Source organism: Sminthopsis crassicaudata, chromosome 2 (assembly GCF_048593235.1).
Source record: "Sminthopsis crassicaudata isolate SCR6 chromosome 2, ASM4859323v1, whole genome shotgun sequence".
Taxonomy (NCBI): domain Eukaryota; kingdom Metazoa; phylum Chordata; class Mammalia; order Dasyuromorphia; family Dasyuridae; genus Sminthopsis; species Sminthopsis crassicaudata.
Window position 1 is genome coordinate 633,974,745 of NC_133618.1, and position 144,179 is coordinate 634,118,923.

The 144,179-nt window shown below is 40.1% G+C and overlaps 2 protein-coding genes across 6 annotated transcripts; one reads left to right on the forward strand and one right to left on the reverse strand.

Moving 5' to 3' along the window:
* The first annotated feature begins 3,423 nt into the window (after window positions 1-3,423).
* On the forward strand, window positions 3,424-21,887 carry AIFM2 (AIF family member 2). 4 transcript variants are annotated; one of them, XM_074296542.1, is made up of 10 exons: window positions 3,900-3,982; window positions 8,273-8,558; window positions 8,692-8,807; window positions 9,688-9,807; window positions 11,041-11,133; window positions 13,267-13,375; window positions 14,227-14,379; window positions 17,970-18,170; window positions 18,434-18,611; window positions 21,569-21,887. In XM_074296542.1, the coding sequence occupies exons 2-9, from the start codon at window positions 8,384-8,386 to the stop codon at window positions 18,586-18,588; spliced, it is 1,122 nt and encodes a 373-aa protein (XP_074152643.1). In that variant the 5' UTR covers window positions 3,900-3,982; window positions 8,273-8,383; the 3' UTR covers window positions 18,589-18,611; window positions 21,569-21,887. The 4 variants fall into 4 exon arrangements, with proteins under 4 accessions (XP_074152642.1, XP_074152643.1, XP_074152641.1 ...); XM_074296540.1 differs by lacking the exon at window positions 21,569-21,887 and adding an exon at window positions 19,815-19,970; XM_074296541.1 differs by lacking the exons at window positions 3,900-3,982; window positions 21,569-21,887 and adding an exon at window positions 3,424-3,570 and having other exon boundaries at window positions 18,434-19,628.
* Window positions 21,888-22,190: 303 nt separating this feature from the next.
* On the reverse strand, window positions 22,191-75,918 carry MACROH2A2 (macroH2A.2 histone). 2 transcript variants are annotated; one of them, XM_074296543.1, is made up of 9 exons: window positions 75,525-75,918; window positions 50,048-50,281; window positions 38,254-38,360; window positions 33,759-33,956; window positions 31,911-32,021; window positions 29,479-29,578; window positions 26,689-26,778; window positions 25,004-25,178; window positions 22,191-22,462 (listed from the first exon to the last, which is right to left on the reverse strand). In XM_074296543.1, exons 2-9 carry the CDS (start codon window positions 50,217-50,219, stop codon window positions 22,297-22,299), a joined length of 1,119 nt encoding a protein of 372 aa, XP_074152644.1. In that variant the 5' UTR covers window positions 50,220-50,281; window positions 75,525-75,918; the 3' UTR covers window positions 22,191-22,296. The 2 variants fall into 2 exon arrangements, with proteins under 2 accessions (XP_074152644.1, XP_074152645.1); XM_074296544.1 differs by lacking the exon at window positions 75,525-75,918 and adding an exon at window positions 71,997-73,735.
* Window positions 75,919-144,179: the final 68,261 nt, after the last annotated feature.

The following is a 144,179-nucleotide window of genomic DNA, read 5'->3' on the forward strand; positions in this document are numbered from 1 at the left end:
CTATTTGGAAAAACAGGTAAAGAAAGAATCCTTTAGAAATAATTCAGAATTTTAGCAAAAAGTTGCAGGATACAAAATAAATCCACATAAATCCTCAGCATTTTTATACATTACTAACACAATCCAACAGCAAGAGATACAAAGAGAAATTCCATTCAAAATAACGGTCGATAGTATAAAATATTTGGGAATATATCTACCAAAGGAGAGTCAGGAATTATATGAGCAAAATTACAAAACACTTGCCACAAAAATAAAGTCAGATTTAAATAATTGGAAAGACATTCAGTGCTCTTGGATAGGCCAAGCGAATATAATTAAGATGACAATACTCCCTAAACTAATATATTTATTTAGTGCTATACCAATCAGACTTCCAAGAAACTATTTTAATGACCTAGAAAAAATAACAACAGAATTCATATGGAAGAATAAAAGGTCGAGAATTTCAAGGGAAGTAATGAAAAAAAAATTAAGTGAAGGTGGTCTAGTTGTACCTGATCTAGAACTGTATTATAAAGCAACAGTCACCAAAACCATTTGGTATTGGCTAAGAAATAGACTAGTTGATCGGTGGCATAGGTTAGGTTCACAGGGCAAGATAGTGAATAAAAATAGCAATCTAGTGTTTGACAAACCCAAAGATCCCAAATTTTGGGACAAAAATTCATTATTTGACAAAAACTGCTGGGAAAACTGGAAATTAGTATGGCAGAAACTAGGCATGGAACCACATTTAACACCACATACTAAGATTAGATCAAAATGGGTCCAAGATTTAGGAATAAAGAATGAAATCATAAATAAATTGGAGGAACATGGGATGGTTTACCTCTCAGACTTGTGGAGGAGGAAGGAGTTTGTGTCCAAGGGAGAATTAGAGACCATTATTAATCACAAAATAGAAAATATTTATTACATCAAATTAAAAAGTTTCTGCACAAACAAAACTAATGCAAACAAGATTAGAAGGGAAGTAACAAATTGGGAAAACATTTTTACAGTTAAAGGTTCTGATAAAGGCCTCATCTCCAAAATATACAGAGAACTGACTTTAATTTATAAGAAATCAAGCCATTCTCCAATTGATAAATGGTCAAAGGATATGAACAGACAATTTTCAGATGATGAAATTAAAACTATATCCACTCATATGAAAGAGTGTTCCAAATCACTACTGATCAGAGAAATGCAAATTAAGACAACTCTGAGATATCACTATACACCTGTCAAATTGGCTAAGATGACAGGAACAAATAATGATGAATGTTGGAGGGGCTGTGGGAAAACTGGGACACTGATGCATTGTTGGTGGAGTTGTGAAAGAATCCAGCCATTCTGGAGAGCAATCTGGAATTATGCCCAAAAAGTTATCAAACTGTGCATACCCTTTGACCCAGCCATACTACTACTGGGCTTATACCCCAAGGAACTACTAGAGAAGGGAAAGGGACCTGTATGTGCCAAAATGTTTGTGGCAGTTCTTTTTGTTGTAGCTAGAAGCTGGAAGATGAATGGATGTCCATCAGTTGGAGAATGGTTGGATAAATTATGGTATATGAAGGTTATGGAATATTATTGCTCTGTAAGAAATGACCAACAGGAGGAATACAGAGAGGCTTGGAGAGACTTAAATCAACTGCTGCTGAGTGAAACGAGCAGAACCAGGAGATCATTATACACTTCAACAATGATACTGTATGAGGATGTATTCTGATGGAAGTGGAAATCTTTAACATAGAGAAGAGCTAATCCAATTCCAATTGATCAATGATGGACAGAATCAACTACATCCAGAAAAGGAACACTGGGAAATGAATGTAAACTGTTATTTTTACCTTCTGAATCCAATTCTTCCTGTGCAACAAGAAATTTGGTTCTACACACATATATTGTATCTAGAATATATTGTAATATATTTATCGTGTATAAGACTGCCTGCCATCTGGGGGAGGGGGTTGGGGGAGGAAGGGAAAAAATCTGAACAGAAGTAAGTGCAAGGGATAATGTTGTAAAAAATTACTCATGCATATGTACTGTCAAAAAAAAGTTATAATTACAAAATAAAATAAAAATAAAAAAAAGAAAGAATCCTGCAAATTCCTTCTACAACACAAATATGGCACTGATATCTAAACCAGGAAGAGCTAAAACAGAAAATTGCAGACCAATCTCCTTAATGAATATTGATACAAAAAGTTTAAATAAAATAGTAGCAAAGAAATTACAGCAACTTATCAGCAGGATAATATATTATGATCAATGGAATTTATGCCAGGAATGTAGGGTTGGTTCAATATCAAGAAAATTATTACCATAATTGATCATATAAATATCAAAACCAACAGAAATCATATGATAATCTCAATAGATGCAGAAAAAACTTTTGACAAAATACAGTACTATTCCTCTTAAAACTACTAGAGAGTCTAAGGAGAAAGGCATCTCCCTTAAAATAATAAGCCCTATCTATCTAAAACCTATAGCAAGTGTTATTTATAACGGAGAGAAACTGGATGCATTCCCAATACAAGGCTGCCCGTTATCACCACTATTATTCAACACTGTACTAGAAATATTGGCTTTAGTAATAAGAAAAGAAAAAGGGAGGGGTTTGTTACCAAAGAACTAGAGAACATTATGAAAAGCAACAGGATCAACTTTGATTACGTTAAATTAAAAATTTGCACAAACAAAAAATTGCACAAACAAAACCAACAGAAACAAGATTAAAAGGGAAGTGCAAAGCTGGGGAAAATCTTTACAGCATATATTTCTGATAAAAGTCTCATCTTAAAGTATATAAAGAGTTGTGTCATTTTTATAAGAATACAAATCATTCCCCAATTGATAAATGGTCAAAGGATACGAACAATTTTCAAATGATGAAATTAAAGCCATCTATAGTTATATGAAAAAATCCTCTAAATCACTATTGATTAGAGATATGCGAATCAAAACAACTCTGAGGTACCACCTCTATCTCTGAGATTGGTTAAGATGACGGGAAAGAAAAGGATAAATGTTGGAGGGGATGTGGGGAAACCGGGACACCGATGCGTTGTTGGTGAAGTTGTGAAATGATCCAGCCATTCTGGAGAACAATCTGGAACTGTGCCCAAAGGGCCATAAAACTCTGCATACCCTTTGACCTAGCAGTGCTATGACTGGGCCCGTGTCCCAAAGGATCTTAAAGGAGGGAAAGGGACCCACATGTGCAAAAATGTAGCGCATCCTTTTTCGAGGTCAAGGAACTGGAAACAGTGCATGCCCCTGGTTGGAGAATGGCTGAGTAAGTGGGGGGGTGTGAATGTTACGGAGTATTATTGTTCTGTAAGAAACGACCAGCAGATGACGTCAGGGAGGCTGGAGAGACTGACAGGAACTGATGCGGAGTGAAGGGAGCAGGGCCAGGAGATCGTTGTCCATGGCAACAACAAGACTACGTGACCATCCACAGAGAGGTGCGATGTTCCTCTGGGAAAGGGCCGCTTCTCAGCGGTTCCGCGATCCCAGGCGTTCCCGGCAGACTGGACCGGAATGCCGTCTGCCTCCAGAAGGAGAACGAGGGTAAGTCAGCTCACGCCATATTCACTTCCTTCTCTGGCTGTTTTTTAGTCTCTCCCATGGTTTTTCCCTTTTTCTATGATTTTTCTCTCCCATGACTCACAAGCAATGTGTATTAAAAATAGACTTACCCTCATAAAGAATGAATGTTGAAAACTATCCGTGCATGTAATTAGAAAAAATATCAAGTGCAAAAAAATTGAACTATCTGCCTTGCGCCTCGCTATCTAGGCCAGCCCCGGGATGGACCGGGCCGGCGGGGCGAGGAGCCCCAGGGCAGCGGCTGGGCGGGGCGCCCTGCACATGCCCCCTCGGAGCCCCGCCCCTTCCTTCCCCCCTCCTTCCCGGGCCGCCCTAGGATTAGGGGCTCCGGGAGCGGCGGCCGCTGCCACGGACCCAGCGCTCCGAGCGCCAGGTAAGGCCCACTCTGGGGCCCAGGAGCCCCCGGGGCGGGGAAGTGCCTCCGGCCCCCTCCGCAGCCCGCCGCCCAGCTCCGGAGGAGTCCGCGTAGGAAACCACCGTGACCTCGCCGCCGGACCCCGAGTTCCGAAGCCTCCCCTCCCTCCGCGCCCTGGGGCTGGCGGCTCGAAGGCTGCTCCCGGAGGCGGGGCCCGGCGGGGAGGGGCGCCCGTGGGGCCCTTCCGTTATGTGAGGCTCCCGGGGGTGGGGGTGGGGACCGGGCGCGGGCCGCGCTCTTTATCTCTGCGAGAGCGGCCGGGCCTATGAACGTGTCCTACGGCACCTGTGTGTAAAGGGGCGTGTGCGTGTGGACATATGGGCAGAGTCGTCTTCGTGGGGGGAGGGGAGGATGCCGGGGGAGAAAAAGTAAAAAGCGCCCAGCAGAAAAGAAACGGAGGAAGCTAAGCACAGTTGCCGCCCGAGCCGCCTCCCTTCTGTTATTGTGTAGGCTTTCTTGAAATGGAAACTTTTTGTTCTCTGTTTTGAATTCTCTCTGGTGGAATGTTTTGTTTTCTTTTCTGGCGGTATTTAATTTTCTGTTTTGTCTTTTGTTTTAAATATTTTTTTTAAAGAAGGAAAACAGAACTTGCCCGCGCTGCCAGGGTAACCTGCGTTTCCCTAATCTCACCCTTGTTCAGCTCCTCTGGCCTGGATTGCTGCTCCTTAATCGGTGCCAGGATCAGGGCATGGCCATCTAATTGCTTTATATGCATCTAGTGAACCTTAAAGGCAGGGATTGTTTGGTTTGTTTTGGCTTGCGTTTGTGCATCTAAGCCGGAGCCCTTTGCCTGGCACCCAGTCAGCTCCAGGAGGAACCCTGGGAGAGAGGGGGCGGGTGAGATATTCTGTGAGGACAAAAGACAAACTTCGGGAGCCCATCCAAAGGCCCGGGGCGGGAACCCTACTGCCCGAGGCTGAAAGCACAGGGAGCCCAAGCTGAACAAGTCCAGGGTTCAAGTGTTGCCTTTAACACTGGCCAGCGGCCCTCTTCACTTCTCTGATGACTCCTGCAGAAATAAATAGGGTGAGTGGATCTTTTCAGAGATCAGAACGATCCACATCTTTTATAGCAGGAAACAAAGAAAATAATTCAATTCAGCCGTTATTTGATAAGTATTTACTGAGATGAAACTGGCCTCAGACACCCAACTAGCTGTGGGATTTGTTGGGCAAATCGCTTCATCCTATTTGCCTCAGTCTCCTCATCTGTAAAATGGGATACTGAGGGGCAGCGAGGTGGCGCAGTGGACGGAGCACCGGCCCTGAAGTCAGGAGGACCCGAGTTCAAATCTGTCTCAGACACTTAACTCGTCCTAGCTGTGGGACCCTGGGCAAGTCACTGAACCCCAGTTGCCTCAGGAAAAACAAAAGACAAGTAAAAAAAACCAAAACTACACTAAAGTGGGATACAGATGTGGCAGTGCCTCCCTCACAGGGCTGTCCTGAGGAGCAGCTCATTTCTCCTCCTTCCTGGCGGCCTTCAGATCATCTCTGTGCAGCCCAGTGCTGAGGTCTACGGCCCGCCCAGAGGAGCCGGTTCCTGCCTACAGAGAAGTTCGAGGTGCCCTACTCTGACCGCTCCTTTTTGATATTAAACGTTGCAGCACTCTGTTCCCCTTCTTTGGTCCCCTGTGATAGAGGTTCCAAGAAGTTCTGTTGATTAAGACAGCAAACTATTACAAAATAGGCTGGGTGACGCCTAAACGACTGGGGAAGTGGCCACGAGGTTCAAAAGTCACGGTGTAGAGTCTGTCCCTCGTGGGCGACTCTGCCAAAGGGGAGGCCGCCTTCTATCAGTAACATGCAGAAGTCGTCTCTTTTCCTTGTGGAGCCCAGATGGAGCATTATCCTGGGAGAGCCCATGACTCCTGCAATAGCAGACTGGGGAGGAACCCCCGAAGAGCGTCCAGTCCCCGAAGAGGAGCCTGACAGAATATTCCTCATGAGCGAGTGTTCTCAGGCTTGGCTGGAGCGCCTCCTCGGGCTGCGCTTTGTTGGAGCCCCAGGCCAGCCTCCGGGCTCTGGGAGTGACAGTGACTGATGCCGGACACACGACCCAGAACAGGCTCAGAGCATCAGAGTTGGGAGGCACTCTGGAATCTAGAATGCCCAAGGGAGGAAGTCTGTGAACCCAGAGCCAAGAGGGTCAGACCTGGGAGGGACCCTGTAACCTGGGAGGGACTGCAGAACCAGGGAGAGATCTTAGAACCTGGGAGAGACCTTAGACTCTAGGAGGGATCTTAGAACATAGAATGTTAGGACTCCCAGGGAATCTTAGAGGTGACCTGACGGTCCAGGATTTTTCCATCATAGATTTCAAAGGGGACTGTGGATTTATTTTTAAAAAGATTTTGACTATTTCAATGTAATTGTGTTTCTTTGTAATCCTTGCATTTTATTTTATGCTTTTAAAGAGAGGGAACCGTGGTCTTCACAGGACTGCCAAAAGAGGTCCACAGAAAAAAAAGGGGGGGTTAGGGTGCCCTGACCTTGGATTCCTTTATTTTACAGATGGGGAAACTGAGGCTTAGAGCAGGTTTGTCCCAGTGTCACAGCGCCGTAGTCAGTGCTGCGGCCGAGATGTGCGGCTGGGTCTCAAGTATAAATCATTGATCTGCCGGAGAACGCTGCCTTTTCGCTCTGCTGAGGGCAGGGGAGGGCACTCTCCCCCTCACCCCCATTGGGAGGCAACTTCTCCGAGACCAGGGACTGTTTTCCTTTTTGTCCTAACTTTTTTTTTTTTTTTTTTTGTCTTTGCACAATGCCAGGCAGCAGTAAATGTTTAATCAGGTTTTTTTTGTTTGTTTTTTTGTTTTTTTGCTATTTTATTGGCCGTGAAGCCCTAATTTTTTGACAGAGGGAAGAGAGGACGGATGGGAGGTATGGGCATTTATGGATCATCTCCCGTGTTCTAGGTATAGTGCTGGGTGTTGCTGGCACAAAGACCATCAAGATGCATTTATTAAGCACCTCGTGTGTGCCCGGCGCTCTCTAGGGATGGATACGCAGAGATCCAACGGTCCCGCTTAGAGTCCACAAGGGGAGGGAGGAGCCAGGTGTGGGACCCACTGATCTGGGAGGGAATCGGATTCGGAAGAAAGCGTCATCTCCAAATATTCCTCGTTTTCTTTGTGAAAACTACGGGCGCCGCTTACGGGGAACATCTGGAACGCGCCAGGATCCAGACGGATTCGGGGCTTCAGGCCGCGTCCATCCCAGTCTCTTACAGATGAGGAAACTGAGTCATAACTCGGCGTGCGAGAACACACTGAGCGGGCTCCGGTTTTTTAAAAAATAGTTTTTGTTTATAGTTTAAGTTTTATTTTTAATTTTCTTTGCTTGGGCAGGTTCGTCGGACCCAGGGGGGGGGGGAAGAGGGGGGGAGGCAGCGAGTGTGGAGTTGGGAAAAGGCGCGGTTGTGTTGAAATAGGGGCAAAGGCCATTTCCAGGGGCGGGGGCTGAGCGGGGACTCGGGCCGCCGGGGACGTCACCCCTCCCCCCCGTGTCACGCGGCCCGCGGCCGGTCAGGAACCGGAGACCCCGAGAAGCTGGGGGCGGGGCTAGTCTCCCCGGCCCGCTCTGGAGGGGCGGAATTGGACCCGCTGAGCCGGTAGAGGGGGACACACGCTGGTTCCAGGGGCTCCGTCCTGAGGCGTGACCGGCCCTCCGCGGGCCAGTTCCGGCCCCCCCCATTCCCCAGCTTGACCCCAGCCTTGTCAGCTCTGCTCACATCCCAGCCCCCCCCCCCCCATGGCTTCCCTTTGTCCCGGCCGAAGGGCCTAGGAGACGGGGCCTCGAGGGGTCTTTTCTTTTTTCCCTTTGTTTGTACCCCAGGGCTTAGCATATGCTTGGGACGCAAACAGTTGGTGCTTCATACATGCTTGCTGATGGACTAGAGACCAAGTGACCCTTTCGAGGCCTTGTTGGGGTGGCCCTGGGGGGGGGGCGGCCCGAGAGCGCCGCGGGCTCAGCGTCGGAGGCGCCCGACGCGACTTGCAGCGGCCTTCTCGTGGAGGAGCTGGGCCGCCCGTCCGGCCGCTGACCCAGCCCGGCGCCCTTCCGCCCTCCCGCCCGGGGCCGGGCCCCGCCCAGGCTCGGAGGGCTCTGAGTGTCCGGCTGGGCCCGAGCCCGCCCTGGGGGACCGTGGGGGCTGCCCGGGCTCTGGGCACTTTTCTTTTTCAGAGAATGTATCTTATTGATAGTTTTTTATAGCTGTCACTTACTCCCCTCCCTCCTCCCCCACCAGGAGAAGCCCCTGCAGCAAAGCTAGAGCGGAAGCGCACCTGTCGTCCCCTCCCCCCCTGCCGGAGAGCCCCGCCCCGCCGCTCGCCCCTCCTCCTCGGGGGTCAGGCCCGCAATGGGCTCCCAGCTCTCGGTGGACGGCTCCGTGCACGTGGTGATCGTCGGGGGCGGCTTCGGGGGCATCGCGGCGGCCAGCCAGCTCCAGGCCTGGGGCGTCCCCTTCACGCTGCTGGACATGAGGGACGCTTTCCATCACAACGTGGCGGCCCTGCGGGCCTCGGTGCAGAGCGGTACTGCCTCCCCGGGGTTACCCAGCGTCCCGGAGCCGGGGGGCCCTGGGGGAGGGGCAGGGGTGGGGGCAGGGCCCGCTCTGGGTACTTGGTCAGCAGCCCCAGTGACCCCCACTCACCCTCGCCACCCCAGGGTTCGCCAAGAAGACCTTCATCTCATTTGGAAAGACCTTCGAGCAAAACTTCCGCCAAGACCTGGTGGTGGGGCTGGACCTGGAAAATCAGAAGGTTCTGCTCCAGGAGGGGGAGGCAAGTGGGGCTCTGGGGGGGTGCTGGGGGAGTGTGGCCCAGAGGGCCGGCCGAGGTCATGACCCCAGAGGGGTGGCCAAGGTCATGACCTCAGAGGGTTGTCCAAGGTCATGACCCCAGAGGGGTGGCCAAGGTCATGACCTCAGAGGGGTGGCCAAGGTAATGAATGAATCAGAGGGTTGGCTGAGGTCATGACCCCAGAGGGGTGGCCAAGGTCACAATCCCAGAGGGGTGGCCAAGGTCATGACCCCAGAGGGTTGGCCAAGGTCACGACATCAGAGAGGTGGCCAAGGTCATGACCTCAGAGGGTTGGCTGAGGTCACGACCCCAGAGGGGTGGCCAAGGTCATGACCCCAGAGGGGTGGCCAAGGTCATGACCTCAGAGGGTTGGCCAAGGTCACGACCTCAGAGGGGTGGTCAAGGTCATGACCTCAGAGGGTTGGCCAAGGTCACGACCTCAGAGGGGTGGCCAAGGTCATGGCCCCGAGGGACACTAAGGCCTCCCATCCCCTTCCTGCTCCTGGGCCCGGAGGCCGGCTGTGGAAGGGTGCACTGGGATCTCACCCTCCCCGAGCTCCCTTTTCTGCTGCTCTCTCCCCCTCCGCTGCTCCCCCTCCTCTCCCTTCCCTTGGGGTGAGGGGCTGGATCCTCCCAGAGGCGGTGGGAGGGAATCCGCGCTCCGAGGCCCGAGTTCAGGTCTGACACAGGTGGCTGGCCCGCATGTCTCAGTTTCCCCATCTGTGAAATGGGGATAATGGAGCGAGGCCCCAGACTGGCTGAGAGGACAGAGGTAAAAGCGCTGTGCACGCAGTAGGGGCTTTGTGGACCCCGCCCCCCCATTCTGAGCAGATTTCTGCCGTGTTGGCTCCCTCCCCCCCAGGCTCTCTCCTACTCTCACCTCATCCTGGCCACGGGCAGCCGGGGGCCCTTTCCCGGGAAGTTCAGCCAGGTTTCCAGCCAGCAGGCAGCCATCGAGGCCTACGAAGCTATGGTGAGGCAGGTGAGTTGGGCGGGAAGAAGGTGGGGGTGGGAATGGGGGAGGGGCGGGGTGGGCAGCCCTGGGGAGAGGGAGAGAGCTCGGAGCCAGTGAGGGAGGAGGACGGGGAGGAGGCCTGTCTCCGGGAAGGGCCCTCAGGCATCCTGCCTGTCAGACCTGGACTGGGTGGGGGAGGGGGCTGAGAGCCAGAGCAGGAAGGCTGGCTTCGCCCTCCCCAGGGCTTCCCCGGGGAGCAGGAGAAGCTGGCCCTGGCATTCCTCCTCAGGGGGCTTCCAGCCTGATCCTGCGCTCCTCCTCTGGCCGGTTTAGTTCAGCTAGACCAGTTCCCCCAGAAGCCCCTTTTTGTCCTCCTTCTCTCCATCCTTTGGAGAGAATCCTCAGGCAGGCACTGACAGGATGAAATTAAGTGGTCTTTGAGGTGGCCTCGCCCGGGTCCTGAGTCTGAATGGAAGCCTGGTGGAGGCGGGAGGTGGATCCTTCTTCCCCCTCCCCCCCCTACTTCCTGCTTTTCCTGCTTTTTTACTTGTTTAAAACTTGTTTTTTGAATGCAGGAGTTATTTTATGTTCTTGTGCATTTTGTTTAAAGCTTTAAAAGCCAGTCTTTGCATCCTGTCCTTCTCCCCCCCCCCCCTCCGCCCAGCCTTTCTTTTAACAAACATATAGAGTCAGCACATTATCTGTGTCTGAAAACGCAAGCCTCGCTCTACCCCTGCAGCCCCCCACCTCTCTGGGGAGAGCCAGGTTTGCCCCCCCCCCCCACCGGACGCCACGCAGACAGAATTTCCAAAGCTTTCCGAGCTTTGCCTTACGTCTGTTTTGGTCGGCCAGGGCTAGTCTCCCAGCGCCGAGCCGGTGACGCTGCGGCCTGTTCCTGAAATCATATTGAACCAGCTTCCTTTGGTAACTGACTCCTCAGAGAGCTGGATTCGGGAGCCCTGGGCCCCGACGCTGCTCTGGATGCTCCTGCACTTGAGCCCATCTTAGAAGGAAGCTAGGGATGATGAGGGAAGGCGCTCCTGGCATTGGGGACAGGCAGAGCAAAGGCTTGGAGAGGGGAGATGAGAATGTGCAAGAAGATTTATCTGGGGCATAGAGACGGTGAGGGGAGTGACAAGGCCTCCGGCACGGAGCCTCCTTGTAAAGGCTTGAAACGCACCGAGTTACGCAGAGACTGTTATTTACTCTGGGTAAGGATGGAGAGCCGTGGAATTTTCCTTACTGTCTTGTCTTGCTCAGGTCCAGAACTCCCAGCATGTGGTGGTGGTGGGAGGAGGCTCGGCCGGCGTGGAGATGGCCGCAGAACTGAAGACTGACTATCCAGAGAAGGAGGTGCCCGCCGGGCGTGGCTTGGGGTTTGGTGCCGGGATTGAGAAAGCCATGGGCTGATCGCGGGACTGGAAGGACAGACACCCAGTGGCCCAGCCAGGAAGGCCTTAGTACTTTGGGCAGACCCTGCTAGAAAGGGACTTGGGCTCAATGGCCCCGGATGCATGGATGTGCGTGGGCTGCAATCTGCATTGATGGAGGGAATGGGCACTTGGTGAGGTCAGGAGACCACAGGATTTCTCCCTATGTGTGTTTTATGGACTGTGGGAGGACAACGCTGGCTAAACTCTTAGAGCTTTCGCCTTATTATTATTGCAAGTGGGAAAAATGCTGGGATTTGAGTTGGGACTCCTCAGCTTCTCCTTAGCCACTTTATGGTCTTGGGAAAGAGATCACATCATTCCTCTGCTTCAAGCATTAAAAAAAATTGAAGCAAAAGCGTTTCCTCTTCATAATTCTTGATTAAATATTTGGCAAAGTTGCATCATTTCATTACAAGAACCTCATTGTATCACACTGATCTTTTTTGCTGTCAGGAGAACAAACAATCTATATTTCCCTTCAATCCTCTCTCTCTCTTTTTAATAATAGCTTTTTATTTTCAAAATACATGCAAAGGTAGCCTTCAACGTTCACACCTGCAAAGCCCCAAGCTCTAAGCCTTTCTTCCTCCCTTCTCCCCACCCTCTCCCCTGGACGGCAAGCAACCCAATATAGATTAAATATGTGCAGTTCTTCTCTCTATATTTCCACATTTATCGTGCTGCACAAAAATCAGATCAAAAGAGGAAAAAATGAAAAAGAAAAAAAAAGCAACAAAAATGAAAATACTGTATTGAACCACATTCAGTCCTGTTTCTGGATGCAACGGCTTTCTCCATCACAAGACTATTGGAATTGGCCTGAATCACCTCATTGTCCTTCAGTTCTCTGTAAGAAAAAGTAAATGGAAAAAATGGTTTTGTTCTTGAACAAAACCTTCCCCATTTTCTATCGATTTCAACTGTACTTTAAAGCTATCCTGATTATAAAAATGAACATTCTTTATAAGTTGCTTTTAAAAAACAAACAAAATCAAGTTAGTTTAGTGTTTGTCACCGTATCAAATATCAGTCTCATATTAGGAAGTTTTTTTTTTTAATAATAAAAGGTTATGAAATGAGATTTTACCTGGAATGTTGGTCAAACATTTTTTTTTTGTGGAGGCAATTGGGGTTATGTGACTTGCCCAGGGTCACACAGCCAGGAAGTGCTAAGTGTCTGAGACCAGATTAGAACTCGGGTCCTCCAGACTTCAGGGCTCTCTCCACTGCGCCCCCAGCTGTCCCTGGTCAAACATTTTTAAAAGCATTTATGCTGCTCAGGGTTTTGTTTTTTTGTTTTTGTTTTTTTTCTTTTCCCCCATTTAAAAAATGTGAACTTAAACACCCAATAAAACAGGCCCGTTCCCCATAACAGATCTCGGAACAGAGGAAGAGACTTAGATCTGAATTCATGGGTCTCTCTTGGGCAGAGCTTGTTTCTCCTAAGTGTAGCGCGTTCAACGCTGCTTGATACTCGTTTTTGGGGGGCAGGAATCCTATCCCTAACATCCCTTCCCTTTAAAAAGAAAAAGGCACATCCTTGTGACGGATCCTCCATGATCTCCTCATTCTCGAGTGCGCCCTTTCTGTTTGCTTTATTGTTGGTCCTTGGAGTGATGGGAGTTTTTAAAGCTTCTGGTCTCCATAATGTTGCTGTGGTGTGTGTTGTTTTCCTGGTTCCGCTCACTCACTCTGCACCGTGCACACGGATCTTGCCAGTTTCTCTGAAACGGCCCCTTTTGCCATTTCCTAGCGCGCGGTGGTATTATCATCCCATGACCTTATTGTTTGCCCATTCTGCAGTGAAGCTTTGTCACTTTTGTTATTACAAAGGGCACTTGCTGTAAATAACTCTGAACATGTGGGTACTTTTCTTCCTTTACTCTCCTTAGGGAAGAGGGCACAGGTATTAGAGGGTACCAGGCACATAGTAGGTGCTTAATAGATTTTTTGGTTTGTTTTTGATTGAAATGTTCTTTCTTTGGCCTCTTGAGGGCCCTGGGGGAACCTGTGGCCTTCCTGGCTGAGGGCCCTTTGTTGTTCTCGTCTGCAGGTCACTCTTATTCATTCCAAAATCCAGCTGGCTGACCCGGAACTCCTTCCTTATGTCCGGCAGGAAGTGAAAGAAATTCTCCTCCAGAAAGGGGTGGAACTTCTGCTCAGTAGGTGCCCCTTCCTTCCCCTTTGCCCCCCCTCCCACGTAAGTTCTGCCCTCTCCCCAGATTTTTGCTTTATTCCCACAAGCTTCCTTCTCTAGGGTAGGATTCCTGATGATCCAGGGCTTTTGAAAAAGGCCTCTCCTGGCGTGAGAACTCCAGTGTGTAGATTTAGAGTCAGGGATCACCTTGGCAATAATGGAGTCTGCGATCTCCATTTTAGTTAAACAAACCGAGGCCGCGCTCCGCCCCTGGCGTGGTGAGGTACTTTGCGAGTGTGCTTTGGACCTAGGAAGGGCCCGGGGCAGTTTGCAGGACTAACCATGAACGCCTTGCTCGCTCTGTAGATGCCGTAATTGTTGTTGGGTTATTTTTACCACTCTTCCCTGGGCGTGATTCCGGCCGGCCTCTCTCTGCCTCGGGTAATCCCTCGGTCCCCGCATTTGGCTGGGGTGTCCTGGGCCCTCCTCGCTCTTGAGACCGCAGTGCCCGCTCACAGCCGGTGGCCGTCGGCCCGGGATTCCTGGCCGGGCGCCTTTGTCAGAGGGTCTCATAAATCTCAGTCCGGGGCTTTCAACCAATCGCATCTCCTGGCCAGGCATCCCAAGCATGTTGTTATCTGGGGCAAGGGATACCTGGGAGCAGCGGCCAGGCCCGGCGTGGGCTTTCGCTGCCCTGAGAGCCGGGCTGTGCGGCGTCCGTCACGAGGGAGCGGGCCCTGCACGGTCCTGTAACCCTAACCCTCCCGGGCCTCAGTTTTCCTCATCTGTAAAACGGGAAGAAGAAGGGGACAGCATTTGAGGTCCCATTCCTCTCAGTCCGTGGGTCCCTGGTCACTGCTCTTCTGTCTGCACCAGGCGAGCGCGTGACCAACCTGGAGGAGCTGCCTCTCAATGAGTACCGGGACAGCATCCACGTGCAGACGGACAAGGGGACGCAGCTGGAGGCAAACCTGGTGATTCTCTGCAATGGGATTAAGATCAACTCCTCTGCGTACAGCGACGCCTTGGGTAAGCGCAGACCCAGTGGTGGGGGAGACCCCCTCGCCATCTCTGGGGAGCCTCAGGCCCTGCCCCCCAGGCGGGGAGATCACTCAGCCGCTGTGTGCCTCAGCGACCACACCTAGCTGCCAGAGAGATCACATTTGTAAAGCACTCAGTACATGCTGGCTCATGTCACCGTCCTCGCCCTTCTGAGCGCGTTGGGCAGAAGTCCTGGATTCTAATCTTTCCGCTGACCTTCCTGGGACTGCAGGCAAAGGCCTCCCTGCTTAGGGCTTCACTTTCCTGTTCTGGAGAATGTTAGAATGCAGCCAGGCCCCGATTAATGCGAACAACGAAGCCTCAGAATCCCAGTTAGAACGATGTACAACGGGGTAACTGCTTCCGGTGCTGGTGCAGATAACGCGACTCCTGTGCAGTGTGTGAGGGCTCATTCTTCTCATTAATTGGGACCAAGCCAGGAGTAGATCAGCACGTCATAACCTGGGGTCTATGACCTTTTTTATGTGTTTTTTTCTATTTTGATGACATAATTGGGTTTTCTTTTGTGACCCTTTGTAGTTTATTATTTTAAAAACTAGCCGCATAGGGGTCCATCGGCTTCCCCAGCCTATTAAGGGGTTTGTGACATGAAAAGTGTCCAGTGGACGTGGGCGGCCCGCTGAGTTCCATGCTTGCGCCGACATTTGTTATTCTGATTTTCATTCTCGGCCATGTGAGCCCTGAGAGAGCCTGCCCCGCAGTGGAAGCTGAGGGGACAATGATGTGGGGAGCACGGAATCAGCGTGAGCTTCCCTGGCCCAGGGCCACGGAGGGATGGTGGGCTTTGCCGGCTTCCTGTGGCCTCCTCCTCTGTCCACCTGGCCCGGGCCCTCCTGGCTGATCTCACGATCTGTATCTGATCGCCAAGGAGCAGACACCGGCAGCAGTCCCGACTGCTTGGCTTCTTTGGGTCCCAGTTTCTCTTTCTGTTAAATGATGCTATTGGACCCAAAGGTAGAATGATGGGGGCAGGTGTTTTTAATAGTCAAATTCATTTCCTCTGATAATGAAAGAGAAGTTTGGCTGAGACCCAAGGAACAACATGGCGCCCGAGGCTCACTGGGGATTCCAGGTTTGCATTTTTCAGTGATTTCAGGCATTTCTGGTGGGTGCCGCTGGGGCAGGGAGGCTCCGAAGGAGTCCACATGGCAGTGGGTCCTCAGAGGAGACGGTTACAACTCCCAGAGAATTCCAGATATCTTTTGGAGCTGATGTAGTCTGCAGATTTTTCAGAGTTTAACGGTACTTTAAAGCATTAGATTTAGAATTGGGAGGAATTCTCAGAAATCACCCATGCAGGGGATCTAAGACTGTATCAAGGTTTGAGGGAGCTCAGAAGGCATCCCATCCATGAACAAGAATTGCCAACAAATGATCATTCACCCACTGCTTAAAGATCTTCAGGAAGGAGGAATTTGTTACCTGCCAAGGCAGCTATGCTTTTCTCCCTTTTCTCTTGGAGACCCTCTGCCTCGATGAGAAAGATCTGAGTTCAAATCTTTTCAGACACTCACCAGCTGTATGACTCTGGGCAAGTCACTTAACTCAGTTTGCCTCAGTTTCCTTATTTGTAAAATGAGCTGGAAAAGGAAATGGCAAAAAGCAGTCCAGCATCTTTGCCAAGAAAACCCCAAATGGGGTCACGAAGATTCAGATATGACTGAAATACTAAAACGGCAACATGCTCCCACTAGAAGGCAGGGGCCACTCCTGGGTCTAGTCCCAATGCCAACGCAGCCCTTTGGGCCTGGGGCTCACCACCTTGATGAGGGCCCCCAGACCAGTCTTGAAGACATGGTGGGCCCTTTGGAGTGGGTGATAATGTGATTTCATCATTGTGGGGAGCCCTGGGGAAGAACCACTAGGGAAACTGGTGGTTTTCCTGCAATTCAACAGTCATGGAGAGTTGCTTGGAGCATTGAGAGAAATGATGACTTGGATTCCTGTTTTATATCTCACTCGCTATTAATCTTCGGAGGATCACTAACCCAAGTTAGGTTTTTTTCCTTGTTGTTGCATTTGTCAGGAATTCTTGTATGGTCTTAAAATGTATAAAAATGCATTTTAATGTATGAAGACCATTTTTTTTCCTGTGATAGCAAATGCTTGGTTTGCTGTTAATTTCTTTCAGATGAAGATCCACTTTTTCCTCTCTCTTCCAACTCCCTTCCTCTCCAGTTGATAAATAAAATACATGTCTCTTACAGACATGTAGTCAAGCAAAAACATTTTCTCATTGGCCCTTAGTCAAGTTCCACCACTCAAGTTCCACTCTTGGGATCATCTGGCTTGCTGGGTCACATCCTGTGCTTGACTGCTCATAATCTTCCACTATTATCTGCTGTAAGAGTTTATAAAATAGGTTTACACATTAATTTGGAGTTCTTTGTCTATATGATTCCCCTTGGAATTAATTTTCAGTTCAACTTCCTTTGGAAATGGTAATAATCTGGACTAGTCTGTTCCTTTATCTATTTCCTTGTGTGTGTGTGTGTGTGTGTGTGTGTGTGTGTGAAAAAGGTCAAAATGGAATTTTGATTGTACATATATATATATATTGCCAAAAGTAATCTTAGAAGCCATTTATTTAGTCCAACCTTCTAATACATGACATTGATTCGGAGTTTGTGATTTGCCCAAGTTTACACTAGTATTAAGCTACGGAGGTGAGATTTGAACTCGGGGCCTGCAACCCCAAAGTTGGTGTTTTCATATTTTCCTGTGCCAAACTGCCTCCCTTTTCATATTTATTCTTCGAAGTGGCTAACAAGTCAATGACCCGAAGACACAAATAGCAGATTTGGAAATGACCCACATGTTAGCAACAACTCATAATTTTATTTTTTCTGCTTCTTTAAGAAAGATGCTGTAGACATTAGATCCAGGGTCTCTTGTGAGCTTTTAGCCTTTTTGGTTAGATTCCAAGTCTTATTTTCTGAAATTTTTCAATGCCCTCCCCAATCATCATTTTTGTTACAACATTATAGGATATTAACATATATCTCAATTTTAAGTTTTATTGGGTTCTGGATACTTGTACAGCCTCAGACAGCATTTTTGGCTACCTTGTCCCATAGTTGACTCATATTGAGCATGTATGTCACTAAAGCTTTCTCCTTAAGAAGCTTACAGTCTACTGAAGGAAACCGAAGCCCACAGAGATAAAGAATCTCTTACCTAAGGTCACACAGCTAGTAATTAGTAACACTCGGCTTCCTTTCACTCCCTTTTACTTTGTTCCCTTTTTAAAAAGTAGTTTTAAGCTCTTCTTTTAAAGTATTGCATTTTCCATTACGATGCCCAAAAAGGAATAGAAAAATCAGCCATGGAGTGGTCATGTAAGGATGTGATTGATGAGGATGAGGATAATCTCTAATAGTAGCGGCTTACATGTTTATGGTACTTTCCTCCCAAGAGTCCATTTCTTTAAGGCATTGACTTTGTCAGCCTTGAGTTCCTACCGTCGTCTTATCCCAGGGATAAGGGGAGTTAAGATTGAGGGTGATCGTGTTGATTTTGTTCATATTGAGAGTGATTGTGTTTCTTTTGATTAACAGGTGATAAAATGGCCAGTAATGGTGCTTTGCTGGTTAATGATCACCTCCAGGTGCAGGGATTTAGCAATATCTATGCCATTGGAGACTGTGCGGATGTGAAGGAACCCAAGATGGCGTACCACGCTGGCCTACATGCCAGTGTAGTCGTGACCAACATTGTCAACAGCATAAGACAGAAGCCTCTCAAGACTTACACGCCAGGTAAGACAGGGGCTTGAGGCAAGTGCTTCCTCACACAGTTGGTGAGACGTGACATATTTATAAAGGTGACTAAAGAAACCAGAATCTTAGGGGATTCTCCACCGTTGGCAGTTAAGAAAAATAAAACAGGTAGGCATTTGCTTGAGATGGGAACCTTTTCCTGAGGCAAGGGTTTGAACAAGATTATTGCTTGAGCTTGCTAGGAGTCAAAGCCCACGAATGTTAAATACAGCCGGTTCCTCTTCCTCTTTGGCCTGTCCTAGGGGCACTGACTTTTCTGCTGTCTATGGGAAGAAATGATGGTGTGGGCCAGATCAGTGGCTTCTACGTCGGAAGGCTCATGGTTAGGTTCGTCAAGAGCCGGGACCTGTTCATCTCCTCAAGCTGGAAGACGATGAGGCAGACGGCACCCTCATAGAGAGTAAGGGGAAAGAAGAAAAGGTAACGCAGCCAGTTAATGGTGGATTTGTTTTTAAAGGAAGATAAGCAGGATGAGCAGAAAGTGTCAGATGGACTGAGATAAGGAAGAACTCTATGCTCGCAATGCCTGGAATGTAGCAACAAGCTCACTTGATAGTGCACAAGAGGAAGCGTTAGAAAAAGATTTCCTAAGAGGTCACTTTGGGGTTGGACAATGTCATTCACTTGCTTGGTCTCAGGTTTCAGTTGGACAGAAAAATAATTCCAAGGGGAATCACGTAGCTGCCCGTGCCCAGCCACTCTCATGGGAAGTGGGCATGCTGAGCCATCTGAATAGGGATGGAAAAGCATAAGCATCTCAAGTCCTGCTCAGGCTCTTCTGCCACGTGTGTGGGAAAGGAGCCAATGAGACGTCAGGGCACCCGGATGCCATTTTCATACGGGCTACAGACCCTTGCTGGTCGGGAAGAGGCCCAGGTGGAATTCCAAGGCAAGACTTCTGACCGATTTCACTGGCTTTTTCACTTTGCCTTCTATTAGTGGGAAATGAAAGAGTAAGAGGAGATAGTTTGGTTTGGCCCAGTAGCTGGGTGGGTTTGGCGCATCTCCCCTCCCTTGGGTGAACTGTGCTGGTCTGGGCCTTCGTGAGTGGACATGAGGCTTATCTGCCAAGCAGATTTTGGGTAAATGGACGTGGTGTTCTTTGTTTAGCAGCCAGACTTAAGTTATTCCTAGTTTTTTGTTAGTGCTTGAGAAGTCATAAAGTTATTAAAATGATGAAACTTTTCAAGTCCCTAGCTTTATCTCCTTTCTCTATAATTACAAATACATTTTCAGAGGGCAAAATTCCTTTGGGCCAAATTATCTGCTAGATTAATCCCTTATAACAAAGGGTGCTTTCTCCCCAGCCTCTTAATGTTCAGATAATTAGGGAAATGTAACAGTAAAAGTACACCCTTTTCTACATTACTGTAGAAGTGAAAATACTCAAGACTTTGACAGATCTGTAATTTTATTAAAGTGAGTATTTTTCCTCCACATTGATCTCAACCTTTCTTTATTCCTGCCTTTAGAAGTTTGTTGAGTTACTTTAGTCACAAAATGCTCCCCCTGGTGGTCAACTTTTTGGTTGAAATGCTGAGTCTCGATTTTCAGCCCAAGTGGGTTCTGGGATCTGTGGTTCATCAGCAGACTTCAAACTCAAAAGTATTTCCCATTTTGTAGAACTTTCCAGAGCTTGAATTCTGTTGGGGTAACTTCCTGAGACTCCGTGGTCAAACTCTACATCTTAAGGAGGCGCAGGAGGATTTTAATGGAGGAATTCTTGAGATTAAAAAAGCAGGGGTCAGCTCAATAAAGCAGTTCTTGACGTTTTAAGTACCTACTTCTTCTGCTTGGAGGGTCTTTGGCCATACTGGTGTGGCCAAGGGTCGGGCTGGATGAAATGAGCCAGCAGGAAAGGTTTGTTTTAAACCCTGTGCTCACTTCCCCCCGGCAGTCGGCTTTGGGTACCTGGCTGCCCAGGGGACCCCATAAGCTCAAACCCTGTGCTCACTTCCCCCTGGCAGTCGGCTTTGGGTTCCTGGCTGCCCAGGGGACCCCTTAAGCTCAAACCCTGTGCTCACTTCCCCCTGGCAGTCGGCTTTGGGTTCCTGGCTGCCCAGGGGACCCCTTAAGCTCAAACCCTGTGCTGACTTCCCCCTGGCAGTCGGCTTTGGGTTCCTGGCTGCCCAGGGGACCCCTTAAGCTCAAACCCTGTGCTGACTTCTCCCTGGCAGTCGGCTTTGGGTTCCTGGCTGCCCAGGGGACCCCTTAAGCTCAAACCCTGTGCTGACTTCTCCCTGGCAGTCGGCTTTGGGTTCCTGGCTGCCCAGGGGACCCCATAAGCTCAAACCCTGTGCTCACTTCCCCCCGGCAGTCGGCTTTGGGTTCCTGGCTGCCCAGGGGACCCCTTAAGCTAAAACCCTGTGCTCACTTCCCCCCGGCAGTCGGCTTTGGGTTCCTGGCTGCCCAGGGGACCCCTTAAGCTCAAACCCTGTGCTCACTTCCCCCCGGCAGTCGGCTTTGGGTTCCTGGCTGCCACGGGGACTCCGTAAATCAAGATTCTCAGCTAATGTGAGAAGTGGAAAAAACACTGGATTTGGAGTTGAGACTTGGATCAAACCCAGACTCCTCTCTCCCCAAATCTCAGTTTTCATGGGCTTGGATAATTTTCCTTCAGCAGACCTACCCACTGACTTACTTGAAGGCATTATTATTGACCTGTGTTTTCAAGTGTAGTTTCTCATCTTTCACTTGTCTTTCTGACTTCTGTCAAGGCTAGGTAAAAACAGAACATGAGGCTGATATTAAATGATAATTGGCTCAAATTCAATGGAAGCTTCTTGGCTCAGGCTTCTTTTGTTACTTTTCTTTTGCTAAAGGTGGGGAGCACTGGCCTACTTAAATTTAGGCCCCAAATAACTTCCTCTAGAATGTAACTGCTCAGTAATTGGCCTAGCCATTGCACCTCCCTGTGGAGGTTTGGAAGCATTCCTAAGAGAGTCTCTGCTCCTTGTTCCCCATATTTCCAGACTTATAACGTGACCCTTTCACTACCAGAACAGCTGAGGAGGCAGTTCACAAGACTAGTAGCAGATTCTACCCCCGAATCTTAGAGATGGAAGGACCAACCCTTTCATTTTGTGGATGGGGGGAGACTGAGACCCAGAAGTGAAGCAGTTTGTGCAAGCGATTAACTGGCAAAGACATCACCGTTCTGCTGATCCCAAATCTAGCCCCTTGGGGGTCTCCCTCTCCCTTTTCAACCATTCCCCACTTCATAGAAGCCATGAAAAGTAGGGTATGTAGCCTTGCTGTACCAATAGACACTTGTAGTTCAAGCTGACATCTGCTGCTTGGGAGTAGGACTCTTTAGGGCCTAACTTTGGGTCTGGGCTGGCTTTGAGATGGCAATCTGTGCTCTTTTCTCTTTCCAGACATAAGTCAACACAATAAAATGGCTTTCCAATTTTGGAAAAAAATCTGTTGCAATAAAATTGAGTGTTATAAGAAGGACTCTGGATATCTTTTTTTGCCTTTTTTTTCTTTTTTCCTTAAAAAACAAACAAGCCTGAAGAGAAACATTATCAGAAGTTACAGAGATTATTAGGGGGAGAAAACATATTGGAGAAAAGCACCAAGTGAAGAATGTCTTTCAGATTTGTCTCTCCGACATGGAATGTAGACAACAGACGAAACCAAAGTCATTTGTCATGCCCTCCCCTCTTCAAAAAAGAAAGAACAGAAGATTTTTTTTTAAAGAATTTTGAAAGGTTTTTTTTTTTTTTTTGCCTGTAAAAGTCAATGCTACAAATCTAAAACGAGGTCTGTCCTTGGAAAATAAGTTCTAAAATGACAAGAAGACACACGCATAGCGATCCCGGGGAGGGGCCGGGATAATGTGGGACGGAGGATAGTGAAGGTGAATAGAAAATGGGGGCGGGCACTTTTCATGGAGGACTGGAATAAGTGACAGCACAAACCGCTCCCCCCTCTTCATGGTGGGGAGTGCTCCTTCTCCATCAACTGGGGCTGCCTCCATCTCCCACCCTCTCCCTCTTTTTTTTTTTTTTTTTTTTTTAATCAATGCCCAACTCTTATTCCAAGCTGAATCTCTTCAGATCCCTGTGGAGGGAGAAAACAAAGAGGGTCTGGCCACAGAGGGCTACTTGATGTCCAGCTTGGCCATCTCCTGCACGTAGACACCGATGCTCTCGCTGTCAAAGAGCAGGAAGTAGACGTTCTTCAGGGACGAAGAGCTGGAGTCATCGAAATGGGCAGAGATGGCCTTCAGGGTCACCTGAGCTGCAGTCTGTTTGGGAAAGCAGTTTCTGCATAAAGAGGGAGGAGGAAAAACAATTACAAATGCTCCTGGGCCTGTGGATGTGGGTATGTATGTCTATGTTGTGTATAGTATACTGTGAGTATTTGTATTATGTGTGGTGTGCGATGTGTGCAAGTGTACATATGAGTGTGTGTATATGTATGTGTGTGTGTGTGTGTAAACATGTATATGAGTGTGTGGTGTGTGTGTGTGATGGGGAGGAAGCGCACTCCTGGAGTCATTGGTGACTGGCGCGTCACTGCTAGAAGACCACCTCTGAGACAGTGACATTTTGCCCACAAAAACACCTGAAGATGCTCTCGGAGAGCAAGGCTAAGTCATGTCGGCAGCTTTGCCCTCTGCAGGCCTCGGTTTCCTCTTCTGTAAAATGGGGACGGGCACTTTCCACTTTTCAGCACCCCTGGATCAGGTGGGAGCCCAGAGCCCCTTGGCTGCTCAGGACCCGGGGTTCCATGATCCCACAGGATGGAGAGAGGGAAATGTGAAAAAGGTAATACTAATAGCTATATACTGACCAAGTGCTCTCTTCACAGCCACCCTCTAGTGAAGATTGTCCACGTGCTATAAGAATAGTAACATCATTCTTAGTTGTACTTTGCATTTGAGGAAACTACCTACCATCAAGGTGGACTTGCTCAGTCACCAGTTGGTGCCGGGACTCACAACCAGGCCTTCTTATTTCATGCAATTTTATTTTCAATTCTAAATTCTCTCCCTGACCCTGTTCCTTTTCCCCACCCATTGAGAAGAAAAAAACCCCCAAATATATAAATAAATCAAAAAACATTTCCACATTAGCTATGGCCTCTTTATTCTAAGCCTGGATTTTTCTACGGGCTGCATTGTAGAAGGTTCTTTTCCTGGCCAGTGAAATCCAGGTCAGGTCCCTTAAGCTAACCTGAGCAGTGACAGGCCACTTACAGCGTGATAATCCTTTTGGCCCAACAGCCCCGGCCTTTCACACGACATAGGCCCTGAGCCTTCTCCCTGACCAGAGTTAGAGGGAGCTCCATTTCTAGAGTGCGTTGCCATCGTGGGGGGTAGGGAGGGCCTCATGTATTCTCTCCAGTTTATAGATGAGGAAATCAAAGCCTTGAAGGGACAGAGCTGGGGCTCACACCCGGATCTCAGCCCCTTTCTGGCTCCCTTTCTGCTCTAGCCTTTTTCCTACGATTTTTTGTCACTCAAACTGCTTCTTTCTGAAGGGCTTAATGAGGACACCGAGGCAGGACTTTGAGGGGCTTTCTTTGTCCTCAGGTTTGGACCAAAATGCTTAAATGGACAATTCTTTCTACTCTTCAGAGCTGGGGCCTTCTCAAGAGAGAAGACTATCCATCCATCGATCCGTCTATGTCTTTCCATCCATCCATCTTTTCTATCCACCTATTTATATATATCTGTCTATCCATTCATCCATCTCTTTATCTATTCACTTATTTACCCATCCAACTATCCATCTCTATCCATTCAGCTATCTGTATCTATTCACCTATCCAGCCATTCCTCTATATTCATCCATCCATTCATCCATCTTAGGGTCAACTGACTTGCCCAGGGTCACACGGCTAGGAAGTGTTAAGTGTCTGAGATCAGATTTGAACTTGGGTCCTCCTGACATCAGAGCTGGTGCTCTCTCCACTGCGCCACCTAGCTGCCCCCATCCATCCATCCATCCATCCATCCATCCATCCATCCATCCATCCATCCATCTATCCATCTATCCACCTATCCATCTCTATATCTATCCATCCATTCATCTATCTATATCTATCCTATCCATCTATAGTTATACATCATCCCTTTATATCGATCCATCCATTCCTTCCATCCATATCTATCTACTTATCTGCATATCTGTGTATCTGCCTAGCTATGTATCTTTCTGTCTTTCTATCTTTCCTTCCCTCCTTCCTTCCTTCCATCTATCTATCCATCCATCCATCTCTATTGCTCTGTCTGATCCTGATGAATTTTCTCATAAATTGCTCAGGCCTTGGTAACATGGAAAGTAAATTAAAGACGCTCTGGGGTGGACAGGCCTCCTTTGGGGTTTCTGATGACAACTTCTCGGTGGCTCTGTGTGTCTGTACTTTCCTCAACCTCCTCCCTCTTTCTATCCCTAGAACCGGTGCCTTCTGACCAGCACGGACAGTTGCTGCCCGGGCTTTGAGCCAATAGCTGCTCAGTCAGCATTGGCTTGATAGCACTTCTGTTGGGTGAAGCCTTCTCTTTCATCACCTCTACTGACATTCTCACCGGCTCTTAAAGAGTGGGCAGCAGACCCCAAAACTGCAGGATCGTGAGCCCCTGGTGCCTTTGGGGGTGTGGCTCGCGTGTCTGTGCGGCTTCAGAGCTGACCCAGAGGATCTTCCGCCATGCCGCTGGATCCTGCTCTTAATGAGGAAGCCGCACTTTTTCTGGGACACCTAAAATATGCTAAGAATCACCAGGCATATCTAGCTCCTCTACTGAAGGGACCAAGGGATGAATGAATAAGGCAGGGGACTCTGCGGGGCCCGGGTCTCACCTGCCGCTGGGGAAGGGCGGGAAGGCCACCGACTTGAGCTTCTTGTCCTCGGCGGCCGACAAACAGTTCTTGATGGTCTCCTCCAGCTGCTCTTCGCACTTGTCCGAGCCCCACTGAGGGATGTGACAGTGGATGACAAATTTGGCTGCCAGACCACTGGACTGGCTGACGATGGCTAATGCACACAAGGGGAGTGAGAAATGGGAACCGTTATTTCTGAGGTCTTCATCCTAAATCTTGGGGAGTCACTAAAGCCTCGGGGGGTTGGGGTGGGGCTGTCACTAGTGTACCCCGAGACCTAAGATTCTATCTGTGCTGATTCCCTCCCCCACCCAAACCCCCATGTGTATATATCTTATTTATATGTTTTTGCACTCGCTTCTCATCCAGAAGCAGAAGGTAAGCTCCCTGAGGGCAGACACTTTCAAACAGTGAAGGCCCCACTGATCAATGCCAAATAAGCTTATTAAATGTGCATTAGTGAAATAAATCATTTCTCTCTTTTTCTGTCTCTTAAAGGTTACCATTTTAACATCATATGAATGTTATAAAATATTATCGTTGGGGCAGCTAGGTGGTGCAGTGGACAGAACACCAGCCCTGAAGTCAGGAGGACCTGAATTCAAATCTAGAATCAGACACTTAACACTTCCTGGCTGTGTGATGCAGCAGATGGAATTAGAAAGAATTCTTAGTTGGCCCCCAACATGGAAATGAAAGCAACCACAATTAATTACACCTGTAAAGGGCTAAAACTCTGAGTTGATGCACTGAGGTGGGACAATGGAGCACTTACGGCTAATTACTGATTGGACAATACTCTATAAGAATATGCTTGGAAAATGGCCCTTCCCACTATTCTGTGCTGGTTCAATCGTTTGGTGTATACAGAGAATTGTGGGAGGGACCAGGGGATGGAGTGAGACAAGCCAGAGTCACTTCTGGGAGGAAGACAAAGAGGTGAGGTTGCAGAGATCTACCGCTAAAGACCAAGAATAAAGACCAAGGACTTTTGCTTATCCTGACTCCGGCTGATTCTAAATTATCCAGGGTGCTAACGTGGTCACCACATACACTGAATTATTTTGGGTAGAATGTGGCCAGATGGGTGGATCTGCCCACCACTATGGCGCTTCCATGGCCTTTCTTTCCCCCCCATTTATCAGGTGATTCCAGACTTCCCTCCTCTGAATGCATTTCACCTGGCTCTGCTGACACCAGCCCTAAGCTCTGAGGAACGACAATGCCCATCAGCAGATTCGGGCTTGGGGTGACATAACAAAGGGGACTTTGAGTCTTATTTCCTAAATTAAGTGCAGGCTCACAGGACTAGGGCCAGAAGGGGCCCAAGGAAGGTACAGTCTGAGAGGGGTGACCCGCCTTGCCCAAAGTCACAGGCAGAGCCGAGCTTCCAGCTCCAAAACCGGAGACTGCAGACTCAGCTACTTTCCCAGAAGACAGGGAGGTCCATGGGGTCAGGGAAGTCTAATGCAGAGATTCCCAGACCCCAATGGGGCCAGGGCATGGGCCACGTCAGCTGGGGGCACACTTCACTTCCTAATAGAGAAGCGCCCTCAAGAACAGTCCATATGGATTTGGTGGAACAGAGGGGGAGGGTTTCTGGCACACTGCCCCCATGTTTGGTGGGCAAATCGCCCCCTTCCCCTGAGCCGGGTGGGCTTTACCTTCAGCCACTTCCAAGGGTCCTTGGGATTTGCGCAGTTCCTTCACTGTCTCCAGGAATTCCTTCCCACCGGCTTTTTCCAAAGCTTTACCTACAAAGGAGAAGAGAGGGAAATCTGGTTCTTCTTTCTTAAAAACTCAGTGGAAGAAAAAAAGGAGAAACAAGGTTTCTTCCAACAACAACAGAAAAGTAGCCATGGAATCTCAGGCCAGCCTGGGAAGCTTAGGCTAAGCCGGTGCCCTGTGGGAAGGGGGCAAGCTGCTGGGCTCCAGAACACAGACAGCGGGGGACCGGGCAGGCGATGGCTCTCTAACGCACAGCTGTCCTGCGTCTTGTAGGTGTCCAGTTCTTCGAGTCTCTCAGGTAGAGGGCTAACTTTTGACTTCCGCCTGGTGCACAGTAGGCAATTAATAAATGTGTATGGATTGGCCAAAGCAGGCGATACTGAATGGACGCAGGGGCATCTATATGACACCTTTGCGGTCTGGCATCTCAGGATTTGGACCTGGAAGTTTCTTAGAAACCATCTAATTAAACCCTCCCGCTTTGCAGGGGGAGGAAGGAAGACCCCAAGAAGGGTCTTGTCCGAGTCACAGGGACACTGAGTAACAGATGGGAACCAGAAACAGAGCCGGCATTCTCTGACTCTGGAGCCAAAGTTCATTAATGAGAGGGCCTTTGGAGCTGTGAGAATCCTGAGCGGGTCCTTGGTCTGCACTCTACCACTTACCCCATACAGGTGGGTTCTACTTAGAATCATTTCAGAATGCTTCTTATTTAGGTACTTTTTCTTAATGTCAACCTTGAGTTCAGAATTCATGAGCTGAATTGAATTCAGAATTCAAAGGGCCAAGGATGACATTTCAGGCTCAATTCCTGTCACTCTGATGACAGGTCCAGTCATTTCCTCTCGGAGCAATTTTTCCTCACTGGTAATCTCAGGAGGCTGGCTGAGACCAGCCTCTGTTTGGCTGTCTATCTACAGATCCGTCTACACAAAGAAGTGATTCTGTGTATCAGAATCAGAATAGAGGGATGGACCTGGAGTCAGGGAGACCCGACTTCCAAGCTGGCTCCGACACTGGCCAGCTGTGTCATCTCGGACAAGTCATTGCCTTTTGCCTCAGTTTCCTCAACTGTAAAGAAGGGACAATAGCAACCCCTCCCATGGAATTTGTTACCCTCAAACAAGGTATTATTTGTAAATGACAGCATAGCGACTCAGGATGATATTTCTAAATACTTAAAAGAAAATTTCAATTTAAATTAGAAGTTGGTGAAAAGAAAGATATATTTCTTTCCCTCTCCAGGTTCTCTGAAACGTATCCAGGGTTGGATGATCCTTCAGGCCTATGCACCTCAGGTGAAGAACCCCTAGGTCACAGGATTTCTAAAGGTCCCTTGGTCATCAACCTGTCAGAGTCCCTTATACATTCAGAGTTAGAATGATGCCTGCTCTACATTGATTTAGTCATGTAAAGTAACAAAATAGCTGAGATTAACTCTTCATATGTTATTGTAATATCTGCCATACTAGCAAAATGGCTTATTTTCACAACTATTAATTGACTAATTAATTAAATTTAATTGAAATTATGATTACAAATTATAAAACAGATTTTGCTCTTTCCTAGTGAGGCCACAAGAAGTCCAAACATGGAGTTGAGAGATCTGTATTTAGTTCCCAGCTCCATTGCTTCCTCGCTAACCACTGCTAAGCCACTTAAACATTCTGAGTCTCAGTTCCCTCATCTGTAAAAAGGGGCTAATAAAAAAAAATATTTTCAGTCATGTTCATCTCTTCATGACCCATTTGGACTTTTCTTGGCAAAGATACTAGTGTTTTATCATTTCTTTCTCCAACTCATTTTACAGACGAGGAAACTGAGGCAAACAGGATTAAGTAACTTGTCCAGTGTCACCCAGGACTGGATTTGAACTCAGGACTTCCTGGCTCCAGGTCTGGAACTCTATCCAGTGAGCTGCCATAAAATTGCAAATCCTAGCAATAAACGTGAGAATTGAATTCACTGGTCTATAGCTACCCTGCCTGTATGTGTCAGAGATGCAATTTGAATCCAGGGCTTTGGACCCCAAGGCCACTGCTTCATCTATGATTAGACACTGAATCTCACTTAGCACACAGTAGTTGCCTAATAAATGCTTTTTTCAAATATGAAAATTACTTTTATTCCTTTTTTAAAATACTAGCTTTTTATTTTCAAAATCTATGCAAAGATAGTTTTTAACATTCACCCTTGCAAAACCTTTTTGCTCCAAATTTTTCTCCTTCTCCTCCCTCCACCTCCCTCCCCTAGACTGCAAGCAATCCAATATAGGTTAAACATGTGCAATTCTTAAATTTTACATATATATATATACACATATATAATATATAGGTATATATTATTATATATATGTATATATAATATATATGTATATATATTTCCATGCTAATAAATGCTTATTGAATGAACAAATGACAATCATGACCTAATCCTTTTGATACCCATTTCTTTTTATTCCTAATTCACTCTGTGCATTTGATACTTTAAATGAAATTATATGCAGAAAGTAAATATAAAGACGATTGCTGTAAATAGAAAGACAAGTGCTAGGTAATGGTCAATAGTGAACATAAGTTGGAAGCTAGAGGTAAAATGCCAGGCAGTTCTGGGCAAAGTGTCCGCCATGTAATCTTCCTTGCCACACACTGTCAGTGGCGAACCACACCAGCCACCTTCTGAGCACGTACTTCAGCAACATTAACGTGAACCTGGAGGAGTCTTACCTATGTCTTCCTTGAGGTCAATTTCAGCTGTGGTCGGATGGACGATGCCCTCCACTCTCATGGAGCCAATATGGCTGATGTCGCTCTGTGTCAGGGACAGCTGGGGAAGGAGAAAGGGGCAAATATGGACCACATTCAACCAGAATGGAAGCGGCCTGGTTTACTCCTGAGCGATTCACCATTTACTCTTCATACAGATAGATTCAGTGACTAGGTTATAGACCAGCCTTGGTTTGGAGTTCTTCCTGTCTCCTACGAGCTTGTCCCTGGTGCACACCCAAGAGAGCAGACTAATGATCTCTCCTGCCAGAAAAGGGCTTCTTAGCCCCATCCTTCCTTTTTCTTCTTCTGTTTCTATAGAGAACACCTTCAGGAGATCCTCCATCTGAACACCAGCATCCGTTGAGCACCCCCTTGACCAGTCCTGAAAGAAGAGCCATTACTCCCCAATTCTAGCCCCTTCCTCCTCCAAACACAGACACTATTGGGAAAGCCCAACAGAGCCAACAAATGACTTTGTTTTACTGAATTTGAGGGCTCTGAGGTTCTGACCATGCTCCTTTCTGGTACTTTGTCCTTTGGGCCACCCAACTGGAAAGCTCATCTGTGTGTTGAGAAAGAAATACTTTTTCAGCTTTATTCTGTAAATGGTTGGAATCTTGGACTCATAAGAACCTGAGGTTCGAATCTCAGCTCTATCCCCTACTAACAGTATGACAACTTAGCCATTTCAATTTTTAGTTTTTTAATTTATTCGACATCTAAGAAGAATTTACCGTCTTTAAAGTGATAATAATAATAATAATAGCATAACATTTATATAGGGCCTGTTCTGTTCTAGGTACTTTGTTAAACACTTTATTATTTTCATCTGATCCTCACAAAAACCCAGCACAAAAAGAATGTGCTGTTATTATCTCTATTTTACAGCTGAGGAAACTGAGGCAGGGGTCATAACAGCTACGAAATAGCTAAAGATGGATTTGAACTCAGGTCTTCCTCACGCCAAGTCTAATGCTCTAGTCACTATGATACCTAGCTGCTCCCAATAATACTTGTAGTATTTACCCTAGGATGGTTGTGAGGTTCAAAGATAGTAATAAATGTGAAGGTCTTTGCAAATCTTGATGCTCTCTCTCTGTGTCAGTATTACTCCTCCTATTAATACCACCACCATTATCACACTACTACTACTACCACTACCACTATAACTACTACTAATACAACTACTACTACCACCGCCACCATTATCACACTACTACCACTACTATTACTACCACCATCACCACTGCTTCTCCTCCTCCTCTTCCTCTTTGGACAATGGGAACACTAATGTCCCTCCTGCCTTACAGGATAGTTGCAGAAAAAAACTTTATAAACCTCAAGACATTAGAAAAATGGGAGCTCTTACAGGGTGGCCTAATTCCTACGAAAGCAGAGAGAAAAAGGCTCCCCTCAGCCTGGAAGGTTCCTCATCCTTTCTCCTTCCCTACTTTCCTTCTCCATGTCTCTGAAGTAGCTAGAAGTCTCACCCTCATTTCTAAGCCTTTAAGGATAGTGGAGAAAGAAGCTGCTGCTAGGATATGTTCCACGGGATCCCCCTTCCCTAAACGGAGTCTCATCTACATCAGGAGGGACACAGAGGCATCATGTGGTGGTGGGAGGAGTCTGTCCCCAGGGGTAACCTCAAGGCCTTGCCACTCATTGCCTGGGTGACCCCTGACAAGGATCCCCCTCCAGTCCTTCCCTCATGATAAATGCCATGGATGCGCTCCGTCATCCCTCAGGTTCTCGCCTTCTCTAAGTCCTTTCCGGCTTTCATATTCTGTGCTGCCAAGAGTCTGCTACCAAAGCAGTGATTAACTGTGTGTTTCCGAAGGCATCTTATTTCATGACTTGCTAGATAAACTGCCTTCTCAGTTTACATTATGGATATGAATTTGCATATGTGGCTGTGCAGCTCTCATGGTCTCCAAGACGATTAAAATGCATTTGTTTTCTTTTCAAAGAGCAGAGGAGAACAGATTGATTTCCTATTGAATAATTAATTTTTAACACAAGGGATATTTAATAAAACATATTTCTATTTTCCATCTTAAAACCCAAACCAAACTAATTACCTCAAGCAGTCTGACCTGGAGACAGACCATTCTTTCTGTGTGTGTATCTGGAGGTTTCCTAGGAAAGCCACAGTTCTGACTGATTTATCTTCCTGTCTGACACCCATTGTTACTTTTGGCCACAGGCTGACCGCCGCGTGACACAATTTTGGCTTTTATGAGAAGTTGCCATAGTTCTCATTTATAAAAGCGAACAGTTCCAGGGCAGCCCCGCTCGGTTTTGTGTGGCGTGGGGTTAAGACCTACCTGCTGACGAACAGGTCGTACAGTCCGGCTGTTTTTACAACCTCACACTAGGGCTAGTTTTATTACCTTCTGCCCCAGAACAAGGCTCTTGGAAGAAAGGATGGTGAATCCATCCCCAGGCCCATCTTCGGATGTCGAATTTGAGGCTCCTTCTTTGTCACCATCTTTTGCTTTGGACTGTTGAGGGAAATCAGAAGGACAGACAGATGGGAGACTGGGCCAAGACACACTGCATAGGGTTCCTACCTCTGCTGTTTCTAGCTGAGCTAAAAAGGGCTCAGGCTAGTGATGGAGGCGAAGAGTATTTTGTCCTTCGTTCTTGAAGAGGACCATGGGGAGGCGATGCCATGACGTGCAAGTGAGTTGGACTGAAGGGAGGGAGGGCTGGGCAAGGCCACCGGCCTCACTGTCCCCTCCAGAGCCCTCTGGTCTGGTGATCAGAGAGCAGGACGGCTGGTGGTGACCCTGGATGCAGGGCGAGACTTGGGCCTTTTTAAGTGGAGGTCTTTAACTGATCTCAGTTTGAGGCTGGACCAGATTAAGGCTGGGTTAAAAGCGAGACAGAGAATAGCTGCTTTTACCTAATCAAAAATAATTCAGCCTGGATGGCAAATTGGTTCAGCCACGAGTGCTGTTTACATTCACTCTGAGGCAATCATGGCCAAAATTAAAACCAAGGGGACTTAGCCTGGGACCTCTTGTTGGCCAATCAATGAGAGGCAGAGTGATTTGGGTTTAAAGCCTCGTCCTTAAGAAAGAAATCTAACCCACAAACCCCAAGATACCTTGGGAAGGGTTCAGCGATGCAAAAGAAAAAAAAGGTTATTTAAGAGCATCCATAGGTAAGGGTATGATGCCCCATGTAGACAGAGGGAGGGAAGAAGGAAAGGGGGGAAGGATAGGAAGAAAGGAGAAAGGAATAGAGGGAGAGAGGAAGAAAGGAGGAAAAGAGGGAGTGAAAGAGGAAGGAAAGAAAGGAAGTGGGGGAAGGAAAGGAAGAAAGGAGAAAGGAATAGAGGGAGAGAGGAAGAAAGGAGGAAAACAGGGAGTGAAAGAGGAAGGAAAGAAAGGAAGTGGGGGAAGGAAAGGAAGAAAGGAGGAAGGAATAGAGGGAGAGAGGAAGAAAGGAGGAAAAGAGGGAGTGAAAGAGGAAGGAAAGAAAGGAAGTGGAGGAAGGAAAGGAGGGAGAAAACGACAGAATAAGGGAGGGCATTTTGCTAAAAAAATCTTCAGTGGCTTCTATTATTCAAGGCTCTCTGCAATCTGAGACCATTGCCCCATCCATCCTTATTTCACACTCCATCCTGCCAACAAATGTCTGGAGTATCTTTCTTTCCTTCTTTTACTGAAAAGAGGGAGGAAGGAAGGGGAGGGAGGGCCCTTATTGAAGAAGTTATTCAGAGATACTGATCCATCCCTTTCTACCATGCCATGTGCTTCTTCTCCCACTGCAGACCAGAGTAATGACTTTCAGGTGGCCAGGCTTATGGCATTATAGGCTCTGGAGGTGGGAAGGGCCTCTGAGGTCATTTGGGTACTCCCCCCCCCCTCCGTCTTGCATGGAGGCAAAGAGCAGTGGCTGGGGCAGGTGGCCATATGTATTTTGATCTCACTGGAGTGGGGGACAGCATGGTGGAAGGGACTCATACTAGTCAGAAGGCCTAGGTCTGGCACTTATACATGATCTTGGGCCCATCCTTTTGCTCCTCTGGGTCTCAGTTTCCCCATTTGTAAAGTGAAGGTTGAATTAGATTCAACTCCAGAGCCTATGAACTTGGGCTACTTTATCTTTCTCAGTCCCTAAAGGCTGACTCATCTCTCGATTCAAATCCTTGCTACTTTCTCCAGATCCAAGGCCTGAGGGACACCAGCCTTTCAGCTGGCCAGGCTCTCCCCTCCGGGCTCTCCGTTTACCTTTTTGGATGTCCTGGGTTTGGCGGCTTTGGCTTTTTTCCCACCCTTCTTGCTCGAAGTCGATTTCCTCCCTCTCTTCTCTGGGGGAGGGGAAAGGATCGTTTCAGACTTGCCTTTGGCCCCCCGCTTTTTGGCCAACAGCTCCGGATGGATCCTGGGCAGGACGCCCCCGCTGGCGATGGTCACTCCCTTTAGGAGCTGAAGGGACAAAGGGCAGGAGAGAGCATGGCAGACATTCCCCGTGCAGCACCTTTTGTTAGGAGACTGTCCACGAGCTACTCTTTGCCTTTCTAAAGAGATGGCGACTTCCATAACTTAAATGTCTGTGTCCTTGCTAATCTGTCACCGCTCTTTCCCAGTTACCAAGACCCTCTGGGACTGTGACCAGAATGAGAAACGGGTAAATGAGGGAGACACAGGAGGCCAGGAGCCCCGGGGCTCAAGGATTCTGGACAGAGACCCTCCTTCGCCTCTGTGGGCACAGGGCCTGACAGAAAGTGGTTTACTGATGGATTGGTCTCTCTGAGAAGTATGACATGAGATAACCATGGACGGAGGGCTGAGCTTGGCGAGGGAGGCCGGGCTTCTTGTTCCACCCCGGGACAAGCTGGAGGTGTCTGTGGCCCCAGGGAAGACCCTCTCAACGCTCTGCTGAGGAGGACTCACCCATGGCTGCTGAGGGCATTGCTCCCTGGGGGTTCCCTTTGCCAACTAAATAATGACTCTGGGCCAAAAAACTGGACAACAGCTGAGGTTGGAGAAAAGAGGAACTGGCCCTGCTGGCTTCCTAAGGCCTGTAACTACCCGGAGGAAGGACACTTCCCATGAAATGCCCCTGGGGCTGCTGTGAGCCCTGCAGGACGGCAGGACCCCTTTCTGATGGGATGACTAACCTGGAAGATAATGTGGATACTTGGATTTTATTAAAGCTTTCGGTGAATTATTTCATGCCAGTGGAAGAAGCAAGAGGACATTCTGCCTCTGCTTTGTGCCAGGTGTGACTGAGCTACACAATCACCCACCAAAGATCTAAATCAGAGGGCACAGTTCTTAGATGGCTCTACTGAGGCCATCAGTCAGAGGTGTAAACTACAGGCAGGCCTTCATCATTTGGGGAGAAATGAGGACCTGCCAGGTCATTGAATGAAGGCAGAGGATGCCACGTAGGAAACGGCTTGGGGCTGAGGCAAGAGAGCGAGCCGCTATGAGGAAGGCAGAGCAAGCTGGCGGGGGATCCCACAACCCAGCAGCGGGCCAGCCTGGAGGGGGGGGAGCAGCTCTGGCCAAGCCCAGAAAAGAACCATGGCAGAGGAGAGGGCCAGACCATGAGCCCCGAAGGACTCCCCACCAGTGCTGGTAGCTGTGCCCCTGGAAGGTGCCCCTGCTGATGCAGCGTCTGTGTCAGGGGCCAAGACGGGTGAGGGAGCGCTCTAAGCCCGCACCAAGGCTCCGACTCAGCTCCAGCAGTGCCTGCCAGAGGGACAAAGGTGCTGCCAGTTCCCCTTGCTACCTGCCCTTTTAAAATTTGAGACCACTTCCCCCAGGAAAGTGGGTGTGTTTTTTGTGTGAATGCATATCTCTATGTCCTTACATAAACATATACTATCTATGTCCATATATCTATACTTACATCCATATCTATGTATATATACTAACTATATCTGTATATACTATTTATATCTGTATACTATAGTGTACACTATACTATTTATATTTATATCTATGTATATATATATATAAACTATATCTATATATACCATTCATATCTGTCTATATTCTAGTGTATCTATATTTATTATTTATATCTATATATGTATGTACCATCTAAATCTGTATATATTGCTTATAGATACAGATATGCAGCTCTATATAGACAGATGTAAGTATGGAATCTATATTTGTCTATATTCTTAAAGCTTATAATTGTACCAAGACCCTTGGGACACTATGTGTATATATGTATACATTTTATATATATATATATATATATATATATATATATATATATATATATATATATATATATATATAAAAAATGTATAATGTATATATATATATATATATATATAAAATGTATAATGTATATAATGTGTGTGTGTATATATATATATATATATAATGTATACACATATACATATATGTAAACAAAAATGTTTACATATTTATGCATTTATGTGCACATAAATGCATAAATAGAAACATTTTTGTGTATATATGTATATATCACACACACAGACACACAAAAGGAGAATATGTCCTAGACTGTTGAGGGGATTGATTTTGTACTAACATGTTCTCATTATACGCCCGTAAGAAAAGCTTCTTTCCAGAGCTAACGAACTCTAGCTGGCTCATTTTGATAATCAATGTGGGGGCTCAAAACTCGAAGGGGGCTCATGAACCACTTGAAGAGAACGAGGGTCCCCCTACATAAAACAGCAAGCACTTTTGAATCCAGCTTCTCAGAGTTATCCCCAGAACCCCGAGAGGAGGAGAAGTTAATGACTTCTGGGGTCCCCAGCCTGCCTGGGGCAGTGAAAGCTGGGAGAGGAAATCCCAGGATAGTGGGGAACTACAGTATACTCATAGAGAAGATGGAGCAATATGGACTTAAAACGGACTGAATGGCCAGACTCGGAGAGAAATCGTTAATGGCTCAGTGTCAGCGTGGCGGGTCGACAGTGGGGCGCCTCAGGGGTCTGTGCTTGTCTGGTGCTATTTAACATTTTTGTCAATGACTTGGATAAAGGCATAAAAAGCCCATTCACCAAATTGGCAGATGATGCAAAGCTGGGGAAATGGCTAACTGGATGACAGAGTCAGGCTCCAAAAGGTTAGAGAATTGGGAATTGAATAAGATGAAATTTAATGGATTAAAGTTGTACGCTTGGGTATAAAAATTAACTTCGCTGAGGAAGTGTGGAGAGACAGCAGATGTTCTGAAAAGATCTTGGGGATTTTAGAGGACCACAAGCTCAAGGTGAGCCAGCGGCATGATGGGACAGACAAAGTAAAGGGCATCTTGGACTAGAGCAGTTCAGAGCCTTCAGGGACAGGGAGCTAAGTGCCCACTGCTGTGCTCACCAAACCTCATCTAGTTCTGAGTGCTGTCCAGAGATGGACCACCAAGATGGTGGAAGACCTAAAGGTTATGAGTTCTGATGGAAGGAAGTGGGTATGTTTGGCTGGCAGAAGAAAAGACTGAGGGTAAATAAGAGAGATGTCAAAGGCTGCCTTGTGGAAAATTAGGTTCCCTGATATTTGGAGGCATCTTCCATTAGTGGGCTACTTCATGGAGGCCATTTTTCTCTCCCTGGAGGGCATCAGGCACAAACTGGATGAGCGCTTTTTTTTTTTTTTTTTTTTTTTTTTTTTTGCACTGGAGATTCTCTTCATGTATGATTTTGGTCACTGGGGACCCTTCCAACATGCACATCTACTGATTCTCTATATAACGTGATTGACAGACCTTCAAACACTATATAAATCTTAGCTTTTATACATATAAATTGTTTCTAAATAACCAGGGCAAAAAAAACTACAGATAAGTACCCAGGGTATCTAGAAATGTATGAACATCTCAAGGCAAAATGTTTTATTTGTAACTAAAGGAAGTGTTTATAGGAAACAGCAAAACCATTGTCATTACTAACATATTGTTTCTATGGGTCAAAACTGCAAGGCACCAAAGAGCGATGGGGAAAAGCATGGTGGATATCGGTGGGCTTGCAGTGCGTCACCAGGGATTATTGTGCATAGAGAAAAATGGCATCAAACGGGGCATAAAATCAATGCCCGGGATGTGACAGAACAGGAGGAAGGCCTCCAGGACACTGGGTGGATCCTTATGGCAGATTCGTGGAGGGGCAAGGATTGAACCAAATGAAAAAAGCACCAGTGGAAGGAGCGTTCACCTTATGGTGATCACTTATCCATGGAGGAATTAACAAATGATTAGGGGGTGTCTCCACTAAAGTCTCCTTTGAGGACGACTCTAGGGTCTTGGGCCAGGTAGGCCGGTGCCGGGACTGAGGGTCCCCATGTGGGGGACAGAGGTTCACGCCTCACAACCTCTGTGATGTTGGACGAGTAACCTAACCTCCTTGGGCGTCAGTTTCCCTTTCCTGAGAAGGCACTGGGCTGGATCTTCTGAGGAATCATCTCTAAGTGCACGATTCTACAAGTAACTTATGACTTGCAAGGAAGGAAAGCCACTGAGTTAGCGCTCGGATCTGGAGTCTGAGGGCTAAGCTGTGTGAGCGGGGAGGGCCAATCTCCACAGACAGCTGGACACCAGTGATGGGTTTTCAGCCAAAGCAGTACCTGAATCTATTAGAAAATGGAGGGGCTCTAACCTGTGCCCTTGGGAGAAGTACTCGGACTAAAGAATCACAGATTCTTGAAGTACTTCCTAGGCTACTGTATTAATATATAAAGTTATTTGCACTTTTTTAGACATATGACATTTTAGATGTATTTAAGGAAAGAAACCTACCTGGTTTAACTCCTCATCATTAGCAACTGCCAGGAGGATGTGTCTGGGTGCGATGCGGGCCTTTTTGTTGTCCCTCGCAGCGTTCCCGGCCAGCTCTAGTATCTCAGCTGAAAGCACAATGGGTACAAGCGTCAGCAAGAGTGAGGGGCAAGAAGCCCGGCGGCCTGGCACTCGTTCTGTCCTGGCAGAAATGCCTGCACAATGCCCCGAACCCAGGGTCTTTTTGTTATACCCCAGGGCCTACACGGTCAGTCTAGGGTAGGATGAGACAGATTTCTGATTGGCTTCTTAGTTGGAACAAATTGGGACTGAAGAGCCAAAGGAAGTCTCTCTTCTCTCCCTTTCTCTTTCCTCTCCAATGTCTCTTCACCCCTTTTTCTCCCCCCCCCCACTCTCTTTCTCTTTTCTTCTCTTGTCAGTTAATTAATCAGCACTTATTATCTACTTTCCTGGTTCTTAATGAGTTCCAAAAACACAAGAAAAGGGGAAAATAGTGCTTGTCTTCCAGGAATTTATCCTCTGAAGGGGAAACAAAATAGATACTATCTATCTATACCTAGATCGATCGATCTATTGATCTATTGATCTGTCTATCTATCTATAGATATAGATATGTATAGAGGGCTAAAACTATACTTGAATCAAACAAGAGAACACTTAAGGCTAATTACCTATTCGATGGCTCTATTAGCATATATTTAGATGTCAGCTCTCCTCATCATTGGTGCTTGTTGAATGTTTGATGTTGAGATAAATGTAGGCAAGGATTGGGGAAGGGGGAGAGAAGTGAGAGTCACTTGGCTGCAGGATGAGGAGGAGAGAGGCTGGTGACTCCAGAATCCAGGACACAGCTTTGGCAAGCCTTGTGGCAGCTTGTCTGCCTCCTTCACTTCTCCCCCTAAAGACCAAGGACTTTGATTTATCCTGACTCTGGCTGATCCTGAGGCCCTCCAAATCAAAGTCCTCAGATTATCATCATTAATAACAACGATAGCTAGTGTCAACTGGTTGGCCTGGGCTCTGACCTGGGGGTGGGGGAGCCGAACAGGGCAGGCTGGAGATAGAAGAGTCAGAAATCAAACAAAAGTTTAATTTCAAAGTGAGGGAAGTGGTTTGCGAGCAAGAGGCAGAGCAGACGCAAGTACTGGGGACCTGCCCCCCCAGCAGGGGTCCTGCTTTGCTGTGGCCAATCTCAGCAGTCACAGCAATGGTTCCGCAGTGAGCTGTAGCTCCGACAATGAGGGGTCACAGCAACAATGCGCCACGTCTGGTTCTTAGTAGGACTTCATTACCAGAACGTGGAGTCTGAGCTCAGAGAATATAGTAATTCTATGAAACAGTTCTGGGGTTCTGCTGTGGCGGAGATGATCCAGAAGATGAGTGCAAAGGACTACTGTTGGGTCAAGCTCACATTTTACTCTCTGGGTCTCCATTCTGGAAAACGTGGTGTTTCCTAATATCTTGACACTAGCATTTAAAGGCTTGGCGATTTGCAAAATACTTTCCATGCTAAGTCGCTTGATCCTCATAACGTGGAAAATCTGTATTCCCCTATTTTACAGCTGAGGAAACTGAGGCAAATAGCAAGTAACTGACTTTCCCAGAGCCTCAGACACTCATCAGCTGGGTGATTCTGAACAAGTCACTTACCTTAAGTCTTTGCCTTAGTTTCCTCATGTGTAAAATAAACTGCAGAAGGAAATGTCAAACTACCCCAAGATTTCTGCCAGGAAAACCCTAAAGGGGTCACAAAGAGTCAGACACAGACAACAGATTAATATTGTTGTGATTATTAATAATGATGATCTTGGATCATGATTTTTCGTTGATTTTTGTTTAAAATGAAAGCAATCACTCCTGTTTGTCTCTTCCTAAGGATTCAATAACTACTTCTTTCTACCATCCCAGCGAAGTTTTCCACACAGCATGTGGGTCACAGGATAATGAAATATTTCTCCCCTATTTAAACTCCTGGGGGCTTCCACTAAGTTGACAGGCTCATACATTCGGAGCAAAATGCTCAGAACATAGTAGGTACTTAATATATGTTAATTGACTGATGGAAGAGTCTATAGAAACTAAGCTAGTCTGACTCCATTTTGTAATGAGGAAATAGGTCCAGAAGGGTCCATCTTGCCCAAAGTCATCCAGGCTGTAAGTATCTGAGGCAGAATTTGAACGTATGGATGGAGATCATGTTTTATCTTGAGTCCTCAGGAATTTCAATGACCAGATTTCCTAATTCTTTTAAAGCTGCTCATTATACAAAATTGCTGTTACTGTAACTATTGTTCTGCTGGTTCTGCTCACTTTACTTTGTGCATCAGTTCACACAAGTCTTCCCAGTTTCCCTGAAATGGACTCCTTGGGTCATTTCTATAGCACAGTGGCATTCTGTAGCACCCCCAGAGAAGTCATGGACTTAGAGTACAGATTGAGACCAACCCTATACATCCACATGTATGTGCTTGTGTGTGCACACAAGACCAGTGAAGGACTTTGTTTCCCTTCACTCTTCATGTTTTTGTAGCGGGGATTTTGTTTTTCAAGCTTTCTTAACTAGGAGGTGGAATGGATGGGAGAGAATACAGACATGGAAATGGGAGATAATACAGATATGGAAATGAAATAAGACTGAATATTAAGAAAAGAGAATGGAGAAAAGATAGGAGGAGCCTGGAGGCAGGGAAGTCACTCAGGAGCCTCTTAAAATAGTAGAGACAAATGTTAAGGCCCATGCCTGGGTGAAGGGGCAGGTCAATTCTCCGAGCCTCCACAGCTGCAAATCATAAACTTGAAGGAGTTGCAAAGCAGCCTTTGCTGACACAGGTGTTCCTTGTGGACTGGGAATGAAATAAATTGGAGGCAAGAGGGAAGAGGAGGGAGGTCAGACAACAGCAACTGCCTCTTGGTCTCCTCGGATCAGCACCATCCGCTTACGTGAAGAGATCCATTCTATAGATCTGAGTTACACCTCCAGCTGTCACTGGTAGGTGGCTCCCATATCACAACAGACAGATCTAATCAACCTTTCTTCTTTTTTTCTTTCTCTTTTTCATCTCTCTTTTATTCTTTTCCTCTCATTATTTCCTTCTACTCAATGTTAAAAGGAGTTTTCAGAACATGAAAAAAAAAATCCTTGGGTCTCAGGAAAAGTGTCTTTGCTCCCTTTAATATTGTGAAAGAAATAAAAAGGAATGGTCTCACAAATACCAAAGTAAGTTTGGATTTATTTTTTAAACTGGGAAAGCCATTTCATTGTTTGTAGGAAGCTCCTTAATGAGCAATTTCTTCTCAAACTCAGATCAACATTTTCTCTGTAAATAATTCTGTGTCCTGAGAGAAAATTGATACTTTCAAACAAAATTCATATGTGGAAGGGATATCCACAAAAGTTCATACTCTAGTGATAAAAGTGATCTGAGTATATCATTCTAGAACAATTAACAAAAAACTCAATATGTTTAGGTCCAGACAAGGGAAAGAACCTAGAACTCAAAAATCTTAAACAAACGTGAACAAAATTGTTTGAATGTAACTGGGAAAAATATTCAATAAATAATTTTTAAAAATTTAAAAAGGAATGTGAAAAAAAATATGGTACTTCAATGAGGAAATGGATTATACCATCAACAAACTAATATCTTAATCTTTTTCATGTTCATTATGTGAAAAAAGCGCTTTGGGAGACTAAATTATTGGTTTGGGCTTTAATCATTAAAATAAAAAAAAGCCAATCAATTCTTCAATCATTTATCTAATCTATGATCCTCCTAAAATGACTACCAAAAAAAAATAAAGATAATAAAGGAATTATTATACAAATAAATTGATTGGGTAAAACTCGTTCAAGTTGGGGGGGACACAATTCATGAGAACTCCATGTCCCCAAATCCCTGGGGGTGGAGTTATTGGTTGCCAGCCTGCCACCTGGGATGCTTCGGGAAGCCCTGGCCCCTGATCCCACCCAGATGGTGGGTTTACAGTTAGAGTTTAAACTGCCTGTGGAGGAGAAGGGCATGAACTTAATGAAGTGCTCTGGATTTATATTGAGGAAATTGGTGTGTTGGTTTCAAGCTTGTCTCAATGAAAGAAGAGAAAGAGAAGGGGATAAGCTAAGTTTTTGTTCTGGTGGATAGTTGGATTCATCAATTTTCATGTCAGCTGGGACAGCTTTAGTGCCCTTCGGCTCAGATGCATCTATTCACACGGGACTGGAAAGGCTCAAGGGTAACAATCTTGATTTCATTCCAGTAATTTTCACCTGATAGTTGGGTCGACAGATGTCAGGGCTCATAAATACTGGTGACAGGAGAATCTATAAGAGCGAAATAAGACAAGATGAATAGACTAAGGAAAACTGGAGGAAGGGCTAATCTAGAAGGAATACAGAAAAGATACAAGAATTGAAGGGGATGTACCTCTCTCAACACCCCAGACAAACAACACAAATGCTGGTACCTACAGGGCTAGGGGCAGCCTGCTTTCTGAGAACTGGCTAGAGCTTGCTGACGCTTCTCCTGTTGGGGTAAACAGTAGAGTACATTATTAACAAACAGGGTTATCCCCTCGTAGTTAAGTAATGATAGAGAGACTGAAGGTTTGAAAGTTTACAAGGTTTTTCTCAGATCCTATAACTAGTAAGAGTGAAGTGAGTCAGTTTCCAATGTCATTTCTCACTCTGTCTCTCTGTCTCTCAGTTCCAACACCTTCACTCTTTTTCCCAAATTTCTACTTTTGCCCTGTGGATTCTCTAGTTGCTATTTTGCACTCTTGTCCCTCTTGTTCAAATGAACAAGACTCTGTGACCTCAGAGCTCATTTTATATAAGGCCTGATAGAATCTGTATAAGGATTGGTTGAAAGATACTGAAAGGAACATTGGGTCAAAGAAGAAGAATTCTATTGCTGACTTCTGGATCTGAAGAGCTAGCTTATATGGAAGAGGTTTTAGATTTGTTTTGTTTTGGACCTGGAAATGAGAATTAGTCAGCAAGGCATGGAAGTTATAGAAGGAAATTTAGGCTTGATGCAAGGATAAAGATGAAAACTCTCTAGAGGTGGAGAGCTGCCTGGGGTCAAGTGGACTCTGGTTATTCACTGGAGGCCTGTCAAAAAGTGAGATGCTTTTGGTTGGGAGTGTTACAGAGGGATCTGAAGAGCTATCTCATATGGAAGAGGTTTTAGATTTGTTTTTCTTGGACCTGGAAGTTAGAATTAGGAAGCAAGGCATGGAAGTTAACAGAAGGAAAACTTTCCTCAAGGTGAGAACTTTCTAGAGGTGGAAGAGCCTCCTGGGGTCAAATGGATTCTGGTCATTCACTGGAGGCCTGTCAGAGAGTGAGATGATTTTGGTTGGAAGTACATATTATAGAGGGAGCAGTTGGGGCTGGAGGCTGCCTTCCAGCTGAGAGATCTAGGATTTGCTCAAAATGACTAGATCAAGCTTAAATTTACTTTGAAAAAGGCTCAAAACCAGTGATGTCAGCCCTGTAGGATCAAGTTATCAAGTTAGGTGAAAAGTTTACTTTGATTTTGCACAGCAAACACTGATTGGTTATTTAACAGATCTGCAAATGTCTATTTAAGGTTTAACCAGCCAGCTGCTACCACATGCAAGGAGGTCAAGGCTCACTCTCACTGCCTCCTGTTTAACGTAAGTGAAGAACAATTTTCTAACCTCAAGTCACATAAGTCTAGAATCTCAGACCTCCAGCCCAAGCCCCAGGGGATGGAAAGGGATGGAAGCAAGCAGCAGATGGCCCAGGGGAGGGCAGCAGCGAGCAGCTCAGTGAGCTGGAAACTAGAACTGCCCAGCACAGCAAAACAAAACAAACAAACAAAAACCAGCAAAGAAGGGGCACCCATCAGGGTGATGTCACCACACGGGAGCTCCCAGTCAGGGGACACAGTTTTCAGCTCCCCCAAGACATAGCCCTTACCGTGGAGATCCAGCTTAATATACCCTCATGTATGTTCCCTAGACAGTTCTATTCCTGGTCATGTGTTCTCCAGAGACAGCTTAGGAAGACCCGAGTTCAAACCTGACCTCAGACACTTGGTTATGTGTGATCCTGGGCAAGTCGCTTAACCCTGCCTGCCTCAGTTTCCGTATCTCTGCCAAGAAAACCCCAAATGGGGTCACAAAGAGCTGGACGTGACTGAAAAAATGATGGGACATAAAAAAAGTAGACATCTATTATATAGAGATATAGACATATATATGTATGTGCATATATATCTACATATATCACCAATATTCATGGAGTTTAACATTAAATATCTTTTAGAAAGAGCAACCTTTCCCTTCCATATGGAGAACATTACTACATGGCAGTTTCTCATTATTGGAAATAGTCCTAAGATGCCATATCGGTTACCTCACAATATTCTTTCTATCACTGCTTAATGGAACGAGCCCTCACGATACTTTTGGCTCCATTTTGACACAATTCTTTCTCTCGTCGGTTTGAAGCAGAAAGCGACCATATAGTGATGAGAGAGTGATTTAGTAGCTGAGAAAGCGGGAAGCCAGAAACGAAGCTTCTTGTTTTCCGGGGCCAAAGCAAAGACACAAGAATAATCCAAGAACTTGGGAGCTGGAAGGTGCCTCCAAGATCACTGAGTGCTGGAATCCAAGGCTCTCCAAGGCGGCAGAGACACTGGAGCCTGCTGGTCCCGCCTGTACGAGAACTCTGATCTTTTCGTTCTAGAGATGAGGTGGCCAAAGTCCCAAGAAGTGGAACAATTTGTTCGCTCTGGACTCGGGCCTTCTCACACCCAATACACTCTTCTTTCCATGAATTTCTGTCTCGGACAGCCTCTCCACACGCTTGGGTAGCATCATCTTCCCCCTTTGGGGAGAGCATACAGTTGACTAGGCCACACACTCCATGAGCTGTCCAACTACATGGTCTCTACTTCTGTTTGGGGAAACAGACTCTACATTTTTTTTTTTTTTTTTTTTTTTTTTTTTTTAGCATTAACCATTCTTCTGGTGCCATGCTCCCCAGAAGGCAGAGGCGGGGGGCAGGGAAACCGGAGTGCTTATAAAAGCATAAATTTGGGAGGTAAAAAACCAGTGGAAATCTACTGAAAACTTCTTGACTCATTTCCAGGAAGCTCCACGGGGGACTAAGTCTAGTCAAGTAAGAGTTGAAAAGATGTGTGTGCTTTGGAGTTCAAAAGAAAACAACACTCCCATTTTCCATGAATCTTTTCCCTTATGTACTATTCGGTTTGTTTCAAATCAATACACACAGATGAAGCACTTATTATGTATGTACAAGTTCTTTGGAGACCGGGGCTGGGAACGCTCATAACAATCAGGTCTCATTTTTTTTAATGTTATGAGATTAGTGAGTTCGGTCAGGTCCAAAAATCTGGAGCTCTCAAGGACGGACCTGGTGCTGGGTGATATGTCATACAATAAAAATCTAATAAAAATGCCACGGTCATGGCTCTCTGTCTGGGTGAGGGGCAATTGGAGGCCTGACTGAGGCATCTGAGGGGGAGGTCTGAGCTTGCAGGAGTGTGGACACAGCGGGGTGACAGGGAGAGGACTCATCTCTGACGCCATAAAAGGGCAAAGCTTCTTTGTCTGCCATCCTTTACGGCCGCTTTCTGCCTTTCTCTTTGTGGCGCTTCTCAGATTTCACTGAGCCCTCGCCTCCCTGGGCCTTCAGCCCTGCTCTCTGGCTCTGGGGCTTCTGGTTGCCTCGGTGAATTCTTTTCATTCTGAACCTGACACTTCTTGCCTCTTCATATCTTCTCCTCCCTCAGTATGTCCCTCCTTGCCTTTACTGATGAATTCCTTATAATTTGCATCAGTCATCAGCCCTGACTCCCTCCTCCTTCCTTCTCACCAGGAAGGCAGGAAAAAGACATCTAATAGTTTAGGGTAAATACTTTCAGAGAGGTGCTGGGCAGACCCGGACTTATCACAAGAAATTTTAAAGAGTTTGCTGAAGGGGCAGTTAGTTGTTGCAGTGGGTAGAGCACCGGCCCTAAACCAGGAGGACCTGAGTTCAAATGCAGCCTCACACACTTAACACTTCCTGGCTGTGTGACCCTGGGCAAGTCACTTAACCCAATTGCCTCTGCCAAAAAGTGTGCCAACCCCTATTCTAAATCCAAAGACTAAGTCAAATTGTCTTCAAGGATGACCCTGGCAGTGTTCCAGAGTATACTTATCATCCCACCCCCATTTTTTTTTTTAAAGCTATTTGCTAATCCTCCAATCTCCCTTTATAAAAGAAAAAAGACTGCAGTCCACAACCGAGCTCAACAGAAATGCATGGCTGAAGGTGCCCATTATTGTAAATGAAGTATAATCAGTTAATCAATGAGTGTAAATGACCAGTTATTATTGCACCTTTCCTTATTTTGACAAGTGAGAAGAAATTAGGAAAGCAGGAGGGAATTCCAGAAATAAGGAGAGCCTGAACTGGAAAAAGGGTTTCTAAAGAAGAGAATGGAAACAAATAATAAACCTCAGGCTTCAAAAGTTTTCTAGGATTGTTTCTCCTCTTCCTCCTCCTTCTCCTATCCACCACCACCACCACCACTGCTGCTTCTGCTTCTATTACTCCGATAGCACTACTGCAGTAGCAGCAGCAACAGTAGGTACGTTGTTTGTCATCATCAACCTAATAAAACCCTAGGTCATATTCATTATTAAACAGGGTCTAGGCTAGTAAAGGAGTTTGGTCTCAAAATCCACATTTAAAAAATTTAACAGATGGAAAACCACATTGCCCAGATTATGCTATCATAACTAGACAGGCAAACAATTGAACTCATTCATATCTAAAGTTTTTTTATCCATCTCTAGCTTGAATAGACGTGGTAGAAGGACAGTGAACTTGACTAAGAATTGAAAAGAGAAGAAGAGATTGATCTGGACATCGGGGAAATGGCACAGGCCTTTCAATAGGTTACCTGCTGGTGTAAAAGTCCATCTCTTTATCATCCATCTTTTCCCAGAAATGAATTCTGCCATTAAAATTTCAGTTGACCCAAAGGACAATGGAAGGGCCGGTTGTAATACGTCGCCAATAAGGACATACACAAAAGAGGTGTACAAACTCTCATCAAGGATCCATTGTTGGTGAAGTTATGAACTGATCCAACCATTCTGGAGAGCAATTTGGAACTATGCCCAAAGGGCTGTAAAATCGTGTACAGCATTTGAGCCAGTGATGTCTCCACTGGGCCTGTGTCCCAAAGAGATCATAAAAGAAGGGAAAGGACCACATGTATAAAAATGTTTGTGGCAGCCCTTTTTGTAGTGGCAAGGAACTGGAAACTGAGTGGATGGCCATCAATTGGAGAATGGCTGATAAGTTATGGTATATGGATGGAATGGAATATAATGTTGTATAAGAAATGATCAGTGGGATGATTTCAGAAAAGCCTGGAACGATTTGCATGAACTGATTCTGAGTAAAGTGAGTAGAACCAGGAGAACACTGTACATAGTAACAGCAAAATAATGTGTTGATTATCTGTGATGGACATGGCTTTTTTAAACAATGAAGTGATTCGAGGCAATTCCAACAGACTTGTGATGGAGAGAACCATCTGCATCCAGAGAGAGAACTATGGAGACTGAATGTGATAAAAGCATAGCATTTTCACTTTTTTTTTGGTTGTTATTGTTTATTTGTTTTCCTTTCTCATGTTTTTTTCCCATTTTGATCGGATTTTTTTTTCACCCAGCATGAGAAATGTAGAAATATTCTTAGAGGAACTGCATATGTTTAAACTATATTGGATTGCTTGCCCTCTAGGGGAGGGAAGGAGAAAAATTTGGACAAGAAGTTTTGCAAGGGTGAATATGAAAAACTATTTTTGCATGTATTTTGAAAAATAAAAATTATAATTATTATTAAAAAGTAAACTTAACTGAAAAACAAAGCAAAACAAAAAAAAAGGATCTATGTAAGAGCAACAGAGATTAGCCCATTAAAGCTTAAGAATGAAAGATAACAGGAAAATTCAAGTGCTATAAAGGTCTCCAGAACACAGGGAACATTCTCCACAGAGGAAGTTTCAAGGAAGTACATCTAGGTATAATTTAAGGAAAAACTTTTTAATAATGAGAATGGTTCTCAAATGGAATTAGGTCATCCTGGCAGCTCTCAGGCCCCTGTCATCAGAGGTCTTCAAGCAAAGACTGGAGACCAACTTTCTGGGTCTGTTATATAGCTGAAGTCTCTTCTGGGGATGGGATTAAGTTGAATGGCCAGTGTGGTCCCCTCCAAATCAGAGGTTCTGTGATTTAGGGAATTACAGAAAGATAATGAAGAAGAATCAGCCAGCATCGAAAAGTGTTCCAGTAAAAGTCCATTTGCCCTTGGGGTGATAGCTGTACCAACGAGATCACATTTCCATTCAACACAGGATTTTAGTACTTTCTGTGATCATAATACAGAAATTGGCTTTTTAAAATAGGTTTTAGCATAAAGGAGCCGTGAGCTTAGTTTACTGAGGCATAACTGTTGCTTGTAATATGCAAGAACCCTTCAAAATGCCAGAGAGACATCCCCTTAATGACTCAAAGTCCACGGCTACTAAGACCCTTCAAAGAGCCAGGGGATAAGAAATAACCTTCATCACTTTGCTAAGGCCATTTGTCATTAATCTTAATTCACATCCTCATGATCATTATTCCAATTCCAGCAAAGAGACTGATCTAACTATCCTTGGAAGAAAAACAGAGTGGAAGAAACAAACCCAAGAAATGTCTACATTATGGCACAAAGTCTCTTTTTGAATTGAGTAGGTGTCTCCAAAATACCCATAATTTTGGGGAAAGAAGGCAGTTCCTTTCTCATGTTTTTTTCCCATTTTGATAACAAAAAGGAAAGTAATCAAAAATCAACAAGAATATCTCTCAAATATAAAAATTATATTCATGGCAAGATCTTTCAATTTTGTCGGAAAATATCTTTCTAAAGGAGAAAGAGAAAACTGACCATTTATTTACTTGTTCTGACATAGGCTAATAATAAACTAGATGGAATAAAGTACATTTATGACTAAAATGAACATATCAGCTCTGAGGGATTTAAAAATGGACACTATCCTTTATAAGATTCATATTTTATTGAGCACAAAATGAATTTTTATAAATTGGTTTTCAGTATAAGTGCACTGTGGAAGCTTGCTGTTTAAAGGAATCCAGTTGTAAAGACTTTTATAAAGTGACTAATATAGCCTCAGTTTCTATTTTGTGCAAAATCACGTTTTTATCTATATACAACTCCATCTTCCATGATTGATTGGTTCCATAATGGGGAAACAACATTACTTTGATGTAAATTTGTTTTTAATTTGTAAAGTCCCATGTTTGAAATCTAGTGTGTCAGGTAGTGTCCCAATGTAACAGGTTCTTGTTTGTTTAATTTTACAACAGTTGAGTTTGTTGATAATGTACCATTGTCAAAATTAGGGTAATATCATATAGGGCATGCTTGTGTGCTATTTGTCAGGTGGGAGAGGGTGACACACCTGTAACAGTCTAGATATTTTTGTAGATCTCATGTCTTCTATTTTAATTCTGTGATTTCTCTGCCTTTTTATTCCCCCTTAAGCCCTGTCATTTCATTATAGGGTACTTCCTTTGGTTAAGAGACAAGCTCAAATTCTCTAATCCATTAACAGGAGATTTAAAATAATCAAAAGAGAATTTAAACGATCCTTCCACAAATCATATCAGATAAGAGTGAGAGAAGAGTTCTAAATTCAGACTAGGAAGCATATTTTCAGTTTTTGACATTTAAAAATTTTACCTGCAAGGTATTCTATGACAGCTGCCATGTAGACAGGAGCGCCCACACTTATTCGGTATTTGAATGTTCCTTTCTTTAGGTATCTCATCATTCTCCCCACTGGGAAAATGACACCTGCCCTGGCTGAGCGAGACAGTTTGGACATTTTCTTCTTCCCACTTCTGCCCGACATCTTGCTGCCGTTTTCTTCTCAGTTTGCTTACTTGAGAATCCTCGGTGGCACTGACCACAACGCTGTAGAGGGAAAAAAAAAATGGGATTGAGGACACATTCAGGGCATAAAATAGTTCAAAAGCAGGGGGTTTTAACCTTTTTTGGGGGGAGGTCACAGACCTCTTTAGCAGGCTGATAAAGCCTCTTCTTCTAGTAATGGTTCATATAAATGCATAAAATAAATAAAAAATTTAAAGAGAATTATAAAGGAAACTAATTATATTAAAATTCAGTTGTCAAATATTTTTAAAAGCTCACAGGTTTAGAGACCTCAGATTAAGAACCCTTGTAGTCTAAAGCAGAGGTGTCTCTTCATAAGCATCCTCCAGAACAAGCTGAACCAGATTAAAATGAAATTAGGAATATTTAACAAGATAAATAAAACCAATAAATGTGTGGCTTTATAAGGCAACATGCAGCCCACAGGACAGCCCGTATGTCTATCCTGATTCTAATTAAATTGGATACCACGGGTCCAAGGCAATTCTGTGGCTTCTGTATAAAATCTGACCGAATTCCAAGGTAGCCTAACAGCTGACTTGACAACAAAATGGAGTCTGCCAGCTGTGGAAGCAGGGCATGGAGGAATAGGCCAGCCAGGAGGCTTAGCGTGATGAGAGAGCTGTAGCTCACGGCCTGCTGCCCTATTCCAGCATCCACATGGGCAGAAAGAAGGAGAAGCATACATAGGATGACAAGAGCGGCTTCTCGACAATAATTTCTGCTCTTTTCTATTAGATGCTTTTGGCTTTTAAAATAAATAACACATAGTTCATATGACCAAGACTTTTTAAATGACTGGATTGGAGAAACATGGCTCTTGGAGCTCAAACACATTTCTTGGATGAAAACCACTATCCAGCCTCTACTGGAATATTACTTATTAAGGGAGCCAGCGATGGGAAGGGAGCAGTTTCACGTATACCTTAATGCATCTTAAACAAAGATTACAGTGCGAGAACAGCGACTGCCGTCATTTAACAACCTGCAAGCGTCTGCGCCTGAGCACCTGGAGCTGCCAACATACTTGCAAAGGAAAGATGACCTGGGAGAAAACATCCCCATTTCATTGCTGCTGAGAGATTTCCAGCACAATGCTGCAAAAGTCAAGTGTGTAAACACTATTATTTATGGAAGTCAAGCATCTTTAAGAGAAAAATAAATCATTTGCTCGTGGGCAAAGTCTTAGTGGGAATTTAACCTCCTGGATAGGCTTCGAACACCTTAGATTCGGTACTGGGATGATAAATGGAACCTTGCTTAGGACTCATAAGTCCAAGTATTAAGAATATTCCAGCAGGAGTAGAAAAAAGAACTGAATTTTTCTTTAGAAACATGTTAATGGCTCAAAGATATTGCTTTTAGGATGGAGCATTTCAAACAACTGTTCACAAACCATGATGTAAAAGCTGATATTGATGAAACACTTTAGGTTTGCAAAGTACTTTTGCATCATCTCATCTGAGCTTCCCAACAAGCCCAAGAAGTAAAGCATTTTAGGAGAATGTAGCATGATACAGAAAGAGCACTAGATCTGGAACCAGATGACCCGAGTTCAAATCCTAACTTCAGTACTTGTTAGCTTTGTGCCACCAGGCAACTCACTCAGCCTCTCTGTATCCTAATTTCTTTATCCCTAACAGATGGAGAATAATCCTTGAAATTCTAGGTTTATACTATTTCTAGCCATATGAAAAGATGCTCCAAGTCATTATTAATCAGAGAAATGCAAATTAAGACAACTCTGAGATACCACTACGCACCTGTCAGATTGGCTAAGATGACAGGAACAAATAATGATGAATGTGGGAAAACAGGGACATTGATACATTGTTGATGGAATTGTGAATACATCTAGCCATTCTAGAGAGCGATTTGGAACTTTGCTCAAAAAATTATCAAACTGTGCATACGCTTTGATCCATTAGCATTACTACTACTGGGCTTATATCCCAAAGAGATCTCAAGGAGGGAAAGGGACCTACATGTATAAGAATGTTTGTGGCAGCCCTCTTTGTAGTGGTCAGAAAATGGAAACTGAGTGGATGCCCATCAATTGGAGAATGGCTGAATAAATTGTGGTATATGAATATTATGGAATGTTATTGTTCTGTAAGAAATGACCAGCAGGATGATTTCAGAAAGGCCTGGAGAGACTTACATGAACTGATGCTGAGTGAAATGAGCAGGACCAGGAGAGCATTATATACTTCAACAACAATACTTTATGATGATCAATTCTGATGGATGTGGCCCTCTCCAACAATGAGATGAACCAAATCAGTTCCAATAGAGCAATAATAAACTGAACCACTACACTCAGCGAAAGAACTCTGGGAGATGACTATGAACCACTACATAGAATTCCCAATCCCTCTATTTTTGTACACCTGCATTTTGGATTTCCTTCACAGGCTAATTATACACTATTTCAAAGTCCAATTCTTTTTGTACAGCAAAATAACTACATAGACATGTATACATATATTATATTTAACATATACTTTAACATATTTAACATGTATTGGTCTACCTGCCTTCTGGGGGAGGGAGTAGGGGGAAGGAGGGGAAAAATTGGAACAAAAGGTTTTGCAATTGTCTATGCTGAGAAATTACCCATGTGTATATCATGTAAATAAAAAACTATATTAAAAAATGAAAATTTAGGTTCATATGCCCAAAGGGCTATCAAACTGTGCGTATCAAACCCTTTGATCCAGCAGTGTCTCTCCTGGGCTAGTATGCCAAAGAGATTCTAAAAAAGGGGAAAGGACCCACATGTGCAAAAATGTTTGTGGCAGCCCTTTTTGTAGTGGCAAGAAACTAGAAACTGAGTGGATGCCCATCAAAATGACTGAATAAGTTAGGATATATGAATGTTATGGAACGTTATTGATCTATAAGAAACGACCAGCAGGATGATTTCAGAGAGGCCTGGAGAGACTTACAGGAATTGATACAAAGGAAATGAGCAGAACCAAGGCAACATTTTACACAGCAACGACAAAATTATACAATAATCAGTTCTGATGGACTTGACTCTTTTCAACAATGAGGTGATTTGGACCAATTTGGACTTGTGATGGAGAGAGCCATCTGCATCCAGAAAGAAGAGTCTAGGGACTGAATATAGATTATAGCATAAGATTTTCACCTTTTTAAAATTATTTGCTTGCTTTTTGTTTTTTCTTATTGTTTTTCTTTTTAGTCTGATTTTTCTTGTTTAGAATAATAATTGTGGAAATATGTATAGAAGAACTGTACATATATTGGATTATTTGCTGTCTAGGAGAGGGAGTAAGAGGAGGGGAGAAAAAAATTTGGAACACAAAGTTTTGCAAGAGTAAATGCTGAAAATTATGCGTATGTTGTAAAAATAAAATGCCTTTTTTAAAAAAAAGGAAACTTAGGTTTACCCTTATGATGATGAAGCATTGGTGGATAGTGAGGCTTTCCAACCATTTAAAACTTTAAAAGAACATGGTGACATGAGCTATTATGATTTTGCATGCATTGTTAAAACGTGATAGCTTGAAGAATCAGAATGTCTCTTCACCACTTTCTTATTCTATATGGCATTTTGCTATCCAAAGCTGTGTAATTATGTTCCTCCATGTGGCAAGTAGCATACACCATCTCTAGTATCATAAAGAGGGGTAGGGCCTGGGCAGTGTTCATTAGGTAATGTATTTATAGACACACCTTATGTCTTCCTATTGCCTATTGGGCCACTCATAATTTTGATTCTTTGATGATGATGATGGTATTCTCTGACTCACGGTCTTTCAGTATTCTTAAAAGAATAATGGTATTTAAAAAGGTGATTTTTGTTTCAGGGTTTTAGTGGCAAGGGATTTTTAAATGCTGCATGACAACCCAAATACAATACAGCCCACTTTCCTCTTCCATTTCAATTCTGCGTCCAGTTCGTTGTCTGCCTACACTATCTTTCCAATATCTATGCAGTTATGGGTTAACTCAATGATTAATCAAGTCAAGATACATGCATTGATGGATTAATTCAATGGGCTGTCCTTTCTACTATAGATTACAGTCTGGACAGTGGGCATTCTTCATCCACTTGGTTTTCCCTTGTGGGCTATTAGGACAAAACCTAAAGACAAGATCTCATTGAAGTAGTCCCAATATTCCAGGTCTTCATGAAATCGGCATAACATCATCCACAAACATGAGGATTTGGAGGATTTCTCCATCTTTAGGCTTTTTTTCATCTGAATTCAATAGTGTACATCCTCCACAACAGTGGCAAACAACACAGGCAAGTGTATATCGCTGTGTTCAATAAACAAAGGTCAGCAACCAGAGTCCACTCTGACGCTTCATCAGAGGGATTCTGTCTTCTCAGAAACCATGATACGAAAGTCCAAGCCCAAGCAAGTGCTGTTCTGTTGGAGAGCTTTAGTCCAGTCTCTGTAAAAGACTGTGTCTGCTTCAGACAGCAGTTCTAAAGGGCTCGTCCCCAATATTTGTTAAAGTCAAAGAAAGAAAGATCCCATAACCTTATTTGGCAATAAGTCAAGACAAGGTAAGAAAACAGAATGCTACTACCTTAGAAACTCTTAATTTACACAGTGTGTTCTCTTCTCTCCCTTAATATCTCTGACTTGGAGCTGAAACTTGAAGGAAGCTAAAAGTCAGAGAGATACTCCTGTAAGAAGCCTTTTTCATCTCCCTTAATTCTAGTCTATTCGTTCTGTAATTTATCCTATATGTATCTTATTTGCATGTTGTCTTTGCCCATTAGATTGTAAGCTCCATGAGGTCAAAGGTTATTTCCCCCCTTTCTTTGTATTTCTAATATTTTGCAAAATATTCGGCATTATTTGTTGTCTAATAAATACATAGTAGTTTAATTTTTATTTTGTGAATCTCACTTTTTATAATGCTAACTTTATAGAATGGAGAAATATACTATGTGTAAAAAACTGATCATTAAATATTTATTTAATATAAACTATTTGTGGAGTATTAGATTAGACCTCTGGATATTTATTATGTTTCTTTCAAGGAAAATGGAATAATGTCCATTATTTAACACACATAAAATTAAACTGAATTAAATATGAAAGAAATTATTATAAAGGTTGGTAAAATTTAAACCTATTTATATGCAAGACCGTTTTCTGCTGCCAATTTTCTGTAACTAACTTCATCATGAATTAGCAATGAATTAAGCTATGTTGAGGAAACACATCATCACATAAAATATAGAAAGCACTTATGTGCAGAACAGTATATAGATATAATACATATACACACACAGATAGAAGACCCAATTCCTTGTGTTTAAGTATCTAATACATCCATGGAAATGAGAAACCTACCACATATTGATGAGAAGTGTTCTGCTCTCCTCCCAATGAAGGCAGTGGCTACCATAAAGATGGCAGCCAATGAGAAGACAAGAGATCTGAGACTTAGAATTGGCTCTACCATCAACTATGTAAACCTGGGTTAGTTAAATTTTCTGTGCCTCAGTTTCTAAGTCTAGAAGATCTCTAAGCCCCTTCCAGCTTTAAAATACTATGATTCCTTGAATTTATGCAAATGCTAGATGTTAGAAGGCTTACCCGCTTTTAAAAGAAACCAGTTTCTAAAGTTCTGGATATGGATCATGTCATCAAAAGTGAATGAAATATCCTAATTTTAGTTACTAGTTGGAAGAGGGAGTTACAATGAGAAAAGAAGGTCACTTCACACATGAAGGCAGAAGCTCTGGGTTTGTGTCTTGGTTCTTTGGTGAAAGACCAAGGGGGATGTTCACGTATGACATAAAACATAAATAATGATCCCAATGGCCCTTCTATCTGAAAGAAGGCTTCACGGAACACAAAATGATTCTCTCTCACACAAAGAGAATAACCAACGGTTACATAAGTGGCAGGAGTAAGGAATAAAGCTAACCTTTGAGAGTCCTTGGGGTAGTAGAGATTCTTTGGCTAGTTCAGTTAAGACAAAAGTCACAAGCACTGTATTTTCATCTTATTTGGACCTGGGTGAGGTCTGATACTTTAAAATATTCTAAGTGACAGAAGAGAGTCAAGATTTATCTTAAAGTGACATAAGGACTGGGGCAACCAGGAGGTGTTGCTGCATTGGATAGAGTGCCAGGTCTGAAATCAGGTAGACTCATCTTGAGTTCAAATCCAGCCTCAGAGATTTATTAGCTGTGTGATCCTGGGCAAGTTACTTAATTCTGTTTGCCTCAATTTCCTCTCCTCTAAAATGAATGGGAGAAGGAAATTGCAAACCACTCCAGTATCTTTGCCAGAAAATCCCAAATGGGATCAAGGAAAGTCAGACCTAACTGAAATTGAAAAATGATGAATATCAGCTGAAGAGTATAAGGACAAGCAAATCATTTATATCTAGCATATAAATGCTTGTTTAAATCTTGTTTTAAATTAAACACTTCTTTAAGCATTCATACAAAAGTTAATGATTAATGATTATGCTTATTGTGCTATTTTAACATTTACATTTTTATAGAAAAGGCATAGTGGAATTTAGCATATAATGAATATTCTGATTTAGTTATGCACATTTGAAAAATCTTATTAATCCATCAGTCCCTGCAACTGTATTCAGGTACCACAGGACCCCAGGCCACTTTTCCAAAGTCTCAGAAGACACTTACATGGCCCGTCTAGCAAACCTCAATCTAAACTGTGATAGCAAATGTTAAAGCATGAAACAGTAAAGTCATTGTAAAGAACTGGGTAATCAAAAAATTAAAGAATACAAACAAATGCAAAGAAATCTAGATATGTGGAACTAGAAATCCAAACCATGCCCCTTTAAGGAGATATCTGACATACTACACTGTAACAAAGCTTTATTATATTGAGGGATGCATAATTTGTAAAAAACATCAGCAGGATTGGAAACATTTTCACTCTACAGAGATTTTCAATGTAATAAAATCAGATCTCTGTATAAATGTTGTGAAAGATATCAGAGCTGCCATTAGTCAGAAAGATCTGGATTCAAGGCCTGCCTCTGAGGTATATGGGCTGTGAGTCTCTGGGCAAGTAACTTATCTAATCAACCAACATTTATGGAGAACCTATCAGCAGGAGATCATCATAATTGCTGCTGAATCTATTAAGTTGGAGACAAAATCCTTGGGTTCAAGGAGTTTTTGATAAAGAGCACAAAAAGTTATTAGACACAGTGATAGGATGAAATAAGCTTTGGACATGAAGGCAAAAGCTCTGTGTTTGTGTCTTGGTTTAATTTATTTAAATGTATATGAAAATTTGTATTTATTTAAATCAGCCAATCAATCAGTCAATCGCTTCACCAAGCTCCATTTTCTGATCCACAAATGAGGATATTGGACTTCAACGAGCTCTCCAAATCTGTGAGTCTATGAGATGTTTGGACTTACCAACAACAGAAACATAGTATAATATTTCAGTCATCCTATGTCATAGTGGAAAAATCTAGTCAGAGAAAAATTATTTTTTTATTTTACGTTTTAACAAATACAATTTTATGTAAATTGATGGCTTAACCAAGGACTGAGCCATAGCTGATAGGAGAATCAATAAGAACCGTTCAGACCATCCCAAATGGACAATATTGGGTTACAGTGTCCAGTCAATGCCATCTGTGCCACTTGGGGGACAGTGGTGGTAGTAATGACACAAATCAATGCAGTTCTTAATAATGAAAGTGAACAATTCAGAACAATAGTAGATTCAATTTTCTTAGCAAGATTTATGAGGATAACGGAGATCCACATTGGCATTTGCATAGTTCGTATGACTCTGAGAGGATAAATTAATTAAATCGGTCTCTTTGATAGGCAAGGAGACGGGGAAAATGGCATACAGTGAAGATTTTGAATAACTATGCTTATATTTGAGAGACAGACTTATATTGCTTTTAAGGATAGCAAGATATCTGGCTGTTTGCACATTTATTTTCTTTTTAATGTAAATAGATCAACTTATTTTTGAAGTATGAAAAATGGATACATAACTGAATGCTAAAATACTAATTTGTTCTTTTAAGAAAATGGCAATAACCTTTTGAAGCCCTTCCTAATCCCTCAACTGTCAGTGCTCTCTTACTCAAACTACCTTGGATTGAACTACTTTTGTTTATTTTCTTTATATTTATTCTGGATACATACACACATATATCCATATATGTTATATATTTGGGAATAGTACATATATAGGTTCATGTACATATTTATAACCATATACATATGCATGCATATTAGTCAATCAGTTAATAAACATTTATGAAATACATACTATGTGGTGTCCACTTGAAATACTGGTATATAAGTTCTTTGAGAATAGGATTTGTTTCATTCTTTGAGTTTAAATCTTTAGATCCTGGTGCATTGTAAGTTGGTTTAATAAATACTTGCTTATCAATGCTTGTTTATCAAATGATCAATGAATATTATGCCTTTAAGACCCAGAGTGACAAAGAAATGCAATTGAGGAAGATAAAGGATAATTCCTTGAAAGCCTTTTTAGTGAGTTTGTTTAAAAATTATGCTAGCTTTTTAAAATTTAAAATTAAAAATTTAAAGAATAAATCTAAAAAAAAAAAAGACTAGATCTGTCCAATACTGCCCTTATTATGATTTCTGTACAGAAGGAAGCTGTGTGGGTTTTAAATTTTAATGTTCATGTCTCATCTTTAATCTGTTAACAATTTTAATTTGTGCTAATAAATAAAATAAAGCATGGAAACATTTGTAATTAAAAAAAGGGGAAGCATCTAGGTGGTGCAGTGGATGGAGCACCAGCCCTGAAGTCAGGAGAACCTAAGTTCAAATCTGACCTCAGACACTTAATACTTCCTAGCTGTGTGACCCTGGGGAAGTCACTTAACCCCAATTACCTCAGCAAAATAGAAAACAAACAAACAAACAAACAAAAAAAAACCTAACTGAAAAGATTCCACACATGTGTGTGTGTGTGTGTGTGTGTGTGTGTGTGTGTATATATATATATATATATATAAATACATACACATGCACACACATAAACTCACTTAAATGGTATAATACCTCACATTTATATAGCTCTACAAGATTGAGGAGGCACTTTTGATAAATTATCATCTTTGGATTCTCACAGCTATTCGAGTAATGTATCACCTAGTTGAAAGATGAAGAAAGCAGACTTTAGGGACTGTCCAGCCAAGGTCTCATCACTAAATAAGTGATTGAATCAGGACTTAAGTCTTGATTTTTCTGCCTCCGAGATCATCGTTCTCTCTATTCCACCATGATATCTAGATCCCCGGCTATTATCATTTAATAGATTGAGATAGGACTCTTAAAGCTTTTGAGAGATAATTAATTTCACAGGCCTGCTGAGTTGAAGGGACCTCGGGGGCCAGATGACTTCTACAATAGCCCTGACAAGTGGCCATCCAATAGACAGTGTAAGGCTGTAATATTTATTTAACATTAGTTCTGCATTATGTGCTAAATCTCTGTTGCACTTTAGAATAGTTTAAAAATAACGATGAAAAATAAAACACAATTTACCATGAAGCATCTGTGCCCTGTGAGTTCAATATTCCATCCTACAGGGAAGAAAACTGGACTAAATAAAAGCTGTGAAGACCCAGGAGTGAGGTTTAAACAATCCACCAAATATAATCTTTTTTTTTTAAGGTTATAAACTCCTCTTAAATCATCTTCTACCTTACAGAATTCTTATTACTTTGCCACTACAACTATTTAAACAATATAATTGGGCTAGCATTGTTTGGTAGCTGTAAAAACTAGATTCAATGCTAACAGTAGAATCATTTTGTCTGTTATACTTCTATTTATGAACCCCTAAGGGCAAATCATTATTGGACAAGTAATATTTCCCAAATCACTTTCTCCTAAGACCACCTTTTAAGTGAATGAGAAGAGTCAATAATTTTATAGTCTTTATGCCAAAGCATATTAACAATGTAAGCAGATCCATGGGACGTGATTTTAGAAAAATTACACTCAGATTAAATTATCAAGAGGGCATTAGAACAAATACTTTACCTGATTTATTTAAATTACAGTGTTTCGGTAACAAATTATTCCTTTAAAAATCATTTCAAATAATTTTGACAAGACAAAAAACTACCTCATGCTGTCTATGTGACAGTGGGATAATAAGCACAGATTCGAAGGAACCTTGGCCATCGATCATTTAAACCCATCCCTTAAGTTTTCAGAGAAGGAAACTGGGAACTGGAATCTGTTCAGTCAATCATCCCTGCTGGGAAGCCAGTGTTAGAAATCTAAGCCTTCTGCTACTCCATAAAATAAGTTTGATGATGAGACTTCAAAGTGTCTGTTTAAGCTGAACCGAACCAATATAGAAAATTAATTATTTCCATTTCCCAGGGTGTATGGATTATTACTTGGGCTGATCCTGAACACTAATTTTGTTCATAACAGAGTTTGTTAGTTATGAACCTAAGAAGAGACTCGACTCAAAAGAAATTTTAAAATACATGCTTTAATGGAATGCAGTGGCAAAAAAATAGTTGGTGTTGGGGCAAGGAAACTGTATTCAAATCCTGTCTTGAATACTTACACATCTGTCTCTTCCTCTCTAAAATGGAAATAATTTCTGTGAAACTCACTTCACAGGATTATTAACAGAAAAGTGAGCCAAAAGCAGGGATATGTTGTAGGCAGTTCAAACCTGAGTCAGATTGTTCAATTTTCCGAAGCATTTACACCTCTAAAATTATCAAAGGTTACAAGTCAGGGTTTGATTAATTACTTTGATTGTCTAGAATTAAGAAAATTATGGAGAAAATGTTAACATGCAGATTAAACTTACAAATGTCATGCTTTTTTATTTTTATTTTTATTCTTATTTTGCAGGGGGGGGGGAGAAGATCTGGTTTGAAATATCATCGGTACACTGCTGTCTATAAGTCTTCAAGGGCTAGCTATTATTATTACAGAAAACAAATTCTCACAATGCCCCTCCTTCTGTCTGCTTTTTCTTTCCTGTGACATCAATAATCATCTAAATTATAGAAGCTGAAAAACTCTTTTGGAAATAGACCTAACAAGCATAAAGAGCAAGGTATATAGCTAGCCATAAAGTACTGCTTTTGTGACACCACAGTCCCTCCCCAGTCACAGAAACTGAACAAAGGGAGGGAGGAGTCACATTAAATGATGAGATTCTTCCCTAAGAATCATTAAATGTTATCAACTACAAGCTTTAGGCAAATCAAAACAGCCTGTGGTTTATTTTTTAAATTCAATTTTATTTTATTTTCAGTTTTGAATTCTTTCCTTTTCTTCCCCCTTCCCTACCCATTGAGAAGGCAAGAAAAAGAAAACCTACTGTAAAATAAATTTCTACATTAGCCAGAATCCAAAAAGGAAAGAAAAATTACTAAAGAAAAAGAAAATATGCTTTAATCTACACCCTGAGTTCATTTGCTCTCCATCTGGAAGTGGGCATCATGTTTCATCATGAATTCTTTGGAACTATGATTAGTTACTTAATTGATCAGATTTTCTAGCTCATTTGAAGCTGATCATCTTTACAAAACTGATATTACTGTATGAAGTGTTTTGGTTCTGTTCATTTTACTGCATAAGTTTATAAAAGTCTTCCCAAGGTTTTCGAAAACCACCTCCCCTATCATCTCTTACAAGACAGTAGCATTCTATCACATTCATTTAACTTGCTCAACCATTCCCCAATTAATGACTTTTCTTTCAATTTATAATTCTTTGCCACCATAAAAAAGCTGCAATAAATATTTTTGCACATATGTATCCTTTTCCTCATTCTTTAATCTCTTTGTGATCTAGACCTAGTGATGGTATCACTGTATCAAATGGTGAGCATGACTACATAGCTTTTTGGGGATAGTTCTAAATTTCAGCCTGTAATTTCCAATTTACAAAAATTGTACTTGCTTTATGTGTTCTATGAACAGAGAACCTCTCCTCCATTTTGAAAGGAGACCTCCACCTAGTTTTGCCACTTAGTTCCAAGAAGAAAAGCTCTTGAAAGCAGCAGGAACGCAGAATTTGGGCTCCCAGATATCAATGTGACCCCTAGCTCTGTGGTTTACTGCCGCCTATGTGACTTCTCTGGGTCTCAGTTTCTTCCACTGTAGCTTCATAGGATTTTAACCATGAACTTGAATTTTAAAAATTCTGATAACTATTTCATTGTTATTGGTTTCTTTTGAAATCCTACGTATTTTGTTTTATTTATTTAAAAACGCAATTCTGAGAAGGGCTTCACAACACAAAACAGTCAACAAGCATTTATTAAACACCTACTATATGCCAAGCAGTTAAGAATCCCCTGCCTAGATGATCTTTTCATTTCCTTCCAAATCCATACCTCATGATTCTAAGATACTAGATAAAACATTATTACATAGGCTATCACCCACTAGCATAATTTTGCTGTCTAATTCGTCTTGCAGCTTTAACTTTGCCTCTAGGAACTTGGATGCTATACCACTTGATGCATATGTTTAGTACTGATATTACTTCATTATCTATGATACCCTTAGTAGGATATAGTTTCCTTCCTTATCTGTTAATTAGCTCTATTTTTGCTTTTGTTTTTCCTGAGATCAGGATTGTTACTCCTTATTTTAAACATTACATAGAACTAAATTATAAATGTGAGAGACAATCTGACCAAAATTTAGAATGAAAAATCTTTAAAGGTCTTTAAAGCAAAATAAGTCTATATAATCTTTATAACCTAGAGGCAATTAGGTGGTACAGTGGATAGAACATAAGATGTGGAGTTCAAATCCCAAATCCAGCTTTAAATACCTTCTTTGAGACCCTGGCAAGTATTTTTGTTTGTTTGTGGAGGCAGCTGGGATTAAATGATTTATTCAGGGTCACACAGCTAGGAAATGCTAAATATTTGAGGACATATTTAAACTCGGGGCTTTCCGACTCCATGGCCAGTGCTATCCATTCTGCCATCAAGCTACCCCAAACTTAGCAAGTCTTTTAATCTCTGTCTAATTCAGTTCCCTCAATTGTAAAATGGGGAAAATAACAGCACTCGGAGTTGGTATGGGGATAATATGTGGTAGTGTCTGACTTAAAGTGCCATTGGTGATGCTGATCCTAACTATTCTTCCTTCCTCACAATTTGCCTCTTTTCCCAACCCAGGGACCTGGGGGTTCTCAGATGATTGGCTGCCAGGAAAAAGAAGGTGAGAAGCCATGGGTCGAATGTGCCTTTTGTGTCTACAGGCTTGGTAAGAGAGCCAGGCCCAACAGTTTCTGTTCTACAGCTTCCTACCTCATGCCTTAGCCGTAAGCTTGCCACAACCCGCAGGCAAGTGAAGCCGGTCCTTCGGCCATCTGGATGCAGGCTGCACAGAGTAAAGGTGGAACACAAGGCACCCATGTGCAGCCTTTGTGATTAAGGGGAGAAGCCCTAAAAGCCAACCCACAAGCCATTTTTTGATTGGTCTGGGGACTACAGCTTCCTAGACAAGCTACTGATGTCTGAAAGATGGGAAATTCTCATCTCCAGGAATTACCTAGTGGGCTGTGCTACACTGTGCTGAGTTATCATTATGTTCTTATGAAATAATATCAGGCAAGTGACTGGTCAACTTAGTAGCCCTGCATGACAGTTTATACAAATAATTAAAGAAAATCTAATAATGAGAAAATGAATCTTGTAGAAAGGGATAAAATTAACTTGTTTATCACTTCATTAAAAGTCTAAATGGCTCATTAATTTAGAATTGAGTGTATTGGAGTAGGGAACTTGGTGAATCCCCAAGTCTAATCTAAAAGTCAGTATCTAATTCTATGTAAGTTTGCTCAAGTAGATCTATTTTTGGCTATTTTGTATTTTTTTCACATTATTGAGCATCAAATGTATTCTTAATAGTGTTTATATATTTCTATTTGTAAATTTTCATTTAATATCCCATTTAAATTAAAACTTTTCTATAGTACATGATATAAAAACTTATTTGGCAAAAAAGATATTGAAATATACTGGCTATTAGCTTAATTTCTCACTAAGAATTAAGTTAAAGGCAGTGGCATGGGTATGTAGTCCTTAGTGTTTATTTATCACAGTTAATCCTACTATGCTTTATTTATTTAATTCTGAATGGCATAGAATAGGGAAGCACATCAGAATGGTGATGTATAATCATCACTGTGAGCAGAACTATCTGCTCACCATTGTCATAAAAAATACAGTTCAGATAAATTTAAAAAGTGGCTTATATCAGGGGAGTCTTAACTTTTTTATGTTATAGACCCCTTTGACAGTCTGGTGAAGCTAATGAATTCATTTTCAGAACAATTTTTTTACTTGTATAAAACAAAAAACATAGGATTACAAAGGAAATCAATTATATTAGAATAAGGATATCAGTTTTTTTCCTATCCAAGTTCATGGAATTCCTGAAATCTATCTGTGTGGTCCCCAGGTTAAGATTTTCTTGCCTATATACTACTCATTGGAGAGAGAGAGCATCTCTCCGTTCTACAAAATTAAGTATATCGTTCTACTCAATAAATGTCAGAAATATAATTTCTAAGGGAAGCAATGTCAGTGCTGTATGTTGAGTCAGGCTGTGTGAAAAATCACAAGACCCTTGATACCACCCCTTGAATTTCACATGATCATTCTACATTTCCAAGGCCATGTTATCTTATCCCACGTTCTCTATCCCTTTTCCTTCCTATTCCACACTATGCTAGGTGCTAGCTGTCTAGGAAATCATTCATCCAGTCTCCTGGGGGACATATACTATTTAAGAGATACAACTCTTTCCTAGAGAGGGTAATGTCCTAGTGTGCAAATTTCCCCCAATGAAACCTTTATTTCTTACTGCAGACACACATCTCTCCCATGGGAAAGTCTTTTATGTGTTCTTTCTTTTCCTAGAAAGATGATTTTTTAATATAATAAAAACCATAGCTAGCATTATTTGCAATGAAGAAACGCTAAAAAATTTCCCCAAAATGGCGGCTTAAGGCAAAGATGTTTCTCCCTTTATGGTTATGACGCAGTGCTAAAAATGGTAGCAATAGCCAGAAGACAAGAGAAAGGCATATATACTGAGAAAAGAAGAGGCAAAATTATTCCTATTTGCTGACAATATGATGGTTTCCTTAGGAAACTCAGAAAATCAAGAAATAAATTAAGACAGTCACTTCCATAAAAAGAAATATACAAAACAAATTCACAAAATTATTATCATTTCTCAAAAAATATTTTCCAATATTTTGTTTTATATCACCTTCCTTTCTGACTATATTTTTCTCCCTCAAACTCCCCCTCAAAAAGCATGTCATTCCTTATAACAGAGAACATAAAGAAACAGGGGAAAAAAGCATGTCAGTCAAACCACCAACACATGGATTGAGTTCCAGAGTCTATGGAATAGAATTTTCCATTTGCACAGTCCTCCACTTCTTCAGAGAAGGTAGGACTGTGAATAATATTCTCTCTTCTCTAGGGACAAGCTTGTTCTTTACAACTACAGTGCTCTGTTGCATTTGTTTGTTCTTTCCCTTTTCATTTTGCATAATTTTCTTTTTCTGCTCAGTGTCCTCTGAGTCTGTTCAAGTAAGTTTTCCCATACTTCTCTAAATTCTTTATAGTCACAATTTCTCTTGATCCAATCAATATTCTGTTTAAGTTCATGCACCACAATTTGCTTAGCTTATTTCTCAACTGATGGGCATCCACCACATTGCCAATTCTTCTCTAAAATGAAAAGTGTTCCTATGAGTAATTTGATGTATACTGGCATTTTCTTCTTCCTTTTGACTTCCTTGGGGGTATCTGCCTAGCAAGATAACTTTGGGGTCAAAGGATATGGACATTTTAATCACTTCAAAAAAGAACACTTCCAAACAGCTTTTCAAAATGGTGGGCCAATTTCCCATCTATGCTAACAGAATATGATTCTAGCTACTTCCCTGCAATGTCTTTTTTGTCATCTTTTTCTATTTCCTGAAAATGAATTGGAACCCCAGCATTGTTTTTATGTGATTTTTTTTATTATTGGTGATTTCAAAGTAGTCTTTCATATAGTTGCTAATACTTTAATTTCTTCTTTTGAGAATTGCTGATTCTTATTTTTTAATAATTTATTCATTTAAGAGCCATATAGATTTATATTAGTTCACTATATATCTCCACTATCAGTCAGTATCATTTGTGTTACTACAACTATGATCTGGATTTATGTAGGGTTTGGAAAGCACCTTACATAGGTTAACTTATTTTATCTGCACAACTTAGTGAGGTAGGTATTCTGTGTGTGTGTGTGTGTGTGTGTGTGTGTGTGTGTGTGTGTGTGTGTGTGCGCGCGTGCCTGTGTGCACGAGTGCGCAACTGGGGTTAAGTGACTTGCCCAAGGTCACACAGCTAGTCAGCGTTAAGTATCAGGTCACATTTGAACTCAGATCCTCCTAACTCTAGGACTAGTGCTCTACCCACTGTGCCATCTAGTTGGCCTGGTGGGTAATACTCATCCCCATTTTAGAGATGAGGAAAGAAGGAAGGACTTTGGGATTTTCCTACCTCTAAGTCCAACACCATCCACAGAGCCACTCAGCTGCCTTTCTTTATTAGACATTAATGAAATGCTTATTACATAGCCACAAAGACAAAGTGGAAATGTCTGCCTTTAAGGAACTGATCCTCTATTAGGGGAGACAATGTATAAGCAAGTACAGACTAGTACACTCTGGGAAGTTGTACTAGCAGACCTTATCAGAGATGTTTGATGCAAATATTACCCACCTCTCCCTCCTTCCGCTCCCCCAATTCAACAGACTTTTTTTTTTTTTTTTTTATAAATCCTACCCAAACCAAAGAGGAAATAATAGAGAGGGAAATCCCATTAAAATTACTACAAAATGCACAGAGTATTTGTGAATCTATCTACCAAAATACATCCAAGACTTATAAATATTACAAAATGCTCTCTAAAGAAATAATCATTTCAATAATTGAAGAGATATTAATTATTCATGGTTAGGCTGCAACAGTATAATAAAAATGACCATACCATGTAAATTAATTTATAGGTTTAGTGCTATGGAATACTTTAGAGACTTAGACCAACTCATAACAAAAAATGTCTAGGATCTCATGGTTTTGAGGAACAATAGATTTTGAGTCTTAAGGGAAACAGCAAAAAAAGAGAAGGAATAAAGGAAGATCTTTCAGATCTTATATTCTGTTTTCAAGTAGTGATCATCAAAACCACTAATAGTACCAGTAGAGAAATAGATAGTAGATCTATATAAAAATAGATCAGTAAAAAAGATAGCCAAAGAATAATCAGAAATAATCAATTTCAATTACCTAGTGTTCAATAAACCTGAGAACATGAATTACTTGAATCAATCAATCAATCAATAAGCATTTGTGGAGCATTGTCTGTGTTGGGTGCTGTCCTGGTTGCTGACACATGGAGACAAAAATGAATGGTTTGTTCTCAAGAAGCTCATGTTTTATAGGAGGAGGAAACATGTAAATGTAAATTCCTATTTATATGTATATGTATCTACACATGTGCACATACACATACACAATATATAAATGAATATAATCTCAGAACAAATTAAGCAGAATAAATACAATATAAAGACAACTGTTTAAAAAAAACCACCAAGGTTGTTAGGGAAGTAGAGATATTAGCTTTGGGGATAGTAAGAAAAATATTTATCTTTTCACACAGTGTTGGCAAATTCAAATAGAAACAAGACCACTAACATATATGTAAGGATTCTTGCGGTCACATATTAAGTTAGAAAACAACATATTCATATGATCTATGTTTTGTTGTATTTTAATTTATTTTGTTAAATATTTCCTCAGTACATTTAATCTAGTTCAGACTGCAAATAGAAAGTCTCATTCTGGTTTGATGTGAGGAGGAGTGTTTAGGGGGTTGGCTGGTGAGAAGTTGTCTGGGTCTCCTAATAAGTCTGGTGAGAATAGTGCTAGTATAAGAAGCACAAGGAGAAGTAGAGTCTCGTGGGTCATATCTTTGAGGTGTTTGACTTTCAGTAGGGATTCCCCAGTCATGATATGGTCAAGCAAAGGTAGAGTGAAAAGTGAGGGACTCTTGCATATGAGGAGCAAAGAAAAGTCCAATTGGATCATAATCAACAGGCAGGGAACGAATGCATTACTAGGTTTGGAATACAAGTTGGGGCCAAGTTGTGAGTTTCTACTTTATTCTTGAGGCAAAAGTGAGACTTTGGAGTTTATTGAGTAAGAGTGTTGAGTAAGAATGGCTATGTGCTTAGGCAGGGGGCAAAGGAGGAGGGGAGTGGCCAGGTGATGGGTGACCAGGGCCTGAACTCTGCTGGTGGCTCTGTAAGAGAGATGATGATGGATGAGGAGAGACTGGCAGAAGAATTGGTGGCTTATTGGATATGGGGCACAGGGGGAAGAACTGCTGGGAAAACGCAAAGATGGCTGGTGGGAACTGGTTTGGACACAGCACCTTATAATGCACAGTGAGCCCCAAATGGATGCACAACCTGAATGTGACACGTCAAACCTTTTAAAAAAGGTAGGAGAGGACACGATCCAGCTCCTTCATGGCAAAGAGAAAACCAACACCAGTTAGCACATGAACTCGAAAAGCTTTTGTGGGAGGAAAAGCTGATTGGGAAAATATCTTTCCATTAGCCTTTCTAACAAGGACCCACTATCCAAAGCTACTCAGGCAACACACACGCACAGACGTGCTTAAGCCTTTGGTTATACATACATACTCACACCACACACACACACTCACTCGAACACTCACACCACATCACAAACACTCACACATACACACACTCACACACATTTCTTAAAGGAGTTGAAAACTACAAACTATATGAAAGATGGTACCAAATCACAAATAGCAAAAGGACACAAATGAAAACTCGGAGGTTTCTCCTCACACAGGAAATGGGCAAAGCTGGCAACAGTCAATGTTGGAATGACAAAGGGAAGACAAGTATATTAATAATAATTAATCTTGTATTGATTGTTGGAGCTATAAATTGTTCTAACCATTCTGGAAAACAATTTGGAACTGTGACTTTAAAAAGGGACTAAAATATCGATATTCCTTGATTTTGTGTTGCCATCGAGGCATATATCCAAGGTTAGATAGAAGGAAAGAGTCCCATCACAGCAAAATATTCATAGCAGCATTTTTTCCCCTGTGATAACAAAGATCAAAAAACAAAGAAAATGCCCCTAGATTGGGGAGTTGCTAAACCAAAGGTTCTTAATTTATGGCCTACAAACTTTAAAAAATATTTTGTTAACAATATTATAATATTATTGGGGTTTTTTTTGATACTTCTATGTGTTTTATTGTATTCATTTAAAAAAAAAACCACTACTCTGAGAATGGATCCATAGGCTTGATCAGACTTCCAGAATTCATGGCAGAAAAAAATTATTCCAGAACCCTTGGGATTAAAAAATTATAACATGTAAATGCAATAAATTATCATAGGAACAACTCTGAAGAATTGAGAGAAACTTAGAAAGACTTACATGAACTGATGAGGAATGTAGTAAACAAAACCAGAAAAATGAGATCTATGATTACAATGTAAATGGAAATAACAACAACAAAATGAAACTGAGTATTATCATTCTAATCACCAATCAGGGCTCTGGTGAATAATTTCAAAAATATAGCTTTCTCCATTCTTTGTGGAGTTGGGAGAACATACATGTAGAATACTGCAAATATAAAAATTTGGTTTTACAAAATTCTTTTTCTCTTTTTCTCCTAATTTTCATTCTAAGGGATGTCTCACTCGGTAGGGAAAGAGAAGTGTAAGGGATATATTTAAAAATGAAGGTGTTGTAAGAAAATGTATCAATAAAAATAAGATTAAAAATAAAAACAATTATGTTATAACCAAGCCTAAATGGACATTTATGAAAACCTATGGTTATTTTATTTATCTAACTGCCTGTTTATAACACTTTTTCTATAACATGGTCTATCTCAACACCATTTCACCTGTATTTTTTGCAGAACAACTTAACAACTTTGAGTACACTGAAGTTTTGTTTCTGCCTTAATACAGTTTATAACCATAAAATAATTTAAGCTCAAACACTAGGTCTACTCTTTCTTTATTTTTATCATCAATTCTATCAGTGAGCCTGAAGGAGCAGAACCTATCAGGAACGACAAAGCCAATGTTATTAATATTTTTGGTATCATGGACCCTTCTGGCAATTGGGAGAAGGCTGTGAAACCTTTCTCAGAATCATGTTTTTAAATGTATAAAAATTATACAGAATTACAAAGGAAATCTATTATATTGGGAAAATTTTGTCTTCCTCCCATCCAGATCCACGGACCCTCTGAAAATCTACTCATGTTGTCTCTAAGGAAAGAACTTTTGTTTTAGACTGCACATAAATTGCAAATTGCCCAGCATAAAAGAAGACATATCCAAGGCCAGGGGCCTATTGATAAATGTTTAGCGACTGGATGAAGAAGGGAAGGAATTAATACACACATTTTTAGTTGAATCTCCATTATTCACATTGTCTCCATCACTTTCTTAAGTCTAGGCAATCAACAAAACAATCAATCAAGCATTGATTTGTATCCTTTGCAGATTCCCAAGGTGTAAATACTCACATTGAAAGTGAAACAATCAGATCTCATTAGGAATTGGCTTCAGCACACTTCTGTGTAAGTTTAACCTTGTATAAACCTCCATTGGCTAGGACAAGAAGTTATTTTAATTTGAGATCCATATCCAATTCTAAACAATATCCATTGTAATTTTCTTCCTAGCTTGAATGAGACTTTCTGTGTACTAGGAGGTATATGATAAATATTTTTTGGATGTACAAATGAGTGAAATCCTTTGGCTCATCCTTTTTGTGTATTGCAAGCTGAATTTTCTGACTTTTGAAATTTTCTTCCTAACTTGAATGAGACTTTCTGTGTACCAGGAGGTATATGATAAATATTTGGTACATCAATGAGTGAAATCAATAAGCCTTTTAGTCCTCTTCAAAAGGTATTTGGCTTTAGGATCATTTTGTTTTTTCTTTCAAGTCTTAGAAAGCCTCCTTCAAGCGCTTTACCTCTCAGTCAGTACTGGCTCACAGCTATGGTAGCCTCCATTCAGTTCTTAATTGTGCCTGCCTGTTTGTACCTTGCAGAAAAAATAAAGACCCTGATTCTCCTCCCCCGTTGTTAGAAGGCAGCGTTTTCTCTCCTAGGTCCAATTTTCATTAAGCCCCTTGTTCATTAACATCCTTCCAACCCTCTCATAACTTCTCTTGTATATTTGCCCACTTTCCCTCCAATTTAGACATTCATAGTCATATAGGGAAGAATTCCTGGTTAACCATCGTGTATCCTATTAACTAAACAATGGTGAGATCCAAACAGGAATTCCTCTTAAAAATAAATAAAATCTAGGCATTTATGTAGAGCTTATGGTTTGCAGAGCGCTTTACAAACACCTTTTTTATTCTCATAAATGCCCTTTCTCCCATTTTATATGAGGAAATTGAGACAGAGGTTGAGTCTCGCTCAGGGTCACACAGCTATTTGAAATTCGGTTTTAACTCAATTCTTCCTGAATGTAGGTCCAGTGCACCCTCCCTCTGTCTGTCTGTCTGTCTGCCCACTGTGGAAAAGATACCACTGAGTGTTTGCTCCCTGCATTTTCCTTATTCCTCACCTCTATCGATAATATCCAATTTTCCGGGCACTTATTGAAATCGAATCTTTCTTAATCCCGAAATTTATCCTTTAAAACAATGTTTTTTCAAGCAGTCTTCTGAAGGGTCTTCTTGAATAGTACAAAGGGTGACCTGAAGCTAAGATTTATCATGGTGGACAAGCATACACAGCCAATTGTTTTTCTTCAGTCTTTGCAGAGAAGCACCAGAGATTGGTTGAACTTGATCTTGTGGCCAAAAGTTGGCTTCTTATTGGTCTAGAACAAATCACTGAAGCTACTCAGGAATGGTCCAACACTTTGTTCAAGATTCTACTCCAGTGAAAAGGTGGAGAATTTCAAACATCCTTGGGACACAAGGGGAAAAATGCTCCCAGGGTTTCTGCACTTTTAACGGCTCTATTCTCTACGTGAATCGTGTCATATTTCATTTGTTTTAAAATTCCTTAAGCTCGGACTAACTCACATCCTTTGCTAGCAGGAGACAGTGAAAACAGACCTAGTTGTTGTAGAAAATGAAAGGGCCTCCTGCCCACTGTGCAAAGCTAAATAAATAAATAAAAATCCTCGTAAATCTGAGAAATGTGATTGGATTGCTGAATGCTCCGGACATGTTTCTTAGATCATAATGAAATCAAGGCGTTTTTGAAATATAGGTATAAGACCATTAACAATATTATGGCTTCAGTGATTTCAGGTGAAGTAGAAGGGAGGGAAGAACAGAAGGGTTTATTAGGTGTAGAAAGAAAAAAATCTGGATAATGAAAGAGATGCTATCAAGTGTTTGGGGGCCTGGTTTAAAGTAAACTTCAAAGGTACTGGCTTCAGTTTAAACAGATCCTTCATTTGCAAGCTAATCTTTGACTCCAGTAATATTCTCAAATTGAAAAGCAGGTTTGAAAATCTTAAAAAGTCAGAAAATTCAGCTTGCAATACACAAAAAGGACGAGGCAATTTCAGCAAAAATTACATAATGAGAATTACATGGGTGAGTTTATTTGTATCTCATTTTTAAAAACGGTCTCTTTCCCAGCTATAATATGCCAGGATGCATCTGGAATCTCCCCTGCACCAAGTTTCTATTTCTTTTTCTAATAATCTCAGAGGCGAGCACCCAGGAAGGCACAAACACATATTTCTGAAATTCTTGAAGATTTACAAAGCTCTCCCTTGGCAGGGCCCTGGCAGGTGGGTAATAGTGTAATAGTGTTCCATTTTAGTGTTGAGGAAAGTAAGGCTGAGCTGCTCACAGAAATGATTTGCTCAAGTTTCATATGAAGTCTATTGGCAAAAAGTCATTTGGACCTTAGAACTAGAAGCATGTTTTGAATTTTTCTAATCTTGGGCCCGTTTCAATTTCTGTCCACTTCACAATTCCATAGCTTTCTAGACTTTACTTCCAATCTACCTCACGGTTTGTGATCCCCATTGAGTCAGCTGCCCCTCGGAAGGAGCCCCTCCGCCAGACTGAAATCATTGCCAGGAAGCTCAAACCACAGGCTCTTGGAATCTTAGTGGGAAGAAGGTTCTAGTTAACCCCCTGATTTGAAGCTCCCTGATTTGAAAAGGGAGGAAACTGAGGCTCTGAGAGGAAGACATTGGCTCAGGACGGTTTCTTACCACACTAAGCTTCTCCCCGGGAGCCCTTGACCGAAGCTTGCTCTGCTCTAGATACTGCTAACACATGCTTCCGGGGACCCTCGATTGTCCCCCTGCAACGCGAGGGGGCTGCTCTAGAGGATGTCCAGAAAGCCGGATGCAGCTCCGAATGAATCCCCGCGTGACCTTGGACAGGAGAGCGATGTCCCCCTTGCAAGTGGACGGGAGGGAATGAGGCGGGGCCGTGCGACCCCCGAGGCCAGCCCCCCGGGCAGTCCCCAGCCAAGGTCACGCGGGGGAGGGGCAGCGGGGCAGGCTCCACAGCCAGCTTTCCGACCTCAGGGCTCTTTCCACGAACTTCTCTGGCGATCTCCGAGCTTTTTCTGTAACAATGAGGGGCTGGGACGGCCTGACCTTTAAAGTCCTTCCCAATTTCGAACTCCTCCAATCCCAGGGCTCTCCCGGGGTTATTTATAATCTGAGTTTTTATCCCGAAGGGGGGAAAGCGCTAAAGAAAGGCCCGTGCAGTGCCCCAGAGGTGGGGGTTCGATGCGAGAAACATCTGGGAAGAGGGCCTGGGGAAGGGTGGGCACAATGTGCAGCCAGAAGAGGGGGTGGGTCCCCGGGAAGGGGGGCTTCCAGGCCACTTGGCCGTCTCACAGATTTAGGAAACTTAAATGAATGACGGGCCGGCGGCCGCGGGGGGCAGGGGGCAGGGGGCAGGGCAGTGAGCCCCTCCGCCGGGCACGGAGCGGCAGCGCCGGCCTGGCGGCCCCGCGGGGCGTCCGAGCCCGCAGGTCGGGGGAACCTTCCTCTCCCTTCTCGCAACTCCAGCTCCCACGGGGCGGCCAGCCCGGGGAAGGGGCGCGCTTGCCAGATGCCTCCCCTTCCCCCACCCCGCCCCAGCACTCGGGGGCTCAGCGGGTGGCCGCGTTGGGGATGGGGGAGGGCTGATGCAAAGCCGGGGTTCGCGCGCTGTCTGGACGCCCCCTCCCGCCCGGGATCCCAGCGGGCGGCTGGCGTGGGGGGGCGCGGCGCGAACACACAGAACACTGGGGTCCGTCCGCGCGCTTGTCAGGCGCCTCCCCTGCACGTTCGCGGTCTCAGCGGGGGCCAGGGGGGTTCGTGCTTGCCGGGCGCCTCCTCCTTTCCTGTGCTCCCCCCGCTTTTCCCCCGCGCCAGGCTCCTTTTCCCGCGCAAAAGCCTGGCCTTAGCCCCCCGGCAGGGCCCGCCATTTCCAAGCATCGGGAACCCGAGCCGCCCCGGAAAGGGAACCCGAAGGGGAGGCCGGAGCCCCTCCTCCGCAGCGGTGTCGACCCCCCCCCCCCGGCTCGGGGCCCGGCCCGGGCCCGCCTCCGCGCATCCATCATCGCCGCCGCCGGCGCCCCATTGTCAGCCTCGGGGCCCAGGCGCCCCCGCCTTCGGCCTGGCCCGCGGGCGGGACGGACGGGGTCCCGCCTCCGGCGTTCATCGGTGCTGTCACCGAACGGCCGTGCCTCACCTTCCTCCCTGGTCCATTCACCTGGGCCCGGCTCGCCGCTCCCTCCCCCGCAAAGCCTGGCCCCCCGCGCCCAGCATCTTGCCCCGGCCCGCTCCGCAGAGAATCCTGCGGGCCCAGGCGAGCCAGGGCCGCAGCCAGGCCGGGCGGGGGGCGCCCACTCCCACTCCGCCCTCGCTCTTCTCCCCTCCCCCACCTCGGGCGTCTCCATCCTAGCACCCCGACACAGCTCAACGCCTCCCCCCCCCGGGGCAGCAGCCTCGTTCTCATGCCAGCCGCCCCCACTCCTGCTCCCCCCCCACACCCCCCGCCCAGCCCTGCCCGGCCCCCTCTGGCACCCCTCCCCCCAGCCCTGGCCACAGGTAGGAGGCGGGGGCGGGAGCTGCCCCAGGGGACCCCGGCCCCTTGCAGCACCCTGAGGAGGCTCTCACCTGGCCCCGCCGCCTCCTCCACGGGCTCGGGCGCCCCGGCCCCGGCCCCCGCCGCGGGCGGCTGGGCCCCGCAGCGCTTCTCAGTCGGTCCGCGCGTCCGGCCGCGGGCCAGCGGCCAAGGCCAGCGCCGTCCTGCGCCCGGGTCTGGCGCTCCTCCGCTCCGCTCCTTTCTTCTTGTTGGCGAGGGATGCGCGCGTCTGTGTGTGTGTGAGTGCGCGCGTGTGTGCGTGTGAGTGTGTGTGCGTGTGAGTGCGCGCGTGTGTGTGCCAATGGCGGGCGGCGGCGGCGGCGACGGCGGCGGCTCTGCTCACCAGGCCGGGATCCTAACTAACGGGGGGCGGGGAGGCGGAGGAGGAGAAACCCGCTCCTGGGCGCCAGCTCCCGCTCCCGCTTGTGGTCCTCCTCCTCCTAACCACCTCTAGGAGGAGTCGCTGCAGCTTCGTCACCCCCGCAGCCGAGCAGCCACACCGCCATCGCCGCGCGGTCACCGGCCTGGGGGAGGGGGAGGGGAGGCGGGGGGGACCATTGTCCTGCGGGGACGCCGAGCGGGGCGCGCTCCTGCCCTCACCTGCCCGCCGCCCACCTCGCTGTGGGCCCGCCGCGCCGCGCTCTCGTCCGGGCATGGATTTCCGCCTCTTCCCTGCATCAACAATCTGTGTATTTCTCTGTCTCCATCGTCTGTCATTTACCTACCTGCCTCGACGTCAGTCCTTCTGTCTGTATAATCTATCTATTCTGTCCCCCATCTGTCTGTCCCCATCGCGATCTTTGTGTTCTTCAACCTATGTCCATGTATTTACTTCTCTCTCTGTCTCCGTCTCTGTCTCTCTTTGCGTGTCTATCTCTTGTCTCTCAGTCCCCCCCCTCGTCTTTGTCTCTCCCCCCCGTCACTCTGTCTCTCTGTCTCTGTCTCTCTTTGCGTGTCTCTCTCTGTCTCCGTCTCTGTCTCTCTTTGCGTGTCTGTCTCTTGTCTCTCAGTCCCCCCCCTCGTCTTTGTCTCTCCCCCCCGTCACTCTGTCTCTCTGTCTCTGTCTCTCTTTGCGTGTCTCTCTCTCTGTCTCCGTCTCTGTCTCTCTTTGCGTGTCTGTCTCTTGTCTCTCAGTCCCCCCCCTCGTCTTTGTCTCTTCCCCCGGTCACTCTGTCTCTGTCTCTGTCTCTCTTTGCGTGTCTCTCTCGCTGTCTCTCTGTCTCTGTCTCTCTTTGCGTGTCTCTCTGTCTCTCTTTGCGTGTCTCTCTATCTCTGTCTCTCTATCTGTGTCTCTGTCTCTCTGTCCCCCCCCTCGTCTTTGTCTCTTCCCCCCGTCACTCTGTCTCTGTCTCTGTCTCTCTTTGCGTGTCTCTCTCGCTGTCTCTCTGTCTCTGTCTCTCTTTGCGTATCTCTCTCGCTGTCTCTCTGTCTCTGTCTCTCTTTGCGTGTCTCTCTATCTGTCTCTCTTTGCGTGTCTCTCTATCTCTGTCTCTCTATCTGTGTCTCTGTCTCTCTGTCCTCCCCCGTTCCCCCCCCGTCTTTGTCTCTTCTCCCCGGTCACTCTGTCTCTGTGTCTCTGTCTCTGACTTTTCTCTGTCTCTCCTACCTGACCGTCTGCCCTTTCATTTCTCTGACGTCGATCTCTGTGTATCAATCAGACATTTCTTAAACTCCACCTCATACCAGAAACTTTTCAGCCTCGGAGACACGAGACAAAACCCCAGCCGCCCCAGGAGATCACATTCTGAATGCGGACTCAGTGTGTGCTCGGTGCATTCCCAGTGTCCCCGTCTCTGCACCTCTCGGCTCCTCCCCGGGCTCTGGGACCTCCCCGCAGCGCCTGACCCGGCTAATCGCTTTCCTCCCCGAACACTCTGGGCTCTCTCGGTTTTCCTAAGGGTCGCGTCCCGCTTGCTCTCCCCCCTCCCAAGCGTCTGGTTCTCCGTCTCCTTCTTTACCTTTTCACGTCATTCCTAGTAACCCCAAGCGCTGCCCAGGCTTTCTCCTCTTCCTCTCTCGGAGATCTCACCCCGTCACTTGGTTGCAGTAGTCTCTACGTGGACGATTTCTGGATCTATATATCCGGCCCTAGGCTTTCTCCTGATCTACAACCATAAGTCCGCCTTTCGGACACTGGGGACTGGATATTCCATAGGTGTCTCAAGCGCCACATTCCAAAGCAGAACTCAGTGTCTTTCATCTCCAAACTTTATCTTTCTGTAAACTTCCCTGTTACTGCCAAGGGTAACCATCACTCAGTCTCATCCTCCGGTCTCGCCCTTCTCTAATCCATTCTGTGCTCAGTCACCCAGGTGACTTTTGACAAGTTGTGTCTCCCTTTCGAGTGTAAAATTTTTCAAGGCAGATTGTTTTTGTTTTGTTCTGTCTCCTCAGACTTAACATAGGGCTTGTCACACGGTGAATATACAAACATGTATTAAACACCTAATGCAACAGGCAGAGGCAGCTACTACGTACCCGGATTATGCCGCATTCTGGGAATGCAGTGACAAAAGGAGGCCCATCAAGGTGGCAATTATCTGGCAAAGCATACAGATATAAATATATAAATACACATCTATAAATAACCCTCTCTGTATGTATGCATGTCGCCAATCTATCCACTTCTAGCTGTATCTCTGTTAATTCTCATTCTAAAGACAGAATTGCTGTACTTTCCCAGGATTGAGGGATGAATGTGTACTTACTGAGCAGAAAATGAAGGATTAAGCATTCTTAATGAATGAAGGATTGAGCCACAAACTAACCTTGAATCTTTGATAGATCCCGCTGTCACAGGCCCATTCAGATTAGAAGGGACCTTGGAGATTACTCAGCCCAACTCCCTAACCTCTATTTTAAGCTGGGTTGACTTTTATCCTACCATTCCCAGGAAAATCTTTAAGAAGCACAAGTGGAAAAGATCCTTAGAGTGCTAGGATGCTTCAGAGAATTGCATCTGGATGTGGATAGATCCAATTTTTGCATAACCCTGGCAAGGGAAAACCAAAGTCAAAAGAATTGAGACGTATCCACTTGAATCCTTCCCGGATTGTTGTAATCCAGCTTCGATTTTTTAAAATTTATTTTTATTTTATTTATTTATTTATTTATATTTTTCCAGCTTTGATTTTTAAAGTCAGATAATGTAATATTTTGAGAATAACTGATATAAATACATATACTACACATATATAAACATGGAAATCACCACATATACTGATATATGTGTTAGAGACTAATATTTCATTGATAAGTCCAAATGAGGAGATTCCCTCTACCCACACACGCTGGCACTTTTTCTGTAACTTAAAATGTTAGAGAGATGCTAAGAGGTTATAATTTTTCCAGGGATCACATGACCATCATGTGTTAGAGGTGAAATTTGAACTCAGGTCTTCCTGGTACTGACCCCAACATTATTACTGTGTAAATGTAAAATGTACACACATACATGTGTATTTATGTATGCACAGTGTGCACATACACACATATTGCACCTATATAAATGTTTGTATGCAAAGCAACAACACTAACTTTAAGTGGGCTATTTTACAGTTTATTTCCAGGAACTATAATAAGCAGATGCCATTTCCCCCCTATAACATCTGCACTTTTATTTGAGCTGGTCTCAAGTCAGTAGACAGGTAAAATTCCTTCCGTCCCCCAAGTGCTGGCGCCAGTTTCACTGAACTCCTGCTGAGGCCATAAAAAACCTCCATTCACATGTATGTTGGGGGGCACAGAAAGAAGGGAGGAGGCCATTATGATTCTGACAGCTTTTTTAGAAGAAAAAAAATTTAAAGTGGAAGATATGAAATGTTTTTGGTTTTTTAAAGAATTGTAAAATTTACATGTGAGCAGTCTTACTATCTCCCTCCTTTTTCTAGAGCAGACGTCATTGAAGTCCCAATGCATTGTACAGTCAGTGACTGTTATACACACACCCATACTACAAAATAATATGTGTATCTACATACAATAAATGACTGTTATATATGTAGACTATATATATAATTACACAAATACACACAAAATGGGATTATATAATAATGACTACTATATATGCACACTATATATACAATTACACAAACACACAAAATGACATTATACAATGAATGACTGCTATATATGTACACTATATATACAATTACACAAACACACAAAATGGCATTATACAATGAATGACTGCTATATATGTACACTATATATACAATTACACAAACACACAAAATGGCATTATGCAATAAATGACTATTATATATGTACACTATATATACAAATACAAACAAAATGGCATTATGTAATAATGACTATTATACATGTACACTATATATACAATTACACAAATACACACAAAATGGCATTATGCAATAAATGACTGCTATATATGTACACTATATATACAAATACACACAAAATGGCATTATACAATAAATGACTATTATACATGTACACTATATATACAATTACACAAATACACACAAAATGGCATTATACAATAAATGACTATTATATATGTACACTATATATAAAATTATACAAATACACACAAAATGGCATTATACAATAAATGACTATTATATATGTACACTATATATAAAATTACACAAATACACACAAAATGGCATTATACAATAAATGACTATTATATATGTATACTATATATACAAATACACACAAAATGGCATTATACAATAAATGACTATTATATATGTATACTATATATACAATTACACAAACACACACAAAATGGCATTATACAATAAATGACTATTATATATGTACACTATATATAAAATTACACAAATACACACAAAATGGCATTATGCAATAAATGACTATTATATATGTATACTATATATACAATTACACAAACACACAAAATGGCATTATACAATGAATGACTATTATATATGTATACTATATATACAAATACACACAAAATGGCATTATATAATAAATGACTATTATATATGTATACTATATATACAATTACACAAATACACACAAAATGGCATTATACAATAAATGACTATTATATATGTATACTATATATACAATTACACAAATACACACAAAATAGCATTATAAAATAAATGACTATTATATATATACACTATATATACAAATACACACAAAATGGCATTATATAATAAATGACTACTATATATGTACACTATATATACAAATACACAAACACACAAAATAGTATTATATAATAATGACTACTATATATGTACACTATATATACAATTACACAAACACACAAGATGGCATTATACAATAAATGACTATTATATATGTACACTATATATACAATTACACAAATACACACAAAATGGCATTATACAATAAATGACTATTATATATGTATACTATATATACAATTACACAAATACACACAAAATGGCATTATACAATAAATGACTATTATATATGTACACTATATATACAATTACACAAATACACACAAAATGGCATTATACAATAAATGACTATTATATATGTATACTATATATACAATTACACAAACACACAAAATGACATTATACAATAAATGACTATTATATATGTACACTATATATACAATTACACAAATACACACAAAATGGCATTATACAATAAATGACTATTATATATGTACACTATATATACAATTACACAAATACACACAAAATGGCATTATACAATAAATGACTATTATATATGTATACTATATATACAATTACACAAACACACAAAATGACATTATACAATAAATGACTATTATATATGTACACTATATATACAATTACACAAATACACAAAATGGCATTATACAATAAATGACTATTATATATGTACACTATATATACAATTACACAAATACACACAAAATGGCATTATACAATAAATGACTATTATATATGTACACTATATATACAATTACACAAATACACACAAAATAGCATTATAAAATAAATGACTATTATATATATACACTATATATACAAATACACACAAAATGGCATTATATAATAAATGACTACTATATATGTATACTATATATACAAATACACAAACACACAAAATAGTATTATATAATAATGACTACTATATATACACTATATATACAATTACACAAACACACACAAAATGTCGTTACACAATAAATGACTACTATATATGTACACTATATATACAATTACACAAACACACACAAAATGGCATTACACAATAAATGACTGTCATATATGTACACTATATATACAATTACACAAACACACACAAAATGGCATTATACAATAAATGACTACTATATATGTACACTATATATACAAATACACAAACACACAAAATAGTATTATATAATAATGACTACTATATATGTACACTATATATACAATTACACAAACACACAAAATGGCATTATATAATAATGACTATTATATATGTACACTATATATACAATTACACAAACACACACAAAATGTCGTTACACAATAAATGACTACTATATATGTACACTATATATATAATTACACAAACACACACAAAATGTCGTTACACAATAAATGACTATCATATATGTACACTATATATACAATTACACAAACACACACAAAATGGCATTATACAATAAATGACTATTATATATGTACACTATGTATACAAATACACAAACACACAAAATAGTATTATATAATAATGACTACTATATATGTACACTATATATACAATTACACAAACACACAAAATGGCATTATGCAATGTGACTATTATATATGTGCACTATATATACAATTACACAAACACACAAAATGGCATTATACAATAAATGACTAAAACATGGACGCTGAAGAATCTTGTATATTAATCTCCACCTATTTAGCTTGCCCATTACCTTCACCATTCCAGTTAACCCTTTGTTAAGCATATATGAACAAATAAAATTGTACCCATATCATCTTGGGTAATTATCATGTCACACCTTTTGCCCCCTCCCCCCCAAAAAAAGTCCATTTAGAAGCATTGGTTAAAGGTCGGAGGGTCCAGATTCCTCCTCCACCTGTTTGTTCCTGCACATCTGCTGGAAGGTGGACAGAGAGGCCAGCACAGAGCCTCCAGCTCAGCCAAAGGTGTCCTGTGGGGGAATCCCACAGCCTGGAATCTTGGCATATGTTTATCACCAGACAAATCACGGTAGCGTACAGATCCTTACAGATATCAACATCACACTTTAAGATTGGCTAGAAGACCATGGACACCATCGTTGGAAAACAAAATCTAGACCCCCTGAATCACTTTTTGCCAATCCAGAAAACGTGAGCATCAAGAAGTTTTAGAACTTTTCCGGAGAAGAGGCAGATGCTGCAGGTTCCATTTCAAGGTCAGAATCAGTGTGAGCTAAATAGCATTTATTCGGTGTCCCACACAGTCTGTCTCTCAGCTTGGGGAGTGAAGTGGTATCTCTCTCCATCTGCATTGTCAGGAGGTCTGACCTCCATCAGGTCGTAAACAGTTAGATCCAGATGAAAAAGGACGACAGGAAGAGCCATAACCTTTATGGGTGGGTACAGTGCAGTTCACACCATCCCTGGATCTATCAGAGGCATCCAAAGTTTAGATCAAAGCTTCTTAAACTGTGGGCTGTGACCCCATATGGAGTCACCTAACTGAATATGGGGATCATAAAATTATGACTTAGTACCAGTAAATGCTTGATTTTTATATTTATTTTATTGGGATTATATCAAGATTTCTTGGGTGAAAAGGATCATAAGGAGAAAAGGTTTCAGATCTAGATGACACTGTACATGCCTGGGGTCCTGAAAGCCCAGGACAGAACAAGTATTGTCTTTTCTCCACTTGCTTTAGAATTCTAGGGAGCTCTTGAGAAACAGAGGGTGCTCTCAGGACTCACAGGGAGCTCATTGCACAGCATGTGATGCTAGACCTCCATGTGTTCATCTTGGTGAAAATACCTTTTTCAGTGGGTACCTCAGGGTCAAAATCTCTCGTTCTGGGCCTCCTCCTCCACAGAGGAGGACTTCCCCATCAATCCCTACTAGGGGCTCTCAACAGTACAACGAGGCCGTCTGAAAACCAGCTTTGCCCACTCCATTGCCATTGTCAACAATGAGGGGCAGTCACCATCCATGATGAACTCTGAAGTGGCAAGGAGGGAAGTCAGACAATCTGAGTGGAAAATAAACAACCTGAATTTTGTTCCAAGTCTCCGCTCCCCACTAACACGGATTGGCTTGTCTGGCACACAAAATGCCTGCGAACACCTTAGTAATACTTGTCAGAAGCAGGGCTCAATTTTTGGGTTTTCTGCTTCCAAGGTTGGCCCTTGAGGTGGCAAGGCAGCATGGCAGGGTGAGTTCTCAGTGTGGGTACTACTCTTATGAGGAAAAAAACGTCAACATTAGGTACGATACAATTATTTTTATTTTGTGTGTTTCATTCCCACTCCTCTCTGGGCTAGGCCTTTGATTTCCTCAGGATGGGGGTACTTAAGCATTCACCTGAATTTTTATGTTCTAAGGCACCTGATGGGTCTTGCTCATGGGGACTTCAGCAGGCAGAGATGGAGCAATTGTTTATCTCTTCTCTCTCCGGATAATTCCCTGTCCTTGTCTGGGAAGATTTGTCTTCTGAAATCCAAGCAGGTTGAACTCCTTTCCCATGCAGGATCTTCATAGAACAGCTCTCAGTTACTCCCCTCCATTTCTCCTAAAGACCTAGGCTTTTGGAATCACCTCCCTTTGTTATGGAGATTCAAGGCTCCCCTCGGTGTCCCTTAGAACGTCTCTACTAACCTAGGGTAAGTCTGGTTAGGGGTGTCTAATAGGCCTCTGGGTAGGGCAGGGGAGGAAGGGAAGTAGTATCCTAACTCACTGACTTAACCAACTAAACGAAGAAGTAAATTTAATAGTCAATGTAAAATAGATGGACATTTTTAAACAATCTCTCAAAATTTACATAAGTTTTCATTTTGAATTCAGCCTCAGTTAATCAATAAACACTTAATAATATCTACTATTTTTACTGGCACTGTGCTAAGTGCTGGGGATGTAAAAAGGAGCAAATGACAGCCTCTGCCCTCAAAGGAATTTACAATCTAATGAGCAGATAACATGTAAAGCTATATATAGGACATATGTAGGATATACAGGACAAAAAGGAATGGATTAACAGAAAAAAGCAGCTAGAATTTAAAGGAGTTAGGGAAGGTTTGATATTACTAATTGTGTGATAATATTTTGATTCCTACTATGCCTTTTCTTCTTACACTATTTTAATACTATCTTTTAATAACCAGAGTGAGACAGTCTAAGAAGGCTATTAATTAAATCTCTCCCTTGTCAAATTGGTTGTTCTGCTTAATCATGCAAACGAGATTGGTTTATAGACTTGAGTGTGTAGACTTATGGGAAAGTTCCTGGGATCATAGCCTCCTAATTCTTTTAAGTTTTATTGTAGTTTGTTAAATATTTCCTAATTACATTTTAAAAAGCTTTTTATTTTCTATATAGATAGATAATTTTCAACATTCACCCTTGCAAAACATGGTATTCCAAATTTGTTCTCCCTCCTTTTCCCCCTCCCCTAGATGGCAAATAATCCAGTATATATTAAACGTATGCAATTCTTCTATAAGTATTTTCACGATTACCATGCTGTTCGAGAAAAATCAAATCAAAAAGGAGAAAAAAAATGAGAAAAAACCAAGCAAACAACAGAAGTGGTGATTCACACTCAGTCCCCACAGTCTCTCTGGGTGTAGATGGCTCTCTCCATCACAGTCCATTGGAATTGTAAGCTCATAAACTGAGAGCTGAAAGAAATCTTGGAAGTCATCTGGTCCAAGGCTTTCATTCCACAAAGGAGAAAACTAAGCAGTCAAAGACCACACAAGTAGTACTCCTAGCTGGCGGGATTTGGGCTGGAAAGGCCCTTAGAAATCATTTCATGTTTCCGAAGCCAAGTTCCACGCAAACAGCAAGTTTTGTAAGAAAATGTGTATTATATGGATATTAATTTTAATATTTAAAGATGTGATCATTTCATTGCCTTGGCACTTCCCTTGCTGGTGCAGACTGCTATTCCTACCGACTTTGCCGGCTTCCTCATGTCTCAACTAAAACCTTACCTTTCCCAATCCCTCCTAAGTCTAATGCCTTCCCTTTTAAATTCTTTCCTATTTATCTGTGGAAAACATGCTTGTACATAGTTGTTTGCTTTTCTCCTCCTTCAGACTGTGGGCCCCTTGAGAATGGGGACTATCTTTTGCCACTTTTTGTATCCCTAATGTGATTGGCGCATAGTAGGTGCTTAGAAAGATTGATTGATAAGTGGCCTCTGAATTAGCTAGGCTGTTCTTGGGATGATGGACATATGGTATATCAATAAAATATTGAATAAAATGTCCTTAGGAAATATTTAATAAAATAAATAAAAATGTAATGTAAAGTAGATAATGTGAATATGGGGTTTTTGAAATTTGTATGCTTCCACAGGTTTCCTTAAATATAATTTAATGTCTCCTCTTTCGATTTGAGCTTGACACCACAGTGGTATACCCCCATAGTTCAGGCCTTTTCAGAATTTTGGTGGTCAGGATCTATTAATATTTGTTCTTTGCCTCTGAGAGGCTGTAGAAGTTACTCCTTTTAGGTACTAAATGTGAACTTATATTCATACATGCCCACCCACCCATAGATATTATAAAATTGGTTCAATTCCCTCTGTTTTGTTCTAAAATATCTATGGCTCCTCTTCACCCCTATTATCTGAGATTTTTTCCATCACCCCCTCCCAAAATCTCTCTCACTCTGGCCAATATTTATATATTTGGTAAATACAAAGGAAGTAAAATTAACATGGGAATAGCTGATCTAGTAAACATTCCTTGACTGCCATTTTATTCCATTTTGTAGATAAGCAAATGAAGGCTCAGAGATTTTGAATGATTTTTCTGGGGTCACAGAACCCAGAACTCAGAATTCAGAATTATCGGCAGAACCAGAACTCAGCTATGAACCCTCCATATTTTTCGTCTACATATTTGCCTATATTTACTTCTCACTCCATCATATCTAAATGTCAGTCAATGAAAAAAGGTTGAAGCATAATTTCTGAACAATGTTCTAGCCCCAAAACAAAGATACAAAAAAAGTGGATCATCTGTGACCTTTGGTCCTGAGTTCCTTTTTATTTGCAGCTAAGCCAACTCTCACAGGAAGAAATAATTCTATAATGGGAAGAGGTTCATTTCACATCAGTAACTAGCTCCATGCCCTGACACATAAAACAACCTTTCAATATTTTTGGAGAGAAAAGCCAGGAAGAGTTTTCTTATTTAGTAACAGGGCCTGGAGGAGCCAATCCAAGGACAATGCAACCAATTTTATATTGCAAGGCTATCTAATTGCAACTTCAGAATGCAGAATATATAATTTAGAATAACCTCATCATATAGTCGTTATTTATTATGATATAAAAAGTCCACTATAAAGGAGATGGAGCCATTATGGCAGAATAAAGGCAGGGTTAGACTTAACAGCTCTTTCCCAAACACCTTTAAAATAATGACTCTAAAGAGCAGAAATCACAAAAAGATGGAATGAAAAAAATTTTCCAGCCCGAGGTCAGCAGAAAGGTCTATTGTACCAGGGTGAGAGAGGGACACAGTCCAGTGCAGGTCACTCCAGACCAGACCTGGCTTAATAAAACCAGAAGTAGGCCTTGGGAGCCTCTGACCAGTGGCAGCAATGGTGGTTTAGAAGAAGACAATAAAGTCAAAATCCCTGTATCCAAAGTCTCAGAGATGGTCTCAGGCCATGAAAGAGTTCAAAAAGGATTTAAAAAATCAATTAAGAGAGGGGGAAAATTGGGAAGAGAAATGAGAATGATGCAAGAATATCATGAAAAAAGATTGTCAATAGCTTGGTAAAGGAGGCACCAAAAAGACTGAAGAAAATAACATCTTAAAAAACAAAATAGACAAGATGGTAAAAGGACACAAAAAGCCAATGAAGAGAAGAATGCTTTGAGAAGCAAAAATGGTCAAATAGAAAAAGATTTACAAAAATTCACCGAAGAAACCCCTTAAAAAGTAGAATTGGCCAAAAGGAAAAGAAGGCACAAAAGCTCATTGGAGAAAGTAATTTCCTAAAAATTAAATTTGGGTAAGTGGAAGGTTATGAATTTATGAGACATGAAGAAGCAATTAAACAAAACCAAAAAAGTTTAAAAAGAGAAAAAAGTGGGAATATCTCATAGGAGAAACAACTAACTTGGAAAATAGATCCAGGAAAGATAATTAAAGAATGATTGGCCTACCTAAAAGTCATGATTAAAAAAAAGAGTATAGACATAATTTATTCAAGAAATCATCAAGAAAAACTGTCCTGATATTCTAGAAGAAGAAGGTAAAATAGAGATGGAAAGAATCCACTAACTACCTCCCGAAGGGGATCCTCAAATAACCCCCCCCCCCAAGAATATAGCAGCCAAATTTCAGAGCTTCCAAATTAAGGAGAAAATATTGCAAGAAGGTAAAAAGAAACAATTCAAGTATTATGGAACCATGGTCAGGATAACACAATATTTGCAGCTTCTACATTAAAGGATCAGAAGATTTGGAATATGATATTCCAGAGGGCAAAATCAAGAATCACCTACCCAGCAAAACAGTATAATTTTGGAGGGAAATGGAAATTCAATGAAATAGAGGACTTTCAAGAATTCCTGATGAAAAGACCACAACATGAAAAAGAAGTATAAAAAGGTAAACAGGAATGAGAACTCATAAGGGATTCAATAAAGTTAAACTGTTTATATTCCTACGTGGGAAGATGTTATTTATAACTTCTAAAATTTTTCTAATTATTATAGCAGTTAGAAAGAGTATACATGGACAATAAAGTAGAGATGTGATTTGAATGTGATGATATAATTATCAAAAATTAAAGTTAAGGGATGAAAAAGAATGCAGAGGGAATGGGATAAATTGTATTACATAAAAAATTCCTGAGATTATTACAGTGGAAAGGGAAATGAAGAAAGCAGGAAGGGGAGCACATGAACTTTCTCTGGAATCGGGGCAAAAAGGGAATAGTATACACATTCAATTAGGTGTAGAAATCTATTTTACCATACAGGAAGGGAAAAAAATAAGAAGAGGGATAGAATTAATAGAAGCAAGGGCAGATCTAAACTTTTTTGAGAATGGACAAAGTTAAAGGAGAGAGTAGAACAAAGAGGAAAAATAGAATGGAGGGAAATACATATTTGGTAATCATTACTATGGAAAAGCTCATTATAGTGAGTTTCTCTTATAAAGACATCATTTCTCAAACATAGCAAACTGAGTTAAATTTATAGAAACAAGAGCCATTCCTCAATTGATAAATGTTCAAAGGATATGAAAAGGCAGTTTTCAGACAATCTCCAGTTAGGGAATGGCTGAATAAGTGTATATGATTGTGATGGAATACTATTGTGCTTTAAGAAGGGATGAGCAGGAGACTCTCAAAACAAACAAACATAATGGAAAGACTTACATTAACTGATGCAAAACGAAATGAGCAGAACCAGAGCATTGTATATAGTACCAGCAATACAATATGCTGATCTACTAGGAATAACAGCTATTCTTAGTAATACAATGATCCAAGACAATTCTGTAGGATTTATGATGAAAAGTTCTATTTATCTTCAGAGAAAGAGTTGGTAGAGTCTGAATGTAGATCAGATACTTTTTCTTTTTCTTTCTTTCTTTCTTTCTTTTTTTTTTTTGGTTTGTATTTTCTTTCACAGAATGACTTATGAAAAAATTTAATTTGTATGGCTATACATATATAACCTGTCAAATTACTTGCCTATAATGGGGAGAGAGGAAGAAAAATTGGAACTCAAAAATTGAAAATAAATATTAAAATTGCATAATTGGGAAAAAGTAAAATATTAAATAAGATTTTAAAAAATCTCTTATAAGGGGCAGCTAGATGGCATAGTGGAAAGAGCATCAGCTCTGAAGTCAGGAGGACCTAAGTTCAAATCTGACCTCAAACACTTAACATTGACCCTGGGCAAGTCACTTGACCCCAATTGCCTCAGCAGAAAAATAGTCTCCTATGTTGTCACCTAAAGATGATCTTGGCTTCTTCTTCTTCTTCTTCTTCTTCTTCTTCTTCTTCTTCTTCTTCTTCTTCTTCTTCTTCTTCTTCTTCTTCTTCTTCTTCTTCTTCTTCTTCTTCTTCTTCTTCTTCTTCTTCTTCTTCTTCTTCTTCTTCTTCTTCTTCTTCTTCTTCTTCTTCTTATTTTTTTTTTTTTAGAAAAATAATTTAAATTTTTATTATGAGTGTAGAATGGGCATTTATATAGTTATATACAGTTGAAGAAAAAAGAGGATTGTAAAAAAAAATCAGTTTTCTGTTATGTAAAGCTTGCTGTCCTTTTTACATATATAATAAGATTACTGTAGTTTTCAAAGTTATCCTGTCTGTCTGTCCTTTCTTCTGCTCTTTATTCTGCAATAAGAAAAAAGATGCTTCAATAACCCTCTTTTCTTTTATTTTTCTTTTTCTTTTGCCTTATTCACATCCCCTCCCCTTATTCTATCCCCACTTTAGGGGAAGAAGAAACAAAAACATAGCCAGTGCAAAAAAAAATGTATAATCACGAAGAAAAAATCTCCCACATATGGTGTGTTTGGAAACGTGTCTCATTATGCATCTTGAGTCTGTCACCTGTCTTTGAAAGAAAATTGTTTCCACATTTTATTTTGACACAGTAGATTCTTCCCCACAAATACCCAAACAAACCCCCTTACAGAGTAACTTCCCTGAGAGAAAATTAGCCAGGTGCTGATGGGAAGGAAATCTGTTGCCTTTAATTTGGACAACGGTGACACTGACCACTTGAGTTAAATGGATGAATAAAGCATTTCTTAAGTGCTTGCTCCAGGGAGCCAAATAGGAAAGCTGAACAGTCCCCGCCATCAAAGAAAGGAGTTTACCTTCCAGTGGGACACCTAGGGAAGGTTTGGTGTGAGTCAGCTGGATGGGTCCTGGGATCCTCCGGGTTCAGCAGCAAAGCATGTGGGAATGCCTCTTGATGTCCTTTCCACTCTCAAACTCGTTTCTGTTGGTCAGGGCTAAGGACTTGCATGGTACCCGAAGGAGCTGCAACTTCTCAGGGCTGCTTCCCAGAATTTTGACTGGAAGCCTCCAAGGCTATTGGGAAAAGGGGTCTGGGCAGTCTCTATAAGGATCTGAGGGGAGATGACGGCCAAGGTGGTGGTGGTCTAGCACTCCCTCAGATGGGGGCCCATTTGCCTGTCCTGTGAGGGGTTTGGTGACTGTTCCTTTTACATAGGAACGGACTCTCCAACTTTTGAAGGCTCTGGTGACCAGTGACCCTGGTTTCTGGACAGGAGTGTCAGGAGTGACTGAGCTGGAAAAGCTGTCACCCAAGGGCTCAGCCAGGTAAGTTTGGACACCTGGCCAAGACTTCACCTTGGAGTTTTATTCTTTTACCTCCAGCACTATACTTTGGCTCCTTCACCTCCTTCTTCCTGCCCTGTCACCCACCATTTTAGGCAGGGTCCGGCCATCTTTCCTTTTACTTTCTGCCATCTTCTGACTAACTGCCTCACCCTATCCAAGACCAAATCAATCCCAACATGTCTTCTGGAAGGGGTATATTGATCTTTTCCTCCAGGATATCTATCGTTCAGCATTCCCTCTAACTTTTAGACCAGAGTGCTCCCCCTGGCCCCCATTCCCCTAAGGTGCTGTCTCCCCCATAAGGGTATAATTTCCTTGAGGGCAGTGGGTTTACTTTTGTACTTGCATCCCCAGGACTTATCCCAGTGCTTGGGACAGAGTAAGCACTTAATAAACTACTTTGTCATTCATGCATTCGTTCATTTATTCATTCTCATTGACTGTAGAGTGATAAATTTAGAGACATCAATCACTTAAAAGAGACCTACTAAGGATCATTAGAGTTGCAATCAGGGTCAGTGGAGGAAGAACCCATGCTGAGAAAAATCACAAATCTTTCTACCTTGCATTTCTATGGCACTTTTCAAATGATCTCATTTGAATTTTCACAATTACTCTATGAATAACGACTACTTGCCATTCCCATTTTACACATGAAAAAAACTAAGGTTCAGAAGGACTATAGTAAACAATAGAGGTAGGATTAGAACCCAGGCCTCCTGACTCCTAGCCCAGAGCTATTCCTACCATTGCATTCTGTTTTTTTTTCCCCTAACCTTACTTAAATGAGAAAATAAGGACCAAAAAAAAATCTGTGTTAGAACAAAATCGGTCACAACATGAAGTATAAGTTATAAAAGTGCCTTAGAGGTAGGTTATCTTGTCTAAGTCTCTGATTTTACAGATGGGGAAACAGGTTCAGACTGAAGGAGGAACTCATTAGTTATGGACCCAAAGCTAGAACCAACTCAGGCTCCGGCTATTTAGACCAGTATTCAGGGTTTCCTAATGTTTCGCCATCAAAATCATTCTCTCTAAAAAAATCTTAAGTTTTATTAGCCAAGCCTTTTGTGTTTTGGCTAAACCCAATTCATGCTAGTGGGGACAATAAATAGATGTGATTCCCTGTGACTTATCCTAAGCTATTAAACCTATTGTCATTCACTAATGATTTTTTTGCAAGCTTAATGAGTCAATGGTGTGATATGGCCAATGAAAATATTAATGCAATTTTAGGCTGCAACAAGAGAGTCATAGTGTCCAAAAATGAGGAAAATAATTATCCTTCTGTCATTTGCTCTGGTCAACCACATCTGGTTTATTTTGTTTAATACTGGTATTCAGATTTAAAAGAGATATTTAAAAGAATCCAAGAGAGGGCCAGAAGCATTGGGAAAGAAGTCAAGATGCAGCCATTTAACTATCAAAAGAAGGAAGAAGGAATATATGAGCCTGATCCCAAGAAACTTTAGGGGGGATGTCATAGTGTTTGGAGGACTGTCATGTGCAAAAGGGATTATGTCCATTGCTGTGACCCAGATGACAGACTGAAGAATAATGAATGGAACTACAGCAAGGTAGAGTACTGCTCATTTGAAGGAGAAACTTATTTTTTAAAAAATTAATAAATCATTTTTTTATTAAAGCTTTTTATTTTCAAAACATATGCATGGATAATTTTTCAACATTGGCCCTTGCAAAACCTTGTGTTCCAAATTTTCTCTCTTCCCCCCAAGATGGGAAGTAATCTAATATGTGTTAAACATGTTAAAATATGTTAAATCCAATACATGCATAGATATTTATACAATCATCTTGCTGCACAAGAAAAAGCAGATCGAAAAAAAAAATGAGAAAGAAAACAAAATGCAAGAGAACAACAACAAAAAGAGTGAAAATGCTTTGTTGTGATCCACACTTAGTTCCCACAGGCCTCTCTCTGAGTGCAGATGGCTCTCTTTCTCACAAGACCATTGGAACTGACCTCAATCATTTCATTGATGAAGAGAGCCACGGCCATCAGAATGGATGATCACAATCTTCTTGTGGCCGTGTACGATGATAGAGATACTTCTTAATGATTAGAGCTATTCAGATGTGGAATGGGTGGCCTTGGGAATGTGGGGGCCAGTGGAAGTCTTCATGAGAAGGCTGAATGGTCACTTACTGGAGATATTGTGGAAGTGATTTCTGTGCAGGTCCCAGGTAAGCAGATGGACAGGCAGGGCCCTCCAGTGCTCTCATTCTGAGCTGGGAATCACTGACTCAAGTTGTTCCTTGTTATTAGGTAGTCACTTTCTGAAGCTCTAGGAACTCTATCAGGAAATGAGAATGAAAGGGGTAGGATACCTGGCCTCTGGGGACCTTTCACTTTCAATCTCTGATCTTACTAAGTGGCATTACATTAAATAATACCTCAGTGACATGCATTTATTGATCTAGCGCACACTAATATATGAAATTGTATCCCACTGGTTTCAAGAATGGGGATAGCTTTGCATGGCAGAATGCTCATCAAGAGGAGTCAATATAATGACTTCTATATTGAAAATTTTTCAGTTTTTAAATTTAATTGTAATATAATTATTAAATATATATTATATATAATTAATATATCATTTATATTTTTAATATCATTATTAAATATTAATATATTTAATCTATTATCTATTTTAGCACCGGGAGAATATAAATTTTCATTTATTCATTGGACTAGACTGTGATTTTATCGGGATAGGGAGCAAACTCCTAAGATTTTTCATTTAACCAGTCTTAGAGAATTGCTTCTAGAGGTAAAGTTCCAGGTTCACTCAGCCTGCATGTATCAGCAGCAGATCTCTAACTCAGATCTGCCTGACTTTAAACCACATTCTCTACCTACAATGCCATGCCATCTCTCAAACTTTTGGGTTTTTTTTTTTAAATCAAAATTACTAACTTAAGACTTGAATCATTTGTGAAAAGGGGAAATGCCTAACCTTGGTTGGGATCCATTGCCTGTAATAACAATCTTCGAAACTGAGGCGTTGGTGTTCAACAAAGATGCTTCATTTATCCCTAGAGCTGAACATAGTTTGGAGCATGTTGCAAAACCTTAATAAACACTTAATTTCCTTGATTCTAATTGACATCTGCAATAGGCATACAGAAAAAGGAGTATAAAATCATATAATGAAGAGATCTTAACAATCCTCTGACTACATCTCCTCATTTGCTGGACAAATATTTTGTTCTATGATAACTAGTTATAATAGCATCATTTATATGGTGATTTAAGGCTTGTTGGGCAATATACCTATGCTTTTTCATTTGATCCTTATAATGACCATAGGAGGAGATGCTTTAATGGTCTCCATTTTCAGAAAAGGAAACTGGGTCGGAGAGAAGCTAAATTATTTGCCAAAGGCCATGCAGGTAATAATTTCAGAGGAGGGATTTTAAAGGTTTCCAAAGTCATTTTCCATAAAACATTCAAATAATCAAAAATAATCCTATAGAAAACTCTGAGTGGGTTGTAATTTTTTTTTATAATAACAGATTTTCATTTTTCAAAATAAATGCAAAGATATTTTTCAACATTTACCCTTGCAAAACATTGTGTTCCAGATGTTTCTCCTTTCCTCCCCCAGATAGGAAGTAATCTGATATAGGTTAAACATTCTTCTAAATGTATTTGTCATACTGTGGGAAAAATCCAGTCAAAAGGGAAAAAAAAACACGAGAAAGGAAAAAACCAAGCAAACAAAGAATAACAATAAAAAGGTGAAAATCCTATGTGCTTTTATCCACATTCAGTCTCTTTCTCTGGATACAAATGGTCCTCTCCATCCCAAGTCTAATGGAATTGATTCGAGAGCCACGTCCATCACAGTTGATTATCACATAATCTTCTTGTTTCCGTGTATAATGATCTCCTGGTTCTGGTCACTTCACTCAGCATCAGTTCACGTAAGTCTCTCAATCATCCTCCTGATCATTCCTTACAGAACAGTAATATTCCATAGTCATTTACCATCACTTATTCAGCCTTCCCTGACTAATGGGCATCCACTCAGTTTCCAGGTCCTTGACACTACGAAAAGGGCTGCCACAAACATTTTTGCACTTAAGATCTCTTTGGGATACGCCCGGTAGTGACACTGATCAAAGGGTAGGCAGTTTGATAACTTTTTGGTTAAAAATTTAACCTCAACAAGAAAGAGTAAAGATGTCTTTTTGTCTTATTCTGACTTCTCTTTTGGAGGGATGGGAAGAGGAGGATCTTTTTACTATTATTCTTATTCACAGAGTTTGAGTTCCTGGGCTTATCATTTGGATTCTAGCTTCTTGACCTTCTATTACCCCACGATTACACTGAACATTCCTCCAATCTTTTCATTTTTCATATGTGTCATTTCTTATAGCTTAATGATATGCAATTACCTTGACATTCTATAATTTATGCAACCATCAATCAATAGTTGGACATATTCCAACCTGGATAAGATCCTAAGGGAGAGAGAGGGAGAGAGACTTGCCCAAGATGACTCAGGAAGAACTGGGATCATGACGCAGACATTCTAATTCTTTCTGAAAGCATATTCACTACTCAGAAAAATAAAAAAAAAATTTTCTTTAGGCAGCTAGGAGATCTGAGTCTGAGTCTGGAGATCTGAATTCAAATGTGGATTTGAATCCACTTAGATCTTCCTCAATTTTCTTAAGTGTACAATGAGCATAATAGTATCCACTTCACTGGGTGGCCATGAGGATCAAATGAGGCAATATTTGTAAGGCACACAGCACAGTGCCTGGCAAATAGCAGACACTTAATAAATACTTGTTCTCTTCCCTTTTAGATGAAAAGGGCTATCCCAATGGGTGTGGGACAAAGAGGTAGATCTTGTGTGTGTTTGTATACGTACATATTCAAAATTATTTTCACAGTAAAATATAATTTTATATTATATATTAGCTAGTATATATATCTATATATCCATACAATATACATTAAATAAAAAGCACGTGTGTATTCATATGTAATATAATGCAATGTACATATATATACACATATATAGAATGCTTATGTATATGTAATATAATGTGTGCACATATACAGAGTTCTATATTCTCACATTATTAATTTCAAATAATTAATTATTAAATAATAAATAATTTAAATGAATTAGATGATATTCATTGATATTAATGTCAACTTATATATGTATAAAATGAGATATACAACAAATCATACTATACATAATTTTTTATATGATAATTTTTAAAATTTATTTTTTAATTTTATAATTATAAAATTTTTTTGACAGTATATATGCATGAGTAATTTTTTTATAACATTATCCCTTGTATTCATTTTTCCAAATTTTCTCCTCCCTCCCTCTGCTCCCTCCCCTAGATGACAGGCAATCCCATACATTTTACATGGGTTACACATACTATACATCATGTATACATATATGACACAGCAGATTAATTGAGTGCAATATATGTACATATATAACTTTCAGAATGCAAATATAAATTGCTTGTGAGCTAGCTAACTTCTAAAAATTGAGGACTTTTTTTTATTAAAAAAACCTCACCGCTGTCAATTATGGCTGATGCATATACATGAATGTACATAAATTATCTGTCTACACACATACACATATACCCTTGTGGTAAAACAATTCTAAATCTCCTGGTATTATAATATTTAGGGATTTTTATTTTCAGAGAAATACATTATCAAACCAAATTATGCACATGTGGTGGGGGCTCATCCCCAACGGTTACTGAGTTTTGAGGGAACCGGAGCACAGAGCTTTATTTGGTGATGGGGATCCCTAGACAGCCATCCAGCTTCTCCTCGGGCTGCAGCAGCAGCAGTAATGTGATGTGTCAGCAGGCATCCGGAGAATCTGTGTTCCGGCGTCTGCGCGGCCCGGCCAAGGCCCTGTGGCTGCCGGCCTCGCACCCAAACACAAATTGCATCTTGCCACTTAGGCCCATTCGCCAGAGAAAGGTGCATTCATTCCCCAAATCCCCACATGGAGACTACCCAGGAACAGTGTCATTTATTAACCCGACTGGAGTGTTTTTGACAAAAGCCATCTGTCAGTTGACTTCCTGATCTAAAACAAATCTGTTTCTCACTCCAAAGAAATAGGCATGTGTGTTGAAAAAGGGATTTATGGACTATTGACTGCCCAATTCTCAAGCCCCGGGAGTATCAGGCCTATTTATGCGATAGTTACAGTGGGCGAGGGCTGTGAACAGAGACTATTACTTCTAAAGTATAATAATTAATTTTTCATAACCACAAAGTCGAGGATTAAAGCCAACATCCTTTTTTTCTGAGCTTACTACAATAGCAGCATATTTTCAAAGGGTGGGATGATGGGGGGAAATCCAAATAAAACACCAAAGGCAGAGCTCGGTTATGAACTTGTTCCTTTGGCTGCTCTGGGGAGAAAAGATCACGGTTGGTCCAGATGATCTGGGATCCCCTTTGGCATTTGGAGGGGGGGTAGGTGGGGAAGCAGATCTCAGCTCTGATGCTAAAACAAAGGATGATTCTGCTTCACTGGAAGAAATGATACTAGGTGGCTTTATACTGTGGTGCTTTAAGGCTGGTAAGACCCTGAACTATTATCTCCCTTTATGCTGGCCTGTCTTTCTTTATCTTTTATCTTCAGCGGTTTCCATGATCACTTCTGCCCCAGCCAGACCCGATTGTTACATGATTACAGTTTGGGGAGGCAAAGGACACGATAATGTAGAAGCAGTCACCTTTGTTAAATGGGAGCCCAGGTGAAGCAGTGGTATGGGATTCTTGGTTCATTTTTATCATTTTTCTTCTTAAATGGTTATAGTGTATACTCTGTTAACTCAGTTTTGATTATTTCTCTTTGTGTTATTTCATAAAGGCCTTTACATAGTTCTTTGTACTCCTGATAATCTCATTATTGCATGAATATGTCATCATTTATTTAAACCATTCCCTTATTTGTTGAACAATTAGGTTACTTTCAAATTTCTGTTTTGTTTTTTTTTTTTTTTTTTTTTTTTTTTTGCAATTACACATAGTGCTATTATCATCGTTTTTGAGTCAATAGATCTATTTATTTATTTATTTGTTTGTTTGTTTATTTATTTATTTTTGGTGGGGAGAGCCATATTCCCAACAGTAGAAATGTTGGATCAAAAGAGTCTCATTACCCTTTGATCACCCATTTGTGATTTAATACAATAATATCTTGCTGAAAACGTTCTCTCCAAGGTTACAAATCTAACCCCACACATTTTTCCAGTCTTCATCATCCTTGGACTCTTGGCAGGTTTTGATGTTATTGACATCCTCCTGTTCATTCCTTCCTCCCTTAGCCTCTGCTACATTCTGGCATCCTGGTTCTCCTTCTACCTGTCTGATTGTTCCTTCTCAGGCTCCTCTGCTAGCTAAGCATCCATCTCCATCCCCCTTACAGCTCTCCCTTGAACCTTCTCTCTTCTCCCAACACTTTTCCTCTTGGAGATTCCATCAGTTCCTATGGGTTTAATTATCACCTTTGTGTAGCTGACTCTGAAGCACACACATATCCTATGTACGTGTATGCGTCTGTAGATACCCACATATTCTCTCTCTGGCACCCTATTCCCTCCTTCCCTAATGCTTATTGTATATCTCATAGACACTGTTAATTTAAGATGTTCAAAGGAGGATCCTCCTCAAACTTACTGTTTTTAATCAGGGGATCACCGTTCTCCCTATGTCTTAAAATTATAAAAAGAGAGTCCTTGACTTTTTTATTATTTCTTTTTATTTCTTTTTTTTTTTTCATTCCTCTATATCCAATCATTAGTTAGGTTTTGACTCTTCTGTGATACCTATTCCCCTTTTTCCTCTTAATCAAAACTGGTTCAGATTCTTACCTGGGTTCTTAAATGGTGATGCAATAAGCCTGTCCGGCCTGGAGTTCGAAAAACCTGAATTTAAATTTGGCTTGAGGTACTTACAAGTTGGGAGACTCTGAGCAAATAACTTAACCTCTGTCTGTCTTAGTTTCCTCAACTGTAAAATGGGATACCTCTTAGGGTTGTGAAGACCTAATATGTGTAAAGGGTATGGCACTTGGCACACAGTAGGCTCTTTGTTCCTTCCTTCTTTCTTTCCTATTTCCATTCTTTCCCCTTTCCATTGGACCTTCACATAGTTGCTGAAACAACCTTCCCAAGGCCCCCCTTCTGCTTTGCTTAGAAACCTGCAGGTGTTCCCCATCCTTGTGCATGAGACAGCTCCCTTAGTCTGACATTTAAAGGCCTCTGCCTTCTGGCTCCCACCTACCTTTTCAGCTTTATTTCCTACAACTCCCCTGGCAAAGTCTGGGATCCAACCACACGGGCTTATTAGTCATTTAATTAGTTACTGGCTTAGTAGAGGACCTAATTTTAAAGCAGGATTCTATTACTTGCAACTGTGTGAAACTGCTTTGTAAATTGGAAATCACTATGTCAGTGTCAGTCAGTTAGAATTTATTAAGTTCCTATATAACACATACATGCCTATAATATTTATAGCATATAAATCTATGCTAGATACGGTGCTAAGGACTATTGTATTTTTATTTGCAACATGTAAAAATTGTTAAATTATTTCTCCATTTTAAAGTCCTATGCTGGCTGCTTCAAGAGTGACTTGGAACCGTCCCTTCGTGAACACCATCCCAGTAGATGATCAGAGTGTAGGTTCCAGCTGGGGTGGCTTTGAGAATAGTCTGTAAGAATGTCTCCTGACCCCCCAATCCTAGGGAAATGTAGAGGCTGGAATCCAAAGGCTGTCACCAGCTGAGGATTTAATTTTTTTTTTCTACCATAACTCATTAAAATGACCTTCTAAGGGGTAGGGATGTTATAATGTGCAGCCCTGGAGGAGGTGCCTTCCCTAATGAAATCAGAGATCTCTCACAATATGGAAATAAAATTATAGTTAGAAATAATTGTTATTAATGGTGAGTGAGTCTTAGCTATAGATAAGTAATTTTAATATTTGATGAAAAGTGAAGATCAAAATGGAAAAATCCTGCTTGAATTTAAAAAAGAAGCTATGAGAGAAAAATAGGAGGCTTTTTTCTGAGCAGCAGATGTAATTTTTTTTTTTTTTTTTATTATATATATATATATATATTTTATAATATTATCCCTTGTATTCATTTTTCCAATTTACCCCCCCTCCCTCTATTCCCTCCCCCCGACGACAGGCAATACCATACATTTTACATGTGTTACAATATAGTCTAGGTACAATACATGTGTGCGAATATCACTTTCTTGTTGCACAATAAACATTAGAATCCGAAGGTACATGCAACCTGGGCAGACAGATATTAGTGCTAACAATTTTCATTCCCCTCCCAGTGTTTCTTCTCTGGGTGCAGCTACCTCTGTCCATCATTGATCAACTGGAAGTGAGTTGGATCTTCTTTATGTTGAAGATTTCCACTTCCATCAGAATACATCCTCATACAGCATTGTTGTTGAAGTGTACAGTGATCTTCTGGTTCTGCTCATTTCACTCAGCATCAGTTGATTTAAGTCTCTCCAGGCCTCTCTGTATTCCTCCTGCTGGTCATTTCTTACAGAACAATAATATTCCATAACATTCATATACCACAATTTACCCAACCATTCTCCAACTGATGGACATCCATTCATCCTCCAGTTTCTAGCTACAACAAAAAGAGCTGCCACAAACATTTTGGCACATATATGTCTCTTTCCGCTCTTTAGTATTTCTTTGGGATATAATCCCAGTAGTAGCGCGAGCAGCAGATGTAATTTAAAAAAATATTCATTCTCTTTTAGTATGCATAGAAGAGGAGTTAGAGCTAGAGAAATGGGAGGTGGAAAATAAATGAAGACTTTTGAAAGGGAAGGCAAAGTCATTAGTGGTTCTGGGAAGAAAGCTGGAGAGGTTTTGTTTGTTTTCCTTTAGGCTAACTAGAATCAAAGCTACACCTCCATTCATTCATTCATTCATTCATCTGTAAATCTGAAAACTCATATAATTAAGTACCCACTGTGTGAAAACATTCAAGGAAGGCTTTTGATTTATGTTAGCTTTGCAAACAGAAGACTTGAGTCTGGTAACTCATTCACCTTATGAAGAAAGTGTCATAGAGTAGAAAGAACACTGATTTTGGTGTCAGAAAATCAGACTCAAACTCTGCCTCTGACACTCCCCGTGTCACCTTGAACAAGTCATTAAACATCTCTTAGTCTCAGTTTCCTTATCTGTAAAATTAGGGTGTGGGACCAGAGAATTTCTCCATTCCCTTTTAGCTTTAGATCTGTGAATCAATTTTCTCACAAAATCCCATTTCCTGAGTTCAAATCTTGCCTCAGATACTTGTTAACTTTAGGAAGTCACTGTATGGTAGAAAGGTCATTGAGTTGAGAGCCAGAGAATCTGGGTTCAAATTCCAGTTTTCTTATATATCATCTGAGTGACTTTGAGTCGTATCTTTCTTGAGCCTCTGGTTCTGTTCTATGGAAAAAGAGGAGGCTGGACTATAAAGTATCTAAAATCCCTTCATTATCTAAATCAATGATTATTAGACATTAAGGGAATTAAAACAAAGCTACTAAATCGTACCCTAGAATTTATTTCTTTAAAAGTCGTTATAAAATGTAACATTAAAATTAATGACTCTCCAAGGACTACATGAATCTAGCTATAAAACATTCTGTGGGAATAAAGGAAGGCCTTAATTCATAGAGAAATATTAATTACCCAGGGATCAGAAGAGCCAACATAATAAAAGATGATAATTATGTCTAAATTAATTTACTTATTCAGTTCCATTTCAAACTCCCCCAAACTTCACTGGTTCCCTCTTATCTACAGGATTAAATCCTCTGGCTTTTGACGCTTTTTATAACCTGCCTCCTCCATCTTAGACTTACAGAATCCTAAAAATTTGAAGAAGGTCAGAGATCATTTAATCTAATCTCCCATCCAGTTTAATAGCCAGTCCAGAGGACACCCTATTTAAAAACAAAGGACATTTGATGAAATAGTATAGCAAAGAAAGTGATAAAAAAATCCTCCCCAATGAACCCTTGTTTTCTAAGACATGAGGAAGGACCCAGATAGAAAACATACATGATCAGGTACTATGTATGAAGGGTCCACCCATAGGAAACAAAGGGAATATGCATTAAATTAAATTTCATATTTCAAATTAAATCATATTTTATGCAAAATGTTTAGCACACATCACAGGCACTTAAATGCTTGTGCCCTTTTTTTCTTTCCCTCTCCCATGGAGAGTTCCGCATCAAGGTACATATTAGGAAGACATACATATGGAGGACATGTGAGTTTAAGGAAACCCATCCCTCTGATGCTATAGGCAGCATCATTTGGTGATCTCATAATGCTGATCTGTGCTGCTCCCTCCATTGAAGTCACATTGCTTGTCTCTCTTGTGATCACTAAATTTCTCCCTTTCTTGGTTCATCTCTTCAAAGTTATTTCCTGGCTTTTGATCTTTATTGGGGTACACTGACTAGAATGCCTCTGATAAGACCTGATTAATTCCTATTTAGTACAGCTAAGTACTGAGGCTATGAGTTTCCACACCAAGCTAAAATCAGCTAACCAAAGCTCCCAGAATGCACTAATGATACTAATGTTAGATCCATTTCTTTGATTATTTGGATCTATTACTTATTCAAAGACTATAGACTCAGGCAAATTTTTGTTTTATGGCCAGAAATTCCTTGTTTAGCCTTTCAATGTTGTGTGATATGCAAATTTAAGGATTATTACCCCACATCTCAAAGGAACTGTTTGGATGTTGAGACTACATAGCTCACTTCACTCCTAGATTTCATGAAATGAAGTTGAGCAGGAAAAAACCAAAAATGAACAAAGGGCCCTCTCCTTCTGAACCATACTCTTATTGTGTATATTTGCTGGCAATACAACCCTGGTCTTTAGTGGTATATTCTCTGGTTGGTACAAAACCTTGCTATTTCCCTTCATGGAGAAAAAGTAAAATTTGATAATTTGATTAGATATGCTCTTCATCTGATAATAGCATTCTTCAAAGAAGCTATATTGGGACTTTTAAAAATCAACTATTAATTTTAAGGGAAAACAAAAAAAATTCCAATGAGGTATATATCAATATAATCATAGATTTTAGGGCTAAAAGGGTCCTTACGAGATCTGGTTCAGGCAATTATTATTATTTTTATTCCTATTTCACAAATGAGACAAATGAGGCTAAGAGGAGATTTCCCAAAGTCATGATAAATGATAGCGACTGGGGGTGAGAAAAACAGGACAGAGAGGTTTATAGGAATTTGAGGGATGGTGGACAGCTCTTAAATTTGGAATCAGAGGTCCTGGAATTGAATCTCTGCTCTCATCCTTACTATCTATACAACTTTGTATGAGTCAGTTACCTTTTCAAAGCCTCAGTTTATTCCTCTGTAAAACAAGGTGGTTGGACTAGAGAATCTCTAGTGCCCCTTTCAACCCTAAATCTTCTACCCCAGATCTCCTGTTTTTAAAGAGATTTCTTTCCACCAGCCCAGAAAATATATTTACAGTTTGACTTCATTTTATTAAATCAGTCTTTGTTCAGTTCCTTCTATTTTAGACGTGATAAAATCCAACATTCCCAAAGTTCAGCAACAGAGAAAGTTAGAGGATAATGTCACAACGAAGACCTTTAAGACCGAAGGACACGCCACCGGAGCTGTGCCAGCTGCTGCTCAGCCAGATGGAAAGTCATTAGCCCAGACCCAGCTCTTCTCAAACAGTGCCTGTTCAGCAATGCATCTGGATCCCTGCTGCCTGTCACTTGCAAGCTCTAGGAATTCTGCTTTCTACTTGACATTTGGGATTCTGGGATATTCAGAGTTATTGCCATAGTCCTCTGTATCTAGGAAATGATTACAGTCCTCTTATCCTCATGCAAAAGCTGTAACTTGAAGGATTTGCTCTCTTTAATAATCAAATGAATTTATTTGAAATGAAAATTATGTCACATAATATAGTAGGGAAAGGTCTAAACCAGAATACCCGAGGTGGACTGCTGGGTCTGATATTTACTAACAATGTGAGCTTGGCCATATGATAATAGCATTCTTCAAAGAATCTATATTGAGATTTTAAAAAATCAACTATTAATTTTAAGGGAAAACAAAAAAAATTCTCAATGAGGTAGTCATTGGTCAAGTCATCAGTTATCTCTCTGACCCTCATTTTCTTCATTTGTGAAATGGGTATCTTGATACTTTCTTCCATGCGTGATTGTTGTGTGCAGAGTACTTTGTAAAACTCTAAGCCTTGTTAGAAATGTGAATGAGTTTCAGAAGGTCAGAGCTCAAAATATTCTATTTGGTCCTTCATATCTTTTGGAGGGTCATAGTCTATCCCCCATCTGTATGGAAAGTATTCTTTCTCCCCTTTTGAGCTCCCCAGGAAAAAAAACCTTTCTTTTTTGGTTATCACTAATATAATTTATAAATTCTTTGAATTTATGTCTTTTCTCCCTCCTCCCCAGTTAGATCTCATCATGGAATTGTATCTAGCATTTGATAATTGCAAGTTACTACAAAAATGTGTTAACTTTCCTTATTTAGAATGTAAACTCCCCAGAACTAGGAGATCACTATACACTTCAACAACAATACTGTATGAGGAGGTATTCTGATGGAAGTGGAAATCTTCAACATAGAGAAGAGCTAATCCAATTCCAATTGATCAATGATAGACAGAATCAGCTACACCCAGAAAAGGAACACTGGGAAATGAGTGTAAACTGTGAGCATTTTTTTTTTTTTTGTTTTGTTTTTCTTCCCAGATTATTTTTACCTTCCGAATCCAATTCTTCCTTTGCAACAACAACAACAACAAAATTCGGTTCTGCACATATATATTGTACCTAGGATATACTATAAGATATTTAATATGTATGGGAATGCCTGCCATCTAGGGGAGCGGGTGGAGGGAAGGAGGGGGAAAATTCGGAACAGAAGGGAGTACAAGGGATAATGTTGTAAAAAAAAATTACCTATGCATATGTACTGTCAAAAAATGTTATAATTATAAAATTAATTAAAAAAAAAAGAATGTAAGCTCCCAGAGAGCAGGGATTATCTCATTGAGAAAAAATTCCTCTACATTTAGTACAATATTTGGCATATGCTTTTATTTTTACTCATTTATAAATTTTTTATTAATATTCTGTGTATGTGGTTTATATCAGCTAGTTAAAAAGCATATATTAAGAACCTATTATGTGCCAAGCATGATGTTAAGTTCTGAAAAAGAAAAACAAATCCATGTTCTCAAGGTTTTTATAGTCTATTGGTGGAAGCAACATCCAAATAATCATGTGCAAGTAAGATCATACACACACACACACACACACACACACACACACACACACATACACACACATATTTATACTATTAAATTGAGGATAGTCTCAGAGGGAAAGACTAAAGAAGATTGGAAAAGACTTTTTGAAAGCGAGATTTTAAGTGACATTTCAGCATTATCTTGAACTCCTTGCACATTCAATACTAGTAGTATTATGAACAATACCAGTTCTTCAAAATTATTTGCTAATTATAGTGACTTTTACTTGATACTACTACTACTAGTAAGGTAAGGATGGATTGTATTATCTACAACAATGGAGGGAATACTCACATTTATAATATCCCACATCCATCATGATATTGTTAATAGTAACACACTCACATTTCTGTAAACCTTTACAATTCTCTAAGTGTTGGCACTCTAATTTGGGGCTTAGATACCATGACTGATCAATAAGCACTTTAGGAACAGCAATGAAAACAATTGTGACAATATTCTTGGAAAGGACACGCTGGCTCCGCTTGAAGTCCCTCGAACTAAAGCTTTCTTTGTCCCTCATTTCTCTAGACATGTTACATCCCCCCAATTAGAATATAAGTTCTCTGAAGGCATGGGCTATTTCACTTTTGTACCCCCAGTCCGGTCTAATAGCTCATTTGAAGCTTAGGGGCAATGCAATAGCCCTTAAGGTCCATGCCATCCCCCTTTTGATGGTTTTAGGCATTTAAGTTATAAATTTATTTAAAAATTTTGAATAGGATTTTTATTTTAATAGTATTTTATTTTTCCAAATACATGAAAAGATAGTTTTCAGTCTTTGCTGAATCTTGTGTTCCAAAATTTTTTCCCTCTCTCTTTTCTTTTTTGCTCTCCAGGACAGCAAGTAATCCAATATAAACTGAATGTATGCAATTCTTTTAAACATATTTCCATATTCGTCATGATGTGCAAGAAAAATCAGATTAAAAGGGAAAAAAACAAGAGAAAGGAAAAAACCAAGCAAACAAACAACAACAGCAAAAAGGTGAAAATCCTCTGCTTTGATCCATGTTCAGTTTCCATAGTTCTCTCTCTGGATGCGGATGGCTCTCTCCATCAGAAGTCTATTGGAATTGCCTTGAATCACCTCATTGCTGAAAAGAGCCAAATCCATTAAAGATGATTATCTTATTACTGTGTACAACATACACAATACTTATTTACATAATCTTCTTACTGTGTACAATGCTCTTTTGGTTCTACTCACTTTACAGTATAAATTCAAGTAAGTAAAAGTTATGTTTAATTACAATTACTCTGAGCCCCCAATTAGGAAAATTTCTGCCATTTAGATAGAGGTTTGGCTACCTGTCTAAATTTATAATTTTATCTTTTTCTAGGTAATCTCTAAAGTTTTTCCGCCTGAGGAAAAACTCAGGTTACCTGAAATGTTATGAGTATGGAAGCAATAAACATTATAATTAGACACCTACTATATGCCAAATATTTTACTAAGTACTAGGGATACTCGGACTGGACTTCACCGTGATGATATCCCCAAGAATATTATCATTCTACAAGACTGTATCAGCTTTGATACTCATACCTTATTCATACCCTCAAGTACCTCTGCCCACTGAATGGAGGGCTGAATGGCAGAGTAAAGAATTCCTCCCAAAGATTTCATCGAAAGAGGATTAGACTCTACCATGTTCCCCCTCATTGACCACTTTCCCTTATCTCTCAAAAATTTCTTTACTTCCTTTTGTATGGTGCCTACACCCATTAAATCATAAATTTCTTAAGGGCAAAGATTTTTCTTATTTATATTCCAAGTGCTTAGAACAATTCCTGGCAAATTGGAAGTCCTTAATAATTAATTTCTGACAGATTGCTTCCAAGCTCTCAGAAATACTAGCTAATATTTTTTATGGTCTTCTAAGATTTACAAAACACTTACAAATTTGATTCTTGAAAAATCAAGATTGATTCTTGAAACAGTCTTAAGAGGTAGGTGCTATTATCTTTTTTAGATGAGAAAACTGAGGTAGAAAGTACTTAAGTGACTTGTCGGGGAGTAGAGGGATAGAAGTATCTGAGGTCATTTGAACTCAAGTCTGTGAATCCAAATCCAGCACTATCCAATACTTCATCCAGCTACCTCTGAAATTTCTGAGATAGTGCTTCTTTTTTATACTGATTTCTCAGGGCATGATGAAGTCTTTAAGGCAATAGATATGTAGGTCATTATCAAATTCAGTTCTGATCAATTGATTTGATGAAGAAATGTTTTTACTTAATACAGTAATTAGTTTCACGTGGGAGGGGATAATCAATGAATCATCTCATTCTTACACATTCATTCACTTATCCATTCATACATTGGTTAACTCATTCATTTTAAAGTTTATAAAATACTAAAACTTAAACCTGTTTTACATATAAAGAGACTGAGGCTGAGAGCAATGAGATTCGCCTAGAGACTGAGCTGGAAATTGCCACTCAGGTATTCTAAACAAAGACCAAAATCTTTTCCATTGTGGAGATTTGTTGTTTAGTCATATCTGACTCTTCATGACTCCAATTAGAATTTCTTTTCTTGGCAAAGATACGGAAGTGGTTTGCCACTCCCTTCTCTTGCTCATTTTATAGATGAGGAAACTGAGTCAAACAGGGTTAAGTGACTTGTCCAGGGTCACAATTTTCAGGTACCTGGTTTGAGGTCAGATTTGAACTCATAAAAACAGACTGTCTAGAAACCACGGGGCCATTTTGTTGTGGAGTGCTGTTTGTCCATTTACTGGCTTTTTAAAAAACATTTTAAAATGTTTTATTTGTTTCTAAGTACGTTAAAACAATTCTAAACATTCTTTTAAAAAAAAAAAAATGTGAGTTCCAAATTCTGTCCCTCCGGCCCTTCTCTCTCATTGAGAAGACAAGCAATTTGATATAGGTTATATACATGCAGTTATGCAAAATGTATTTCCATAAGAATCATATTGTGAAAGAAAACACAGACTCCTCGAAAAATCCCCAAGAAAAATAAAACAAGATAAGTAAGTTTCAATCTGCATTTAGACTCCAGTTCTTTCTCTGGAGGTGGATAGCATTTTTTATCATAAGTTCTTTAGAATTGTTTTGCATCATTGTTTTGCTGAAAATAGCTGTTATTTACTGTTTATCATCATAAAATATTGCTGTTACTGTGTACACTGTTCTTCTGATTCTGTTCATTTCATTTCCAGGGCTTTCTGAAAACATTCGGCTTGTCATTTCTTATAACACAATAGTATTCCACCACACTCATATATCATAACTTGTTCAGCCATTCCCCAATTGATGGGCATGTCCTCAGTTTCCAATTTTTTACCATCACAAAGAGCTGCCATAAATATTTTTGTTCATATATGTCTTTTTTTTCTTTTCTTTCTTTCTTTTCTTTCTTTCTTTCTTCTTTCTTTCTTTCTTTCTTTCTTTCTTTCTTTCTTTCTTTCTTTCTTTCTTTCTTTCTTTCTTTCTTTCTTTCTTTCTTTCTTTCTTTCTTTCTTTCTTTCTTTCTTTCTTTCTTTCTTTCTTTCTTTCTTTCTTTCTTTCTTTCTTTCTTTCTTTCTTTCTTCTTCTTTCCTTCTTCTTCCTTCCTTCCTTCCTTCCTTCTTCTTCCTTCCTTCCTTCCTTCCTTCCTTCCTTCCTTCCTTCCTTCCTTCCTTCCTTCCTTCCTTCCTTCCTTCCTTCCTTCCTTCCTTCCTTCCTTCCTTCCTTCCTTCCTTTCGAAAAATCTCTTTGGGATACAAATCTAGTAATGGTTTTTATTGCTAGCTCAAAAGGAATAGTTTGATAGCCCTTTGGGCAGAGTTCCAAATTGCTCTCCAGAAGGGTTGGACCAGTTTACAACTTCACCAACAGTGCATCAGTCCCAGTTTTCCCACGTTCCCTCCAACATTTATCATTTTCTTCTTCTTTACTATTAGCCAATCTGATAGGTGTGAAGTGATACTTCAGGGTTGTTTCAATATACATTTTCTAGTCCATAGTAATTGAGAGCATTAAAAAAATATGATACCTTTGGTCTTTTTCATCTAAAAACTGCCTGCTCATATCCTTTGACCATTGTTATTCTTGCCTTTTTTAAACATTTCTCCTTTATAAACAAATTGACATAAAAAGAATCAGGGTGAGAGTATCGGTGAGTCCATGGGTAGCACTCTGTTCTGTTAAGCCAGTGACAAATGATGTTTATAGACAGCTTGTGAAATCAAACTCTTGGACTGGAAGACCAAGGTTGGCAGCAAGGCTGCTTCGGAGTGCTGGCAGCCACATTGCCTTGCTTGTGTTGGAAGAGTAAGGATGGTGAGAGAAGATTGAATTAAGGGAAAATAGAGGAAAGGGGGCTGTCTGGCCAACCCAGAGGCAGGTTCATTGCCAGGTGCCAACTGACTATTCTCTGCACACTTGGGAGTGCCTGAAAGCATTTATCTTGTCAGTCCAGACATCCATCTAGCCCCCCCCCCCCCAGTTTTCTTGGTTCTTACAAATCATCTGGTCCAAATTCCAGGGGTTGGCTGGATGGATATATATCCAAGGAATATAAAGAAGCAGGACCCCGTGGTGCCTGAAGCACCCTTTTTCCTTTGTAGGATTTTCCTCATCAGATAAATAAGAGATCGAACTGAAAGTAGAAAAGTGAAAGGCGCTGGGAATGGTCCTCTCTATTAATTAGAGAGTTGAACCCCAGAACTGCCCTTGAACTTCTCAGGGTCCTCTGGGGGCATGGCTGACTTTCTAGTCCCTCCAGAAGAAAAATGTTTGGTCTTCTGAAACCTCTGTAAGGAGGTGAAGACCTTTCAGAGTGGGAGAGGGAGAAAGGGCGAGAAAGGGGAAGATTTTTGGTAGTCTCATTCCTTTGGTCATTTACTACCCTCTAAGTTGGAATGGGATATGAGCTGTGGATCACTGCACAGGTGCTGGAAAAAATTAACACTAGAAAAGACTCCAAAAAGAAAATATTTGTACTATTTGTTGGGAGTATGTAGCTGGGGGGAAGACTATGATACATTGGGAAGGAGGTAGCCTTTGAGACCCCAAGGGACATTGTAGAGTGGGGCCATGATGCTTTCTTGATGGAAAACTCTCCAAGTCAGTCCTATTAGGGTAGGGCTATTGGCAGTAGAGCTGCCTAGCTCCATCACAAAGCCTTGAACTTAAAGCAGTGTCCAAAGTAAGCGCTTGAACTAGCCTTCAACCAAAGCCTTGATTCAAAGTACGTAAGTATCCAGTCTCCGCTGCTCATTCAGGGACTTAGTCCATTCCCTCCATGCAAGGTCACAGCACCCAGAATAATTATGAAGGGACGGGGACTTCTGAATCATATGTCACTAGCTCCCAGCACCCTCTCCCTGAAGGGACGGGTTGGGGATCAGCAGGTTTGGGGAAGGAGGAAGAGCAGCTCCAGCTCTGGATGAGAAGGTAGCAAACTCCCTGGCCGGAGGGATGGATGTAGCAGGCGAGTGGACAGGCCCTTCTCCTCTGGCCTTCCATGGAAGGGCATGTCATTGGAGGGAAAAGCACATGGTTTGGAGTGACCAACCTCAGTGAGGGGGTAGAGAGAGGAGGGAAGAAAAAGGAAGGAGACTGCCCCTTAAACAGCCCCCTGGAATCCCAGAGCCTCTGCGAAGGCAGCCAGCTAAGGAGTAGCACTAGAAGAAAACCACTTGGAGGAAGGAAGCCAGGCATTCCCCACCTGGGATCCAGGTGGCCAAACCAGCCGTCCAGTGCACTCCCCTCTGGAGTCCTCCACCAGTGATGGGATGGCGCTTCAGACTTCACCAGGAGCAGCCCATGAGCAAGACATTACATTCACCTTCCTTGTTGGATGGGGCAGGGAAGGGGCAGGGGCTGTTTTTCCAGGAACCTGCTGGGTGCTGGGCAGGGTCCGGAGATGTGCATGTATACAAGGGGCAGGGACGGATGCCTGCCTGACTTGGAGGCCCCCAGAAGACCATCCATTAATTGGGAGAAGGATTTGCTTTCTTATAATTTTGACTCAGTTCTTGATGTATTTGAGAAATGAAGCCTTTATCAGAGAAACTTTATTCTTATGATTACTAACTCTATTTCTCTTCATCTTATGTTTCCTCTTCTTGCTCTGTCCCTCCTCAAAAGTGTTGTGCTTTTGATCACTGCCTCCCCCAATCTACTCTCTTTTATATTATTCTTACCCATCACCCAATTTTGAAATCCTTTTCCTCTCCTGTTTCTCTGTAATGTGGGATAGATTTCTTAAAAATTTTTTTTTTATTAAAGATTTTTACTTTTCAAAACATTTGCATGGATAATTCTTCAACATTAATCCTTGCAAAACCTTGTGTTCCAATTCCCCCCCTTTCCTCACCTTATCCCCTAGATGGCAAGTAATCCAATATTTATTAAACATGGTAGCAGTATATGTTACATCCCATTTATGCATACACATTTATACAATTATCTTGCTGCATAAGAAAAATCAAATCAAACCAGAAAAAATGAGAAAGAAAATAAAATGCAAGGAAACAAGAACAAAAAGAGTGGAAATGCTATGTTGTGAACCACACTCAGTTCCCACAGTCCTCTCTCTGGGTGTAGATGGCTCTCCTCATCACAAGGTCATTGGAACTGGTCTGAATCAGAGTAAGATAGTTTTCTTTTCTTTCTTTCTTTTTTTTTTTTTTTTAACATTTTATTTATTTATTCATTTTTATGTGTTTATCTATCTACTTATCTATTTATTTATTTATTCATTCATTCATTTATTTATTCATTCATTCATCCATTCATCTATTTATTTATTTACTTATTCACCTTTTTTATTTATTTATCTATTCTCCCAATTAATTAATTGATCAATTTATCTATCTATCTATTCATTCATTCATTTATTTATTTGTTTGTTTGTTTGTTTGTTTTTGAGGCTGGGGTTAAGTGACTTGCCCAGGGTCACACAGCTAGGAAGTATTAAGTGTCTGAGGTCAGATTTGAACTCGGGTCCTCCTGAATTCAAGGCTGGTCCTCTATCCACTGCGCCACTTAGCTGCCCCAGTAAAATAGTTTTCTATATTATACTATTTATACTATCGTATACTATCTATATCCATTGTCCGTGTCATTATCTCTTTGAGCCAATTTTGATGAAAGAAAGATAGTCCACTGTCCCATCTCCCCATCTCCTGCTCCATTGGCTCTTTTATATGAGATTATTTAATCCATATTACCTGTCTCTCTTCCTACCCTTCTTTTGGTGCATCCCTCTTTCTCACCCCTTAATTTCATTTTTTGGGGGATATCATCCCATCATATCCAATTTAAACCCATATCCTCTGTCTGTGTTTACTCCTTCAAACTGCTCTAATAATGATAAGATTCTTAGAAGCATAGGAATTTAAACAACTTAACTTTATCGAATCTCTTTTGATTTCTCTTTCCTGCTTATCTTTTTGCACTTCTCTTGAATCTTATATTTGAAAGTGAAATTGTCTGTTCTGCTCTGGTCAGCTTGAAAGAAATCTGTTTCATTAAATATTCATTTTTTTTCTCCCTGAAGGATTATATTCAGTTTTGCTGGATAGGTGATTCTTAGTTTGCTCTCCAGACTATCATACTCCAAACTCTCCAATGTTTTAATGTAGAAACTACTAACTCTTGTATGATCCAGACTATGACTTAATTACATTTGAGTTGTTTCTTTCTGACTGCTTGCAGTATTTTCTCCTTGACGTGGAAGTTCTGAAATTTGGATATAATATTCCTGAAAGTTTTCATTGAGACAGTGAGATAGACTATTCCTACCAATCCGCTAAGTTGTCTTGGGCTGGAAAACTGTTCCATCCCATCCTTTTGTTGGTTCTGCTGCTCTAGAATTAATTTTGAGCCATTATTTAAATATTTAGAGGGGACTTTGGGAGAACTCAGGGAAGTTCCTCCCTTTATTCCACCATCTTGGCCTACTTGCTGGTCTTTAAGTGATCCAATTCTCTTTACTCACAAGCAGCAGATGCACAGAGTACATTTTTCATTTTCTTGCCTGCTATAATGGTAATTAAATTTGCAATAGGTTGCTTCTTAAGAAGTCTTTGGCTTTTCAGTCCAAATCTGGTATTTTTTTGGATGCTGCTTCTTTTCCCTTGAGATGTAATTTTTGTCTGACGTTAAACATTTATGTCAGTCTTCTGATAGGTTTTTTCTTTTTTCTTTCTTTCTTTTTTTGGTATATAGCTAGTGCACAGCTATATTATCTGTCAGGTGAAACTTATTATTTCTCTGACAGGGAGACTGAAAACACAAAAATTTTCTCAAGACCTGAGTCTTCTGTCATAGTTAGTCTTCTTAGTTGTAACTGATTGTTCTGTTCTCCACTCCATATTTTCTCCAAGTAAGTCTTTAGGCCAATAAATTCCCAAGTAACCTTGACTTGGTAAAGCCCAAGGATCATTCTTTTTTTTTTTTTATTAATTTTTATAATTATAATATTTTTTGACAGTACATATGCATAGGTATTTTTTTTTTTTTTACAACATTATCCCTTGTACTCCCTTCTGTTCTGAATTTTTCCCCTCCTTCCCTCCACCCCCTCCCCTAGATGGCAGGCATTCCCAGGGGTCATTCTTGTTCATTTCAATAGTTCAAACATTTATTAAGTGCTTCCTCTGTTAGGCACTGTGCCAGGTGCAGGAAAATAGAATTGCACATCCTGTTCTCAAAGAACTTCAGATACAATAGATTTTTTATCAATATAATCGATTTTGTCAGTGTGATGAAATTTACAAAATCTTAAAACAATAATGTTTTGAAGAGATGGTCTGGGCCCAGTTTTATTGAGAGGAATCTATGCCCTCTACTAATGTAGATTGTCAGCTCTTCTGCAACTTAAGGTTTTAGAAAAGCCCTTGATCCTTTGTGACTCCAAATTTCTATCCAGTAAACCATACCATAGCTCTATAATGATAATGACAATTCATAGTCATATAGTGTTTTGTAGTTTTCAAATCTCTTTCCTCACCACAGTCCTATGAAATAGGCAGTAATTTTTTTCTCTTTATATATTTTTTTCACTTGTTCTAAACTTGGCAATCATCAAAAGACACAAACATTTTCATATTCAATGAACAGAAAGAAAAGAATTATACATGGAACACAAGAATTGATTGCATGTTGCTTAATTAACACATATATGTATTTCTATGTATTTGTATATATATATGTATACATAACAAATTAAATAAATTAGTTTCAAAATGATCCTGTTTATCTGTGTCTCCTGAATCTCCTCCTGCTCCCTTTGGTGCTTAAAAATTCCTACAGTGACTTCCTCTTCAACTTTTTCCTTGGGGGGGAGTATCACTATTGATAGCCCCCTTCTTCCTCCCAAATCTCTGTCAAATAAAAAAACCCACCCTATTCTTGAAACAAATAAACAGAGTAAAGCAAACAAATTTACTCTTTGACTATGCTTGAAAAGGATAGCACGCATTATCATTGATCCTCTGGAGTTGTGGTTTGTCATTGCAGGATGAAAGTTCTTGTCTTTCAGAGTTGTTTTTCTTTATGGTTGTCCCCTATGAATTGTTTTCTGCATTCTGTTCACTTTACTCTATGTCACTTCATATGTCTTCCCAGGTAAGCACAAACATGCAAGTCACACATGACCACGGTCACACAATTGATGTCAGAAATAGGATTCAAATCCAAGTCTTCTGACCTCAAATCTACTATTTCAAATTCCCTTAATGGAAAACATTTTGAAGATGAGTGAGATGAGACTGGAATTACAAAACATTTACTATAAGAATACACCTTAAATCCAAGTGCTCAAACGATTGGATGTGAAAATTCATATTTGCCATTTGGAGCTGACACTTTTCCATTCATCTTGAAGACCTAGAAAAAAAGTACTCGCTACCAAAATCCTTGGCATTATTACATGGTTCAACATAGGGATGGATATGCTTTTATCAGTGGAAATAGCATTTAAGAATAGCCATCATCACTTGCTTTGCTGCTGCCCCTAAGGATCATGGAACATTTCTCTCTGACTTACAGCTAAAACCCTGCCTCTGGGTTGTTTTCCCCATTAGAGTTTGGCACAATGTTTTGCACATAGTACATGCACATAGTCCCTAAACGCCTCATCCATTCATTCATGTAATTTAATCTTACCTAGAATTTTCATAGGAGAGATATTAAGACAATGGATCATCTGGCTGAGGTGACATGACATTTTTCTAATGCTCTGATGGACTCGGGATCTCAACAGTGCCCAGAGCATTATGAACACTTAACAAATGCTTGTTGAGTACATAATCAGTATGGGGACTCCATACTGCTGGATATCATAATTCAACCCTATTGTCTCCTCTGGGCTGATTCTTGTCTGAGTGCTTCAGTAAGACTTCTATTGAGGACCTCCTCAGTAGGCTAGACTTTTCTTAATGTTTTAAAGTACTGAGGTTCCAGAGTCACGTACAAGCAAATCATCCCTTGCTGTTGTTGTGTAACTGGTCTGACTCATTTTCCAAACTTTTACCTCCTGGATTATATCTTTTTTTTTGTTTCTTTGTTAATTCTTAAATGTAAATCATCATAAGTGATTTGCTGTAGTCCCAATTTATCATGCCCATGCATTTTTCTATTGCCTCTTGCTCTTTGAAATTTTGATTTTTCAGAAATTGTGGTCAACTATTATCCTGAGCTACAAAGTGCAAGAGAATGTTGATTGAAAAATGGGTTTTGGCCACTAGAAACCACTTGGGGCCGAGTTTATCCCATGTGATACAGTCTCCTCTCCTCCTATTCATTAAGTGTCTTTTTCTTTGTCAGTATTGAGTGCTTGTCCAAGATAGATGAGAGACTAATTCAATGGGCTGACCACACAATTCTATATCTTAATGTTGATTGTATGTTTGTGTTTTTCAACCACTTGTTTTTTTTATGTGGAATCCTAAGCTATTCTCTTGAGTGGTCACAGATTTCATTGAGTAGATCTCTTAGAATTTTAAGCTGATGCATTCATTACAAAGCTATCCAAAAACAGAAACATCTGAAGTACAAATACCATGATTTTTTTTCTTTGATCAAATTTTTACAATTTCTCCCACACCCAAACTCCACCACACACAGTTATTCAAACCTTTGCTTCTTTCCTCAAGACCTTTATACTTTCTCCTCTCCTCTCCCTCCCAACATAAGGCAATACCTTCTTCTTTACTGAGATAATAGAAGCCATTAATTAATGGCTTCTATTAATTAATTCCATTCTATTAAATAATGGAGGAAAACAAATGAGTAAGAAAACAAAATGCAAGTGAACAGCAACAAAAGGAGTGAGAATGTTATGTGATCCACATTCAGTTCCCCCAGTCCTCTCTCTGGGTTCTCTTCGTTACAAAATCATCGGAACTGGCCTGAATCATTTCGTTGTTGGAAAAAGCCATGTTCATCAGAATTGATTGTTGTATAATATTGATGTTGCCATGTCTAATGATCTCCAGGTTCTGCTCATTTCACTTAGCATCAGTTCACATAAGTCTCTTTCTGCTGGTCATTTCATGCAGAACAATAATATTCCACAACATTCATATACCATAACTTATTCAGCAATTCTCCAAGTGATGGGCATTCACTCAGTTTCCAGTTTCTGGCCACTACAAACATTTTGGCACATACAGGTCCCTTTCTCTTTAGTATTTCCTTGGGATAGAAGCCCAGTAGTAGCACTGCTGGGTCAAAGGGTATGCACAGTTTGATAACTTTTTGGGCACAGTTCCAGATTACTCTCCAGAATGGTTGGATCCGTTTACAACTCCACCAACAATACATCAGTGTCCCAGTTTTCCCACAGCCCCTGCAACATTCCGTATTATCTTTTCCTGTCATATTAGCCAATCTGAGAGGTGTGTTGTGATATTTCAGAATTGTCTTAATTTGCATTTCTCTGATTAATCGTGATTTAGAGCATCTTCTCATATGATTAGAAATAGTTTTAATTTCTTCATCTGAAAATTGTGCATATCTTTTGACCATTTATCAATTGGAGAATGGCTTGGATTCTTACAAATTTGAATCAATTCTCTCTATATTTTTGAAATGAAGTCTTTATCAGAACCATGAAATGTAAAAATGATTTCCCAATTTATTGCTTCTCTTTTGATCTTGTCTGCATTAGTTTTTTGGGGTACAAAACCTTTTTAACTTAATATAATCAAAATTATCTATTTGGTGTTTAATAATAATCTCCAGTACTTCTTTGGATACAAATTCCTTCCTTCTCCACAGATCTGAGAGGTAAACTATTCTTCTAATTTGCTTATAACATTACTCTTTATGTCTAAATAATGAGCCCATTTAGCTCTTATATTGGTATGGGGTTTCAGGTGTGAGTCAAATCACTTTAATATTTTCAAACTGCTTTAAAAACATTTACTCTTCCCAACAAGACTGGGAGGTTCACTTTTCAGTTCTTTTCAATCTGGCTTCTGACTCTACCACTCAAGGAAAATTCCTCTCTTCATGGTTATAAGTGATCTTTCAAAAATTAAAGCCAATGGTCTTTTCATAGTGTTCATCCTTCCTGTCTATATCACTCACATCTTTCTTCTGGTTGCCTTCTCTTTCCCTTGTCTTTCATGGCCCTGCTTTCTCTTAAGTTCTGTGTATCTATTATGACTCCTTTCTGAATCATCTTTGCTGGATTATTTTTCTTCTACATCCTGAAGCAGGGGATTCTCCCTGGGCTCCATCTTGATTCCATTTCTCTTTATATTATTTTCTTGTTGATCTCATAAATCCCCATGGGTTCAATGAGCCTATTTTGGTCGATGATCCTTAAATCTATAAATTCAGCCCTGATCTCTTTCCTTCAACTCAAGAGCAAGGAAGAGTCCCCTGTGAATAATCTGGGGGAAGGGGAAAAGATTCCCTATCTTCTCCCTTTGTGGAGGTGTGACTTTTTCTCAAATTGTTCTTCATTGGAATTTTCTTTTCCACAATCCTCTTCTCCTCCACCAAAAACTGGTTCCTTCCTGGGCTCTGAAAGTGAGAGTAAGCAGACTTGAGCTTTCCTCCATTGTAACAGGGTGTCAGAAGGCAGCTGGGCCTGAAATATTGTTCTTTTTCCTTCTAATGAGTTGTCTTCTCAACTAAATACGTTGCTCAAAATTTTTTTATGTTATGTTGGCAAATCCAAGTTGAAATTATGAAACCTCTCTATCTGCTTCCTTCTTAGGCTTGTCCCCTCTCCATTCCCTGAACAGAATTGGCCCAGATTTGAAAGGCCATCTGTACTTCAATTCGTTGTTACACACATGCTGAGAAAACATTTGAAACAACCCCATTTACAAAGCCAGCAGTTTAAAAAGAGGCCACAGGCTGTTCCTGAGGCAGGGAGGGAAGCAGCCAGCCAGCTTCTCCTCCATCCAGGACCCTGAGGGTGATGGATCAAACAAAAGAAAGAGGCGGATTCATGATGGGGGCTAGATGGGAACCCCCAGAAGTTTCCCAACTCACTCAGGATCTTTTTTCTGCATCTTGTAAGGCTGCTGGGAGACTCTGGGATGTCTGGGTTTGGCTTCCTGGGGCTCACTTCTGTCACCTGTGAGACACAATCCGGTTGGCTTTTAGCACAATCATACCGTGGGGGTGGAGGATGTTTGGTACAGAGATTATGGCCACTCTACTCCTACACCAAGGTTAAAGATTGCTGTCTTCCATCCCATTCTTAACCGGACTTCCTCATCTCTTGCCCATAAGTTTCCTTCTTCAAGTTCAGGGTAAGTAGCAGTCAGGGTAGATTGCCCTCTGGTCAAGTCCAAAAATCCTTTCAGAGCTTGGGGAATTCTGGGGAAAATATTATGGGACCCACAAAACTTACCCCCCCCCAATGTTTTGTGTCTAAGCTTTTTGACTAAATGCTAACAGGTTGGTCATTGCGTTCATTTCCAAGTCTGTCCTCTATGCCCTGTTTCATAGAATTCCTGGCTTTCTTTCTCTTTCTTTTCTTTTCTTTTCTTTTCTTTCTTTCTTTCTTTCTTTCTTTCTTTCTTTCTTTCTTTCTTTCTTTCTTTCTTTCTTTCTTTCTTTCTTTCTTTCTTTCTTTCTTTCTTTCTTTCTTTCTTTCTTTCTTTCTTTCTTTCTTTCTTTCTTTCTTTCTTTCTTTCTTTCTTTCTTTCTTTCTTTCTTTCTATTGCTGAGGCAATTGGGGTTCAGTGTCACACAGCTAGGAAGTGTTAAATGTCTGAGGTCAGATTTGACTTCAGGGCTAGTACTCTATCCACTGGCCACCTCACTGTCCCAGTCATACTCATTTTAATCTGGTCACTGGCTTTGGAGGGTAAAATGAGGCAGGTGCCCTTGCCCAGCCCTCCCTCACTTAAATCTAATTCACTTGCACGTCAAGATACTTCCCCGCAGATATCATGGTCCTCTTGGAGAAGGAAGAACAAACACTGATATCACCTTTACCCCCTTGCATTTCTTCTCAGTAGAATTAAACCCATTGAAACAGTGATTGTTTTGCTTAAGTCTTTCCATTCCTCGCATTTTACTCAGTGACTAGGATGTAGCAGATGCTTAATCAATGTTTGCTTAATTGAATTGGCTGCATGTATAGGGAATCCAATTTTCATTTGGACTTTCATAGGCTATCCATGACAAGGATTTGGGTGAATCTTTTATGCTTTTATAAAATATTTATAAAGAGAGGCTCATTAAACAGCTAACTCAGTGCCTGCATTTCTGAAGGAATGCCAAACGTTCTTTTCTTCTGCGCTCTACTTTGTTGTAGGAGAGCATTGAAGGTTGTGGTTTGTTTTATGAAGGAAAATGCATTTATGGAATTAAAAAACAACAACTACAATAGTAAACACAGTCTGACTTTATATTTAAGATCTTGTCACCAAGGAAAGGATCTCTCTGTGTTTACATGGACTCTTTTAGGGTTTAAAGGCTTCTTACACAAATATCTCTTCCTTCTCATTCATCCAGGTTTTGCTCTGGGAAATTAGAATTTAAACCGTATCTAGGTCTCCACAAAGGACAGCTGGAGTGGTACAGAGGTAGGGCCAGAGTCAGGAAGACCTCAGGAAGACGTCATATACCTATCAGCTGTGTGATCCTAGGCAAGTCACTTAACTCTGTTTACCTCAGTTTCTTCATCTGTAAAATGAGCTGTAGAAGGAAATGGCGAACTACTCCTGTATCATTGCCCAGAAAACCTCCATTGGGGTCAGGAAGAGTTGGACAAGGCTGAAAATGAAGACTTTTGAGAGTCCCTTGAATAACAATGAGATCAGATCAGTCAATATTTAAAGAAATTAATTCAGACTATTCATTGAAAGAACAAATACACGAAGCTGAAGTTTAAAAGAGAAAGCAGGACTTGTTGGAAAAGATCCCTTTATGGGGAGTTATTGAAGGCTAAACGTGAAGGGGATAAAAGAGGATGAGATGTTGTCATGGAACAATGTACATGAACTTGGACAGACTTTGGGAAATGGTGGAGGACAGAAAGGTCTGGGGGGTTATGGTCCATAGTTACAGAGTTGAACATGACTGAGAAATACACAACAGATTTCCATAACAAAGGAGCATCCTCTGCAAACACTTTGGCTGAAAATTTGGGGTGTAGGACAGACTTTGTTTAACCCCTAAATGAAGAATCTTAGCTCATAAATAGTTAAGATACTTTTTTCCTCTTAAGTTTTCCTCTGCCTTCCCAAGGTACCTATATATTTAGCTGTTTTTTAGTCATGTACAACTCTTTGTGATCCCATTTGGAGTTTTCATTTTTTAAAAAAAAGTTTTTATAGAAAGTTTTATTAATTACAAGTAGAATGCTTGTAAAAAAGGTTTAAAGTGAGATCAGCACATGATCAGGGAGAGAAAGGGGCAACAAAAAATAGAACAAGGCAAAGAACAATAACAAAATTATTAGTTAGGAAGGATTATAAATCTGGAACTGGAAGGTTATTCAGTCTAAACCCCTTATTTTACAAATGAGTCAACTGAGGTCCAGAAAGGTTGTGAATTATTCAAGCAGTTAAGTGGAAGAGGTGTGGTCTGATTCTAAACCCAGAATCCTTTTCATTCCACTACACTTTTTACTCTTTATTTTAGCACCTAATAATTTTGGAATTTGCTTTTAATTTATGCAAAATATCTGGTGAAAAGCAACAAATCTATGTTCAAAAGAATAAATACAAATATTCTCCACATAAATTAAAATTGTGAGTAGTTACTAATGATTAGTACTATAATTATATTTCATTTTCTCCCCCAGACAACTACATTTCCAATGTTTAATATGAATTTATGTTAAATAATTTATAACTCTATAGTGCATTGCCCACTGACTTAGCACAGTAATTTAACTAGTTTATGGCTTCCAAAAACCGAGTCTTTACCCATTTGGAGTTTTCTTAACAGATATTGGAGTGTTTTGTTATTTCCTGTACCAGCTCATTTTACAGATGAGGAAACTGAAGCAAACAAGGTGAAGTGACTTGGCCAGGATCACTAATGGAACTCAAGTCTAGACCTGGTACCCACTGTGCCACCTAGCTGCCTATATTTGTAGACCTTCTATATTGTAGGACAACCTGGTAGAGTTTCCCCCAAAAGAAAAGAACTCAAGGTTGCTAGAGCATCAAGTAAATCTCTTCTACAGGCCCTACATTGTCCTTCAGACTTACAGTATGGAAAGAGATTTGGGAAAGGTCAGGACCAGGTAAGGACCTGGCAAAAAGAAGGTTTTTAGGATTAATAAAGAATAGAATCCTCTCTCCTGGATCCACATAATTTGTATATCTTATGTGTTAGCTCAGGGTAAATTCTTAGTTTATTCCTTCTGATTCTGCATTTCTTTGGTCTGATTCTCATTGGATCTGGGAACTCCTTTTCTTGATTTTCTTCATCTTGTATCAGTTCCTTTATGCAAATAGCTCCCTAGAAAGTTCATATAGTTTTATGTCTGCTGTCCAGGACTTAATGGAAGAATTTGGATGTATCTCTTCTCCTTTTTATCCACTATATCTTCTGTTCTAGTCTCCTGAGCCTCTGGGTAGACCCCTTCCAAAGGCCAAACACAAGGACTTAGTTTAAGTGGACAAATTAGTCATGTTTTCATAGAAGGGATTGTTATATAGTGGGGGAGAGTGGGAGATCTGGAGTCAAGAAGACTTGAATTCAAATTTCATTTATTATTTCTTGTTTTTGGCCTTTTTAATTGTAAAATGTAAATTATAATAAAATGTAAATTACAGTGCCTATCACAGGGTTATTGTCAGAATCAAGTGGGATAATATATAAAAGAACTTCACAAATCTCAAAGTTATATAAATGTAAGCTACTATTATAAGCCAGCATAGATCCAGAACTGGAAAAGGTCTTAAATGTCATTTAGACCAATCCTCTTATTTTATAAATATGGACACTGAGCCTCAAAGAGGTTAAGTGTCTTACCCAAAGTTATACAAATAATCAAACATCAATTATCATTGATTTGTTTTCATTGGTAAATAAGTTTCCTTGGCAAAGCAAGTTTACACTTCAAGTCAATATAATCAATGTCAGAAAAACAAGGTCCCATCATGAGGCAATGTCTGGGTATACCAGCTACATAATTTCTGTCATTAGCCAATTATGTTACCATGATGAAATGTTTTGTAGTAGAGATTCATGTAGAAAAATCTGATTGTCCTTTCTTCTATTTTTATCAATGATATTATCAATATATAATTTGTTGTTTAGTCATTTTCATTCATAACTGACTCTTCATGACCCACATTTGGGGTTTTCTTGCAAAGATACTGAAGTGATTTGCCATTTGCTTCTCCAGTTCATTTTATAGATGATGAAATGGAGGCAACCAATTGACTGAAGCTGCTTGCCTAGAGTCACACAGCTAGTAGGAGTCTGAAATCAGTAATAGAGTTTTTTTAAATTAAAGACTTTAAATTGGGGAAACTGGATGAAGGCATTGGTAGTTACATTGGAAATACATTGGTATAATTCTACCAGACAATTAAAGAACAATTAATTCTAATACTATGTAAACTATTTGGAAAAATAAAGGAGTATTGCCAAATTCCTTCTATGATATTGATATCTAAATCAGGAAAAGCCAAAATAGAAAGAAAATGAGACCAATTTCCCTATTGAATATTGATGCAAAAATTCTAAATAAAATATCAACAAAGAGATTACAACAACTTATCAGCACACTATGACCAAGTGGGATTTATACCAGGAATGCAAGGCTAGTTCAATGTCAGGAAAACTATTACCATAATTGACCATATAAATAACAAAACCAATTGAAATCATATGAATATCTCAGAAGATTCAGAAAAAACTTTTGACAAAATACAGCACCCATTCTTATTAAAAACACTAGAGAGTATAAGGATAAAGGGATCTTTCCTTAAAATAATAAACAGTATCTATCTAAAACCTACAGCTAGCATTATTTGTAAGGGTGAGAAGCTGGATGCATTCCCAGTAAGATAAGGGGTGAACTATCACCATTACTATTCAATATAGTACTAGAAACGCTAGCCTCGGCAATAAGAGCCGAGAAAGAGATTCAAGGAATTAGAGTAGGAAATGAGGAAATTAAACTGTCACTTTTTGCAGATGACATGATGGTATACTTAGAGAACCCCAAAGACTCTGCTAAAAAGCTACTAGAAATAATTCAAAATTTCAGCAAAGTGGCAGGATACAAAATAAATCCACATAAATCCTTGGCATTTTTATATATCACTAACAAAATGCAACAGCAAGAGATACAAAGAGAAATTCCATTCCAAACAAATGTTGAGAGTATAAAGTATTTGGGAATCCATCTACCAAAGAAAAGTCAGGAATTATATGAGAAAAATTACAAAACACTTGCCACAAAAATAAAATCAGATTTAAATAATTGGAAAGACATTCAGTGCTCTTGGATAGGCCGAGCGAATATAATAAAGATGACAATACTCCCCAAACTAATCTATTTATTTAGTGCTATACCAATCAGACTCCCAAGAAACTATTTTAATGACCTAGAAAAAATAACAACAAAATTCATATGGAAGAATAAAAGGTCGAGAATTGCAAGGGAACTAATGAAAAAAAACTCAGAGGAAGGTGGTCTAAGTGTACCTGATCTAAAGCTATATTATATAGCAGCAGTCACCAAAACCATTTGGTATTGGCTAAGAAATAGACCGGTAGATCAGTGGAACAGATTAGATACAAAGGACCAAAAAGGATACATATATAGCAACCTAATCTTTGACAAACCCAAAGATACCAACATTAGGGATAAAAATTCATTATTTGGAAAAAACTGTTGGGAAAACTGGAAATTAGTATGGCAGAAATTAGATATGGATCCACACTTAACACCATATACCAAGATAAGATCAAAATGGGTCCATGATTTAGGCATAAAGAGGGAGATAATAAATAGATTAGAGGAACAGAGGATAGTCTACCTCTCAGACTTGTGGAGGAGGAAGGAATTTATGACCAGAGAACTAGAGATCATTATTGATCACAAAATAGAAGATTTTGATTACATCAAACTAAAAAGTTTCTGTACAAATAATACTAATGCAAACAAGATTAGAAGGGAAGTAACAAATTGGGAAAATATTTTTAAAAACAAAGGTTCTGAAAGGTCTCATTTCCAAAATATATAGAGAACTGACCCTAATTTATAAGAAACCGAACCATTCTCCAATTGATAAATGGTCAAAGGATATGAACAGACAATTCTCAGATGAAGAAATTGAAACTATATTCACTCACATGAAAGAGTGTTCCAAATCACTACTGATCAGAGAAATGCAAATTAAGACAACTCTGAGATACCACTACACACCTGTCAGATTGGCTAAGATGACAGGAACAAATAATGACAAATGTTGGAGGGGATGTGGGAAAACTGGGACACTGATGCATTGTTGGTGGAGTTGCGAAAGAATCCAGCCATTCTGGAGAGCAATCTGGAATTATGCCCAAAAAGTTATCAAACTGTGCATACCCTTTGACCCAGCAGCGCTACTACTGGGATTATATCCCAAAGAAATACTAAAGAGTGGAAAGAGACATATATGTGCCAAAATGTTTGTGGCAGCCCTTTTTGTTGTAGCTAGAAACTGGAAGATGAATGGATGTCCATCAATTGGAGAATAGTTGGGTAAATTATGGTATATGAAGGTTATGGAATATTATTGTTCTGTAAGAAATGACCAGCAGGAGGAATACAGAGAGGCCTGGAGAGACTTAAATCAACTGATGCTGAGTGAAATGAGCAGAACCAGAAGATCACTGTACACTTCAACAACAATACTGTATGAGGATGTATTCTGATGGAAGTGGATATCTTCAACATAAAGAAGAGCCAACTCACTTCCAGTTGATCAATGATGGACAGAGGTAGCTACACCCAGAGAAGAAACACTGGGAGGGGAATGTAAATTGTTAGCACTAATATCTGTCTGCCCAGGTTACTTATACCTTCGGAAGCTAATGCTTATTGTGCAACAAGAATATGATATTCACACACATGTATTGTATCTAGGTTATATTATAACACATGTAGAATGTATGGGATTGCCTGTCATCGGGGGGAGGGAATAGAGGGAGGGGGGGATAATTTGGAAAAATGAATACAAGGGATAATATTATAAATATATATATATATATATATATAATAAGAATAAAAAAAGATAAGGGGTGAAACAAGGCTGCCCATTATCACCACTATTATTCAGCATTGTAATAGAAATTCTGACTTTAGCAATAAGAAAATAAAAAAAAATTAAAGGAATTAGAATAGGCAATGAGGAAATAAAACTATCACTCTTTGCAGATGATATAATGATATACTTAGAGAATCCTAGAAAATCATCCAAAAACCTACTGGAAAAAATTCACAGCTTTAGCAAAGTTGCAGGATATAAAATAAAACCACATAATTCATCAACATTTCTATATATTACTGACAAAACCCCATCATTAACAGAGAGAAAGGAAATCTCATTTAAAATTATTGTAGACAAAATAAAATACTTGTCTACCTGCCAAGACAAACCTAAGAACTATATGAACACAATTATAAAGCACTTTTCATACAAATAAAGTCAGATCTAAACAATTGTAAAAACATCAATTGTTCATGGCTAGGCTGAGGGAATATAATAAAAATGACAATTCTGCCTAAATTGGTCTACTTGTTCAGTGCCATACCAATCAAACCGCCAAAATGTTATTTTTTAGAACTAGAAAAAATAATAACAAAATTTATCTGGAAGAACCAAAGATAAAGAATATCAAGGGAATCAATGAGAAAAAAAAAATTACAAAAGATGATGATTTAGCACTACCAAACCTAAAACTATGTTATAAAGCAGAAGTCATCAAAACCAATAAATAGAGTGGTGGATCAAAGGAATAGATTAGATACACATGATGTGATAATCAAGGCCTATAGCAATCTAGTATTTGATAAACTCCCAAACTCCATCTTCTGGAATAAGAACTCACTGTTGGACAAAAATTGCTGGGAAAACTGGAAAATAACATGTCAGAAACTCTGCATAAATCTATGTCTCACACTCCATACCAAAATAAAGTCAAAATGGATACATGTTTTGGGCATAAAGGATGATATCATAACAAATTAGAAGAACAAGGAATAATTTTGATTACATTAAACTAAAAAGTTTTTGCATAAATAAAACCAACAGAAACAAGATCAAAAGGGAAGTACAAAGCTGGGAAAAAATCTTTACAATCAGTATTTCTGAAGGGCTCATTTCTAAAATATATAAAGAACAGTGTCAAATTTATAAAAAATATGAGTCATTTCCCAGTTGATAAATGGTCAAAGGATATGAACAGACAATTTTCAGATGAAATTAAGGCCATCTATGAAAAATATGAAAAATACTCTAAATCATTATTGATTAGAGAAATGCAAATTAAAACAACTCTGAGATACCACCTCACATCTCTCAGATTGGCTAAGATGACAGGAAAAGATAATGGTAAATGTTGGAGGGGATGTGGGAAAACTGGGACACTGATGGATTGATGCTGGAGTTGTGAAATGATCCAACCATTCTGGAGAGCAATTTGGAATAATGCCAAAGGACTATAAAACTACACATACCCTTTGACCAGCAGTGCCATTACTGAGTCTATATCCCAAGGAAATTGTAAAGGAGGGAAAAGGACTCACATGTGCAAAAATGTTTGTAGCAGTTCTTTTTGTGGTAGCAAAGAACTGGAAAATGAGTAGATGCCAATCGATTGGTCAATGGCTGAACAAACTGTGGTACATGAAGGTAATGGAATATTATTGTTCTATTAAAAATGATGAACAAGCTGATTTTAGAAAGGCCTGGAAAGATTTATATGAACTGATCATGAATGAAATAAATAGAACCCAGAGTACATTGTACACAATAGCAGCAAGGCTGTTCGATGATCAATTATGAAACACTTGGTTCTTCTTAGTGGTTCAGTAACCCAAAGCAGTCCCTATAGTCTTTGGATAGAAAATGCCATCTGCATGCAGAAAGAGAACTAAGGATCTATAAATCAACACGTGCTATATTCACTTCTTTTTTCTGTTTTTTTTTTAATCTCTCCCACAGTTTTTCCCTTTTGCTCTGAATTTTCTCTCCCAATATGATTCATAAAGCAATGCGCATTAAAAAATAAATAAATGAAATTATTGGAATTACATTAGTAGTTTCCAATCACATTTTTGGTAAAGTTACCATGCCTATTATCTTTTTTCTTCCCCCCTTCCCTCCTTCCTTCCCTCCCTCCTTCCTTCCCTCCCTCCCTCCTTCCCTCCCTCCCTCCCTCCCTCCCTCCCTTCCTCCCTCCCTCTCTTCCTTCCTTCCTTCCTTCCTTCCTTCCTTCCTTCCTTCCTTCCTTCCTTCCTTCCTTCCTTCCTTCCTTCCTTCCTTCCTTCCTTCCTTCCTTCCTTCCTTTTCTCTCTTTTTTCTTTTTCTCTCATTCTCTCCTTTAAAAATTTTCTCCTTTTTGATACCATTAAAATTGGTCCTTGGTTGTTTTCAAAACTGTATCAGCTCCAGCTTTGATTTCCTCTGAATTCCTTTTGTCAGGCCCAGTTGCTTTTCCCAGCTCTGTTGAGCACTACTGCTACTTTCCCATATAGCGCATTAATTTCTGAGATAGTGCATCTACTTGTTGATGAAAATAAATTATTATAGAAATGTTGGTCCATTGTTTCATTTCACATCTATCTGTTTTCTCCTTTCAGTTTTATTTATAAATGATTGGGGCTGATTTGTTTCAGATGGGTCTAATGCCATGCCCACCATTGGTTCATTTTGTCTTTCATAAATTTTTTGTTGTTTAGTGAGGCAATGGTACTCAAAATCTTTCAACTTCCCCCTCTCGCTGAAAAACTTTTTCCCCCCATTATTCTTGGTTGCTAGGTTTTTGCTTCTCCTAAAGATAAACTTTTTTTTGGTTGAGGTGTTTCAGGGCTCTTTGGGTTGTTTCTATATCTGTCAAAATTTGCTAATAAATGTCTGTAAGGGACCTTTGCCTATATTGCCTAACTTGCCCAACTTTAGGCATTCTTGGAGTTCCTAACATGGAGACACCTTACTTCTAGGAGAAGTCCTGTTTCCCCTCCCCATTCTGCATTTCCTTCCCACATGGGTGGGAATAGCCTCCAAGAAATGAGTCTGGGGGTGTTTGTATTCTGTATCATTTGGCTACAGTTTTGAGTATCCACTGATCATCCCCAAATCTGAAAGTTTAAGCTGCCAACTAGGAGATACCCTCCCCCCCCACCAGCCTGTCAGGAAAGCAGTGAGAAGCTAGGATTCTTAAAGGAGTTTCTGGCCTTGGAATCTGCACTACATATAGAAACTAGCCAAGCTACAAACCTAATCTCTTTCCCAGAGACTGAGGTGGTTGCTTCAAGATGGAAGGGAGATTATGTTCCCTGAGTTGGGGGGAGTAAATTTATATATATTGTGATTGCACGGTTTGAAATAGATATTTCTTTGTAAAAGCTAATCCAATTGTTAGTGCTTAAATGGAACTGAACTGCAGGGGCTCTTGGGAGAATGTTATTCGTAGGAACTGGAACCTTTGGCAGATAGCCTAAACATCTAAACCCCTTTATAAGTACCTGAAGGTCCTGGAGGAGGAGTGAAATCTGACCTACCCAGCCTTCCAGTAGTAAGAGCCAGGGTATTGAAAAGGGGCCTCTAGAGCATTCCTAGATCAGTTCTTTATATGTCAATAATCAGAATAGGTATCATTAGTTACATTCATTTTTCACTTTTCAAAGTCAACAATTTTTTCAAAAATAGGTCAGTTTGGAACAGTTATATGCCTTTTGTTTTTTGCTTGATCTCTTTTTTCTTCTAAATTGTTATCAATTATGACTGTTTCTCTGACCAATAAATACTATATAGACTGGTATTTCTGAAATGGTTTTCATATTGATAATAATTTTTTTTCGTCTTTTAGTTAATTTCATTTGTAAGGTTGTGACATTTAGGCATTCCTGGAGTGAATTCACTTGCCATGGATTGTACTTTCTAGTTAGTGCTATCTTGAATCAAGATGTCATTGGTCTTCTTTGAGAAAAAAGGATGAATAATAACAATTAGTGACACTAAATACTTTTTACTTCTCTTATTTCTTAACCCTCAGACATATTTTCCAAGATTGTTTTTGCTAGCTTTCTCCTGAACTTTCCTTCATATCCCTAACAGCAAGTATTAAGGAATATATTGATTTGGTTTAGAGAACTAACTGAACAAATCATGGTCTATGAATGTGATGGATGACTATAGGCTATAAGAAATGAAGAGACAGATGATTTTTCCCCCTTATAAATATCATTTTTAGCATTCTTTTTTTTTTTTACAAGATTATTGAGTTCCAAAGTTTTTTCCCTTCCTCATCTCCCTCTTCTGAAAATAGTAGTCAATTTGATAGAGATTATCCAGGCACTATCATGGGAAATATATTTCTGTGTTAGTCACAGTTTTGAAAGAAGAAACAGGTCAAAAGAGAAAAAATCCATGAGAAAGAAAAAATAAGTGGAAAAAGTATGCTTCAATCTAATTCAGAACCCATTATTTCTTTATCTGAATATGGATAGTATTTTCCATCCCGAGTCCTTTGTACTTGTGTTGGATTATTGTGTTGCTGAGAAGAGCTGAGACATTCATAGTAGATCATCATACAATGCTAATATTATGTACCATGTTTTCCTGGTTCTGCTTATTCACTTTGTATCACTTTGTACAAGTCATTCAAGGTCTTTCTGAAATCTACCTTTTTATCACTTTTATTGCACATTAGTATTCTAGTGCATCCATACATCACAGCTTACTCAGCCATTACCCAATTGATGGACCTCTATCAGTTTCACATATTTTTCTACCATGAACAGGACTGGTATTAATATTTTGTACATTTCCATTTTTATGATCTCTTTGTAGTATTGTTGGATCAAAACAGTTAAGTTGCTCTTGTGCATAGTTCCAAATTGCTCTCCAGAATGGTTGGATCGGTTCACAATTCCACCAACAGTGCATTAGTGACCTAGCTTTCCCACAACTTCTTTAATATCTATCATTTTCCCTTTTTTAGGGACACATATTAGTCTATGTGATAAATGTGAAGTGGTACATCAGAGTTGTTTGTATTTGCATTTCTTTAATTAAAAAAGTTATTCTTTTGTAGTGTTTGGGCTAACTTTCTGGAGGACCTTGGGGATCAGCCCAAGTCCTTGGTCTTAGAGGAGGAGTGAAGGAGGCAGAACAGCCATCATGAGGCTGGTCAAAGATGGAGTGTCTCTTTTCCAGTCCTTCTCAGCCCTTAACTACCTTGGTATGATTACATCATTACAGCATACTGAATATGTGTGAACTAGAGAACCATTACATCACCATACTAAGTACTAAGTATATATCTGAGCTAGGGAACCATTATCTCATCAATTCCACTGAGTTAACACCTTGTTTCAAGGATACTTCTCCAGAGTTCTGGCCCTCTACATTTTTTTAAAAATAGCATTTAAAAAAATAAATGCAAAGATAGTTTTTTAACATTAACCTTTAAAAAACCTTGTGTTTTATATTTTTCTCCTTTCACCCTTCCCCCTCTCTGACAGCAAACAATCTTATGTACATTAAACATGTGCAATTCTTTTAAAAATATTTCCATATGCATTATGCTGGGAAAGAAAAATCAGATCAAAAGGGAAAAAACATGAGAAAGGCAAAAAAAGATCCCAAGTAAACAAGCAACAACAAAAAATGAAAATACTCTGCTTTGATGCACATTCAGTCTCCATAGTTCTCTCTCTGGATACAGATGGCACTTTCATTCACAAGTTTATTGGAATTGTCTTGAATCACCTCATGGTTGAAAAGAGCCAAATCCATTACAGTTGATCATTTCATAATCTTGCTACTGCATGTGATGTTCTCTTGGCTCTGTTCACTTCACTCAGTATCATTTCATGTACGTCTTTCCAAGTTTTTTTGAAATCAGCCTGCTCATCATTTCTTATAGAACAGTAATATTCCATTACATTCATAGACCATAACTTATTCAGACATTCTCTAACTGATGGGCATCCACTCAATTTCCAGTTCCTTGTCACCGCACAAAGGGATGCAAGAAACATTTTTGCATATGTAGGTCCTTTCCCATCTTTTATTATCTCTTTGGGATATAGACTCAGTAGAGACACCGCTGGATGAAAGGATATGAACAATTTTATAGCCTTTTAGGCATAGTTCCAAATTGTTCTCCAGAATTTGAATCATTTCATAATTCCACCAACAATACATTAGTGTCCAAAATTTCCCACATCCTCTTCCAATATTTATCATTATCTTTTCCTGTTATCTTAGCCAATTTGAGAAGTGTGAAGTAGTACCTCAGAGTTGTTTTAATTTGTATTTCTCTAATCAATAGTGATTTAGAGCATTTTTAATATATCTAAAAATGGCTTTAATTTCTTCATCTGAAAATTGTCCATTCACAAGAAACAGATGATTTTAAAGAGATGTGGAAAGAGATATTTGAATTGATACAGGGAAGTGAGCTGAACTAGAAGTATAATTTATCCTGAAATGTCAATATTGCAAAAATGAATAATTTTTGAGATGTATAAAAAGATAAAGAATGAAATGAATAGAATTAGGAGAAGGAGTTATACAATAATACTGAAAAAAACTATGAGTGCTACGTGACCTCTGATCAATGGAAGGGCAGGACAAATTCTGGTTTTGCAATGATAATTCTAGGCATTCTATTCATCAGTTTTAGATAATATAAGCTCTGTCAAATTCTCCTAGCCAAATACAATACTTCAGTAGTTAGAATTTTTAGTCATTTACACAGATTTCAATCTGTGTGACAGTGCTTGAATTCCAAGCCTATTTGAATTCTACCAGGAACATTTTCAAACACTGATTCAAATGTGTTACTAGCATCCACACATGTAATTTCTACTGTATCCCCACCAATTTTAAAAGCCATCAAAACAAACTATCAAGTGCTGCCTGGCATACTTTGTTTCTATTTTAATAATGCATGATTTTAAAGCTCAAAGCTTACTATCCTAAGGAAATTTTACACCTTTTTCCTACTTCCTTGACATTGTTTCACTAGTATTAACTCTATTCTTCTAAAGAAGCTATTTATACCCACATGTTAAAAAAAAGCATTATAGTAATTTCTCTTCTACTTCTCAAATTTTGTGATGGCATCGGTAATTCCAAAATCATGATATATGTCAGATAGCTAGTGCAGCATTGATCTTGGGGTCAAGAAGACTTGGGTGTGAATCCAACCTTAGACTTTTTCTATCAAGTAAGCTACTTGACTACTGTTTGCCTCGGTTTCCCCATTTGTAAAATGGAGATGATAATAATATCCCCCCCTCTAAAGATTATTGTGAAGATCACATAAGATTGTATTTGTAATGTCCTTTGAAAATGTTAGAGTGCTACAGAAATACTAGCTATCATTTTAATTATATTCTGTAAGGGCCTCTTGAGAAGATTGCCATCATGATACTTTGGCCCCAAAAAGACACTCATTGAGAGGGAGTCCTGAACCTTTTGGCTCAGGAGTCTATTTGTTAGCATGAAACCTGGAGAAGTCTTTGAGATCAGAGGCTGAGAAAATATCTTTCAGCTCAACTTGCTCACGACAAGCAGTATTCTCTGCTGTGTCAGCAGAGTACTAGAAACGATTCACCTTTCAACCCAATACTTTTATTTAAATACAAAAGATGGTTTTTTAATCCACCTGTATAATAATTTATAGAATATTAAATGTCAAGGAATAATAGCAGGATAAAAAGTGGCCCCAGGGCTGTTTCTTTCTGAACACCATGGAAAGAGATGAAGAAAATTAGATAACTATACTAATTCATATTGCCCTTTAACTTTGTAAAGTGCCTTTTCCCCTCACAACAACCAAATGAAGTATATAATTCAAATATTATGATGCCCATTTTACAGATGAGGACATTAAGTGACTTGTTCAGTAAGTCAGGCAGTAATAAGCTAGGATTTCAGCTTGTGTTATCACAATCAGGAGGTAGATGTGAAGTGAAGAGACTTAGGTTTAAACCTTGCCTCAGATACTTAAAATCTTTGTTTTCATGGGCAACTACTTTCAGCCTCAGTTTTCCCATTTCTAAATAAGGGAGTTAAAATGATCATTTTTATCCCTTACAACTTTAAGGCTATGATTCTGTGACCTCTGACAGGAAGAATTTTTTTCTCTTATACTCTCAATTTCTCCATCTCTAAAATAGCAACAATAATAGTTATACCAGTAAATACACTTCGACAGAAAATATGCAAATAAGACTTGCATAGGATGATTTTGAGGAAGAGGCTTTTCTTTTCTTTTTTTTTTTTTAATTCATTTTTCCAAATTATCCCCTCCCTCCCTCCACTCCCTCCCCCCATGACAGGTAATCCCATACATTTTACATGTGTTACAGTATAACCTAGATACAATATATGTGTGTAAATACCATTTTCTTGTTGCACATTAATTATTAGCTTCCGAAGGTATAAGTAACCTGGGTAGATAGACAGTAGTGCTAACAATTTACATTCACTTCCCAGTGTTCCTTCTCTGGGTGTAGTTATTTGTGTCCATCATTGATCAACTGGAAGTGAGTTGGTTTTTCTTTATGTTGAAGATTTCCACTTCCATCAGAATACATCCTCATACAGCATTGTTGTTGAAGTGTACAGTGATCTTCTGGTTCTATTCATTTCACTCAGCATCAGTTGATATAATTCTCTCCAGGCCTCTCTGTATTCCTCCTGCTGGTCATTTCTTACAGAGCAATAATATTCCATAATCTTCATATACCACAATTTACCCAACCATTCTCCAATTGATGGACATCCATTCAACTGAGGAAGAGGCTTTTCACAACTGAAGAGGCCAGAGCAAAGTTTGTCGCTTGTTACTTTCACTTGTGTCTGGCTCTTTGTGGCCCTATATGGGTTTTCTTAGCAAATATATGGAGTAGTTTGCTCTATTAGGTTAAGATAAACAGAAGTCAAATGACTTGTCCAGCATCACAGAGCTAGTGAGTGTCTGAAGCTGGTTTTGAATTCAGGTTTATCCTGACTCCAGGCACAGAGCTTGATCTACTGAGCCATGTCATGTGGATCCCTGTGAAGAAAAAAACCTTCATAACTACATTTACTTCAAATGAAGTAAACCTTTATTTTAAATGCTAAGAGCCAGGATTTAAACTCAGTTATGCTAATCCCAAGGTCTCACTTTTTCTCAGAGCTTCTTCTTTACAGTATCCATCCTAAAATCAAATTGTTACCCTCAAAAGTGAAAAGGGAGAACTTTCCACCAACGAAGAGGAAATTAGAGCAATTATTAGGAGTTACTTTGCCCAACTTTATGCCAATAAATTTGATAACCAAAGTGAAATGGAGTGAAATATAGATTGCCCAGATTAGCAGAAGAGGAAATAAATTGCAATATCTATCTAATGATCTTCTAATGTGCTTTTATTAGCATAATTTACATCTCGAAAATTGCATTCTCCACTGTGCTTTAACTGTGCTTCAAAAATGCATCTGGCTATCCAATAAAGCCTCTCCTTATTCACTATTTCTCCCTTTGCCTGTTAGCTTGAGTAAAGTTTTCACTTTCTGCTCTCCAATAACAGCAGGCACCCTTCCCCCCTTCCCCAGCCCTTTAAAAGTTTGGCTCACCCAGGACTCTTGAGAGGAAATGCTAGAACTTTTAAAACCAGTCATCCATGCTGAAACACAATGGGAACATTTCTTCTGATGTCATTTTCTGAATCAGGGACTATTTCTAAAGTTAAAATGTTGTCTCTGTGTATTTGAAATGTTCCTCACTGTATTGGGCTGCTCAGAGGAGCCACCTCTTGGTTAGGAAATAAGACCATGGCCATCATAAACTGATAAAAATGATGATGATGAAAACAATAATTCATTTAAGTCAAAATGGTTTTAAGCTGAAGAAGAAAGAGAAGGAATAAAATTTTCTATATCTAAATCTATCTACAATTATATTCACCAAGCTAGATAGCTGACTAGATAAAAGGCTCTATATCTCAGAAATTAAATACATATATGTATATATGTGTATGTCTATATCTGTATTTACATCTATATCTGGTAAAGGCCTTTTATTCAACATAGTTATATGAATATATTTATATTTTCATTATATTATATAAAAATATAAGCATTATAATATAGAATGATAATATATTTATGATTATAAATAAATATAAATCTTATAAAATAATCTATATATCTCCGATAAAGACTTTATATACTACATATTTAATATAATGCATAATATAGAATATTTTATCAGAGATACTTGATGCAAAGATTTGCCCTGACAGCTTCTAATAGTTATTGATTTTGTTCCACGTTTTTCAATTTCTTATAACACAAATGATCTATTTAAAATTTTGTATTTTCCTCTATCTCTTGTTCAGAAAATCTTGTTCTTCCTATAGCCATCACTGTCAAAAAGAATGCCATGCTCTGAATCCAATTCTTCCTGTGCAACAAAAAATTCGGTTCTACACACATATATTGTATCTAGAATATACTGTAATATATTTAACATATATAAGACTGCTTGCCATCTGGGGGAGGGGGTTGGGGGAGGAAGGGAAAAAATCTGAATAGAAGTAAGTGCAAGGGATAATGTTGTAAAAAATTACCCATGCATATGTACTGTCAAAAAAATGTTATAATTATAAAATAAAATTAAAATTAAAAAAAAAGAATGCCATGCATTTTCTTTCCAATTTATTAAAGATTATTTGACTTTTATATTCAAGCAAAATATTCATTTTGAGGTTACTGTGGCAAATGATAAAAGTTATTGGCCAAACCTCTTCCTATTTTTTGATGCAGGTCTTGTCCAAAAGGAATATTTCTCTTGTAAATAGTTTATGATTTCAGGTTTACTGAATACTAGGTTATTGAGTTGGATGATTTCTGATTTTTCCTTATCTAATCTCTTTTACTGATCTACTTTTCTGTGTTTTTTTTTTTAAAGACCAATACCAAATAGTTTTCAGGCTTATTGTCTTATAAGTCTTGGATATGCTATTTCTTTTTTGTTTTTCCTTTCTCCATGATATCTCTTTAAATCCTAGATCTTTTATTCCTCCAAATGAATTTAATTATTATCTAATTCTATAGAGTAACTGCTTTATACTTGGATTGATAGAACACTGAATATGCAAATTGATTTGTGTAGTAGTAGTAGTAGTAGTAGTAGCAGTAGTAGTAGTAGTAGTATGTGTGTGTGTGTGTGTGTGTGTGTGTGTGTGTATGTGTGTGTGTGTGTGTGTGTGTAGCTGAATGAGGATGGAAAATGGACTAGCCAGTCAATAAACATTTATTAAACATATACTATGTGCCAGACTCTGTGTTAAGCATTTGGGAAACAAAAAGAGGTAAAGGATAGTCCCTGCCCTCAAATGCTCACAATCTAATTGTGAGAGGAGGAGGAAGGCAATAAGCAAACAAAAATGCACAAAGGAAGCAATGTCGCAGGATAAATAGAAAATAAAAAGAGAAGAAACCAGAATTAAGAGAGATTGGAAATGGCTGCCTATAGGGGGTAGACTTTTAATTGGAACTTGAAGGAAGCTAGAGAAACCAGGAGATGAAGAGGGAGAACATTACTAGCATGGGAGACAGCCAGTGAAAATGCCCAGAGTTCAGAGATCGAATATCTTGTTTATGTAACATTGAGAAGGCCGTGAAGAATGCAGGCAAGTGATGGATAAGAAGTTTGGAAGGATGTTTGAGGGGTTAAGGGAGAGGATTGCATATAAGTTATTGAGGGACATAAGTTCTCAAGGGTTATAAGTTGTATACCTTGGATATAATTTATCAAGGATTTTAAATTCCAATCAGAGCTTTTGTATTTGATCCAGGAGGCCACAGGGAGCCATGGAGTTTATCACAGGATAGTAGGAGGGTGACATGATGGAACCTCTCCTTAAGGAAATTCACCTTGGTGGTTGAAAGGAAAATGGTCTGGAATGGAGAGAGGCTTGAGGCAGCAGACCCACCAGTAGCTATTTCAATAGTCCAGGCATGAGGTGATAAGAGTCTGTGTTAGAACAGTGTCAGTATCAGACGGAAGAAGGGGAATATTTGAGAAATATTGCAAAAGTAAAATCTATAGGCCTTGGTAGCAGCTTGGATGTGGGGATGAGAGAGATTGAAGAATCCAGGATGACTTCTAGGTAATGAGTCTGAGGGATCTGAGGGATGGTATTGCCCTTGATAATAGAAAAGTTAGGAGAAGAGGGAGGGTTCAGGGGAAAGATAATGAGTTAAGTTTTAGACCTGTTGAGGATAGAGACTAGATCTGCAGGTTGACTGGCACAAGGGAGTCTAAAATGAGGAACCAATACAGGTTGTCATCTTCTCTGCAACTTATAGTCTTAGTCAGAGTACTTGAAAGTCAAATGCATCAATGCAGGACTTGCTCTCCTTCATAGAGCATATTAGAGATGGGTCTTGAATTCAGGAATCACAGTCTTTAAGACCAGTTCTCTATCCATCATGCTGTACTGACTCTGACAAGATCCCTCTAGTAATTTTATTTCTTCTTTATTTCTTTTAAGATTGTTTTAAATGATATTATTATGTCTTGAATTTGTATTGGTAGATTGACTTCCATATATTTAATGCATTTTATAGTTAATTTCAATGGGTTTTCCATTTTTGGTTTTTGTTACTTCTATAGAATATGTTTGTTGTAATGAGAGAGCCACTGACAGTGGTTGCTGGAGTTCCAACTCAGACCTGCAGAATGGATCTTCTCGTGTGAGAGGATGATACATGGAGACTGTTCTCTGACCTCTCCACTGAGAGGCAGTTGTGTTGTCTGACCTTTCTCCTCTTCCCTCTGCCTCCAATTTATCTCATTCCCAGTCTGCAACACCTGTGTCAGCAAAGGATGCCTTACAACTCCTTCAGATGTTATGATCCACAGCTGTGGAGGTTCTTGGAGAATTGATCTGCTCCTTAACATATGTTAATTATTTTTATGAATTTAATTTATATCTTCCCAATTTATTAAATTAAAATTAATTGCCTCAGAGTCTTTGCTGATTTGTTGTGATTTTCTCAATAAATAATCACATTATCAACAATTAAAGATAATTCTTTTCTGTCAATTTTAATATATGGTTTCTTTTTCTATGCTCATTGCTATTGCTATCATTTCTAGAATTATAAATTTCTAGAATTATGAAGAATGATAGTGATGAAAGGAAATATCCTTGATTTACCCCTGTATTTTCTGGAAAAGCATCTGGTGCTTTCTTTTTCAAATGTCATGGGTACTGACCATTTGATTAGCACCTAATCATTAGAGAATCCATCTTGGAAGGATGGGTCCTACTGCCCTAGGAATCAGTAATTGTTCTGTGTCGTTTAATGTATTTCAGTGATTTGGATAAAGATTTATGTAGCATGCTCATCAAATTTGAAGATGACAAAGAGAGGGAGATGGAGCTTATACATGAGTTGACAAAATTAGGATCCAGTGTTGATAGGCTGAATAGGATGAAGTTTAATAGAGGTGAATTTAAAGTCTGAAACCAACTTAAATATAAAATGAGCGAGACATGGCTGGATAGTAGGTTATCTAAAAAAAAATTGGGTGTTTTAGTGTACTGCAAGCTCATTTTAATCAACAGTCTGATGTAACAACCCTCCAAAAAGCTAATATAATTTTAAGTTGCATGGAAAGACATAATTTTTAGCAGTGGGGAGGTGATAGTCCTACTTCTATGGTGTTCAAAGCATATCTATATTATTATATTTTAGAGAAGTATGCCTGCAGTATAAAGCTTTAAATTGACGCCATAGGAATGCCAGTTGAAAGCAAAGAGGAAGGAAAGGGGGCATAATTCAGGATGGGGGGCATAATTCCTTTCAGGAATCTAAAGGATTGTCATGTGGAATAGGGATTAGATTTATAATAGGCCAAAGGGTCATAGAATTAGTGTGAGAAGAGACCTCATAGGCTATTTCAACTCCTTCATTTTACAGATGCAAATATGAAGTACAGGGAAATTAAATCACTTGCTCAAACTCACTCAGGTTGTAACTATTTAAGCTTGATTAAAAAAATTGACAATAAAAATATACAAAAGTAGAATCATACTTTGGGTGCTTCCTCATACATGGTTTTCTTTTTTAAATAGACTATTTTATCATTCAATTTAAGAACTTCTGAGTTCCAAAAAAGCAAGAAAAATAAGTAAGTGAAAAAAGTATGCTTCAATTTGCACTTAGTTCATTAGTTCTCTATCTAAGGATGGATAGCATTTTTCATCATGTGTCTTTTGGAATTGTCTTGAATAATTGTTTTGATTAGAGTAGCTAAGTCTTTTACAACTGATCACAGAATATTGCTGTTATTGTGTACAATATTCTCCTGGTTCTGCTTACTTCTGTTTGTTTCATTTCATATAAGTCTTCCTAAGCTTTTCTGAAACCATCCTTTTCATAATTTCTTGGAGCAGTATTTGATTACAATTATATACCAACACTTGTTCAACCATTCCTCAGTGTCCAATAATGTGTATTTTGTTCCTTTTTCTTTGATTTCTTTGGAATTCAGATCAACTAATGGTATTCTGAGGGCAAAGGGTATGCATACTTTTATAGCCTTTGGATATAGTTCCAAATTGTTCTTCAGAATGGTCAGATCAATTCATAGCTCCACTAACAGTGTATTAGTGTCTCTTTTCCCACATCCCCCAGCATTTATTTTTTCCTTTTGTCATGTTAGAAAATTTAATAGGTATGAGGTTATACCTCAGAAACGATTTAATTTACGTTTTTCTAATTATTTGTGATTTTGAGAATTATTTTCAAATGACTATTAATGGCTTTGATTTTTTTCCTATGAAAACTGTCTCTTCATAACCTTTGACCATTTGTCAACTGGGCAGTGACTCATACTGTTTATAAGTTTGGCTCAGTTCCCTATATATTTGAGAAATGAGGCTTTAACAGAGAAACTTGCTGTAATTTTTTTTCTCTCTAATTTTCTGTACTCTTTCCAATTTTGGCTTAATTGGTTTTGTTTGTGTGAAAACTTTTAAATTTTATATAATACAATTATTCATTTTACTTCTCATAATCCTCTCTATTTCTTGTTTTGTCATACACTCTTTTTTATTTATTTAGAATTTTTTTCACAGTATATATGCATGAGTAATTTTTAAACTAATATTATCCCTTGTATTCATTTTTCCAAATTATCCCCCCTTCCCTCCACTCCCTCCCCCCCGGTCATACACTCTTTTAACCATAGATCTGACAGGTAAATTTTTTCATACTCCCCCAATTTGCTCAAGATATCACTTTTTATGTCTAAATCACATATCCATTTTGATTTTATCTCAGTATATGTTGTGAGATGTTGATTTTTTTTTTCTGCCAGATTGCTCTCCAGTTTTTTGGCAATTTTTGTTAAATAGGGAGTTCTTGCCTCCAAATCTTGGATCTTTAGGTTTATCAAATAATAGATTGCTATGAGCATTTACTACAGTATATTGTGTAGCTAATCTATTCCATTGATCGACTACTCTATTTCTTAGCCATTACCAGATTACTTTGATGATTACCATTTTGCAAATATAGCACTCATAGACCACTTTCTTTCATATTTTTCCATTGATTCCCTTAATATTTCTGATCTTTTGTCATTCCAGATGAATTTTGTTAATTTTTTTTTAGCTTTATACAATAATTCTTTGGTAGCTTGATTGGTATAGTACTGAATAAATTAATTTAGGTATGTGATTTTTCTTATTAGTTCAGCCTATTCATGAGTAATTAAAATCTCCATAATTGTTTAGATCTATCTTTATTTGTGGGAAGAGTGTTTTGTAATTTTGTTCATATATTCTCTGGGTTTGTCTTAGCAAATAGAATCCTAGATATTTTACAATGCCTGCTATTTTAAAAAATGGATCCTTTTTTCGTACTTATTCTTGCTGAATTTTGTTGGTAATATATAGAAATACTGATGATTTATGTGGATTTATTTTATATTCTGCAGTGCTGTTAAAGTTAATGCTCAACTATTTTTACAGTTGATTTTCTAGGGTTCTCTAAGTATGCCATCACACCATCTTCAGAATGATAATTTTGTTCCCTCATTGCTTATTTTTATTTCTGTACTTTCTTTTTCTTGTTTTATTGCTATAGCTAGCATTTCTGATACAATGTTGAATAAGACATCTTTATTTCACTCCCAATCTTATTGGGAAGGCTTCTAGTTTATTTCCATTTCAAATAATGCTTGCTCTTGATTTTAGATAAATATTATTTATTTTATGAATGGCTCCACTGATTTTTGTGCTTCCTAACGTTTTAAAAGGAATGAATGTTGTATTTTGTCCAAATTCTATTCTATTATCTATTGATAAGATTATATAGTTCTGATTTTTCATCATTATTAGTTCAATAGGTTTTTTTATTTTCAGTTTTATTAATTTTTCTTTTGGTTTTCAAGGTTTCCATTTTGGTATTTAATTGGATATTTAAAATTTGCTCTCTTCTAGTTTTTGCATACTTAATTCATTGATCTTCTCTTTCTCTATTTAATTGATGTATGTATTTAGAAATATACACTTCTTCCTAAGTACTAGTTTGGTTGCATCCAACAAAGTTTTCTATGCTGTCTCATTGTTGTCATTCTCTCTAATGAAATTATTGATTATTTCTATAAATTATTGTTTGAACCACTCATTCTTTAGAATTAAATTAGTTTCCCATTAATTTTTAATGTATGCCTCCACAACCCATTATTGAGTATAATTTTTATTGCATTATGGTATGAAAAGGGTGTATTTAATACTTTTGCTTTTCTGGTCAATTTTTGTAAGAGTGCTTTGTATTGAGAGAAAGGTATACTCCTTTCTATTCCCATTTATTTTTCTCTCAGAGGTCTCATCCATAACTTTTGTAAAATTTTATTCATCTCCTTATTTTCTTATTTACTTTATGGTTAGCCATCTATTTCTGAGAGAAAGCAATAAGCTTCCTCTCTAGTATATCTATTTCCCCTGTACTCTCATTGCATTCTTTATCTCTTCCAGGAATTCTTCTTGGTATTATGCCCAATTTTTTTCCTTTGAGGCTTTCCTTATAGTTGTTTTCAGATTGTTGTCTTCTGAGTTTGTATCTTGGTCTTTTCAGTCACTATAGTATATTTTTAGGATTAGGTGCTTTTTTTGAGGGGGGGAGTTGTTTTTTAAAGTATCCTAGTTTATTTGTTGAGTTGGGTTTTGCTTTGTTAGGGTATCAAAGTAGGTACTGACCAAGACTTCAAATACTTTTGTGCTGCTACATCAGGAATTCTGTAAGTTTTTTGGTACTTCCGAGGTGGTGTTATTTGGGAAGAGGTATGCTCATTGCTCTCCTGGTCTGAGCTCTGCTCTTTACCCAGGAAGGCTCCTGCTTCTCTAAAGTAAAAAGTACTAATGCTCTTCTCTACTCTGGAACTGAGACTCAGACTTCTATATAGGCTGGAGTTGTCAAACAATATCCAGCCTTGAACCAGTGTCAACTCAGAATCTCCTGTAATCCATTTCTCACCATTTGTTTAATAATCTTATTATTTCTAGCCTTAGAGCTCTGGAAGCTACTGTTATTCCTATCTTAGATACTTCTGAAATCCACAGTTCCAATCCTTACCTAGGATCTTAGATTTTTCTTACCAATCTCCTAAGTTGTCTTGAACTGAAAAAAATTTCTTACCCTGAACTCTGGTTGGTTCTGCTTTTTGTTCAGAGGAGAATGTCAAGAAAACTTAGCTAGGTTGCTGCTTTTAATCTGCCCTTTTAGTTCTATCTCTCCTGTCATCTGTACTGAAATTGTGTTTTTATTGTTCGTTCTTAGAATGGTCTTTTTGGAAAGTATTTTAAAAATAATAATAGCTTTTTATTTTTCAAAATACATTCCCAGATAATTTTAAACATCCTTGCAAAACCTTATGTTCCAAATTTTTCTCCCTCCAAACTCTCCTCTCTCCTTCACCAGACAGCAAGAAATCCAACATAGGTTAAATATGTGCAGTTCTTCTAAACATATTTCCACATTTATCATGCTGTACAAGAAAAACCAGATCAAGAGAGGAAAAAATAGAAAAAACAAGCAAGCAAATAACAATAAAAATAAAAAGGTGAAAATACT

What these genes read in the sequence shown, in the direction of transcription:
- AIFM2 (XM_074296541.1), top strand. Translation starts at nt 8,384, where the DNA reads ATGGGCTCCCAGCTCTCGGTGGACGGCTCCGTGCACGTGGTGATCGTC. An exon ending in AGGGGTGGAACTTCTGCTCA is followed by an intron (nt 13,376 to 14,226) that starts GTAGGTGCCCCT and finishes TGTCTGCACCAG; the next exon opens with GCGAGCGCGTGACCAACCTG. An exon ending in TCTCAAGACTTACACGCCAG is followed by an intron (nt 18,171 to 18,433) that starts GTAAGACAGGGG and finishes GGCCTGTCCTAG; the next exon opens with GGGCACTGACTTTTCTGCTG.
- MACROH2A2 (XM_074296543.1), bottom strand. Translation starts at nt 50,219, where the DNA reads ATGTCGGGCAGAAGTGGGAAGAAGAAAATGTCCAAACTGTCTCGCTCA. An exon ending in GCCTTGTTCTGGGGCAGAAG is followed by an intron (nt 29,579 to 31,910) that starts GTAATAAAACTA and finishes CTCCTTCCCCAG; the next exon opens with CTGTCCCTGACACAGAGCGA. An exon ending in TGACCTCAAGGAAGACATAG is followed by an intron (nt 26,779 to 29,478) that starts GTAAGACTCCTC and finishes TCTCCTTTGTAG; the next exon opens with GTAAAGCTTTGGAAAAAGCC.